Genomic DNA, 144,179 nt, shown 5'->3' on the forward strand with positions numbered 1-144,179 from the left:
TTATTTCCATATTTTAGGGGTTAGAATCACTTTTTACACACCTCAATATTATATATATTTCAAATATATTCATGGGTTTTTCTCTTTTATTTGGCAAGCTTCCCTAGCTTCCTCACACTAACATGGATTCCTAGAAATGGATGTCTAGAATGCTAACATAATAGGGTCACTAGGACTATCCTAAAAAATAGCTCTTAGAGTGCTCAAATATGTCTTTACAGGAGGCAAATAACTACTCAAACCTCGCGAAGCATAGCTAACCTAACCTTGGGACTTTATACCTTGAATGCCATTCCCAAGTAAAAGAAAAATATCCCACATACATATACACATACAACATAAAGGGAATTTACTAAAGGAAAGACATCACCTGGCCCTGGGCTTCTGTGTAGCAAGATGTTCTCTATAGATACTTCCTAGAATTTGTGTTATAGAGCACTAAAATAAAAACCAGTAACCACACCTGCGCCAAATAAATAAATGGCCCTCTTGGCCTAAGAAGATAAACCATTTCACTACAAAACAAATGGGCCTCTTGGCCTAACGATTATTAGCTGATCCCCTTGCATAAATAGCAAGGGGTGTTTGATGAATATACCATTGTACCATCCGATGCATGCATGACAAAATAGGAAGATGGTCAATCACTACCTAGCTCATAACCCATACTAACCAACAATGGCCAAAACAAGACATGTCAACAAGTAGTCCCCATACTAGCCCTGGACTAACATCAAGAGGTAATTGTAAAAAACCCTCAGGATGTTAAGGGCTAAACTGACTTGTTTTTTGGGTTGATGTTTGTTGTTTTTGTGAGCTCAATGGTTGATTTTGATGGTTTATTGATTGATTTTTTGTTGAGTTGAAAGTTTTTGGGAATGTGTTGGAATGTGTTGAGTATGTTTGAGAATCTCATGATGCTTTCTAGTTGAGATATGATGTTTTGACAGGTTTTGTAATGTGTCTGTTTGGTTCTAATAAGGTCTATTGTGCCTCTATTTTGATTTGATTTCTTTCTATTTGGAAGGTTGGTATTGTGAATAAGTCTTTTGAGGAATGATTTAGAGTATGTTGGATGGTTTGAAGTGATTTTGTGATGGGACCTAAAATGGGCCGGCACTGGCTCATGCACTAGCCGGACCTCTATCATGCGCTCAACAACCCCACGGCCTCGTGGCCAGGAGCGTTGATGACACATACATCATACATTGCCCTCCTAAACATCTTGCGTTTGTATCACATCTCGTAGTCCAACTCTAACCCAATTAACACTCCGTAGAGGGAGTCCCAGCACATTGCCAAATGGCATGAAGTACAAACATAGGAGGTCCTCCCATGGCTGACTGCCGCTACCTCACTGCGACTCTCCTACATCTTGGGGATTGGCCCCTCGATGCGTCGCTAAACATATATAACACTTCGCACATAGTTCTCTCAAGGTACCAATTATTTCGTTCCAGGTTGTACCATACCTCACTTTACTTTCCCCCTTAGACCCAACGTCTAGCCTGCCACTTGGGACAACCTTACTCACTCAACGTTGATCACGATTTAGAGAATACAGGTGCTATGCATCCAGGAGGTATTGTCTGATACCTTTTATCATTTTCTACTTTATGCAAATTGCAAATGTCCATGTGCTCAAACAAAGAAAAATCAGCATTTTGCTTAGTGCAAAAGCATTCTTTCAATGAATTTCTCTGACGCGTAATTGCTACGTTGCACGAACCTAACACCGAGGAGACCTTGTGCTACTAGATCCTTATTTTAAATTAATGATCGATCTATATGATATGCATAGATGAAAAAAATCAGCCTTTTCTTTCTCTGAGCACTTAAACACCACTCTCATTCTCTCTACCCCCTTGCCGTTTAGATTGTGCACGGTGCATAGGTTTAGGGTAATATTTTCCATGGTTTTTTATTGTATGAAAATCAATAAAAACTCACTAAAACATAAAGGTAGGGCTGAACTGAGGCTAAACCTCATACTTCAGACCCCCCAAACATTCACAAACACGGTTCTTATTTTTCCCTAATTTTCGGCACTCAAAATCCATTTTTCCCCTATTTTTCAGTGGTTTTTCCCTATTTTCTTTGTATTTTTTGCAATATGAAATAACTAAAAATACAGAAATGAGTTATGGGTTGTGGCCCTTAGGTTCCTTTGCAGAAAAAATACAAATTTAGTTGGTGTGTCTTATTATATTTTCCATTTATATATCAAAAACACCCAATTTTCCCCTATTTCGCGTGTTTTACGGGTTTTACACCATTAATTTCAGTCACAACACTTATGATTTTTTCATTTTCTAAGCATAAACTGATCAAACTCACAGCAAACAACATTATGATGCATAATCATCCCATGGGAACAAATATTCATGAAGCAAATTGCATAAAACATCAATTTCCTTTGAAAAAATGAGATTACCTTTTTTTGCGGGTTGCGGGTTTTTATTTGCCATGTCTCAGGACTAATTTCCAGCAGCCATTAATGCTCATGACAGTCCACAATCAGCAATCTTCATTCCTCTTGAACCACGGAGCAGTCCGGTCTTCATTGGACAAGCATCCGTCATCCATTCTTCTTCTTATTCTTCACCACATGAATCTGCCCTTAGAGGAGAGAGGGAGGAGAGAGAAATATTGATTTTCTCTCTCTCTACAGCCCGCCATTGAACGCGCGAGAGACGGCGATACGGAGTGGAGAAGGAGTAGATCAGCCTTGCCTTGCCATTGATATGGCTTACTTGTAGCTAGAAAATTCATCCATGGGGGGGGGGGGCGTTTTTTTCTCGTGCGGCTGCTGCACACCGCCCTCCTCCTCTTCGTTTTGATTTTTTGGGGGGGTGCCCCCTTTGAAGGGCACCCCTTCATTCCTCAAGTGGCCACCCTTTCATTTCTAGCCCTTTTTTGGGCACCCTCCTAGGTTTTTCCATATCTCTCGTGTCTAGTGTCCGATTCGAGCTCGGAAAAATCCTGTGTGACCGTCTTGAGACCATGAACTAATCGGCAACTTTCGTCACTTGCACAGGCGCACGGAAAAATTACTAAAAATCTGCAAGTGTTGTACGGGCGTCCTTAGAGCACTTTGACGCTTAAAATCGTCCTCGATCGAGCCGCCGTCTTCGACGTTGAATATTTTTCCCTTGATATTCGTAAATTTTAGCTATTTTTAAGCACTTCTCAGCATCAAAATTCCACTCTCATTAGCAACCACGGGATAGGGTGACTCAGCCCGTCGAATCCCACGGTAGATTTGCACAAAACAACCAAAGGAAGCATCAAGCTGATACAAAATAGATACATATTAAACACAGCACAATGCTCTCCCTACCCCTTGACAGAACCAAGGAATGACATCCACAAGGAGTAGGCCTAGCATAATCTGATAGAAGGTCCGAAGCTAGTCACTAAGCAACTGCTCCAACACGGCCAAACGAAAAAGAACTATCAAAGAGGTTGCCCTAAGTAGTGGTCTGAACTACCTACCTAACTAAGGACAATACAATCAGGAGCTCCTACTAGGCGAGGACTCCTATAGCCTGATCACGAAGTACTTTCTTTTAGCACGTTTCTTCTTTTAGGGTTTTTATTTTTCATACTCGGGTATGTAAAAGGGAGGGAGCTGAGCGTAGTGACCCAAGGAGAATAGAGCATCGACCTCAGATCTTGTCTCGGTACCCAAGAACCTACCAAGCCCTCGCAAGGCGACACTTAATCCTTTCCTGATGCTCACTTTTATTTTCGCTCCAACCTTCCTTAGTTTCTTCTTTTCTAGCAAGATGCCACCCCTAGGAAGACAAGGCATTGGCCCCGGGTCTGACTCGTCCCCAGGAACCTACCAGGCCTTCGCTAGGCGATGATCAACTGCTAATTTTTCTTTCTTTTCTTTTCTATTTTGATAAGGGTTAAACCCCTTTTTACACACCTCTGTATATTTTTTGTTATCTTTAAGATATTCAGGGTTTCTTTCCCTTTATCATCATTTTTTTTCCTTCTGGCAGGCTTCTCTAACTGCCTCACAACTAAGAAGAACTCCTAGAATGGCTGCTTAGCAGGCTAGCAAAACAGGGTCACTAGAACTCCCTTCTAAAACAGGTCTTTTGATGCCTGATAATGCCTTTACAGGGGGCAACGACTACTCAAACCTCCCTCAGACATACTTAACCTAAACCTGGGACTTCATGCCTTGGATGCCGGTCCCCAACAAGAAACGAAAAAAAACCCCTTAACAAGTACACATACACATATAACATAACAACCGTAGTACTCATAAAGAAGAGATATCACCTGGATAGGGCCACGAGAAGCTTCCGCGCAACAAAAGGCTCCTTCCAAGCTCTTCTTCGAACCTGTCTAGCACAAAACTAAAACAAGAAACCATTAACCGCACCTGCACTAAACAGAAAACTGGCCCTCTTGGCCTAATGAAATAAAGCACTTCACTACAAAACTTAATCGGCCCTCTTGGCCTAACGAGATAAAACAGTAAAACCTCGCAAAATGGGCCCTCTTGGCCTAATGAAATAAAATAAAGTAGCACCTACACATCCTTCCCTGAAAGAGCATAGATATACAAGAATAGGCTCCTTGTCAAGGAGGAAAAACAAGCTCGCAACCCTAAACTAAATGCATAAGGTTTTGACCCATCCCTCCTGCATATATAGCAAGAGGCGTACGCATAACATGTTGTCTAATTAACTTATGGGTCCAGGATAATAACGGTGTCGAAGGGTTTTCGAAAGCAAAGTCGCAACCACAGAGGTTCTTGAGAAATTCCAAGACAGAAGATCAATCGAAGCAAATAATCAAGACAAATATGATGCCAAGTAACAATTGTATTACTGCCAAGTTATCTCTGAGCATAGAGAAACATCATAACAAACCACATGTGATCTATGCAATTGACCCATGCCATGTATACAAGCTCTTATTAGAGTCCAAGCTTATGAGAAGCAAGATTTCAAATGCACACAATTGACAACAGTTTCTGCTTGCTTTGCATCATCTATATGTGATTGCAACAATTGACAAATCTGTTCCACCCTCTCATGAGCAGTATGAAAACTGAGAATAGCTCTTCAAATCATGACAATTTGACTCTTGAAAATGACGACTTTGTAAACATAATCAAGCTTCTGATTATAACTGTTATAGCTGGCCATGTTGCAGAAATGGCTGAAGATGGTGAAGGGAACTAATGGGATGTTCACATCGAGTTTAAAGAGATGCATCAAGGAGCCATGGTAAAGTCCTGTTTCCATAAACTACTTGCAAGCATGTGACATAACTTCTTAACATGTGGCCTTCTGGATAGTATACTGCAATTACAGTAGGGGCTTAGAGCCTTCAAACAGTAGCCAGCTGCCTTTTTCCAACCCCAAATGCATCACCAATTTCTGCTCCACTTGTTAGAATATTGACATTCACAATTCCACAATCACTACTAGTTGGCCCCATTCATCTGAATATGGTCTCATGATTACAGGTAAAAATTGAACTGCTCAAGCCTTGTCGTACAGAGTTATTCATTGCTGGTGCCTCTTCCAAAGTCTGGAATTTGAACACATACAGGACAGGCCCAAAAAAATCTTCTTGCACAATGGGTGTATCATGAGAAATTTCCACAACTGTAGGTTGTACAAAATGCCCTTCTCTTTCCAAGACACTGAGATTGTCTTCCATCACTCATGTAATAGGTATAGTACCTTGTATGCTTTGCATTCTGAACAGAACCTGCAAGAAAGCATACTGCTGTTGCTTTCTCTCCCCCAAAATAGAGGTGAACAGCAAACCATCGTGCTCCGATTAATGTGATCTTTAACTCAACTTGGTCATCTTGACTTGTGCTAACATTCTTGGCGTACAGTACATGTCAGAGCTCAGGCCCAAAATCTTATTTGTTCTTTCATGTCTATAGAGCCATCAACTGGGCTGAGATTTGCCAGCTATGTAGGGGACGCCTAGGCTTTTGTATTAATCATGCCTCAGTTTGAACTGCTCTAGTTCTTGAAAGTGTGAAATCTGAGTGGAGACGTCTAAGCTTTTGTATTAATCATGCCTCAGTTCAAACTGCTCTGGTTCTTGAAAGTGTGAAATCTGAGCTTTCCACTGGAAGTTACTCCTCTCCACGCTGACGTCTCAATGCAGGAAACATGCTGACAATTCGTGGAGCGATATCGTCTTGGCTAAAGTTGAAACCCAGGTCCATAAACCCCTGGAGTTCTTCAAATCTACATCAGTCATACTTCTGGAGCTAGGCCGCTTGGCTTTCTGGTTGCTTCCTTCCATTCCTCTTTCTTTAGGTTCTCAGACAGCAGTGATGTCTCCAATTTTGATGTTTGACGAGCACTCTCCTTTTCCAAATTGTGTCTTCTCCATTCCTCAAACTTCACCAAGTCAGATGGACTTCGAATAACTGGGCAAACTGCACCAGTGAATGCCTTTTTTTTTGTTCTGTTGAGATGTCAGAATGCTTTTACTTCTCCTTTGTCTTCAACTCCTACCTCTCTTCGCTTCAGCATCCTCATCCTCACCTTCAACCCCTGCATCGTATTGCAGAGCTTTGCCTTCGTCATCTTTGACTTCTCCTTATCTTCCGTCGAGCTCCTTTTGATTGGCGAAAATAAAAAATCCATTTTCCCTTCCTCAGTAGCGCTCCATCCAAGTTGCAGAGATCCTCCCCATAGCCTCTACAGCTTCTTTTAAAGAACTCATTGCTTCCAAGCACTCTTTCCACACAGCACTCTTCAGATTGGTGAGGATCTCTACCTGAACGAATCCTGAAACCTTGCCTTAAATCTCCTCGAGACTCATCTCAGATCGCTCTATTTCTTCAGCTGACTCAGGCATGGAACTCTTGCCATGGCCTCCCCCTCCTTCACCTTTTTTAGAAACTCCAGTTAATTGCCCGAGCTCGTGTTTTTATGTCAGACACCCTCTCAGCAACACCAACAATGCATAGCACAACACATCGTTTAGAAAAACATGAGGAGCGTTCAACCAGATCAGAGACAACTTTGATCCCTTTCTGTTGCACCTGTACCTTCCTTTCTGCCCATCCAGGCAAAGCTGATAGAAGACGGACCACGATTTTTGTGTTGCTATCAATATCCCCCCCAAAAAGCCTTCAACACGCCATTTCCATCTAGAAAAGCAGCTCCTCACAATAGCAGCAGATAAAGCTTTTGCCAATTCTGTTTTGCCCACTCTAGTGGGTCCCATGAACATAAAACTGGCGATGGGACAGTTCGGATCAGCAAGCCCAGTGTAACTCTTCATAAAGTGCTGGTTCATGTCTACCAGGACACAGTTAGAGAGAAGCCTTTTCTGAATGACCACGAAAGGTATTCACATAGCTGAAAATGTAATCCCAATGCCCGTAGTTTAGCCTTGCAAAGTGCTGCTTCAATCCATATAGAATCTCATTCATTTAAAAAAACTGCTAGAAGATTCTCAATCAGCATAGTAGCTCTTATGCTGCCCCCACAATGAACTCATTAACCTTGTTATTGACCTCTATCCAGGCCATGCCAGGCTTTTTGCCTGCATCAGCAGTTCTCCTCAGAATTTGAACTGCATTAGCATCTTCCCACATGTGCACATCTGTATAGATGCTTGACATTGTCTGCAGCAAAGCTTCAGCTTCAGAGAAACAACCTAAATGCCTAGGAAGATCAATGATGCAGTTATAGTGTGTTGAATGCCAACAAAAAACCTTCTCAAGATAGCCAGCATGACTACAAGCAGTAAGAATTCTAGTTAAGATAATAGCATCTGGCTTTGTCCTTCCTTCTGCATGTCCTGAAGGAATTCTACCACCTTCCTATTCCATCCGTCCATAAAGTTCAATACTGACTAGATCATGACCTTGTAGAAAAACACCAGCAATCATTGCACCCTTCATATGCTTCAGCAGGTTCTCCATGTTTGGAGTACATATCAATGAGTACATTTCCTGCTTCTACATCAAAATCGGATTCTGTCCTGGTTATCTGATCAGATATCATTCTACCATACCTTACGGCTCCAATGCTATTACAAGCTTTTAGAACACATGTCAATATGAACTTGTTTGGCACAACCCTCATGCTGCATAATATCATACTAATGGAGAGCCTTCTCTCCCTATACTGCCCACGTAGAACAAAAATGTAAACATAACGACTAAGTATGTACAAAGTATCAAATCCCACACACACAACTTTTGGGTGGATTTCACACCTCGGATGCGCAGCAATACGACAATGGTAGATTGGTCTCAGCTACTCTTTGCATCACCCATATCAACCATCATCTGCCATATATTGCATGCTTTGATAACATTCCCCACAAGCGACCGGGTCCTATTTCATCATTGATAATAATATCCAAACTAGGACCACAATTAAAGAAGAGGTCTTCTTCATAGGCAAGATTTGCCAAAGAATCCACAAACTGGTTCCAGTAACGTGGAATCAGCTAAAGAGACACTCTCTCAAACTCCTCAAGTAGGGTCATAGCAGTCCGATGATACATACAGAGAATGGGATTCCGCACTGTGTATGTCCCATCTAGCTGATTCAGGATCAACTGGGAATCCCCTTTTACTAACAACCGACGAATACCACCTTGTTTGGCAATATGCAGTCCCATAATCAAGGCTTTATACTCCACCATATTGTTAGTGAATCCTACCCCGAGATAAGCTGCTAACTTCAATATAACTCTACGTCCGGGATCTCGGATTACTACTCCAACACTCCCTTTTTTATTAGGGCCCCTGAACGCTCCGTCAAAATATAATGTATACGTCCACAATGGGTTTACACAGCCTGCCATCACAAACCCCTCTATTCGTAATTATGGTAATCAAAGTTTAGCATGTTGAGAGGATGCATTGACGGCTCCATCCCTCCTTCTTCATTGAACTCAACAGGGATACTTGTCAATAGTCGTAAGCAGTGATGGAAGAATACTTTAATCTCCCACACAAAGGTTCCATCTTCTTGCTCAATCACTTTATATCCTTTGCTCCACCAGATGAGTTTCCCCTGATGGTATCTTTGCTCCAGATATGGGTGCTCCAAATAAGGGATTAACCGCCCCATCAACCAGCTTTAAGCTCTTTTCCGCAGGTCTCAAATCATTCCTAGCATGGACCTGCAATGCATTTCTCTATATTAGCATACTTAGAAATAATAAGGTTTAATCTTATTAAGATTAACCTTATTCTTAAACTCTACTCCCTGTAGATCAGGTAATAGGGCCATAGACCTATTTTTCCCTAACCTGACAATCTTGTAGGGGCCATCCCATTTGGGTTCCAGCTTCCCTGGAAATAGCTCCCTATGCACATCGTAGTAGAGGACTAATTGCACTTTTTTAAAGGTATATCTCTTTGCTCTAAGGTCATGCAACTGCTTCATCCGACGTTTAGCTACCTCCTGGTGTAATAAGCTCTGCAACTTTAGCTCATCTAGGTGGGCTAAGATTGTGAAACGTTCAAAAAGGGAATCCTTATCTCCCAACGAATGGTTAATTGCAAACCGTATGGTTGGCAACTCAATCTCGAGGGGTAACACACACTCTTCCCCATAAACTAATTTGAATGGAGTATAGCCAGTAGCTCGCTTGAACGTGGTATTATACGCCCATACTGCCACATAAAACTTCTTGTCCCAGTCTCGTTTCTTCTCAGAGACTATCTTAGACAAAATACCCACAAGCTGTTTATTAGTACTTTCCACCTGCCCATTTGCTTGCGGATTATAAGGAGTCGTTTTATTGTGCTTGATTTGCCAAGCCTCTATCAAGCTTTTAATCACCTTATTCAGAAAATGGGTTCCACGGTCTGACACTAATTCTCTCGGTGGACCAAAGCGGCAGATAATCTGCTCTAACAGGAAAGTTGCAGTCTCTTTTGCATTGTCCTGCCTCATCGCCCGCGCTTCTGACCATTTTGTAAAATAATCAGTGGCTACTATAATATACCTCTTTTGAGTAGTAGACGACGGAGTAATAGGACCCACAAAATCAATGCCCCACTTCTCAAATGGAAGGATAGCCATGATAGGCGTAAGTGGACGTTTCCTATTCTCTCTACTATCATGCCTTTGATAGGTATCGCATTTCTTTACATACTCAAAAGAATATTGGAAGATAGATGGCCACCAATATCTAGCTCGTAAAGCTTTCTGCGCCGTCAACCGTCCCGCGAAGTGCCCTCCACATGCAGAGTCATGACACTCCTCCAAGATAAAAGGAACCTCGTCAGGCATCACACATCGACGGTAGATATCATCAACACCTTGCCGATATAGCGTCCCTGCGATCAAGGAAAACTTCAAAGCTTGCTGTTTAATTTTTGTCTTCTCAGACTTTGACAAACCAGCTCCAGTCTCTCCTGTTGATAAATAATGCGTAATAGCACCATACCAAGATGGAATAGAAGCTGTATCAATTTTAAACATTTCCTCAATATCACTTCCTTCAGCCAAAGTCTCTTTCGACTCCCCAAAATCCACAAGGCATTCCACAATACCCTCCAACCTTGGTGGCTTACTCTTGATATCATAATCGAACTCCTGCAAAGTGATTAACCACTTTGCCAAACGATCAGGCGGCTGCAACTTATTCATAAGCAATCTAAGTTCTTCCGCCTTCGTATAGAACACTACCTTTTCATAGAGGATGTAGTGCCTGAATTTCTTAGTCCCAAAGACCATCGCAAGACACAACTTCTCCATGTAGGTATAGTTAATCTCTAAAATACCCAATTTCCGACTAGTAAAAGCTATCGGATGATACCACTTTTCCTACCAGATTTGGGCTAAACAGTAGCTGATACTATGCATGGTGGCTAGCTGAAAATATATAGAACACCTTGCCCCTTCTAGGTGCTTTTAAGACGGGTGCTTTGGTGAGCTCCTACTTCACATCCTCAAATGATATTTTGCAACCATCACTCCATGCAAATAGATAGTTATAGGATAATAAATTCGTTAGTGGCAAGGTTCTTTCTGCCAGGGCATTGATAAACCTCCGATAATACCCTACCGACGATAGAAAGCTATGAACCTCTTTCGGAGTGCGTGGTGGGCTCATAGCGACTATGACCTTGATATTTTCAGGGTCAGTTGCTATCCCTACTGAACTAACCACATGGCCCAGCAATAGCCCATAAGGTACTCCAAAGACACACTTCCGTGGGTTAAGAGCGATACAAAATTGTTTGCAATACTCAAAGCACTTTCTCAAAATAATCAACATCTTTTCCCTTACAGTGGCTGCCCCCAGGTCATCAATAAATACTTTCAACTCATCTGGGGAGATGTCACCAAAGGTCTTGTCTGCTATTCATTGCCACGATCCAGGTGCATTGCACAAACCAAAGGCCATCACATGGTACGCAAAAGTACCACAGACAGTAATAAAAGTCGTTTTCAACTTGTCCTCTTCTGCAATTGCCATCTGGTTATATCCCGCAAATCAATCCATGAACGAATATATCTCCCTACTCGCTAATTGATCCAAAATCTGGTCAATGAATGGCAACGGGTAGTAATCCTTAACCGTCTACTTATTCAACTCTCTAAAATCTACACATAATCGGATCTGGTTATTCTTCTTCTTCCTGATAACAACGGGTGAACACCATTCTATGTGTTGTACTAGGAAGATCAAACCAGCTTTCCTTAACTTCTGCAACTCTTCAAACAGCTCGTCCCTCAATTCAAAAGGCATACGCCTTACCTTCTGACGCATAGGATGACTGCCTTCTTTTACAGGAATAGTATAAACAACCAGGCTGGGAGGAATGTCTCTCAGCTCATCATAACTCCAAGCAAAGATATCGCGAAATTCTTGGATCAAGGACACATAGTCCTCCCTTTCTACTGAACTGAGCATGGAACCTAATTTAATTGGCCGTGAATCATTTGGCGTGCCAAGGTCCAACTCAATCACATCTGCATCTCTTATCCTATCTTGCGGCTCTATCAGCTCATTTAGAGTTATCTGATAGATATCCTCAGTAGTGGACCCCTCTCTAAATTCATCACTGGATGACGTCTCACTGCCAGATGGATTGTCTGCTGTCTCTAATTCAGTAGAAGATAAAGGAGCTCTCTCACTTTGAGGAGACTCAGGATAAACATCGACTATTACTCTATTAGCACCTCTACCTAGAACCACTCGACCGACGGGTATATCGACTTGACAGTCTGTTTGTAAGATCCAAGGCCTACTTAGCAAAACTCGATAGCTAGGACGTCCTGCAAATCTTATCACCCTAAAGTCCAAGAAGCATTCTACACTTGCAACTGTAACATGGACCTTAGTAACGCAACCTTCTGGTTGTCTTAGACTATCATCAGCCATTCTCAGAAGGGTGGAGCTATCTTTCTGGATGCTTAGACCCAACCTCTCCATCAACTCTGAACTCATGATGTTGACGGAGGATCCAGTGTCTACAATGGCATGTTCCACTAATATTCCATCTACATAAGCTGGAACCCTAGGGCAATTCTTTTCAGCATGGTCAAACCAATCTTCCCCTACTCGTGCTATGCCCAAGGGTTCTACAATATACCCGATACACAGGATCTTCTTAAATTCCTTGCATACTCCTGGAGATAATTTGATCAATTGCAAGAGGTTCACATCTGGTTTAACTTCGCAAAGAGAACTTGCTAAATCAAAGTCGTGATAAGTAGCCAAAGCTCTCTTTTCTTGCTAAACCATCCTCTCTTTTGGTCTTTGGATCAGTTTTGGTGCTTCTTTCTTGGCTCTTGCTTTCTTTCTGGCCACCTCCTCATCCTTCTTAGGGTTGCCTTTTCTGTCAACCGGCCTTAGCGGTCCCCCTTCTATGCTAGGATTCTGGACTTGCGTCCCCTTATCCCCTTGTTTAGGGTTTACCTCGACTGGTTTTGTATTATCTTTGTCAACCTCTTTAGCCTTTTGGCCTCTTGTCACGGCTCTTAAGTTAGAGGTTTCAGCATCATTAACTCGTACAGCCTCAATAAGGCTGACTCCATTGCCTTGTGGCAACTCTTCTATATTTGTTTTTCCCCTCTGCAATATTTGTCTTGGTGCATCATTCTGCTGCAAGTTATTTCCTTGCGCTCTATGATTCACTGGGCCCAGTTGTTTACTCCTTTGTTGGAGAGAACTGATCTTACTCCAACAGGTAGCAGTTAAATGGTCTGACTTCCCACAAATGTCACATTTCACATTTGGACAGTTCTTGGGGAAGTGCTGTCCACCACACCATTTACAACTGAATCTAGAGGGTCCACCCTCTTCAAGGCATCGACTCCCTATCAAATTTTGTTGCTTCTTCAAGAAATTAACGTCGATGGCTATTTGTCGATATTGTTTGGAAATCATATCGGTATAATGCTTCATCATATCCTTGACTTCACCAAGGACATTAGATGCACTCGACTCGTAGCCTCGATCGTCAACTCGTCATTCCATTGGTCTAACAATCTGATTAGGCATTGGCTGTTGACCCATAGGAACAACATTCGAATTCAAAACTTGGCCTCCAACATTTGGTGGAGCCAACTGACTTGCCATGGACATAGTCACACTGGGAGGAGCCGGTAATAAAGGTACATTCGAAACCATACTCCCTCTCCCAATAGGGTTAGTCATAGGCATCCCTTGACTTCCATTAGTCAATGTTGGATTGCCACTAGGTACTAAACCCCCATTAACATTCATTCGAGAGGAGTAGGCCGTTTGTAATCGTGCTTCTACTCCCTCTGCCCGCGTAATAGTGGTGTCTATATCTGCTAAGGCCACACTGCTCAATTGTACTTGGATATTAAAATCCAACCCATGCAAAAAGTATCGCAATTGGGCAGCTGGTGGAATGGGAATGTAAGTTTGCAACTTACGAAATACTTCCTTCAACTTCTTGGCATATGCTTTTACATTCTCGTGAGGATCTTGACGTGTTACATTCAAGACCCGCAACCAATATTGGCCACCTCTTTCAGGGGCATATTCTGGTCGGAAAGCTGTATAGAATTGATCAATGGTGGTTATGATTCCAAACTCTATGCTGTGACATGCGATATTTGAACATCAATCTTTGAAATTCACAAATGTGAAATTTTGCATCCTCTTCTGCTAACCTATTAAAAATGGGCAAGGGAACTCCTAAGGCTGGTAAATCCGGCGTCCCTGTAGGAATCGCAATAGGCTGTGCCATGGTGACAATTGGATTAGCAATAAGAGCTTGAACGGGTGAATTCACCCCCCCACTCGAAGTGGGTAGACTTGGTGGAGAAGAGGAAGAACTTACGCTTCCTCCTGCCCCTAATGGAATAGGTGGAGTAGTTAGGTGACTAAGACCACTGTTTCGTATACGTACTGGACTACTCCTTTGAGGAGAATAACGGCTTACGATCTCTAACCGCCGTCTAGCCCTCTCAGCACGTTCAGCTTCCTTTTGGTCCCTAGAAACCCTAGATCCGAAAACCACCACTTATAAGTGGCTCCCGGTAGACGCACCACTAATGGGACCTAAAATGGGCCGGCACTGGCTCATACACTAGTCGGACCTCTATCATGCCCTCAACAACCCCACGGCCTCGCGGCTAGGAGCGTTGATGACACATACATCATACATTGCCCTCCTAAACATCTTGCGTTTGTATCACGTCTCACAGTCCAACTCTAACCCAATTAACACTCCTCAGAGGGAGTCCCAGCACATTGCTAAATGGCACGAAGTACAAACATAGGAGGTCCTCCCACGGCTGACTGCCGCTACCTCATTGCAACTCTCCTACATCTTGGGGATTGGCCCCTCGATGCGTCGCTAGACATATATAACACTTCGCACATAGTTCTCTCAAGGTACCAATTATTTTATTCCACAATCAGCAATCTTCATTCCTCTTGAACCACAGAGCAATCCGATCTTCATTGGACAAGCATCCGTCATCCATTCTTCTTCTTCTTCTTCACCACATGAATCTGCCCTTAGAGGAGAGAGAGGGAGGAGAGAGAAAGACTAATTTTCTCTCTCTCTCTACAGCCCGCCATTGAACATGCGAGAGACGGCGATACGGAGCGGAGAAGGAGTAGATCAGCCTTGCCTTGCCATTGATATGGCTTACTTGCAACCAGAAAATTCATCCATGGGGGAGGGGGGGGGCATTTTTTTTCTCACGCGGCTGCTGCACGCTACCCTCCTCCTCTTCATTTGATTTTTTGGGGGGGTGCCCCCTTTGAAGGGCACCCCTTCATTCCTCAAGTGGCCACCCTTTCATTTCTGGCCCTTTTTTGGGCACCCTTCCGGGTTTTTCCATATCTCCTGTGTCCGGCGTCCGAATCAAGCCTAAAAAAATCCTGCGCGACCGTCTTGAGACCACAAACTGACCGGAAACTTCCGTCACTTGCACATGCACACGGAAAAATTACTAAAAATCCACAAGTGTTACACGGGCATCCTTAGAGCACTTTGACGCTTAAAATCGTCCTTGATCGAGCTGCCGCCTTCGACGTTGAATATTTTTCTCTTGATATTCGTAATTTTTAGCTATTTTTAAGCACTTCTCGGCATCAAAATTCCACTCTCATTTTGGTTTGATCTATATAGTTTTTATGCCTTCTTTTGACCATCTTTAATGTTTTGTAGAGTATTTGTCTTTGTTCTGTAAGCCTCTGTTTGCTTCTATATCTATTTTGATGGATGGATGTTTATTGCAATCTTAGAAGAGGAAGAATACAAGCTCAAAATAGCTCAAAGAAGCAAAAAAAAGTAGCTAAAGAAGACTTGAAGTGAAGACTATAGTGACAATGACACTAGTGAGCTCTCATGGAACACTGTAATGGCTCTAGTGACTCTTCATATCATACATATCTCTTGAGAGGGGCATACAAAAAAAAAAGAGGATTATTGAGGATTATTCATTGTTATTCCAATGTATTATTGAGAGAGAGCATTTATGAGAGAGATTGAGTATGAGAGATAGCAACTTTTCTATGAGAAATATTATATCTACATGAGAGAGACTATGAAGACTATGAAGATGATGAAAGATGAACACTATGTGATGAATTCCATTCAATGACATTTTTTTTGTTTCCTTGTGGTTCCTTGATGGTTTCTATGAAGAATATGAAGAAAATGTTGAAGATTTGTTGGGATAAATCTGTGGGAGAATTTCTATACGATGCTGCGTAAAGAATTGTGAAGATTGGTGTTGTTTTTCTTCTTGTGGTTGATTAAAATATGAAGAACATGCTTGTTAATGTAACAAGATAGATTTTCTTGTAATATAATCCATGTTTTCCTTGATGTTCCTCTTGGGACTCCATGTTTTTTGTGCATAGCAATCGGGGAATACTACCATCAACACGCACCAATAGAGACTGAAAATGGAAGATGTGGCACTATTGAAGAGGAAAAAAAGCAATGGAAAAATTTAAAATTCTTTAAAATATTGAAGAATTGGAGATATTCATTGCGAAATCCACTTTCTACAAGAAGTACATCCCTCCATGGGAGAAGCATGTCACTATCTAGATGCAAGCTTTATGTGATTGACTGATCCCACTATCTTCTAAAGCTACAAAAAGTTGTATCACAATAGGTAATCATTTCCTCCAAAATTAAAAAGTGTGAGCACACAAAAAAAACATTGTAGTCCACATGTAAAATAATTGTGATGGATAATCGTGCAAACTTAGTCTTCACACTGTAGTGCTCACTGATCCATGCTTTTGCCACCATAGATACTTCAATGCTGCACTCTTCTTTCACACAAAACCCAGTATTATGCAGAAATAAGCTAAAGAAAAGGGGGTGATATTGATGTCGACACTTGAGCATGAAGTTGCCCATGACATGTGTTGCTTCCAATGACTCCCTACACATAGCACCAATGCCAAATACATGGAGTCTACAATGTGTGTCCTAAAGAAGAGAGCGAACCTCTTCCCCTTCTTCACGTGAGTGATCATCTGGTTGCCAAAGTCCATGTGGACCTACCATTCCTTGCAAGAGGTCTCTAGCTTGTCATACTATGAGTGTCAAGTGAAAGAAATAAAGGGGATTAGACTTATAAAAACAAAATATTATAGGAACCAAGCAGTAAGTACCAAAGCTACAAACCATAATACCATTACTAAGCATTGTAGCAATGATAGCCAATGTGCCAAATGTACCAAAGAGCACCAAATTTCCACTAAAAGATATCATTAATAGCTACAAGTAGTACCAAAGGAAAGCTTTATACCAAAAATAGTACAACGAAGTACCAATAACACCAAAGGTACCAAAGAGTACAAGAAAAAACTTAGTATAAAAGAAACCAAAAGGTACCAAATGTACCAGATTCAATAGCCTACCTCATGTACCATAGAGCTTTATGTGCATGAGCACAAGAACCACCAAAATATACTTAAAAGAGACAAAGGTAGTACTAATTAGCCTTTTAGTATGAAAATAGCCAAAGAGTACCTAGAGTCTCCAAATGGTACTGAAACAATTTCAAAAGTAATAAATGTATCCAAAAATAAAAAATGCTACAAAAATACTAAGAGGAATTATAAAAAAGAACCAATTGCACCAAATGTTCGAAAAGAATGTACCAAGTTCTACCAAATGCTTCAAGTATCAAAGAGCTTAAAATACATGAAAGAGTACAAGAATCACCAAAATATCCTGAAAATAGCATGAGGTAGTACAAATAAGCTTTTTAGTAATGAGAATAGCCAAAAAGAGTACCATGAAGCACCAAATGATACTAAAAGGGTTTCAAGGGTACCAAATGTATTCAAAATAACCAAGTCCTCCAAAGGCATTAAGAGGCAATAAAGCACTAGTTGCACCACCAAATTTGGTACTATAAAGTTTTTGTCTCTCTATTGGTTATCATAGAAAGTTTCAAAACTAGACAACCATCTACAACAAGCTCTTAGGAATTGAAACCATGAGATCATGCAATAATGTTTCTTTGATGCCACCATTGACCAAAAGCGCTCTATGCACAAGTATGAATGGGAAGATTTGACCCCTTCGATGTTTTAAAAAAATGCTAACACATATTTGCGTTGACATGTAAAAGTAAAATTTACAACTTCAAAAAGAAGCCAAAACCTGCAAAAGGATTTATAGTTTAGTAGCCACTTTATACACATTTCTTACATCCTAAGCAACATTAGGATTTGTGCACCCCTACTTTTCATAGGACATTTTCTTTTGGACCTTCCCAATCCCAATTGCATGGAAAATTCAAACATTGTCAATACATTGAAAACCATAGCAAATTTAGATGCAAAGAGGTCGACCAATAACATCATTGCTAATGACTTGCAATTGTGAAAACCTAATAATAATTGGAAATAGAATGCAATAAGAAACTTTCCTATTATGTTCTTCTTCCAAATTTGGTTGAACGCAACTATGCCTCTAACTCTCTCCCTATCCCTATTCCTGTCAAGCATAGAGTCCAAGGAAAAGGGGGGTGAGAAAAGAGAATAGTCTCTCCCCTACTATGGGGAGGGGAAAGTACATTGCAACTCCCAAAATGATGGCTAATATTGGTGAAATAGACCCATCTCTAATTCCATAGTTTGAAGTCTCAATCATGACTATGCTAGGAGCTTCATTTCATAATGAGTCAATAGAGATTGCTCAATCTCTAAAATCTAATTCTAATCCCTTATTTAACTCTGTCTATCAGATTACTAACCTTTAGCAAAATATCTCACACAACATAGTGCCCCAAAATGGTGAGACCTAGATTGCAACAATTGATGGAAGATGACCACATAAAATGCACACTATAGGATCTCAATCTATTGGACTGCCTCCTAAAACCAACACAAGAATGTAAAAACTCCATGAAGATTCTCATCCCAATGGAAACCTAGAGACTTCTCAAAGCTAGTGCAACCATGAAAAGAAAGTCTATTTGTCCATTGCACATTCAACTCAAAAGGAAGGAAAAAATAACGAGACTTAATCATTCATTTGGTTGTACCAACTATTAGCTTAAGAATATGGAATGAGGAATTTAAGAAAAGGACCCTAGTAGGTCTATACCATTGTCCCCATCATCCCACAAAGATAATTTATGCTTGGATAAAGTCAAATTGGGAATCATAGGATGTAGGGTTGTAGAGATGAACTATATGCCCAACAATTTTTCATTTTTCTATTTGAAACAAAGGAAACACTCATAGAGACTCTCGGTATCACTTAGTCGATGATTAGAAATTTCCCATTGATCCTATTTAAATGGTTTCTAGGTTTTAAACCTCGCATAGACAAGACATCCAAAGTCCCTGTCCGGGTTGAGCTCACTAACCTACTGAGAAATCTCTTCCCCTTTGTTAGAAATATGGTAGCTCCATTAGCAAGATTGTTAGGCTAAAGACCATAGCATCTTGTTAACCATTCCATGTGCAGCCTTTGATTCTATCTGGTTCAACATCTTCCATGACTGCATAGAGGGGGATCAAATAGCCCAAGCCTATAGACTATAGCCAAGAAATGTCTGACATATTAAAAAGATCTATGGGACTATGATAGGGAGCAATGGAAGAATCTAGAATAGCTAAGAGTAATAATTAATCTTGGGCAAGAAGACTTTATACTGATCAAACAAATAATTAACTGCTAGGCACCCTATGTTAGCCAAACAATCTAGTTGAATATGAGCTTTAATGTAAGAGGTCTATGTTGGCAAGAGGAAAAACCTCGACTTCCCCTACCCAACATCAAATACCAACATATTACTTTTTTCAACAAACTCAATAAGAGATGGAAACTACCACCCCAATGGAAGTATAGATTTAAGATGATATGAAATAGTGTAATATAGCCAAAAATCTCATGTTTAATGTGGCTAAATGTGCACCAAGTAGTGTGGACAAACAATAGGGCAAACAAATTAGGTATTGGTTTTGGTATATGTCAAAGATGTCACGAAGGTATGGAAACTATCCCTCATTTATTTCTTAAGTTGCTATGAAGCCAATACTAATATAGCTTCTTTTCACCCCTCTATATCACATGGAAAGAACTGCTAATGGAAAAAATCTATGGATTGCCCCTGGTAATTAAAAATTTGTTGAGGCCTCTTTTTGTGGTGCATTTGTTTATCAAGGAATAAGTAAATATTTGAAAAGAGTATGCAAGTTCCAATTCACACATTCATTTTTGAAGTTCGTCTGCAGGTTACACAAGTCAAGCCATAGTTGGAGAAGGAACATAACAAATGTCTTGACACCAAAGCAGATCAGCCCCATTAGGATTTGCAGATGCAAATCAAGTGATTGTACCAAATTGCAGATTGGAGACTCATAGATTGGAGATCGAAAGGAGAGAAGCTCTAATGGCAGACTTGGCCACCACTTCATCCTCTGACGAAGTAATGGATACCCTTCTTGGGAGAGATAGAATTGTAGATTTGTTCAAATCAAATGAATCATAGAACAAGCCTACCAATAATGACTACAATTGTAAAACATTGTACATAACTTTGGACTTACTAGAAACATAGCCAGTGTGACCATATTTGAGAGGTCAATTTTGGTTCAAGTCATGGTTTTTGTTCAAATCAAGTTAGTAATATTAGTAGAGATTAGCAAGACATGCTAGCTAGTAAAGTTAAGTCCAATGTTAGACTTCCTAGTTAAAAAGACATCAATGTAACAACTTTCTTTTTGCTATTGTAATATAAATTAACATTCACATGAAAAAAATAGACACAAAAAGATAGAGTTGAATTAATAAATATCTAGCATTGCATATAAATATGGCAACTCCACATGGGCATTACATATAACTATGGAAATTATAGTAAATTTGTATCTATTTCCCCTTGAAGTTCAAAGTTACGATAGAGAATCCACTTTAACCCTTTAGAGTAAAAATATTAGATATTTATCAAACACATATTATATGCTTTAAATTATTTTTTATTTTGGATGGGCGTTCCTTGTTATTGCCCATTCATAAACATTTTTCAAAAAACTTTATAGTTCCATATAGATTGAAAGTTTTATAGGTTGACAACTCGATGAAAAATTCCATGTTATTCTGCCATCCTCAAAACTAGTTGGAGACCCTTGGTCCAGCTTTGCATCTTGATTTTAATCTTGTTGTACAACTAATCAAATCTCTACTTGAGCTTGAGTCCTGAACCCAATCGAATAGTCGAGGTGTCTCACTAGTGCCTTGGGATGTACTGTCTTAAAGCTGATCTCTATGAGCTAGTCCATGGGAGGGTCCGAAGAGAGCATGATTGAAGTCTATGTTCACATAGTCCTCCTGTTTTGCAATACATGGACATGCAAGAGACTTCATGGTTGATGTGTCCTCCCTCTTGACATTGGAACAAAGATGTTGGATGCTCCATGAGCTCAAAAATACAATGTTGGAACCCTCTTATTCATTGGAGAGGTTCAATTCAAAAAGCATGATGGCTATCTCTTGCCTCTATGCATATTATCAAGCACAATAATAGTACATGTTAAACCCCATTGTCCAAGTGAGTGCCCTTCCATTCTCAACCCTCTACAACCTCCACATGCATGAGAGGAAGCATGGATATGGAAAGAGAGAGTGTGAAGATCATAAGATGAAGAGTTTCACTCAATTAGTTTCTCTCTCTCTCTCTCTCTCTCTCTCTCTCTCTCTCTCTCTCTCTCTCTCTCTCTCTCTCTCTCTCTCTCTCTCTCTCTCTCTCTCTCTCTCTCTCTCTCTCTCTCTCTCTCTCTCTCTCTCTCTCTCTCTCTCTCTCTCTCTCTCTCTCTCTCTCTCTCTCTCTCAATGGAAGTGAGAAAGTGAGAACATCAAGTTTGCACAAACTTGAATAGCCTCTTCTATTCTTTCTCATCCTTTCGGTATAAAAGGATTAGGGTTAGGATTTTCCCATCCCCCTTGGGTAGCTTACCCCTTTTCTGACCTTTTCTAGCTGGTGTTTTCATACAAGTAAGCTCTAGTCTTATCAAAAGAATAAACTTGACATAGAATAGTATCTTCCAAATATAATTTACATGGAAAGGAGTCTAGCTCTTATAGAATAATGGCACCAAGTATTATAAAAAATAATTGATGTATTACATTTTTAATCAAATTTTATATGGTCTAATTTTCTTTTCTTACCTAATCTTCTTGTATTTCTTCTTGTTGTCTTTCTATTAATAGCAATAGAGTCCTAAGAGCCAATCCCAAGGGGAATCAACATCTACTAGGATGACTACATCTTCTCAAATAGAAGGCCCATACACACAAATACACTCCTCATAGGCCATGTACAATACTTGGATTAGAACTAAAAGCCCTATTATGTATGCAATGATATTATATCTAGGTTGTAGATATCTTTGGCACCATAAGCAAGACTTGTCCTTAGAATAATCTCCCCATGGACCGTTGCCTCATCCTACATGTGCTAGCAAAAGTATTCCAAAAAAGGAAACATAGTAGAAAAGCCATGTGTTGCTACTTTCTCTATAGAAAAATAGTAGGAAGATCGAGCAAGCTAATTCTACAACCCAAGTCCTTAAAAGTGTTCCACTAGCTTTAAAAAAATACCTCCACAATGGTTACATCCAATGAGAACTCTACGTCTAATAAGACCAAATAACACCAACCCTACTCCCATCACAACCACTCTTAATCTCTTATGAGAAATATATTTGATGATTTATTTCATATGAATTTTTATTTGATGATTCATTGCATAATTGTAACTTATTGCACATGTGAACACATGGCACCAGTCACATTCTACAAGGTGGACATAAAATAAAGTAGTGTAATTTGTACTAGAGATTGTTAGGTTATTTATTATTGAGCACTATAGCTAGTTAGGATTTATTATATTTCTTATAAGTATTCCATAGTGCACAATTATTTTGTTGAAAAGTGTAATATTTCTGCTAAAGATATATTACGAAGCCATGAGAATTCCTGGGCAAAAGACAAAGCCGGCATTGGGTCACGGACGGTGCGAATTTAAAACACGATGTATCATAATCTCCATTTGTAGAACCGAAACTATGGTTTATTGTAACTGCATATTTCCGTGTGGACCTCCTCTTGGGAGGAGGTCAAGGGGAAATTGAGAGAATTTATGTAAAAATTTTACTTTTAATCTTTTTATTCCTTCCCAGCCGAAGGTTGTGCTGGAGGAGGGAGAACAAAGCACGGGCACGTAAGCTTGTGAAGGAGGTCATGGATGAGCAAATGTGGTCAATTCAGCATCATGTTGGATGCCAAGGAGGAAGGTGAATGCCATGCACATGGTACGTGGAGGGAGGGAGGTACCTCTCCCTCCCCCTATAAAACCCTTCGCCATGAGAGCTGGGGGAGGGAGCCATGAGCCGTGACGCCAGTAGGATTAAACGAGAGAGGGGATTCTGAAGACTATGCCAGAACTGCCATTAAAGGAGATAGGGAGGAGGGTGTGAGATTTGGACGTGGCCATGTGAGAGCGGGACAGCTGGGGGGAAGCGTAACACCACCGCGCCATGAGGGAGGAGCACCGTCGAGTCGCATCATGGCCACCATTTGGCCCTGGACGCCAGCAAGCCACCGTCAAAATCATCCTCTCTCTCCTCCACGTGGGATAAATTCACTTACAGAAGCTTCTAAGAAGCTTCTTGGAAGCTTCTAAGGGGAGGGATCTAAGCCCCCCTTTCTATACCTTTTATTAACCTTTCCCCCTCCTGGTTTAAATCCTTTTTAAGGGCCTTCTTAGCCCCTTTTTCCCTGGTTCAAATCCACCTTAGACCCCCCCCTCCCCTCGGTGTTTAACCAATAAACCCCTTTCACCCTTCATCTTTTCCCCCTCGGGTTTTAAAACCCCTAAGGCCTTTTCACCCCGTGTCCAAAAATCCCTTCAAGATCCCCCTTCCTATACCTTTCACTCCCGTGTCCAAAGATCTCCCAAGGCCCCCTTCATATGCTTTTGGAACCACACACACACACACACCTTTTTTCCCGTGTATATACCCCTATAGGGCTTTTTTTTAAAGGCTTTGTAGACCTTTCCCTCCCAAAGAAACTAAGACCTTAAAGGTCTTATTACCCCTCCTCGTGGATAAACCCTTAGCTGCTCCTTGCCTTTCCAAAATACCCTTGGGACTTGATTTTTCCCCTACTCAAAAAGAGAAGAAGAGTATTGACCTGCAAGGGAGCGACGGTGGAATTCCGAAAAGGAGTGTAAAGCTGCTTCCACCTTTGAAGGACTACAACTGCGATGCCGCCTAAGAAAGTCGAAGGAGTAGCTGCGGGAGGGTCATCTCCCGGTATCCATGTGGATATCTCACCCCAAACCCAAGTTTTTCCTTCTTAATTTTATATCGGTTTTAATTCAATCGTGCAAGATAATTTGTTAGGGATAAGATATATTTTTTCCTAGTTATTTACGACAAAGGAATTTAGTTTAATTAAATATGCAACATAAATAAAGTAAAAACATAGTTTTCCTTCAAAAAGCATTATGCATTGAAACGAATTATGAGCAAGATTATTTACCCACTAAAGTAGTATACTTCGGTTAAGTCTAGAAGGTATAAAACTGCATCTTGCACTATTAAACCCTATTCTTTTTACAACGAATCATCATGGAAGGTGCGAATCATGAAAGGTTTCTTACGATGCTTAAACTCTAGGAAGTTATCATTGCTAACTGCATAACTTAGCAAGGGAAAGATTGCTTATTTGGCATGAGTTTTGTTCGCAAGGAAAAAGGAAGATTAATTGAATTTACCTAGCCTCAAATCAATAAATTTTAGGATTGAAAAATCAATTGACACATAGATAACAAATCGTGCGGAGGTGATCTCGATATTACCTTCTAAAAGTTAACCAAATTAATATAAACTTAGAAATACCTATGTTGCGAAATATTCATTGGGAATGAATTAAAATCCAAGAAATGTTTATACTTTAAATACTTGCCCACATTCCCTGATTGTAGGGTAAGTAAATTGTAAACGTAAAAGAATTAGGGTTTGTCCCTGAGTTTCTTAAAGAAAATAATAAAGCTAGGAAACCCTAGGTCTGACAAACGTCAGCTTAAAGAAACTGAAACGGATTGTTTCATAACTCCTTTATCACATAGTACGATGCAGGACTTGCGCGGCAAGTACGAAGTCATATGGTCTTGTGATTGATTCACAAGAAGAAAGGCTAAATTCTCGCAACAAAGATGGCGGATCCTTACGCAAGTTATCTTGCAAGAGGATGTGTACTTTAATATCCTTCTAAGTAAGGAAGGTTAAACTCGGAAACTTAAGTATCCAATGAACTTTAGGGTTTGACCAATTTGGGTTAATAGGGTATGCCCTAACCCAAAATATAAGGGATCTTGCCAAGTTGCAAGACACCCCGGATCGAGTGCTGGATGCATTCGAAAGGAAAGATTCCTTCCTTAGCAGTTTGCCAGCAACAAAATCAATCAATGGAAATGTTTGTGCTTGCTAGAGATTTTAGAGCACTGTTTGATTTATGAATTACAAATTAAATGAATATCTATACTTCAGGTTGAAGGCTTGAAGGAAGAGGCAGCTTCAGTTACCCCCGACTGCCTGCTTGACCATAACCAAGGGGGTTGTTGTCCGCGCCGGGGATTGTGGACCGAACCCACCGTGAGAGATCTCTCCGTTGGGCACTACTTGGAGCAGGAGGACGCTTGGGTGCCAGGGGGGCTCTGGCCATAAATCCCTCGCCTTCGGGTCCTGCACAAGAGACTAACGTGACTCGGGATTGGATCTCGAGGCCCGCATACTAGTCTACGGGTGGAAACTTGGAATAGTGATCCCTGTGGATTGTTGGATAGCCTTCGGGCGGATTGTGGACAAGCCTACGAGCGGAACTCCTTGTATTTCGAAGATAAATATGATGACATGTTAATAAAGAACTTTTCTGATATTGTTTTTCTATGTCACGTGATAAGATTACGTGAAGGAACCAGTGCTTAAAGGTTTAATTAAAGAAGCTGGTTGTTATATGTCCAACTAATGTGTTAGCTAATTACATAATTAAAACAACCTGAGGAAAGTGCGGAGGATGGGCCATGGGTCTGTCCTATAGATGGGTGGTCCCGGTTGGCCAAGAACTTTTCTCAAATCACGAGGAACAGCAGGATGGTCGTCTAAAGACACGAATAACAAAAGCGTTGACCTAGAGTTATGTCTTACCCGATTTACGCTGTTTTAGGGGAACAGAATGGGACTATGCTTTATGACAGAGGCGTTGAGCTTTGTATCCCTCTCGTTTCCCATTCTCCTTGAACCAAGTGCATCGTGAATCCGCTTCGGACTTGGCATTTTTGCGTAAAGTAGTTCGCTTGGGTTCGACGCTAGTTGCTGTTAGGAAATGACCAATCAGGAAAACCCTAATTCAGGTCGATCTTAAGTGGGAATGGCCAGAATACTTCTGCTACGTGGCAGACGCAGAAAGCCCTAGATCGCAAATCCCATAACATTCCATGGGAGTGCCGGGCGGAGCTTTCTAGACATCCTTTCCGATGGATTGCTAAGATGTGTCCTGGAAGATACTAGTGGACACGTTACAATTGGTATCAGAGCCGACCAACAACAGAATTGTTTTTATAAAATCTCAATGAAATGAAGTAAAGCCATTGTTGCTATCCAAACATTTCCTTTCCTTCAATGCTGTCTTGCAGAATTACGAAGCATGAAACAAGTTTTTGGTATTTTGAGTCATGTTTATGACTGCAATGCATTCTCTACTTTATAGACAAAGGATTGGGATGATGAACATCCTGGAGCAGATCTATAATCCATCACCTTTGTACATGGAACGAAGATGGATAGGTGCTTCAGGAATCTACTATATAGCTGCCCACCGGTTTGCTTATCTACAGACCAACCTAAAGAAGATCAAGTGGTTGGAAGACCTGAAAGTCGTGAAGCTGTTCGTTTTCATGGAAGCTCACGTAAATTCAACTTTACATATTCGAGGTTGGAGGGTTGAGATGAACTCATATGTATATGAGGAAGTAACCCGTGTAATCCCCGCCGACACGATTAAAGTGTTGGTCTGCCATGAAAAGTATGGATTCCAACGGAAAGGATATCCTGAACTTCCAATGACTTATCACCTAAGGTATCCCAAACAATGAGCAATCTAGAATGAGTGAGAAAAATGATGAGGGATATCACTTTTTTTTCTATAAAGATAGTTCAATACACAATGTGATGAAATTTTAAGTCAAGTGTAGTGAAGAACTCTCTCCATGTCAATATTCACCTTGTGATTATGCAATGAGGAAGGACAAGTTAGCACATATAGTTCCATGAATAATATCCATGGGAGATTAGAGATACAAAAGTACAATTGAGAAACACTTGAAGAAGTGAAATTTACAAAAATATATCCAAAGTTCTTTCTTTCCCACTCCAAACCCAAGGGCATACACAATACAAAATAATGTCATTGTCTTTTATGCTCTCATCATCTAGAAAAAAGTATCTTCTATGACAATGTTCCTTCGTTCTCTTGTTCTAAGGTAGATATTGGATCATATTCCTTGATATAGTCTCCGAATATGGTACCAAAACACTAGGGAAAGACACACAACAAGGGTGTCCACACCACATTGTCTCACAATACCAAAATAAATAGTCAAAGAACAAGCTAAAATATATAACTCAAAAGCAATATTACTTGTGCTCAAAACCAAACAAAACATCCAAAGAGTGTTTCATTTTCTATCTAACAATGCTTGAATGATACCAAATAGGAACTAGCATTTATGATTTGAATTTCTTTGAGTTGTGCTTCATTGGAAGGTAGCATCCTTGCAAAACCTATTATACTAGTGATTGAATCCATGTAGAGGGATTTCCATCTCTACGGGAGATGAGATCCTCTAAGGGGGATACTAAGTGTGTTGTCTTGTTTTTTCTCCTTAACCATATTTTTGAGACCTTCCATATCAAGAGTCCTAAACTTCATAACATCCATTAATATATCCACTCGGTCCATTTATATCCAAACATTGAGCTAAAACATGAGCGGGGAGGAATTGGCCAATATCAATCGGTGGTTAAGCCCACTAGTAGTAAGGATGAGTTCAAGACGAAAAGACAATACCTAAGATTTGGTGATTTCAAGCACCTAGACTTTCCACATACACTAACCCTATTCTTAGAATTTATGCACTTGAACCTTCTTAAGAGTACTCATGTTGAAATCTTAATACTAACATATATCTAAGCTTTGGTGATTTCAAGCACCTAGACTTTCCACATACACGAATATTATTCTTACAATTTATGGACTTGATCCTTCTTAAAAGCACACATGCTCAAATTGTAATACTAACATATACTTAATAGAGTGATGCTTGCATGCTTGGGTGGAACAAATGGCTTCTCCATAACATCATGAGTTAGAGCGAGTACTAGAGACCTTCCTAGTCTCAAGAGCATAATACTATTCACAATCACAAAATGGAAGCATAATATCTTCTACATTCAAGTTTTGATACAAGAGCAAAATACTATTCATAGTATAATGGGAGCATAATATCTTCTACATTCAAATCATTATGCAAGCTTGCGGTCAAATTCAACAGTATGGCACCATGAAACAACCTACAATGAGACAATCCATCTCTATGGACTATGTGGATGGGAATGATACTAGCGCATCTACTTGTATATGGTTCAAATGGTGGATGGGAAGTGTACCACCATGAAAACAATAGTCCGACACCATCTACCATGATACTTGCAAAAGTCTTTCAAAATTCCAACAACCCTATCTATCATGATAGCAATAATTAAACAATCCCTTGACAAGCACACTAGTTTTGCTTCATCTAGAATACGTTTGCATCATCCATCCTACAAAACTTACTATAACCCTATGAATTAGGTTTTTCCACATAGACATTTTTAAGAAATCCATAAATAGCCATACATGAACAAACCAATCAACATTACTTGATATCTTGGCCCCTAATGTATAATCTGAGCTTCACAATAGTATCTACACTCCAAACTATAGGCTATTTTGACTAAAACAATTACCTATTTTTCCATGCATCATTCAATCAATGCCACCATCTTGGCGATCTCTGAAGGAAAGGGTACAAGGCACATAGCAGACCAGAAGGAGTAGTGCACATAGAGCTAGTTGACATCTAATGTTGTGCCACACAACAACATCACTAGAAATAGCCCATATGAGTATATGCCTCATGTCTCTCTTTTGGAGGTTTAATGTCCCTTTATCCTTGAAACTTCTTGTCCTTCCTAAATTAGGACCATATTTATATTCACACTTAGGCCTCTTAATAAAAGTGACTTGTTACAAGCCTTGACTTATTCTTTGATGTATTCTTGCCAGGGAGATAGGTCTTAGCAAAAGTCACTGCTTGGGTTCCTAGTCCACTCATTTCCTTTATCCTTTGAAACTCTTTCTAAAAGCTTTTATAAAACCAAAACCACTTGTGTTCATCTTAACCTTTGTGATGAAAAGCTTATTTACCTGGAATAGTGTAAACTCCCAAAAATAGCATGCATTGGCACAGGCTAATTCATGTATAGTGAAGATTCAACATGTGTGAGGTAGCAATCCTCTTTCATAAACCCACAGATTCAACATGCTTAAACAACAATACCAATGGTATTGGAGGATATGAGAAGACATGAGAATAGTGAGACATTGGGCTTGCATCCAAATGCCCCATGAACATAGTTTGATACATTATGACACTTCAAACAAAGAGAGTTGCATTGTCTTGTTGTGCAATGACTTAATCCACATCATTTCTAGGACACATCCTAACATAACAAATGATGGTAAGGCCTCTCTCATTTGAGTCATGAAAGTTTTGAGATAGCTTAATACATGGATAACAGACACACCAATTTTTAATTACAAAGAAAACAATTGAAATGCATGCTCAAATGACAGATCATAGAGCTTATCCATCTAGCATGATAGACATGTTGAGATAGATGTTACACATGGTAAACATGAGTATGCTATAAATATTGCCATTAAGAAATCCTTCTTCCTCATGCAATCTATATATAGCACAAGTTAAAGAGAAAATACAACTCCTAATGGACTTTTCTCTAAACTAGACTTCATATTTGATAGCTCTTCCACAAGCATGCAACTCTACTCCTAACTAGATTGAAGTTGCTTAAGTGATTGATAGTGGTCAATCAAATTTTTACATACTAGAGCAAATGAAAATGTGTTTAACATAGTAAACCTCTTTCAAGCTAACATTGAACAAGTGGCCATGATATTGAAAGCCGTGTAATATGGTGGTAGATAGAATGAACAAGTAAAAGTTTTCATGGTCACCCCAAGATTTCCTTGCATGTAAAAATACTACGTTCGGTCAATTGGTTGTGCCTCTTGAAGGATCCAAAAAATATTATCTATGATGTATTAGTTCATGCACCTCCCATCAAGGCTAAGGCACTACACAAAATAGCATGCTTTTTTTGCTAGAATTATCCTTTCATAAACAACACCTATCTCGAAGGTTCCCTCGGCTCATGGTAATAATGAGAGGTCTAGTGGGTGGTATGGTGTATTGTGAGGTTGGAGAGGGTGCACGACATGTGATCTCTCAACTTTTTGGAAATCTTGAAATATCAGTCAAAACAAATCCCCATCATTTGGCAGATGCCAACACCCTGTGAAATAGCCCGTGCTGATGCAGGCTGTTTTGGAGGCATGATACTATAGATCATAGACTTGAGTGGAATCATATCATTATTTTTCTCATATGCTTTCTCTACAACTGCTTATTCTTTGGTTATGCTCATGGAATGGGAATCCCCATTCCACCTTGCTATTGAGAATACACTCTTCAAGCACTTTCTTATATCCATCACAGTGTCAATATCAAACTATAGCTTGTAATCTAGCTTTTTACTCATTTTCTTCCCATCATATCTCCCATCCTGTTTCTTTTCTTTAGACACATCCTCCATTACAAGATCAAGCATAGGCTAAAACTAAAGCATTAGGTTGCTTGTGATTTCTACATGTGACTATTTTTGCACTCCCTATAGTTTCTTCATCCCTCTTTCTCTTATCCTCCACAATTACATCTGTGTTTTGCAACTTAGCCAAATAAGCATATATTGTGAAGGAATCAAGTGGCAGCTCCCATCCTGTCATGTTAGAATACTTGTACTTACATCAATTGAGTCACTCATTAATACTTTTCCCTTCTTGGATCTATGCATCATATGAGACCATATTTGAGCTTTTTAACCAACAATAACATTTCCAAGGACATTCTCTATTTGCAATCCAAGCTTGCTAGCATGCATTGTTGTGCATGCATTTTTTGGTAGCTAATTCATTTAACATTTTTTACATTCCTCCTTTCCCAAAGTTCAAAGTAAGAGGAAGACCTATTTCTTTCACATGAATTTTTCGATCCTTAAAAAAGATTAAATCCCTCTCTAATGCATCGCCATACATTCACTATCATGATGTCGTGGTACTACGCATCCACGCGTGAGGAATCGGGAAGGATGAAACCTTGTTAGGATTCCGCTATGACTTAGAAAACATCATTAGATTCTTGTTTTGTTGTTTACATATTCGCATGTCCATGTGACCTATCATTTAGCTATTCTTTTTTGCTCAATTTGTTTGAAACCTATCCCAAGTTGTTGTAACCCAGGGTAGTACTTGTGACATTATATTTCGGTGTGCTTGTGTGAATTCCTTTGCATGATTGTTTGTCTTTATGTTTTTGTACATGTATGCGTTTGCAAAAGATAAAAAAGACACCAAATAATTTCTCAACATGTGTGTGACAATGTGTCTATAATGAGATTGAGACTTTCAGAAAAAAGAACCCAAGATCATGCTATGGGACCAAGGTCTTTTCCATGTGCTTTTGCTCAAGATAGTGTGAGCAAGCATAAAGCCAAATTGGTTTAAGTAATTCAAGAGTGAAAACCATAAAATTGTCAAGTGGGTTAAGTTGGAAGATTAAACTAATCATTGCCATGGGTTAAGAGGAAAAATAACTAGCTTTTTCAAAGCTAATCATAGTAGTACAATGCTACAATCCCTCGTGAAAGTTGTGTCACCTCTCACCATGTTTTATTAGATTCAACTTAGCAACAACACTTGTGACTCCTTGATGAGAATATTGGTCAGAACAAAGAAAAATTATTTCTACATTAAGCATAATGTAAGCTTTTTCTTGAAGAGAAGGAGTAATAGTTCATGTAATCCTGTATGCATAAGCAAATCTAATTATAGGAAGGACCAGAAAAACTTGAGACAAATTTGGCAAGTTTTTTTGCTGAGACTTAATAAAACTAATCTTACCAATCGGTTCACTAAGTAAAGTGTGTTGAGAGCCCCTTTGTATGGAGCAGTTGGTGGGCTAAGAATATGTAGGTTTGCTCAATCCCATAAGCATAGTAGTGGAGAGTGCTATTTATCCTCAAGGTATAAAGCATTGTACTTGCCTAACATTTGAATGCAATGTCATAGTACTTTTGTCCTTTCACTCAAGTGTTTGTGTCATTGTCTACATACACAAGATTTTCTTTATGAGTCCAAGTCTCAATCAAAGAACCTAATTCACTTGTGTAATAAACAATTATCAACTCTATGTCTTCATGAGTCTTGTTTACATCTATATTCCATCATAGCCATGTTCTAGATCCATGCATTCTAACATGGTATTAGAGTTTTGGATGTTTGGATTGTAGACTACAGGGAAGGGTAAGATATCTCAATCAAGATTGTGTAATTATTATATTGCAGATATGTTAGGATTCTCTAGTTCATACCTACTTAGTCTATGCTTATCTAGCAAAGACTCATAATACTAAAGTGATTGTGGAAGAAAAGTAGACAAGAAACAATGCTTCTCTAGGTTCTTCAAAGAGAGTGGCTAAAGGGTTTGAGCAATCTTCTCCTCCTACAAGATTAGGTCCTAAGAAATATATGGAGGATGTGTAGAAGAAAGGGATAAGTTAGGAGGCTAAACCTAAGAAACAATCGAGTTACAAGCTTCTTTTGGGCATTGACTCTACAATTGATTTGAAAAGAGTTTTGGTGGAAAGGATTTTGAATATAAGGTGGATTTTACTCTCAATGAGATCTTGGGTATCACCAAGAGAGAATTATATAAAGAGATAATTGCTATCATGAAGAGGAAGAGACAAATGATTGAGAATATAGAAGGGCTTGTCATGTAGGGTATAAAGGTTGAGGAGATAGATGGGAATAGTGATTGTTGAGAAATAGAAAAATGATGTATTCTCCAAGAAGAGATGTCCTGAATCCCATATGCACAGTGAGGAGAGTGAAACAACCCAACTACTATAAAGCATTGTACTTTCACAATGATAAATGTAATATCATGATGCTTTCCTCTTTCAGTTAGTGTCATTGTCATTGTCAGTCCAATACACAAGATTGTATTTATGATTCCAAGCTTCCATCTTGGAACCTAATTTACTTGTGTAACAGTTGTCTACTCATTGTCCATGTCAACTTGAATTTGGTCTTCATCTTCCAACCTCCATAGCTCCTACCATGCTCTAGATTCAACATTCTCTCATGGTATCAGAGTTGAGCTGAGCATGGTTAGCTTCTCACTCTACTTCTCTAGCTCCCTTTCATTTCTGCCTGGCTTGGTATCAACTCAAGTCTTCATTTCCTACTCCAACTTCACCTTCACCTTCATCGGAGCTTTCATGGCTACCATAGCCAACAACATCCCGTCTACTTGGAGGCCTTGGATCTAACCAAAAAAGAGGAGATAGATCATGCCTTGAATTGAGAAAATCTTCTCCTATTTAGGGCACTTTAGGACAACACATCAAACCATGACATCGGCCTCTTCGCTCCTCGACATTACACATTTCCCAGGTCACGGATTCGTCTCTTGCCCTATGCAATTTACCATGTGAGTACAAGGCTTTGGCAGCTCACTATGTAAGCCTAATCCCCATGTAATATCTCTTGCAATGGTCAACTCCTTGAGCTACACACAAGCTAAAAAGATAGTCGCCTGTCAAAACCCTAAAATAAGAAGCCATAGCCATTGACCTTCAAGGTCATAAATACTTCATTTTCCACTTCATTCCAACACACTGAATCCTCAAACACTCAAGTCTGATTAGTTTCCAGCAAGATAAGTTCTCAAGAAGAATATTTCAAACATTAAGCATCAAGTATTAAGCTCAACATCGAGTCTTCAAGGCACAATCAAGGCTTAATATCTCATGATACTCCATTAGTGCTTCTTAGCACTTGGATCATAAGCTCACTCAAGAACAACTAATATTTTATCCCATCTCAGCTACTTATTGTAAGGCCCTAATTGACCAAATCTCTTGTAAGTATTGATCCCCTTGTAAAAGGATAGACACTACCCAAGTATGCTTGTGGTAAGACCTCCTTAAAAATGAGTGAACTTGAGCTAATAGCTAAATTCAATGGTGAAGGCTTTCATGCCTAGAAGGAAAAGACCATGTACCACCTCATGAGGAAAGACCTCTGGGATCCTTGCAGTAGCCCCACCAAAAACCAATGAATAGAAGAAGATGAATAACAAGGCACTAGCATCATTGCATGGGGACTAAGTGATGATGTGCTACAAATTTATATCTCTAGCATCAAAGATGCTAGAATTGCTTGGGAGGAAATTGATAGGATTTTTAGTACCCAAGCAAAGATTTCAAATGTAAAATTACTCATGCAGATTTATAAACTGGATATAGACGATAGTGCTTCCATGACCATACACATTAACAAGTTTAAGAGCCTAAAAACCTAGCTTGCAACTGTTAAAAAGAATATTGATGAAGATGAATCAATAGCCATACTACTTGCAAGTGTAATGAGGATCCATATGAGAATCTTGTGTCCATCCTAAGTATGTTTCAAGTTTGTCACTTAAAGATATTGAGCACTCACTAGTTGATAGAGAAAGCAAGGATGCAAAGGAGCACACCACCAACAACAGTCTCTTGTACACCAAGGGCACTTATGGAGATAAAGGTCCTAGTCGAGGACTAAACACCACCAACAACAAGGATCAAATTATATGTCATTACTATGGCAAGATTGGAAATATAGGCAGTGAATGTTTCCACAAGAAAATAGCACAACACATGCAGAATGATCACCACTAGAACCAGTTCATGAATGAAGTAGTAGAAGAAGAAGAAGATGCTTCCGCTACATCAACAACTCTAACAGATTGTTCTAAAGAACTTTCATTCTATCTTTCATATGCTTTTCCCTTAGTAGATTTGCTTTGTAAAAACCATTCAAAGATGTAAAGTTTCAAGCTTTAACTTGACTAGGCTACCTCCTCAGCCATGTCACCATGTGGGGGGGCAAAAGTGAGCAAGTGTAGGGACTCATCATTTGAGGGGGGTGTTCAGAAATAGACAAATGATTTATTCTCCAAGAACAGATGTCCTGAATCCCATATGCAGAGTGAGGAGAGTGGAACAAGCCAACTATTATAAAGCATTGTACTTTCACAATGATAAACACAATATCATGATGCTTTCCTCTTTCAGTTAGTGTCATTGTCATTGTCATTCCAATACACAAGATTGTCTTTATGAGTCTAAGCTTCCATCATCTTGGAACCTTATTCACTTGTATAACAGTTGTCTACTCATTGTCTATATCAACATGAATTTAGTCTTCATCTTCAAACCTCCATAGCTCCTACCATGCTCTACATCCAACATTCTTTTAGTGATGAGGATGCTCTTGTTGATCATGCTACAATATATCAACTTGTGCAATATTTAGAGGATGAGACACCTATGATGGTTCCCCACCATCATTACTCTAGGAATCGTTTGGTTAAGTCAATTATAAAGACTGTAGTTAAGATTGGAGAATTGGAGACACCTTGTGTTGCCTTGATTGATCATGATTATGAAACCAATGTCATTGTTCACAATCCTTATGAAAGTTGAAAGTTACCTATTGATGTAGAGCACAGTTGGAAGATGTGGGCAACTAATAATATTGTTTGAGAATTGTATGTGGTCTGCTAGAATGTGAAGGTATCTATCAGGAATGTCCAAGAGGATCATCAATTTTTCGTTTAGGATTCATGCTCATATCCTATGATTTTGGGGCAGCCCTACATCACTACAGCACAAATGGAGACTAAGGTGATGGACAAACAGATTTTCTTATGCATGGGTCCAAAGTAAGGATGGAAAAAGGGTTGTCTAGTTCATGATGATAGTTTGAGTGAATCATCCATGGCATAGGGATATACCACATTTCACCAAGTATCACTATTTGGTAGGACTATGGTGGTACATGAGGAGAAAAGTTCTCACCCATTGGTAGCAGTGCTTTTCCTTTGCAAATCATTAGTCTTTCTATAGAGAGTTCAATGTGTGTTCACAAAGTTTTAGAGTTGTTAAGATTTTTTTGTAAAAAAAGAGAAAGAGTTGAGTAGAGGTTTCATGGAATATTATGAGTGCATTGATGGAGTGTATGAAGGACTATTTAGACACTATTGTAGAAACGATGAAATTGTTGAATTTTGAGAGCCAGAGTAGTTCCAAATTTGTGCATGTTTGTTCTCTTGATATGTATAATAAAATTTCACATTTTATGTCGAAAAATGAGTTGATAGTTGAATTTTCTTAGCAAAAAGAGGATTTTACTAAGTTTTTTCAGACAACAGAGAATAAATTTTTTGATTTATGTTAGTCAAGAGTAATATAAAGGGCTGATTTACTTCATCCAAAAGAAAAGAGGGGTTTTTTAAAGCAAAAAATAGTGCATGGGGCTGATTTACTTTAGCCAAAAGAGAATAGGGATATTCTTATGCAATCTATAGTGTAGAGGATTGATTTATTTCAACAAAGGGTGTTATGTGTTGTTCATTTACAACAGGAGTTGTTTTTGTTAGGGAAGGGAGAATGAAGCGAGAGTGTAGACTAAGTACAAGATAGTTGAAAAGAAAGTGAAACCAATTTCTAGACCACTACCTTTTGGAAATGATGAGTACATGAAGAGGGTTGCAAGGTAGCCAAATCTCAAGAATCCAAATCACATTGGCCATAAATTTAGTGTAGAGACATTGGGAGAGTTGAAGAGTGGGAATGGGGAGTTCTTAATTCCTGTAGAGAGAAAGAGGGTTGAGGAGATGTTGATGAGACATGGATGGGATTTTTCCTTCTCTTTTATTTAGATTGGGTGATTAGATCCAATGATTGTGGCATCTATGGTGATCTTTACCATTTCTCACATATCTTGGAATCTACATCATATTTTAATGCATAGATCCCACATGTAAAAGTTGATTGAGGTGTTGAACGAGAAGATTAGAATGAGAATAAATGAGAAATCTTCTACTGTACCTTATTCCAATCAATGGTTTACTATACCTAAGGAGAATACAACCCTTAGAATCATACATGACATGGAGTCGATAAATAAAGTAACCTTCTGGACTATGGGAGCACTACTAGTTGTGGATGAGTTTGCTGAGGCTTTTGCAGGATGTGCTATCTATTCTCTAGGAGATCTCTACTTACCGTATGACTAGTTTTAGCTAGCAATGGAGAGTGGACATATGATGATGATGGATCCTCCTCTAGGCCTTGTCAAGTTGCACACTTCACCTTAGGGGCCTACAAATTTTGTAGCTTATATGATGGACACCATGAATAAGGTCCTTAGAAATTTCATCCCTCAACTTACTATGCCATTGCTCTTAATTGATGTGTTGATTAAGGGTTGTGTAGAAGAAGAAAAAGATGATACATTGGATAATCAAGGTTGTAGGTACTTATCTACATGAGAGAAGGCGAGTTTGACTTTTGTCATGACACACATTGCAGATTATGGGAGGATCTTATCTACATGAGAGAAGGTGAGTTTGACTTTTGTCATGACAAAAGTCTATTTTGTGTGTGAATGAAGTTCTTATTGTGGGACATATGTGTGTCTCATATGGTACAAAGCCTTCTCTTTTAAAGACATTTGAAGTTTTATATTAGGGGCTCAAAGACCCCTTGGAGCTTGTGTTCTTTACGTGATTTGGACTCCACATTTCGTGCATATTGTAGATGATTTATATCAAATCTTGAGAAAAGCACATCAATTCTTTTGGGATAGGAGGCATACCAGGGCAATGCAAACATTGAAAAGTTGTTGAGGGTAGATCCAAACCTCAGAAAGATAGATTATACATGTGTGAGGCCTAAACTAATTACACTAGACACTAGTTCCATTGGGTCCGGTTAGGATGATGAGGAAGGGAATAGGTATGTTATGAGATTTGGGGTAGAAGTCTTGAATGAGAGGCAAAGGAGGCACCCACAGATTAAGAGAGAGCTTTGGGGACTTGCGACCACTATCAAGTGTGAGAAATAGTGTTCTATTGGTGCTTTTGTTGTGGTTGAGACTAACTATCAACCTTTACGAATGATTACAAATCGCTCCATGTTTGACATTGCTATGTTTAGGTGGATTGCACATATCAAGTCCTCTACATCACAAGTGCTCAAGGCCTATTTATAAATATCCTTATTTGTGAAATTTTCATGAATAAAACATGACCTTTTTCTATTCAATCTATCAATAACCCCCTTATATTACACCCTTCTATATGTAAACAAATTCTAAAAATGGTATTTTAGAAATACCTTATTTTGAACCCACGTGATGCACACATATATTTATGAGCAACTTACACGATGGATTTAAGCACATTGTAGGTAAAAATAACTTGATTGTAGATATTCATTCTAGAGTCACATTTGATGATGAGGAGTATTTTCTTCTTGATGATGATGCGACTAAGATTTCAACCAGACATGTAGATCAGTTTTGTCATGTTTAGCTATTGAGAGATTTGATGGTGCTATGTATATAGGGGAATGGCTGAAAATTGATCAATATTTGAGCACCTTGACTAGATAAACTAATTGGAGTGATGCTAAAGTTAAAAGGATTTAAAAAAAAGCCTTTGGATGCTTCTTGAGAGATGGACGACTATTGAAACACCTAAGGAAAAGAGTAGATCAGTCATTGAGAGTAGTCTATGATAGGACTACATAGTTGTAGGTGATGAAATAGTTGCAGGAATAGAACATTTAGAATTCTAAACATGAACTCCATGAGAGCCTATGGGGAGGACACAAAGGAGTGTGGGCTACATATGATAAAATGAAAGAGTGCTATTGGTGGAAAGGGATGCATACAAACATATCTCACTTTGTCAAGTCATGGAGGGATTGCTAGTTGTACTCTTTTCTCTAGCATATGGATGAGCTACATCTGACCTACCCACTATGTATGCACTATAAATGGGTGATAAATTTGATCACAATGCCAGTTGGTCTTTGGTAGATCAGATACAATGTTCTAGCTAGAGAAGACTAAACCAACTTGGTTGAGGGAAGCATTGCCTAGTTAGCTAGAGTGGCATTATCATATTCTAGAAAATATCCAAAAATATGTAAAGCCTTTTGCTACTCACATGAAGATGAGAGGGCCGATCCACTTTATTGCCCCTACCTACAAATACATGGTAAACAGTATGAAGAAAGAAAATATGGTAGGTAAAATTCCCTAGGATTTCAAATATAAGGGCCACCTATACTAATAAGACCCACATGTTCTAGCCCCTAGATCTAGTGCCATCCTTTGCCAATTTGTGAGAGAGTTCACAAATTGCCTAGACCCTTTCCTTCATCACAACATGCAATTACCTCACCCTCTTGTTAAAGCTTCTATAACAACCAATCACATCCTATGAAGATGTGATCTCCCTACTATTTTTTGATATAAATGTAGGTATTGACCAAGAAGCGATGGTTCAACTCTAATTAGAACTACGTTGTTACCGACATTCTATATATAGTAATAGTAACTATAAGACATGATGGATAGTAAGTTTACCATTTGCATGCACCCCTTTTTGTGAGAGTCATGTTTATAGTTTTATTAATTTGTAAAGGAATGTCTCCTCAATAAAGGATGCCTCTAGAGAACACTTTGGCCACTTTGTTGAGTAGTATACTACATTCATGCACACCATTTCTAAAATTTTCAAGCAAAAAAGAGATAAAGAAAAAGAAGCAAAAAAGAAAAGAAAAGTCACATCACATTTTTATTATACCTAGAGATTGTTAAGATTAGAAGCATCGAATGGCCTTGGTTGGCCTAACCTCCATCCCATAAACCCCCATATCACAATCTCGTGGCATATAAAGCGTATGACATCCCAAATTTTCTCAAATGGCTTATTACTTTGAGGTCAATATAGCATAACAATTTCACACCAATTGGATCCTCACTGAGGGCTAGATTTTAAGACCTGATTTGGACCCGTTCTTGGAGCGTTAGAGCCCGTTCTTGGAGCGTTAGAGCCCGTTTTTGGAGTCAAAAAGTGCCCGAGAGGTGTTAAAGAGCCAATTTTTATGAAGAATTAAACGGTGGAAGATGGTTGATTTAGAGCTTTTCCAACTGCATTTCAACATCAGAAATCCAATTCAAGTCTCAATTTGTCAATCGGAGGTCGTTTGACCTCCCATTTAATCCCTACAACGTTTGGCGTTATAAAGCAGCTACTGGATCTGGGAGATAGAAAGTGCGTGATAGAGCCAAAGTTTATAGATTTCAACATCACAAAGTCAAGTGTCCAATCGGATCGCAAATCGAAGTCTGTTTGCACATCCAAACAGGTTGAAAACCCTTCCGTAGCAGTGTGAAAGTGGTTTTTTTGAACTGGACATTTTATAAATGACATGAAATGAAACTCTAAATGAAGAAAACATATAAAAACATGTCAAGATACAGGGAGGGGCCGTTTTTTGATTGGCACCCCATTTTTTGGGGATTTATGAGCCTCTTGGATGCTCAATCATGTAGAGAGAGAGAGGGAGATCCCTAATCTATGCAGAGAGGGCAAGATTTTGATGGTAACTATGTGTAATATGATAAAAGGAATGAAATTATGATTTTTAGTATTTCTCTCTCCTCCTTTCTCTCTCCTGTTGTGGGCTGTTCAAATTTATCAATAAAAGAGAGAAGGGGGGTGATAATAATTTTGAAACAAACGATGTTGATGGAGTAGTAGAGGACATAAATTGGGACTGGAGAGTGCGTCAGCAGCAAGAGGGAAGCGTCGACGACCTCTCAATCTCAGGATACGTCCTTAAACACGTAGGTTTCTATGAGTAATTATTCTTTTTCTTTGTTTGATGAAAGATAATTGAAGGAAATGATTGATCTTGGTTGCATATGTTGAATTATCTCTGAAATGAAAGAAAAAACTAGAATTTTTGATATAGTAAATTTTTCTCAAAACACCTAAAATACGCAAAGCGCGGTTTTTGAGAAAATGATAGAAATTGGGGGTGTGTTTTAAGTTCCCATGGAATAAAAATAAATATAAAAATGGGACTGAGTGCTTTTCATTATTGAGAGCTCACAATTTTGATTTTTCATAAATTTTTAAGAAATAAATAAAAATATAGGTTTTTCGTGATAAATAAATAAGAAAAAATATGATCCATGTTTGTGGATGTGTGATAAGATTGAGGCATGAGAATTAAGCCTCAGCTCATCCTTGTTTGTATGTTTTAATGCGTTTTTATTGCTTCTACATGAAAAAATGACATAAAAATGAACCCTAAATCTATGCAACGTTGCAAAACCTAAACGATAGGGGGGAGAGAGCATTTGTGAGTGTGTTTAGTTGCTGAAAACACATCAAATTCTGATTCATTTGGTTTATGCATAGCATATAGGTCGATAATAATTTAAATTTATGGAGACTAGTAGCACGAGGAAACTCGATGCTAGTCTATAGCAACACCACGATAACGTTGTCGCACGGGATTCACGCAGGGACACATTCAATCAAATACATATGCGAGTAAGGTAAGACGAAGTGGGGATATAAGGAATACAATCTTCACAATACATCATTTCAACTTAGATGAGCTTGATCATGTTCAAGTATGAAGAGTTCAAGACTGGGATTACACTTGGATGATTTTACTTCTATGGCTTGACACGATGAGGTGTTCAACGATGATAGATCAATATTAGTTCCTAGGAGACAAGTACAAGCGACTAAACAATTCCTCAAGGTCTTGGAAGTCTGTAAGCCCTCTCCCACGTTACAACTCCAATCAGAAATAACTACAATACATCGTGGATTGACCAACTTGCAAATGAACTGAGTAGTCATAAAGTTCAATTCTAAGGTCAGGTATGGGCTCCAGCTGACTAGCTGACTGCTTTCACGTCCTTCAATAGATGCTTCGCCTTTTGCTCTGATTCCCTTGGATATCCTCATGAGTGATGCTACTCCTTGAATAGAAGACACGATTATTTACAGCACCAGCACTTGATTTTGTTCCCGACTTCTTCAATCTGCGTTTTCTAATGATGTAGTAGTCCTGCTATACACGAAGTTGCTGGTTTGGTCTGCGGGAGCACTTGCCATGATCAGCATGTTGTTTTTGCACCTCTAGATTTTCCCTAGACTATGACTGCAGCTCAGCAGCCGACGACCTTCATGGCTCGCAGTCAGTAGAGCCCTCCCCTCTAAACACGAACAACTTTCTGGTCCATGTATCGGCGTCCCAGGTGCTGAAGCAGCCAACGATATGGCCCTCAAAAGACTGAAATATCAAACAAACAATTGCTAGCTTTATCACAGTCGCTGAAACCAAATAATTGGAATCCGTATGATTTCTCTCGGGGAAGGGGAATCATATCAGAATCCTGCACCCTTCCTCTTGTATACTGACGACCGCCAGTTGATGGGGTCCAGCTAAGGCTTACGAAGCTTCGCTGCCCTCTATTATTGCTGCTGATTCTGTCATGCAACGGGATGCATGGTTGTTGTTTTCGCTTCGTCTTCTCCACACGCTTAGAACCTGACTTGCCTGCTCCAGTCACTTCAGCGCATAAGGTACTGAAGGTTCCACCTTTTTCATGCTTCCACTGCTATCACCTCCATATTTACCCTTGATGAGGCTGCCTTTGTGTGAGCAGTGATGTTGAGTAGTTCGACTCCTTCACGTTGAGCACCTGCAGTTGATTACTTCATGTTGCCATAGTCGAATTCGTTGAGCTCCATGGAAAACGGTTGGATGCGTGAAATACTTCTATTATCCAGGTCACAGACATGCTGACCAAGCAAGCCAGCCTCATCTCAGAGTCGTTGATCAAGTCAAATACGACAACCGTGCACGGGTTAATAGCTCCAGTCCTCCGTCAGAAATGCCTCTTGATTTAGCAACCGGATGTTGTACTGCTACTTCATCTCCAAGTGATGTAGTGGTTATCATTGTTGAAGCCTCATCGCATGACGACAGACTTCTACTCTTTAGGTTGGCATAGCTTTAGCTCATCGCAGTCCGGTTCATCACAATCCAATAGAGATAGCTCCCCTCCTCCTCTCACAATCATCGCTTACTGATGAAGAAGCTGCCAACGTGTAGCTGTGGTTATCATTGATGAAGCCTCGTCGCATGACGACGAACTTCTACTCTTTAGGTTGGCATAGCTTTAGCTCATCGCAGTCCGGTTCATCACAATCCAATAGAGATAGCTCCCCTCCTCCTCTCACAATCATCGCTTACTGATGAAGAAGCCAACGTCCTATTGAGTGAAATATCCTCCCGATTGGAGGCAAGCTTTCCCTTTTTAGCTCGACGACCATGCTGGTCCTCCTGTGTTTGTTTTGGCTTTTCCTTTTCATCTTCTCCCTTTCAGCATGATAGCGTGCCCTTCTCCCCAAACGCTTCGTTCGATCTCCCGCCCACATTAGCAATAATCCTTCATTATTTTTCATTCACAGCGACATATCTCCTCCGCTTATGGTCCGAAAAGCTTGTAGCTTTTCTTATTCTTATTAAAGCGAAGGCTTTATTAAAAAAAGCTATTCTCTCCTATTGTTGTCCCGTCCAGCTGATCTTCCTTTCATACTACACTTGTAAAGTGAGGGATAAAAGATCTTTTTTTTGTAAACCTTCTCTACTTGCATTCAAGCTTTTGCTTGAGTCACTGGCATTGGCTTTTCTTCAAAACATCATTTCTCATGAATTTTCATGACAAGAGAAGAGTGTTTAAGACAGTTTATAAAGGGAGCATCCTGAAGCGGGGTACAATGTTCTTGTCATTTTGGAGACTTATTACAGAAACATTTGTTGCATCTGAGCTTGATGAGTTTCCACAAGTTGTAGCTTCATTGTTTGTGGGTAAACGGAAGATTATGTATCCAAAGAAGCTACACTATCATCACTTCCTGTCTTGAGTCATGCATTGTGCCCTAACAAGGAAATATGCTTTGAAACAGATCTTTGTGCTCATCCACTCATGATTTGAGAAATTTTGCAATGTTTAATCCATGTGATGCAACCAATCAAGCGATGCTCCCACAAAACAAAAAAAGAATGCATTGAAGAAATTGTGCCTAGCCTAACTACATGTGCTCGTGTGTCATGCAAATGCAAACACAAAATATACACACAACGGAAAATAACTCATAATGACCCTAACTAAAGAGTTCAAAATCCTGGCAAAAAACTCCGCCCTCAGGTTCACAGTGGTAGACGTGCAACATCACAACATTTTTCCTCCAAAATTGCATATCCTCCGGATGGGTCATAGGTACCCATCCTCATAACCACCAAGCTCGAGGGTCAATGCAATCTCTTCATCTTCTGTAAAAGCATCTACAATGTCCACTTCTTCATTTTCATCATCTCTTGGCTCAAGATCATCATAAATCACATTATCCAATTCCTTGACTACGTAGATTGCATCATCTCTTCTCTTGAATAGTTTGATTCTCTTCCTTGCAATTGGAATCTGCAAGGCTGTACCATCAAGCTCTGCTAAGAAATATGTAGCATTGCCATGGGCATGCTGCACTAAATAGGGCCCAAACCATTGTATGGAAACCTTGCAGATAGCACTATACTGGTTGTCTAGACTGCTGTCATATACCAACACCCAATCTCCCTCTTTAATCTCTTTAGGCCTCAATCTATGTCTGCTATGAAAGTGGTCTTTGTTGCGAATTATGGCATCTTTGAGATTTTGAATTGCTCTCTCAAAATCTTTAGGTCTTCTCTCCAATTGACAAATACGAAGAGTCAAAAGATAATCTCTAGTCATCTCTTCTTGCAGCTACGATAAAGCACTCCAAGTGAGTATGCAAGTCTCTGTAGGCATGATTGGCTTCTTCCCATACATCAACTCAGCTGGCGTATATCATGTAGTTACACTGTGAGTAGTGCGATCAGCCATAAGGCATGTAGTTACACTGTGAGTAGTGCGATCAGTCAAAAAATGCATAATCAAGGGGCGGTAAGTACTGCAAACTAGAAAGCATTTTCATTCCCTTCAAAGACATATGGCCCAAACGGGCATGCCAAAGAGATACATGTGGGATAGAAGCCATAGACAAAACATGATCAAGGGAAGAAGCGGATACAATCAAGGGATAGAGGCTGCCAGCCTTGGCACCTCTTGCAATCATAAGTCTGCCACAAGTGATCTTCCATGCAGAGTCTCCAAAAGATACATGATAACCTGCATCATCAAGCTATCCAGTTGACATGAGACTGTGTGTCAAAGCAGGTACATGATGTACATCCTGAATAACAAAACTATTGCCAAAAGGAAACTGCAGCCTAACATCACCAATGCCCACAATATCAAGAGAGTTGTCATCACCCAAGCGCACAGAACCCGAAACAGTACGGTATGAATGAAACCACTCTCGCAAGGTGTCACATGAAAGGATGCACCTGAGTCCAAGAGCCAACACTGTGCATACATAGAGTGTATCTTTGTCATTTGCGAAGCACTAGAAGAAGCTGCAAGGATATAATCATCATCATCAACATCCTTAGGCTCCACAACATTGATCTTTTCAATTTTAACATTGGACTTTGCAGGCACTATGCTGCGATCAGAAGACTTATCTTGAACTTTGTCTTTTCCCTTATCTTTATGCCTTTCATTGCGTAGTTCATGGCATTGTGGCCTAATATGGCCCTTTTTCCCACAATGGTGACAAGTAACATCTGCATTCCTACCACGGGATTTGCTACGTGACTTCCCATGAGACTTGGACCAAGATTTCTGAGAATACCGTCCATGGCCACTGCCACTGCCACTGCCATACTTTCCATATCCATCATTCTTGCCTCTAACTGTAATAGCATGCGACACACGAGAGGTATCCTAATTCTTACGGTTAACCTCTTCCTGCAGAAGAGCACTCTCAACATCAGATAATTTCAAGGTAGCTCTAGAGGCACATAATGCAGTGCAGAATACATCCCATGACTCATTAAGAGTACCAAGAAAGAAAAGAGGAGTAACATCCTCTGCAAAAGTGATGTCCTGCGAAGTCAAGTTCTTAAGTATAGCATGGAATTGGCTCAAGTGAGCAGACATGTTCACATTCTCCTTCATGCGCAGATCCATAAGCTGCTTCAGCCAATACACCTGACTCACTAGACTTTTCTTGTCATAGAGATTCTTGATTTTATCCCACAACTGCCATGCACTCTGTTCTTGCTCAAATACATTGTAATGAACCTGTTCTGTGAGAGATAATACAATAGTGGACTTGCATAACTCATCAAGCTCAAGCCATTCCTCATCTGGCATAGTTGCAAGCAGATGCCCACTGAACCTCAAAGGTTTGATCTACGATTTCTGCACCAATACCTGCCAAATCTGGCTCTTCCAATAAGAGCAATTCGTACCATCAAGCTTAATGATGTTGAAAATAGCACGTTCAGTGGATGAACTCACCATAATGTAGGTTGGAAGACTGTAGACATTTCAAAACTGCTTGCTGTATTTACTGTAAAATTGACAAAAAAATCACCAAAATCAAGAGAAAATGGCAAGAAAAGTGTAATCAAAGCTACTGCCCACCAAGTACTAGTGAAAGTACATCATTTCAGAATATTTTAGTATGAAAAATCCATGTCAGTCCATACATATATGCTTGCTTTAATAAATTATAGATTTTAGTAAATGAGAGCTAACAGTGCCAAAATCGGATCCCAAATCAATCAGATACTGCCAAGACCAAAGCCGACATCATGCGGGCATAACATAGGCATATGACAGACGATAAGCATGAATCCAACACCCAAACATGTCATACAAACATCTGCCAGTGAGTAGGCACACCCCCCAGTCAACGGGGCAAAGTGTTCCTGCCACTACCAAGACTTGACACAAGTATGTGTCAGCTCACAAAGAGAGGGACCCAAAGTAAAGAGTCATCTCATAAGCATCAGAGGAACCAAGACATATGAACCATGCATCATCCTGAAGGGTAAAATATCCCAAATAGTCTGAAAAGCTCAAAGAGCATAGACCGCCTGCTCAATGGCTCTCAAGCATCCAAAGACGCTCCCAATGGCAAAAAATCCCTAAATATCAAGCAAGAAAGCTCGAACAAAGCATGTACCAGCACCAGTGACAAGTGTCCAAGATCAAGCATCAATGGTACATCTCGAACATGTAGGTGGTAGAGCATTCATATGTAGCATCCATAAGCATGTAAGACATCAAGTACATCCTAAGATACAACTCTGGCAAGCCAATAAATAGCTCAAGTAAGCTCCGGGAATCCAAGGTCAAGCCAAGTCTGAGCTCCAGTAGCAATAGGCTCCAAACAATGTAACTAGCATGTAGTAATGGCATAGGCTAAGCATATCAAGACCGGTCAGACATAAGCAACATACATGCCATAAGTACATCCAAGACAGAGCATTCAAATGCTTTGCAAAGTGAGCTCAAGCTCAACCAACAATCCCAAATCAAAACCAAGCTCTATGTCGAGCCCCAAGTGTCAATACATCACCATATATGCCCGAAACATAGCCCAAAAAGCATAGCCATAAGCATACATGAGTAAAATGACTTCAGCCCAACTGTGTACAACAGTGAATTACTGTTCAAAATTGAGAATTTCAGCACAAAAATCATCTCCAAATGGTACCAAACAATAGGCATACATTCCCCTAATATCCAGGTATTAAACGGGACCAACCGGGCATCAAATCACAATGCCAAACAAGTTGTAGCATCAAATGTCGGTGTAACACTGTCATAAACTGCCTGTGGATTGTTATGATAATTCCAAAATAGTGTTAAATCAGTCCAAATGCTATGTCAACACATCAACCATCAAAACCAAGCATCAAAGCATGTTCATATGTCTGAAATGGAGGCTTTCCAAGTGCCAATGGCTGCCCAAGAAGTGGTAGATTAGGTTGAGTGTGTGTGCGGTCCAAAACAGGCCAAAAATGGTGCAAATATTTTGATGTTAAAAGGGCTTCATGTTGATAAAAGTTTTGTAGATTGAGGCCAAAGAGAGCTCAAGGAGGGCCTATGGAAGGGACACAAGAAGCCTCAAGTAGCCACAAGAGGTCTATGCCAAGATATGAAGTAAAGAAGCTTCAAGGGTTTTGGGCTATGGCTACCCCTGTTTCAAGATACCTAACACCTGAGGTAAACCCTGTAAAGAGTGAAGCAATACCACTGTGTGAATGCCTTGAGGATGCCCAAAGGGGCCGGGAAGGTGCTCCGAAAGCCGGGGAGTGACGGGAGCTCGAAGGAGTTGGATATGGCTATGATGGACACCATGAAATGTCCTTAGAAATTTCATCCCTCAACTTACTATGCTATTTCTCTTAATTGATGTGTTGATTAAGGGTTGTGTAAAAGAAGAAAAAGATGAGACATTGGATAATTAAGGTTGTAGGTACTTTGTCACAACACTCATTGCACATGAGACCTAAGTTCCAGAATCAAAGTTTGAACCACAATTATGAGAGGTATAGCATTACTATTGTATTTTTTTAACTTACATATACAAATCTTTTTACTCTTTACTTGGAAGATAATATATGTCAATATTATCTAACATGCTAGAAAATATTGACAAAATGCCGAAAGGAGACCCAATGCGAGTGGGGAGTCGATGGGAAGCTGAGAATGCCATGAGCCAAGCTCAAGAGTAGGGAAGCCGAGCTCTGATACCAATTAAAAGGTGAGAAGGATTGAAGCTTGCACATGAGAGCTATGGCGGGAGAGCAAGAGCAAGAAAGAGAGAGACAAGCAATGGGAATTCCCAGTCACAATGTGTGACCGGGCCTTCCTTTATTCAAACTGTCACTAAAAGAATAAAGAATAAAGTGATGGTGACGGGTGCCCACCAACTGCAGTGTGCAGTGGCGGTGACTGTCAATGTAGTAATACACGGGCAACCAGACGGAGGCGCCTTTACCCCCAACATTAGCCAACTAATTACTTTGGGACTTGACCTTATACAAAAAATTCTCTTTAAAACTATGCATTGCATCAACAATGACCTATTCAAATAATGTTTTATTATGTGAAACCCATATCTACCATAGTAGTAAACTATGTAGTCAGTTCTCTAGATGACTGGATGCACTCCAATAATTTCTCCAAGCATTAATTCTTTCCATGTTATGGTTGAGGGGTGAAAAGGGGCAACCATTTTTGTCGCAAATTCAAGGCTTTTTTGTTAGATTGAAAAAAGAAGAAAATATGGGGGATGGTTTCTTCTTCTTTCTAGAACCGTGGGCAGAGACCAGTGCCAAGGCCTAGCTTTTTAGCTCTGGAGCATGTCCAAAATGCTTTAAACTCAATCAGCCATAAAAGACTAGCTTTTTTTGGCTGAATGCTAGAGTTCCAAATCATATGGAATCTATACATCCATTGGTGTTGACCCCAATTGATGTGCCATCTTTTGTTCAATTTCTTAACTAGCTTGCTGGGTGACTCTTTTCTCTCTTGAATGGGTAGAAGTGGTTTATCATTTAACCAACATATCCCTTTGAAGTTAAATTCATTATTCAATTGAATCATATGGTAAATGTGTGGCCCCCAAGAGTTACTTCTTTGCAATATTAGGGTGATTTTTTCCCTTGACAGCTGAAACTAGTTATTTAGAGTATGCAAATCTTTCCACTTCCCTCGAGAGTAATCCCATATGTTTGACCATTATTTAATTCCTATTTTGAGCATCTTGAATGCAATAAGAATTTGGTTTTTCTCCACTAAGCCATGAAATATGCTAAGCCAAATAGTGTTCGACGCACTCCATGGAACTATGAAGTTACTGATTGGAGAGATGGCAACCTGATCTTTGAAAGTAAGCCATGACAGCCAGATGTTTGTCATCAAATCTGAACATCCTTTGACTTTGACTTTGACTTGATTGAAAGAAATTGTTAAGGGAACCATCTCTTTCCATCTTGGAAAGTTTAAGATAGAGAAATTCTTATAGCTGGCCTTTATAAGTTACACAGCCCAATCTTCATTTTCATGTTGGAAAGTTCTTGGGATCCATTTTTCTGCCATCTTGTTGGCTATCTTTTCTAGGTTTGGGAGTCCTAGTCCTCCCAATTCCCTTGGAAGAGTGCAGTCTTCCTAGGCAACCTTGGCAATCTTGAATTGCTCGTTGTTACTTGAGCACAAGAAATTCTTGGCAATTGTTTCCAACTTCTTGAGTCCAGATTTTGAAGATCTCTAGCAGGCTAAGAAATAAATTGTGGAGGGTATGAGAACGTGTTTCAAAACCACCATTCTACTAGCAAAGGAGCAGTGAAGTCCATTGAGATAATCCAACCTTTTTTAAACTTTGGCTGGCACCCATTCCCATCTGTGTCTCATTGAGACCCCAAAACCCATTGGGATTCCCAGTAATCTAAAAACCTTTCCTTCTTGTAGCTCCTTACATCCTGCATCAATTATCCATAAAGGGGGAATTAATTAATGCCAATTTTACTAGGGTTTACATGACAGAGCCCGATCCCTGGTAGAATTCTTTTATACATCTTCAAAAGGCTTCTATAGAGGATGGATCATTGTTGAATGTTCCATTTGTGTCATTTGCAAACAAATTAAGAACCACATTCTTATTTTTGGGTAAATTTATTCATTTGAGTCTGCCCCATTTGACTTCTTCCTTAATTAACCAGCCTAGTGCATCAGATGCTATTGCAAAGAGCAAAGGGGCAAGTGGACAGCCCTGTCTAATGGACTTGTAGAGGGGAAATGCTGCTAACAACTCATCATTAATTGCCATCTTAGCACTCACATTACCAAATAAAGTACTTACAAATCTTATGAATCTTCTTCCCAAGCCCATAACTTGCAAGGATTATGGTGCGAAGCGGTACACATGGCAAATCAAGCATCTCAATCATAAACAACTTTATGTCACACATAATAAAACTTAGTGGAAAAATCTAACAAATCGAACATCTCAACTATTAAATACAAATATCATTATAATACATAAGAGGATTTGAAAAACTCAATAGATTGAGAAAGATAACAGAAAAACGCACGATTGTGCCCAATGTTTCCCATGACAAAAGCCATGGTTTACCATCCTTAATTATATATATTATAGTTTTACATGGATATTTGCGTTCATATCTTACATATAATTACAAAGAAAGTACAAATATCAATTGAAATACAAAGTTTTAAGAGTCAAGAGGTATCATGTAACATGCTATGAATCTTAACGTTTTGGCAACACCATCGCGTCCGGAGCGCGCCAAAATCTCCAAAACGACTCTTAAGCTCAAAATTTCAATTCCCGATGAGGAAGAAACGAAAAAACTCAGTTTCTACCCTATTCTCCTATTTTGTGTGCGATCCTATTGCTTTTATAAAGAAAGCTAGGTAAAGCCTTCTAAACTTAACCACATTAAGAAAATAGCAAGGTATTGCATAAAGAAAGCTTATTTCAATAAAAGCATATCTTAGACATCATATTCTAAAAAAATCTATATTAAAAATAAATAAATTAATAGTATTAAGGACAACGATCTAGTTATTACTAAAGAAGTTTAAACTTATAACTTACAAATAGAGTAGTAATTTTGATAATACAATATCATATAAATACATAATATTATATATTATACTTAAGATAACTAATCATAATTATGAAATTTACGTTTGGACTTACACTAACGCCCAGTGCTACCTGCTCTACATATCAACTGAAGCATTCATAATTGTTATAAATAAAATAAATAAATAATAGTGAATACCTAGCAATCTTCAGCTACAAATCAACTTCTTGCACAAGGAATCCACCTTGTGTACGAGCCTTGACAAATGCATATAGTTTTACATAATCCATCGTCAAACCTCACGGAATCCACCGTGGAATATATCTCTAGTTTTATGGAATCCATCCAAAAATCTCATAGAATCCACTGTGGAATATGCCTCCTAGCATCATACCCTTGGGGTGGAATAGCAATTTTTCTCAATTGCTATTAGCTCAATGTGGAGCAAGCAATGAGGGGTAAGCACTTAGGTCGCGAGCGGTTATCCATTGCATGTCTTTAACTGAATGAGGTTTTTTTTTTGAATTTTACTAAGTATCTGGTATAAGACAATGAATCAACCAGAGTCTAATTATTAGCAAACAATTGATTCTAATAAGATTAAAAAATAATGTTAGTGCTATAGATGTCTTTCATGGGAGTAAGAGAGTCAAAAGATAATACAAAAATATTATGAATGCTAGGTCTCATACTCAAAGTATTGACAATAAAAAATAAAATTATTATTCTAGTTTAGTAGTAAGTAAAAATCTAACTAAGAATTCTAGAAAAAGAAATTAAAAGACTTACATATCTTACCTTGATTGGAGATCTCTATCTTTACTAGAAAGCGTGAATTCGTAACAGAATTAGGAAACTGAAGAAATTTCCAAAGTACTTTTAAGATAATAACATTAAAGGCATACTATAATCGTAAAAAATTAGAGTGAGAATCATATTGAAGGCCTACTTTAAATAAAAAACAACTTATATCTTCTTGTGAATCAAGTTAGTCTATAACTAGAGGGTTGAAGCTTATAAGGAATTTTACAAAACATTTACTTATGACCAAGACTAAAATTAGAAAAGAAAAATATAAAAGATATGGCTAAATTTGGATAAAATAATAGTCTATTGGTTTAAAAAAATAGTAATATTTAAGTTCTATGGCATATTTAGATATGATTATCTTTAAATATATGCATATTTAGACAAAACCATATCTAATATAAGTTTTAGATATTTGTACAAGCCAAACTTTTTCTTTTGGGAGTATACTCAAATTCTAAATGGATTAAAAGCTATTCTACTAGGAAATTAAATGTCTGTATAGGTTGAAATTTACAAATTTCACGTTTGGGTCAACTGCGAGACCTACTTTCAAGATAAATAACTTTCTTTGTAGATAGAATCAGGTCATGATGATAACTAGAGAGTTGTAGACAAGAAAAAAATCTACAATTCACGTCCCTATGATGGATTACCAAATCTGAAGGTAAGGTCATAAGAAATAGGGCTCAAAGTTGGCTACTATACAGTTTTCTACATACTTCTGTGAAAATTGCATTCAAGGTCACTTTAAGACTCAAATAACTTGCTAAATATTCAAAATTTATTAAATATGTGTCTAATAATAATTGTAGATCTTTTTGAGAGCTAAAACGTTTGTTTTTACACTATCCTCAAAATATGAACTAGTAAAAATTTACATTACCTGAAAAATAGTTGTTTGAGAGGATTTTTATGGTGAAGCATATGCAATAGCTAGACTGCTTTCAAATGTCTCTTTTATATATCCTGTTATATAAATAAAGAATTAATATGCTCAAACTTGAAACTTTTATAAAATAAAACAAAGCTATGATTTACTATGAAATAAAGTTCAAAAGCTTTTTGGCTATAACATCCTATTTGCATAGCCAAGTCCATGCTATAATCCAAATTCAGAGAAGCACAAATTGGATCAATTCGAGTCAATCAACTATGGATATAAGGATGTTCAAAATATGAGAAATGCAACTGCAATATTCATCTGTAGTGAATTGTCTTTTAGATTGCGATTGTTCCACGGTATTCGCCTTTATTGATGCCAGGAGGCATATTCCACGGTGGATTCCGTGAGGTTTTACGGTGGATTCCGTAAACTTAGATGACCGGGGCTCATACACAAAGAGGATTCTTTGTGCGAGAAGTTGATGGGGACGCCTGTCCTTTTCGGGCGTTTCATTAATTTAGTGTGTACATGGGTGATTCCATAGCGGGTGATTTCGCAAAATGCATATTAAATTAATAAACGTTTATGAGTTTAGAGTGCGCGCTCGTAATAAATTAAGGTTAGGATTTATTTCTAACCAGTTGATTTATTTATGTAGCTGAAGACTGCTAGGTATTCACTTTTGTCGGTTTAATTGTATTATTTTACTAACGATTGTGAATGCTTTAGTTGATGTGTAGAGATAGCAGCAGTGGCGGAAGAAAGCATTGAAGTCTAGCGGGTATTCGACATTTGGACTATATTTTGATAGGCGCCACGCCTATATTTTGTTATGTCTATTGAGACATCGATTATTTATTATTATTTTGTATGCGCCTATGCGCCGGATATGTTATTTCTATTTGGACATTGAGATTGGGCGTGCCAGACTCTATGGGCACCGTCCATTAGCTTTATTTTCCTATTTTTGTAGAAAGCAAACTCAAAAGCTAAAAGCTTGTCATATTTTTGTAATTGGGCTATTATTGAGCATGAAGATTGGAAATATACATAAAATACATGCTTTGTGAAGCGCTCACACAAGGCATGGGGGAGATTGAATCCAATTTGTCTCTTGCCTCTTGTCGTGCATGCTTTTACATGGTTTTTTGTGCAAAAAGGTAGAGTACTTTGTTCTTGGGGACCTTCCGGGATTCACCACGTGAGTTATTTGCAACCGATCTGCGCACCAGTGGTATCAGAGCGGAGTAGAGATCAAGAGCTTCCAATCGCTACCAATCTCGGGCGAAGGCGGAGCTCCAGGAACAAACGGGCTCTACAGTCAATCTCATCGCGAACCGTCGATACAGGCAGACTTCTGGCGATCAAGAACCCCTGTTTCCACTGTTAGATCGCGAAGGACCAAGCTCTGCAGGCGGAGGACCACGCATTCATCTCCATCAACAAGTCGTTGAAAACCAGTGAGAAAATTCTTAATCTTCTCAATTAAAAGCTTAATTACAAAGCTTTAAAAGCTTAAAGGAAGCTTAAGGCTCCTTCAAATCATCTCGGCGTGTCAGAGAGTGGCCCGAAATTTCCGCGTGAAGAAAAAACGGACCCCCCCCCTCACGAAATCTGACGACGGCCTGTTAGTCCTTCCTTAAGCTTCATAAGCTTAAGCTTAATCACTTAAGCTTAAGGCTTTCTGCAAGTTACACAGGTCAGACAAGTCGGAAAACTCCGGGTCTCGCACTTCTGAAGTTAAGTTCCGCAAGTCGACAGTAATCAAGTTCTGTAAGTTCTGCAAGTCGGCTTAAGTTCAGCAAGTCAACAACTCTGCAAGTCTGCTAAGTCTGCAACTCTGCAAGTCAGACTAAATCAGAACTGACTAGTGCTTAAAACTCCTAGAAGACTTGTTCGTATGCAAAAACTCTGAACTGGAAAGTTGTTCGCAGCAAGCTTTTCTACCTATCTACAAGTTCGTTGAAGTACTTTCAACAAACGGATACAGAAATATTGCAGAATTTCTAAAAATTGAAGAAGAAATACCCAAAAATACATAGCCTTGTAACCCCAAATTTGAGCTACGCTCATCCCGCTAACCTGATTTTGAGTGAGAAAGGTTTGTTGAGTTTTACAGGATGACTACCCCACATATGGATGATCCTATGGCTGAAGACGACTTACTTGAGCCTACCATGGAACAAAAGCTGGATTTAATCATGCTACAATTGGAAGAAGAGCGAAGGGCTAGGCAAGCATTGCAAGCGCAATTGACAAAACTACAAAGAGCGTCCACCGACAAAGAAGAACCTCAGGCTGAAGATTTGATTCGACGTACCATCGACGCCACCCTTGAAGCACAAACCATTCGCAAGGAATCCAAGATAAGTAAACAAAGTTTCAAGTTTCGCACTGTCAATGGCATAAGAGAAGGAAAGACTATTTTATCATTCATTAGCCAGTTTGATGACTATTTCCATGAGGAAACTTATCCCGAAAAAGATAAAATCAAGTGTGTTACTAATCATCTGATAGACAGAGCATCACTTTGGTGGACTGTAGTCCGCAAGAGTATAGAATGTCCTGCTACATGGGAAGATTTCAAGAAGAAGTTCATGCAGAATTTCCTTCCACCGCAATTTCATGAGAAGGCTATCAAACAATGGAATCTACTTCAACAGCAAGATCGTGAGCCTATTCCACAATATACAGAGCGTTTTTGGAATGCACTCCTACAGCTACGCATGCTTGAAGACGTACCAGAGATGACACATAAGCGGAAGTATATGTCTGGATTTCTTGGACATTACTACGCTGAAGTGAACATGTTCAAGCCTGCTACCCTTGAAGACGCCATCTCCTTAGCTCACGACATTGAAGATAAGTTACGCGGAAGAGATCGACGACCACAGCCATTCCAAGCTAACGGTAATTATGGATCTAAACAATTCAATTCAAATTTTAGAAGGTTTAATCCAGGTCGTTTCTCATCACCATCTTTTCGCAAGAATTGGCCTAAACCACCTGCATTACCATCTAATGTCAATCCAAATCCTAAGCCTATTCCAAAAGCAAATCCAAATGTACCCAGACTCCCAACCATTGCAAATAATGTAACCAAAGCTAAGCCAATAGTATGCTACAAGTGTCACCAGCCAGGGCATCTCGTAGCAAATTGTCATTCAAAGAAGCCATCAGCACATATCAACTACCTTGGAGCTATGGACGAAGACGAGCATGAGGATATGCCGGATTTCACTGAAGATGAGGATGATATTACTACTACTTCCGACACTTTACCAGGTATGCCTACTCCACATTCATTGTTGACTATGAAATGTATGGTGCATGGAAAAGAAAGAACTATCTTGCATGATGACGGTAGCACCCATGACTTTATTTCAGCAAAATTGGTAAAGGAATTAAAATTGTATACTGTACCTACGCATTATCGCATAAAAGCTGCATTTTTAGGCACTAGGTACAATGGCACACAAGAAGTACAAGATTTAGAAATTCAAATTGGTGCATACATTGAAAGAAGAAATTTCTTAGTTGTCCCATTACAGTCAAGCGACATTATTCTAGGAATGCCATGGAGACACCAGCATAATCCAAATATAGATTATTCCACACACACAATGAATATTAATTTTCAAGGAAAATCTATTATATTATATGGTATGCATGCATCTCATATTTTTCCACTGCTTTCGCATACTCAAGCAAAACGTGCACTACGCAAGAATACTAAATCATATCTCATTTGGGTGAATGAATTGCACGCAAAGGAAAATCATATGCACCCTAGACATAAGGAATTTCTTGCATATTTTAAGGACTGTTTTGCAGAAGACCTACCACCAGGTTTACCACCTTCACGTCCAGAAGACCATAAGATTGATCTAATACCTGGCACACAACCACCTTGCAAAGCACCATATAGGCACAATCAAATAGAGCAAAAAGAAATCCAGAGTCAAGTTGAAGAATTACTAAATAGAGGCCTAATTCGACCTAGCAGTTCTCCATTCGGTGCACCTGTGCTCTTAGTCAAGAAAAAGAATAATACTTATCATATGTGTATTGACTACCGAGCATTAAATAAGATCACTGTAAAGAATAGGTATCCTATACCTAGAGTTGATGACCTTATGGACAAACTGCAAGGATCTTCTATATTTAGTAAAATTGACCTTAAGTCTGGATATCATCAGGTGAGGCTAGATAGATCTGACATATTTAAGACTGCATTCAGGACACAGTTTGGCCAGTACGAATTCTTAGTCATGCCATTCGGATTAATTAATGCACCTGCTACTTTCAGTAGAATGATGAACCGTATTTTTCTGAAATATCAATATTGTGTGATTGTTTTCTTTGATGATATTTTGGTGTTCAGTCAAAGTGAAAAAGAGCATTATGAGCATTTATCATTAGTTTTTCAATTACTGAAAGAAAATCAATTGTTTGCAAATCCTGACAAGAGTGAATTCTTTAAGACAGAAATAGAATATCTAGGTCATATTGTATCAAAAGAAGGAATTAAAGTTGATCCTAAGAAAATTGATGCAATATTGCATTGGCCTGTTCCTAAAAATGTACATGAATTACGCTCATTCCTTGGTCTTGCTAGTTTCTATAGGAAGTTTGTACGTAATTTCTCATTACTTGCTTTACCATTAACAAAACTTCTTAAGAAAGGAATTGTTTATCAATGGACTGAAAACCAGCATAAATCCTTTGACTTACTGAAACGTGCATTAACCAATGCCCCTGTTCTACAATTGCCTGACTTTAATAGACCATTCTTTCTAGTTGTGACCAATGCTAGCGGATCAGGAATAGGAGCCGTATTAATGCAAGACAATCATCCAATAGCATATTCTAGTTCTAAGCTGAAACCCTCTGAGCTCAAATATTCTACTTATGACAAAGAACTATTAGCAGTTGTACAAGCATTAAAACAATGGAAGCATTATTTAATGGGTTCAGAATTCATGATAAAGACCGACCAGCAAAGCATTAGACATCTACTTAGCCAACCCCAAATTTCTGACCGTCATATCAAATGGGCTTCCTTCATTCAAAGCTTTCATCCTATCATTCAATACCAACCTGGAAAAGAAAATGTAGTTGCTGATGCATTGAGTAGAAGACCTGCAATTCATAATATTTCTATCATATCTTTTGATTCTTTGATTGCTATGAAAGACACATATCACCAGGATATTACTTTTCATTCTGATTGGCAAAAATTAGTTCAAAATAATTTCATTCATGTTGATTCATTGTCATATAATGATGGATTTATGTTTTTTGAAAAGAGACTGTGTGTTACTATTCCATTCCGATCTTTTGTTTTGAATGAAATTCATTGTCCCCCATATCAAGGCCATAGAGGTATCATATCTACATTACGCATGTTAACTAAAGATTTTTATTGGCCGCATATGGATGCAGATGTATCTAATTTCGTTTCTGAATGTTTGATTTGTCAAAGAATAAAGAGACATCATGGTAAACAGTATGGATTATTAATGCCTTTGTCTATTCCATCTAAACCTTGGGAACATATTTCTATGGATTTCATTACTCGTTTACCAAATACTAAATCTAACCATGACATGATTTGGACAATTGTAGATAGATTTAGTAAGCAAGCATATTTCATTGCATGTAAGAAAACTTTAACAGCTTCACAAGCAGCACAGTTATTTTTGAAAACTGTTTTTACTAACCATGGATTGCCAAAAGTGATTATTTCAGATCGTGACTCTAGATTTTGTAATAATTTTTGGATTACACTGTTTGCAAATCTAGGCACAAAGATTGATTTCTCATCTGCATTTCATCCAGAAACAAATGGACAAACAGAAGCCACAAATAGTACCATTCTAGATCTTTTACGTGCATACACTATCTCTAAACCTCAGACATGGGATACTCATTTACATTTATTACAGTTTGCATACAACAATACACCGCACACATCTACAAAGAAAGCACCTTTTGAAGTTATTTATGGATATAGATTATCTACACCTGTTGCACCTTTGTCTAATAGAATTCAGAGTGCTGATGATATTGCTGTTATGCATAATAGTATTTTTGATGAGGTTAAGGATATGATTGCTAAAGCCCAACAATCATATACCAAACAAGCCAACAAGAAAAGACAAGCTATGAATTTCAAAGTTGATGATTATGTTTGGCTTAGAATAGAAAAGCGTAGACTGCAAAGTGTAGATAGACATCTAGTTGTCAAATTAGCTCCTAGATTCTATGGACCATTTAGAATTATTCATAAGATTAATGATAATGCATTCAAGTTAGAATTGCCATCTCATTGGAAAATTCATAATACATTTCACATTAGTTTATTGAGACCATTTAGAGGCCAATTACCTATCCACCCTGTCTATGAAAACCCACCTTTACTAGAAGAAGAGACTGAAATACTTGAACCAGAAGCCATCATAGACACTGACTACATGACCACTAGAACTGGCCGAAGGTATTCTAGATATCTAGTAAAATTTAAGAACCGTCCTGTAGAGGAAGCACAATGGATGCACGCTAGAGACTTAAATGCTTTCCCCACTCTGTTAGCTCCACATTGAGCTAATAGCAATTGAGGTCAATTGCTTTCCCACCCCGGGGGTATGATGCCAGGAGGCATATTCCACGGTGGATTCCGTGAGGTTTTACGGTGGATTCCGTAAACTTAGATGACCGGGGCTCATACACAAAGAGGATTCTTTGTGCGAGAAGTTTATGGGGACGCCTGTCCTTTTCGGGCGTTTCATTAATTTAGTGTGTAGATGGGTGATTCCATAGCGGGTGATTCCGCAAAATGCATATTAAATTAATAAACGTTTATGAGTTTAGAGTGCGCACTCGTAATAAATTAAGGTTAGGATTTATTTCTAACCAGTTGATTTATTTATGTAGCTGAAGACTGCTAGGTATTCACTTTTGTCGGTTTAATTGTATTATTTTACTAACGATTGTGAATGCTTCAGTTGATGTGTAGAGATAGCAGCAGTGGCGGAAGAAAGCATTGAAGTCTAGCGGGTATTCGACATTTGGACTATATTTTGATAGGCGCCATGCCTATATTTTGTTATGTCTATTGAGACATCGATTATTTATTATTATTTTGTATGCGCCTATGCGCCGGATATGTTATTTCTATTTGGACATTGAGATTGGGCGTGCCAGACTCTATGGGCACCATCCATTAGCTTTATTTTCCTATTTTTGTAGAAAGCAAACTCAAAAGCTAAAAGCTTGTCATATTTTTGTAATTGGGCTATTATTGAGCATGAAGATTGGAAATATACATAAAATACATGCTTTGTGAAGCGCTCACACAAGGCATAGGGGAGATTGAACCCAATTTGTCTCTTGCCTCTTGTCGTGCATGCTTTTACATGGTTTTTTGTGCAAAAAGGTAGAGTACTTTGTTCTTGGGGACCTTCCGGGATTCACCACGTGAGCTATCTGCGACCGATCTGCGCACCATTTATACACTGATATTATACAATTAAAAACTCAGAGCGTAGCCAAGCTCTCATACCAATGGTGCGAAACGATACACATGGCAAATCTAGCAAATCAAACATCTCAATCATAAACAACTTTATGTCACACATAATAAAACTCAGTGAGAAAATCTAACAAATCAAATATCTCAACTATTAAATAAAAATAATATTATAATACATAAGAGGATTTGAACAACTCAATAGATTGAGAAAGATAAGAGAAAAACACAAGATTGGGCCCAACCATGGTAAAAGCCATGGTTTTTCATATTTAATTATATATATTATATTTTTATGGATATTTGCATACATATCTTACATATAATTACAAAGAAAGTACAAATATCAATTGAAATACAGAGTTGTAGGAGTTAAGAGGTATTCTATAACATGCTGCAGTTCTTGCAGAAAATTCTGTGCTCTGAATTATTACGTTTTGACATCACCATCGCGTCCGAAGCGTACAAAAACCCCCAAAACGATTCTTGAAGCTTTGAATTCTGATGCCAGATGAGGGAGAAACAAAAAAACTCAGTTTTCACCCTATTCTCCTGTTTTGTACACGATCCTTTTGCTTTTATAAAGAAAGCTAAGAAAAGCCTTCTAAACTTAACCACATTAAGAAAATAGCAAGGTATTCCATAAAGAAAGCTTATTTCAATAAAAGCATATATTAAATATCATATTCTAAAATAATCTATATTAAAAATAAATAAATAAATAGTACTAAGAACAATGATCTAATTATTACTAAAGAAGTTTAAAATTATAACTTACAAATAGAATAATAATTTTGATAATACAATATCATATAAATACATAATATTATATATTATACTTAACATAACTAATCATAATTATGAAATTTACGCTTGGACTTACGCTAACACCTAGTGCTACCCAAAGCCATCGCTACCTACTCTACACATCAAGTGAAGCATTCACAATTCTTTATAAATAAAATAAACAAACAATAGTGAATACCTAGCAGTCTGCAGTTACAAATCAACTTCTTGCACAAGGAATCCACCTTGTGTACGAGCCTTGGCAAATACATATAGTTTTACAGAATCCACCAAAAAACCTCATGGAATCCATCATGGAATATGCCTCTTGTTATCACATCGTAAGACAAAACATCGGTCTAATCAATCATAGGCCTTATCAAAAACAATTTTAAATGTTAGGAAGTATTGTTTATGTTTTTGGGTATGTTCAATTTCCTCCCACAAGTTGATGATGGCATTTAGAATAAATCTACCCTTGACAAAACATTTACGTTCCTTTCTAAAACATCCATCTAAGTGGGGGCTAAGTCTTCTTGTGAGAACTTTTGCAGATCTTTTGTATGCTGATGAGAGACGGGTTATGGGTCTCCAGTTGGATAGCTTAGCTCTATCATCTCTCTTATGAATGAGTTTGATCACTCCCTAGTTAATATCTACAAGAAGGGCACCATATTTAATTGCCTCCTTCCAAACTAGTTTTAGAGGGGAGCATTGAATTCTTAAATTCTTTATAGAATTTATTCAAGGAGCGGGGGTTTCTTTTACTTTCTTCTTAGTGGTGCCCCATTTATTTATTGGAAGTTGGAACTCAGGCACCATCCTAGATCTCCCCTTTCGGGAACTCCCGCAAGGAATCCACCACCCTTTCTTAGCATTCATTGGAAAGTTTGGGCCACTTTACGTCTCTCTCAGTACGCCTATCATAAATATGGTAGAAAGTTGGACATGCCTTGTCTCTATGAGCAGGAATCAGGAATCAACATGTTCTTCTTAGTTCTAAACTCTCTCATACCCACCAGTCCGAGAATTTGAAGGGCAACCTGAGATTTTAATTTGAAGGGTACTACAACTTACTACTACTAGGCAACTTGAAATTTTGAATTTGAAAGGTACTACAACCTTTAAAGGGTCCTAAGACCTCATTTATTGATGGCGAACTATTTTGAATCTACGTACACTTTAAAGGGTTACCACAACCTTTACATTCAAAGCTTGCACATAGGCATACACATGTGGGTGCACACACACGTGCACACACACACACACTCTCTCACATACTCTCTCTCTCTCTCTTTGTCTCTATCTATTTAAAAAATTAATGTGCTTAATCCTTGATACATTGACTAAAATGAGAATATTGACCTCAAATTGCACATCTACTTCAATATAGGATAAAGGGATCGATATTGTGATGTCATCTAAATTTAGGATAAAGTTATAAACAAGCCAATATACAATAAAGTAGCCAATCGAGTAATATAGGATAAAAGGGTCATTAGAGTGAGATCTATCAAATTTTCATGATATCTTTATTTTTCCAAGTGACCTTCTTTTAGATAGCTTCTACTCAAAGTAAGTTTCAAAATGGCAGAAGGGAGGGCTAAAGGCCAAAATAGCCATTGAAAACCAAAGCAAAGCTAAAAAAATCAAAAGATTAGTTTTTGGAGTTAGTTTGAGCTCTACGGATCCTAAAAAAAGAGAGGTAGATTTAGATATAAGGTTTTGAAAATTCTAAAGACTGATTCAGAAATCTCATAATATGTGAGAACATCTAACATATTCCTTCCACCAAGATCAGGCTTGTATAAATTGCAATCATTCAAGGCAATGATTGTAATCTCATGCAAACATTTGAAGATCTACATGTTTTCCTTGTAATATAGTCAAATATCACACAGACAAGTTATGAAGGCACACACTTGTTCTAATAAATAGGACTTTAGAGAACAAGATTACGAGTTGTTGCCTATGCAACCTGTGCATTTAATGTCCAAAAACTAAATGGAAATCTCATTCTTATGTGTGCAACTTCTGGATAGATAATGTTCTTTTTGCATTTCCCCCCTTCTTAGTCCACCATAATTTGAGAGAGAGAGAGAGAGAGAGAGAGAGAGAGAGAGAGAGAGAAAGAGAATGTATACGTATGTATATGTATATTTGTATACATGTCTACAAGTATGTGTGCCTATGTGGTGTGAGAAAGTGAAATAGAGTTTCCATCTTCATTATTCTTGTTCCTTCCCTTCTTCTTCTATTTATAGTCACTTTGAGGAGCATGTAGGAGACAAGCCGATGTTGTGAATATACATGGATCTTTATTCGTCAAGGATAGACCCAAACAAGAGTGAAAAAGGTGACATTTGAATCTTCTCACTTTCTTGTTTGGCTTCTTCCATGCTCTTTTTCTTTCTTGGAAAGAAAAGGGGTAGCTATGCATACAACATGAGTGAAAGATAGAGTGAAGAGTATCCATATGAGATGTGGATAGGTTGCTCATCTTGATTCAAGATCATGAATGAATAATACACAATCTATCAATGTTCCAAATCCAATGACGGAAAATGGACATACAAATAGGCATAGCTTTCTTTACATCCACATGGCATGCAGGAATGGGGGACTCATGAATGCTTCAAGAGATTTGGTTGACAACTCTCTCTCTCTCCCTCCCCCACTCTCTCTCTATCTCATGAATAGTGTAGCTTTATGAAGCCCATTCAATTGTTTTAGGAAGGTCAAATGGGGAGGAACTATTCACCAGAGTAGGTTAGATGAAAAAAGAGAATTGCTATAGTAAACAAAAAAATAGTAAACACACAACCATTAAAAACATGAAAACCATCTTCACAATGCATGGAAGTGGTTTATGCATGCATATGCATGCATTGTGATTGACCCTCTATGCATAGATTGGATTTTACATATGCTTGCATGGTATTTTTCAAACAAATTAGAAAGAAATGGTAGTACAATTCAAAGTAAACTCTTTGTGTTCAAAGTAGAACCTGAATTGCACTCAATTGTTAGCCATCTTGATAGATACATGGAAATTAGATTACATCTCAAGAAGTCTGGAAAACATAAACGTTATATATATATTCTATTATTCATTTCATTTTTCAATGTCTTTGATGATTTTAATATACTTGATAGAATCTAGACATTGATTGGTCACCAAATCCATATTCTTCCTTCTAGCATGATCATGCCACGTTCCTTGCATCTAGGTGCCATGAGTGTTAATGCCTTGATGTTTGGCAGGATATACCCTCAAGATGTTACTTACATTTTCACTTAGAAGAATGCAATCTTGATTAATAAGGGGCTTGGAGACCATTTTAAATATCAAAATTACCACTTTAAGTGAAAACAATACCTAGGGTTCACCCTACTAGCTCTATAGAGTGTTTGAGCCAACATAGAACTTATTAGAGTTTAACACACACAAGTGCAATTACACTCAAATAAGGGGTGAAGTTCCAATAAAAAACTATATAGAATGGTGAACTCTCTAAGGGGCACAATAAGCACCCAAGTTTATGTTTGAAGCAATGTTGATGTAAGGTCTAGGTATGTGTAGGTGCTCAAATCAACTAATAGAATATGACTCAAATCTTGAATCAATATGCGGTTTTTGCAAGCTAGTAGGAGCTCCATGGAAAATTTTATTTGTGAATATCCAATCCAAGTATATTTGAGAAATCCAAGCATGAAATGAGTCAAAATAACACTTTATATATGAGAGCTCCCTTGGGTTAGATACCCATGACTAGCATTAACTTTCTCTAGGAAGTTAACCACACATAAGGTGATAAACATTGGTAGTATGCTCAAATGAGTACATGGATGAGCATGCATGGTATATGGATTGATATATTATGTCCTCATAATTATAGCACTTAGACTGGCCTACACTTAGCTTAGCCAATCGGAGCTAAACCATGAGATCAAAGCAGACATATTGAGACTAGATACATAAATGAAATAGATTAGACCCCTTTCTTGGCACATGTCATGAGAAAGCCACAATACTAGAGAGAAATTTCCTTCAACTTCTTGACCAAGAATATGGACACTTAGTTATCACATGAGCTACATATAACTATTGGGCATGTTTGTATCTTAACACGTCATCTAAGGATTGAAATAAAAAAATGGGAGAATATGGAGGGAGAAGGTTGCATGTGCCAACTTTGTGATAGAGAGCCAAAGCTAGAGGAGCATATATATGTTAGTATACAACATGTTATGATATTTGAGGCAAATACCACTATCTCTTTTGAGAGGCTTTTGGTGTTTTCTAATAGCTAGTGTAATTTGAGGATCAAACATGTCTAGGATTCTTTATTTTAGAGCTTTAGAAATGAAGAGTTGTATTCTTTAGGATACTCTACAATAGAATCAAACCAAAGATGAGGGATCATGATGTTTACAAGTGCATCAACATTTGTGTAGAAAAGCCCATTCAACTCTCTAGAACTAGTGAGGCCCTAGAACCCAAAAATACACACATATAGTTGCAACAAGTTGTATCTACACTTAAATTTGCATGAACGTGAACTTAGAATTAGGCATTTGAAATGTGTAATTTCATGCGAATTACTTTGCATATTCAATGATCACACAACTATGCAATTTAACATGACAACAAAAACTAAAATAAAATATGTATTCTTTTCATTTAAATTTATTATTTATTTTGAGTGAAACATGGTGAGAGAAGGGTGAGAGAGCACATGTGATAGATGAGACACATGGCAGGACTATGAGCTCTTATGTGAGAGATGTTAAAGTTGAGATGTTTGATGGAAAGAGGGCATTTGACTCCTCACCTATTCTTCTCCACACACATAAAGTTGAGTTCATTTTTAAAGTCCTTCCCTCCCCTCTTCATCGCTCTTCATTGTGTGCTTATTTTTCTTCTTCCTATTTCTCTTGTTTGTTAAAGGAGGTGATCCCTATATTTTTAAAAAGAAGTAAGGCATGCTCAGTTTTAAACAATGTGGGTTCATCTTGAGGCATAAACTCTTCTCCTTTTGCCTTACTCTCTTTAAATTAGATCTATTTTCTTTGTGTCTTACTATTATACTTGGTTGAATCTATTTTTTATCCATACATGGGATTTTCAAATGCTCATTTTCACACATCCATACATGCAAATTTTGACCTCTATTCTTACATAACTCTCTATATAATATAGATCACTAGCGAGTAAGAACACCTCTTTCTATAGTTAAGACAAGGAGAGTGTCATAGATATATATAAAAGCATAGGTAAGTTGTAGATGAAATGTAAACATACATGCATGACACCATGTTTGTGAAAGGAGTAATGTTGTAAGCTATGTGGACATTACCTTAGTTAACTTCAAATATATCTAGATATATTTTGAAAGTGTTTGTAGAAAGTTGTATGCTCTAATTATAATTTTTGAAATTTTTAATTATGTCATCTTATTTGTGTATGTAGACACACAAAGGGCAACAATGAGAGAGGAGAAAGAACAAGAATAACGATATATATGGATTTTCACAATTTAATATTTTTATTATATTTATTTTTCTTAAATATGGAATAATATATAGCTTTAATTTATCTTAGATTATGATTTTTTAATCAACATCTCTTTAGTTTAATATTAGTATGCTTAGTTTCATTTCCTTTGGTTTTTTTTTAATGGAGGTGCATATCCTTGTGTACGTGGTTGTAGGCACCATACTCCTTTGTGGTGTAATGGCTTGCTTATTTTCCAAAGCATTACAAGGGAAGATGGATGCTTATGACAATACACAAAACATTGAACTCATGCCACCACAATAAATACATCGTCATGTGGAGATTGAAATCCTTGTCCACAACAAGCACTTCATGGGGAGTGAGCCCCACATACACCAATAAGATATGCTAATTATCATTTTCTAAAATTTGTACTTAAAAATCAAAGAAACCTTGAGTAGGTTTCAATGTCCATTATATTATATGCAATCCAAAGTTGGCCTTTATATAAACTTATATCCAAGTGATAATGCAAACCAAAGTACAATTTTTGTCCATCTTTTTTATTGTTCTTCAATATGTTGTTATGCCCAGCAATGATATTGTGTATATATTTTAATAAAGTGTGGGTTATGTTTGAATAAAAAATGTTTAATGTGCATGTAAGGGAGGATAAAGGAAAATCAGGGAGTTGCTAGTGGTAGAACTATGGCCCTCCACACATTCAAATTTCGTGACATGAAACACAATTTAGCAGTATGTCCATTTCATGAAAAAAAACTATTTGTTTTTGACAATTTATGGTCCAAATGAAGTGCATACAGGATAAAAAATTGTATAAACATTGTTTGATGTGTCTTTCAGGGCTGCAAGTGATAATATGTAGAACCCATATTTATATGTGGTCATTATTAATAATTTAAATATTGAAATGTAGTATTTAAGTTTAAAAAAAAGAGATATTTCTATTTCAGATGGGAAAATTATGTTCTTATGTGATGAAATGAAATATAATGGAGAGTCTTAGTAACTCTAATCATGTTGGATTAGAAAACTAGAAAATAATAACAATTACTAATAAATACACAGATAAAAATATCTTTTATATGCCAAAAATTTACAAAACATTACAAATGTGTTTGTGGGTGTATGGTGGGCCTAACACATGCGGTTTAGTCTCACTTTAGCCCATTTCAATGTTATAGTGCATGACATTAAATGGTAGAGAGGGGAGGGGTCATGGTTGCTAAATATAAGTTGAAATCTAATGTTCATAATGCACATTACATATAGGACATGTTTATCTTAAATGTTAAAGGGTTCACTAGCATGAGCAAACTCAGTGTTATCCCTACACAACGTTGCTAATACACTGTTAGCTTGAAAACAATGAAGAGAATTGGTTGTGCACATCCACGTTGCTATTTTGATTAAATAAATTATTTGCGCACTCGTGGGCATTCACATTTGCATTTCATTCCATATACATGGTATCAAACAAGTATCAGCTCTTGGATTACATGGCACATGGTTTCATAAACAATGACCACATTAAGAGTATGAGAAGTCCCAAGCTATAGGTTTAGTACATTCATTTTCTGGGGATTGATTGAGTGAGGATTATAATTTATCTCTTGAAATGATTTGTATAAAGAGAGGACTATGTGTCATATATACTTCATGTTTGAATGACGCATCTTGGGAAAACAATCCCCAAGGTGTAGGAGAGTCATAGTGGGCCGCAACAATCAGCCAAGGGGTGCTCCCTGTGTATGTACTAGGAGATATTAGACACAATTATGTTTGGGTACTCCGTGTGAGGAGTTAGAAAGAAATTTGTTGGACTATAAACATTACAAACATGAGATTAAGTTAGATCAGTGTGGTTAGTCTCTAGACAATCCTAGCCGTGAGGCCCTTGAGTGTTTTGCTTGAGGATAGAGGCCCAACTAGAGCCGTAGAGCCAGTGTTGGGCCCAGTTTTGGTCTTGACAGTTGGTGCATTTGCGAGGAGCTACCAATAAGTGGTGATTTTTGAATTTTGACTATAAGAGATCCATTTTTTGTTTCTAATTGGGAGTCCCCCTTGAAGCAGTGGATACTAAAAGTTTGGGCTGATTAAAGCCTTGGTCATCAGCATGATGATTAATCTAAGAACTCCCCATATCCCAAAAGATACTCTGTTGATCCTAAATGGTTTAGTGGAATCTTTGGCTAGTCATGTGGCTGGCTATTTTAGCCTCTACCCCAAAAGTGACACCATGCTCAAGTTTGGGCTACTCTGGGGACGAATCCATGGAGAGACTTCTGAGATTAATAGGCTATGGGAGTTAGAGAAAACATTAGAAAGTAAAAGTGAGGCTAAGAGGCCATAGTTATCCACTAATGATGATAAATTTTTAGATGAAAAGATTATGATGAAAATGGTTAATATGTACACAATAATACATGATTACGATTCGAGAATACCTCTGATGCTAGTGCCTAACATAGTTGGGTATTGTAGTGCATTTGCTAAGATCCATAAACCATTAGATGATGTATATGTATGTGGAAAACCATTGTTAGTAAAGAAGGTGGTATTAGGACCTATTCCAAGTCCTAAGTGGTGGTAGATGAGAATAGACTTGCTAAAGTACCACTAGTAAGTGATGGAGTAGATTCCCTATTGCATAATGTTGGATTCCCTAACCCACTTTGTGAGTTGGAAAAAAGGGAAGTCGAGGAAACTAGTGACTCTTCCACATTGTTATAGGTGGAAATGAAAGAGATAAGAGATCCTGACATGCTAGTATTAAGTCAAGAGGAATACCAAGATCTTGATGACCCAGTGTTGATTCTGAAGAAGAGAACTAAATGCCCTTATCCTTATTTGTTACCAATGTTTTATGGGCTATTGGATGAGGATCCAGTGTTACACCTCAAAGAATATGGCCTAACTTGCTTTGCAAGTGGGTTTGATGACTTACATTGGATGCTTATGTTCTCGAGTACCCTAAAGGGAGAGGCTAGGAAATGGTATTGGAGCCTCCCAAGAGGTTCAATCAAATCATTTGAGGAATGATGTGATAGAATTTTAGATGAATATGAGAATGTTGTTTCCATGACTTAGGTCTTGGGGCAGCTTATACACGTTAAGAGTTATATACCTCTGTTAAAGAGTACATAAGAGCCTTTCATGACATCGTGAAGCTCTGGCCAAGAAAAGTCAATCAGTTACCAGAAGATGTGCTTTCTCAACTAGACTTTGTTAGTGGCTTGGAAAGAAACATGCACTTCCAAGTTAGAATGAGAAGCCCTAAGTCACGAAAGGAGGCAAAAGTTCAAGTAGATGATTATGAGAGATACATTCAGATGTGTTGGGAGAGCTATTGGATTTTTCCCCGCACCATTGAAATTCATAAGGATTGGCAATATGTGTTGAATGTTAGTCATGCCGAAGGTGCAAATGATAGGTATATTAGTGAGCCTAGCATTAACTATGAAGATCCTAAGGCCCAGGAACCCTCACATCCTAGTGCAGCCAATCCGATGTTCCAAAGCCATGAGCTAGATGGAAATCAATGTAGGCCTAATGGGGGAAGCGGAGTGGTTAAACAACCCCTCAATGGTCTAAGTTTGCAACAAAATCATATCAATGAGATCACCCCCAAAACATAGATGATATATACTACCTTGTGGAGGCTATCTCAACTATTGAGAGCCAAGTGATAGCAAACCTAGGGTTTACAATGGTAAAGATCCACCTAGAGTTGGATCTAGTAAAAGGATCCGAAAAAGTGATAGGTAGTAAGTGGGCCAATATATGTCAGTTATCATGAAAGAATATAAAAATAGGAGTAGTGATATCCAATCAAGCCATGCAATGATTAAAAGGAGATGGGTTTGGAGGTCCAAAATCTCTAAAAGTGTGGCTAGTGTGCTAGATGAGAGGCCAAGAATTCGAGGTGGATATACCATGGTCAATTCCCAAGTGTATGAGACTAGAGGACATAATGATACATCTACCAATATGCACCACTCTAGGATACATCGATGTGATGGGTCTAGGACTAAAGCCCTACCTAGTTTGGGTGGTAACAATGAATCATTCAAAAATTCAAATAGGAAAGATTTCAATGGGCATAAATATATGATCCTCCCTATAGGAGAGGACTCTAGAAAGTTTGGATGATCAATTTTTTGGAATGGCAAGCAAGGTGAAATATATGAGTTGAAGGAGGTCATTCATTCAACTTATAGCACACAAAAAGGAATAGCCCATATTGATCTTATATCAGTGGGAATGCTTGGACTTGTGGATATACAAAAAGTACAAGACTAAAACTCAATGATTGAAATATAGTGAGTTAGCATGCATATGTGGCATGAGGCTAGCCTTCACACCTTATGTCACATTGGTTTGGCTTGGTTAGTCTGATAAGATGCAATGCATTCATATGCTGGCAAGTAGACCATATTTGGCTAGAGCAAAATGATTTATGCTTTTCAGGCTAAGAGGGCCATGTGCGTGTTTGGTGCGGGTGTGTTTAATGGTTTTCTATTGTAGTTTTGCATTTAGACAGATTTGATGGAGTACCTAGAGCAAGCCTCTTGTTGCATAGAAGCTTCTTTTGGCCAAGTCTAGGTGATATCCTTTCTTTATGAGTTCTTTCCCTTTGTGTTGAATGGTTATGTGTATGTGGGGATTTTTATTTTTTTGGGGACTAGCATTTAAGGCATGAAATTCTAAGAATAGGCTAGGTATGTTTGGGAGGTCTAAGTAGTTTGTCTACCTCCTATGAAGACATTGTCGAGCACTCTAAGAACTGTTTTAGAAGGTGGTACTAGTGACCTATTCTGCTAGTCTGCTAGGGGTCTGGTTCTGGGAATTTCTATTAGTTGTGATGCAACTAGAGAATCCTTCTAAATAAAAGACAAAGAAGAAAAAATGCATATATTTGAAGACTATAGTATACGGAGGGGTGTAAAAAGGGGTTCTAGTCCTTGAACAAAAGAAAAATAACTAAAATGAAAGAAAAATCAAAGGGTAGATATTCATCGCCTTGTGAAGGTTTAATAGGTTTATATAGATCAGTTAGACCATCAGGGAAAGACCTAGGGCCAATGCCTTGTCTTCTTGGGGTTCTTGAGTATCGCCTTGCGAGAGCTCGGTAGGTTCTTGAGTATCAAGTCATGAGCTGAGGCTAGACTTCAACAGGCCAATGCCCTATTCTCCTTAGATCACTATACTCGACTCCGTCCTTTTTACACACCTAAGTATCAAGTCCTAAAATATTAATAAGTGATGAATCAAAAGTATCTAAAAATGAAAGACTAGGCTATAAGAGCCCTTAACTAGTAGGAGTTCCTGATCCAATTGCCCTAGGTTAAGTAGGTAGTTTAGACCACCACTTAGGATGACTTGTTTGGTAGTTCTTTTCATCCTATTTGTGTTGGAGCAGTTGGTTAGCAACTAGCTTTGGATCTTTATCAGGTTATACATGGCCTATCCCTTATGGATTTTCATGCCATGATTTTATCAGGGGGTAGGGTGATAGTTGTGTTTGGTTTTTTGTGTATTCTTCTTTGAAAAAACTTAATGCTCTTCATAGCTTCTTTATATGTATATCAATTCATGGATACAACGTGATGTTGCCCTATCTTGTGGTCACTAATGAGAGTGGGATTTTAAGCTAGAAAAAGAGCCAAAAAAGTCTTGAATGACACAAATTTAAAGTAAATTTTAAAGTTTGTTGAAAGCGGAAGGCATGGATCCAACAATTTTAAGTGGCCATGGAAGATGAGATTTCAAAGGACTTCAAAAACTAGACCTTTGCAGTAGTTGTAGATTTTATATAACTTGTTAAGGACTTCAAGATAGATGCGTAGAATTTTTCAAGTGTAGAATCGTGTACCGGATGCGAGAGGAACTAGAGGCCAAATTTGGGGGGGGGGGGCCTTTTTTTGGGCATAAAGTAAAGAAGGGCCGTGACAATTTTGTGGAGAGGGGGCTTTGGAGCCAGAAAGCAACCCATAGATCTAAAGATACAAACCTGATTCTCCAATTTTTCACTCTTTATCGTCGGTCTTTGCGCAAGGAATGATAGCCTAAAGAGAAAATTTTGAATTTATTCTTTCTCTCTCCTTCATCTCTCTCCTCCAAGAGACCATTCATGTAGTCAATAGAAAGAGAAGAACTAGATGAAAAATGCTTGTCCACCATGCATCGGATTGATGCAAGATTGAGAGAATGTCAAGAATTGATATCCACCATTGTGTAAAGATCAATGGCGGGTCTGATGTCTATCCCCACACATTTAATTTCTATGACCCAAAACACATAATTTTGCAGTATGTCTATTTTATAAAAAAATTTATTTATTGTTTATAATTTATGGTCCAAATGAAATGCATATGGGATTGTCATGGAGAGAACAGGAGAAAGAGAAGAGGAGGAGAGAGAGAGAGTGTGTGTGCAAAAGAGATAGAAAGACTGCAGGAAAAGAGGGAAAGAGAGTGACAAGGAGAGAGAAAGACTAGAAAAGGAGAGAGAAAGATAGAAAGAGAGAGGAAGAAGCCATGAGAGCTTGGAGAAGGAGATGAAGATGAAAGGAGACTTGTATTATAATCTGATGCCAAAAATCAAGTCTCTAACACCTTATATACCAACCACCAATGTAGCTAGTATTTTTCCCATTATTAAATCCCCCTCTCTTACATTCCATCCTCACCCGATGGTTTTTGCCCTTAAGAACAATTTGGGCACTTATGATAACTAGGCAGAAGCAGATCAGAGTACTATTTGATGCATTATTACAGGGGTATACAAATGAATGAGGAGGTATTATTGCGTAGGATAAGTGATTGGGGTATGTACGGGACATGGGCCTTATTGGGGAATTATAAAAATGAAATTTGACCCAAGGATCCTGGGTGAATGTGAGCTGTAGACAATGGACAACAAACTGTTTACTATGGGGCCATGCTGTAGTAAATCTATCATAACTTTATGTAGGAGACTCCGATCGGGGTCTGCCATATATCAAAACGGAGCTCTCGAGGAGTACTTGTTGAGAGTGGAAAAAGACTGAATTTTTGATTGATTTTTATTGTTTTTGAGGTCTGAATGATTGATTTTTATGGATGTAGAGTGATGTATGGTTGTTAATGGAAGTGTTTGAGAGTGTTTTGGATGATATTGATTATGTTTTGGAAGTTCATGATGTTTTTTAAAGGAAATATGAAGCTCTGTGTGATGATCTGATAGGTTCTGTTGAAGTTCTGATTGGTTTTGATACCTTTTGTATAGCTTCTGTTTTGTTCTGATTTTATTCTATTTGAAGCATGGATTAATGATTGATGAAGGTTGAAATCTTTTGGAAGTTTATTGAATAGTTTTTGATAGTTTGGAATGGTTTTAGTATGAGTTATGAGGATTTTCTCTTCTGTGATGACCTTTTATAACCCTCTGTAAACCTTCTGTAGAGCCTCTATCTCTACTCTGTATTTGTTTTGTATTTGCTCTGTCCCTGTAACATGCGATGCTTCCTCCCATAGGAACCCCCCCTTTTATAATTTTTTTAAAAAAAAATTATTATCAGTTCAAAAATTTTTAACCCCCCTCTCCCCGCCGATAGCATGTCGGGGAGAGAGAGAGGAGTGGTAGTGATGGGGGGCATGTAGCCCCCCAAGTGGGAGGGGTGGCCATGCCACCCACCTCCTCCCCCTCCTATATAAGAGGAGACGCCTCCCCTCCCCCTGCTACACAGAGAGCAAGCGCCCCCCCTTTACCTATGTCACCACCTCCTCCGGCACAGCAGCAGCAGGCCTGTGGCTGACAGACGACTCCTCCCCCCCTCCTCCCTTGTGTGGCAACTGCACCACCCCCCTGGGGCCTTCATACTGCAACGATAGCCCCTGGACCTACACGCTAGCGAATTGCGCCACCACCTAGGCTCACGACTCATCCCACTCCCCCTCTGTGACAGCAGACGGTGACACCCTCCTCTGCCATGAATTGTGCGCCTGACGTGTGAGGGAGAAAAAGAAAGTGAGGAAGTGGGATGAGAAAGAAGTGGGAGAGAGAGAAGATGAGGAAGAGGGAGAGAAGGATAAGGAGAGAAGAGAAAGAAGGAGGGAGAGAGAGAAAAGGAGGAAGAGGGAGAGAAGGAGAAGGAGAGAAGAGAAAGAAGGAGGGAGAGAGAGAAGAGGAGGAAGAGGGAGAGAAGGAGAAGGAGAGAAGAAGAAGGAGTGGGAGAGAGAAGGTAAGAAGTGGGAGAGAAGGAGGAAGAAGTGGGAGAGAAAAGAGAAGAAGAGGGAGAGAAGGAGGAGAGAAGAAGGAGTGAGGAGAGAGAAGAGGAGGGAGAGAAGGAGAAGGAGAGAAGTAGAAGGAGAGAGAGAGAAGAGGAGGAGGGAGAGAGAGAGTAGGAGAAGAAGAGAAAAGGGAGAGAAGAAGAGAAGGAGAGAGAGAAGAGAGGAAGGGAAGGAGAGAAAGAGGAGAGAGAAAGAAGGAGAAGAAGAAGTGAAGAAGTAGAAGAGGTAGAAGGAAAGAAGAGAGAAGCAGAAAAAGAAGAAGAAGAGGAAGGAGAGAGAGAAAGAAGGAGAAGAGAGGGAGAGAGAGAGAAGGAGAAAGAGAAAGGAAGAAAGTTGGAGACAAGTCACCCCTCATCGACAAAGGGATTCCCTTCGCGCATCCTTTCCCTCCCAAACCGGTCATCCTGAAGGCCGCCAAGGCCCGGACTACCCAAACCACTAGTAGAAATGACTCTCAAGAAGAAAATCACGAGATGTGTAGGTGTTAAAGCTACCGCTGGTACTGGTAATGCAGGAGAGGCGAGCGGAGTGACCAACGCAATAAATGCCCCTATGAATACAAATCAAACCTAGGTTCTTTTAGCTTATAATTAATTATGTATTTTCTCTCGTGAAGAAAATAAAAATGATAGCTACGTGCATGGGATAAGGGCGAGTTGTAGGACTATTGTTTACTCCAAGCGCTAGGTCGCATGCGTAGAGTATGAAGTTCACACAAGTTTATATGCATGGAATGATAGCTTTTACGCACATAAAATGATAAGGCCTTTGCATTATTTCACATAAAATAATAGCTTTTAAACCAATTCAGTGCATGGACAGTCATTTAGAATTCATGCTTCACATTCATGATTAAAAGAAACACATGAAATGTTAGTTTCCGTTCGTAAAATGCATTTGCACCGTCGAAAAAAAAACCTAGACTTTCATATATGCAAGCCACATGTGATTCGGTGCATCAGGAATAAGTACCCGTTGCCAGGAATGAAGAGAGATAAAGGTCGTTTAGGAGGTACAACTATACTAAACGCACCATATGCATGATGGTTAAGGTTGATTGGAAAATCATGCATAGAACCGCACTAAGAGAAATGGAAGGATCACATGCATCTACACTACATCTTGAAGGTCTAAATGAAGAATCATGTGTTGCCAAGTGTGTTAACTGAGCTTGGTTGGAACTAGAAGATTAAAAGACCCTTGGTTGGGTTGCGAATAAGGCCTGTCCGTTGCCTTGACTGACCAGCTAATGCCTGAGTTGGGGTTAAGATACCATAAGGTAAATTCCAATGGAAAAGGGCAAGTCAAAATAAGTTAACTTACCAAGAACATTTACTTGCATAATCTTGTTTGAAATTATTGGGATCTCGTCAAGTCGCAAACGATCGAGGATCGGATGCTAGCAGCATCCGAGGAAAAAAGGAGACACACCTTAGCAGTCGGTCATACAAACAACCTCCAAAATGTTCGTGCTTGTACTTAGGTACATTATTTGATCTCTTTGCTCAAGGAACTAATTCAAGGAAAACACTAAATGCTTCAGGTTGAAAGCCTGGAGGGAGAGGCAGGAACAGTTACCTCCGACTGTTTGCCTAGCCCAATCCAAGGGGGTTGTTAGCTGCACTGGGTATATGGATCTAAATCACTGGGAGAGGTCTCTCTGTTGGTGCTGCTTAGAGTGGGAGGATGCTTGGGTGCCAGGGGAGGCTCTGGCTGTAAATCCCTTACCTCCGGGTCCTGCGCAAGAGGCCAACATGACTCGAGATGGGATCTCAAGGCCCGTGTACTAGTCAGCAAGCGGAGCTTGGAGCAGCAATCCTGTAGATTGCTGGGATAGCCTTCGGGCATGATATTGGATGTACTCCAGGATTTTGATAGATAACGAGCAGATATTGGAGGAAAATGAATTTTCTTGACATTGTTTTTGTGTCAGTGCCTAAGTTGCGTGAAGGAACCCATGATTAATTTGATTAATTAAGGAAGCTTCTTTTGCATGTCAAAACATAATGTGTTAGGTAATTAGATAACTAAAGCAAACTGAGGAAAGTGCGATGGATGTGACTTAGGTCCGTCCTAAAAAAGGGTGGTTCCGATTAGCTGGGAACTTTTCTCCAATTATGAGATAATAAGACTATGAAGACCTAGTGTCAGTAGATGTAGAAACCCGGTTTATTCTATTTTAGGGGAAAGGAATGGGACTATGCCGTATGGCAGAGAGGTTGAGCTTTGCATCCCTCTCGTTTCCCATTCACCATAAACCAAGTGTAGCATGAATCTGCTTCGACTCTGTTGTTCATATGCAAAGTGGTACATCTGGAGCTTGACTCTAGCTTCTTCCTAGAGACTTTGCTGATAGGGAAGGAACCCTAACCTCAGGTCGATCCCAAATGGGAACGGACGAATACTTCCGCTCGGGGAAAACTCAGGAAAACCTAGATTGCAAACCCTGTGCCATTTCTTGCGAGTGCCAGGTGGAGCCTTCTAGACCCTCCTCCCGATGGGCTGCTAAGACGTGTCCCACAAGCGGACAAGCAGACACGTTACAATCTTTGTTCTGTTCTGCTCTGTAGATCTTCTGTAAGTGTTCTGTAGAAAGTATGTGTGACTTTGGAAAAGTTTCCCAACTTTTGAAAGGATGAATATAAGTTCGAAAGAGCTAAAACAAATGGAAGAAGCAGCTGCTGAAGACTGAAGAGAAGACTGAAGTGACAGTGACAGTAGTGAGCTATGAAGAGACACTATAGTGGCTTTGGTGCCTCTTCACATCAGACATACCTCTTGGGAGGTGCATTCACCACCTAAGAAGGATTATTGAGAGTCATTATTATAGTATTGTAGTGAGGATATGATGTACTATTGAGAGAGAGAGAGAGAGAGAGAGAGAGAGAGAGAGAGAGAGAGAGAGAGAGAGAGAGAGAGAGCTAGAGATAGTCAATTCTATGAAAACAATGTAACTATACATGAGAGATTGAGAGAGAAAACTATGAGGACAATGAAGATGAATAATATGTGATTGATTTCCATTCAAAAATGGTGCATTCTTTTATGTTCATTGTTCTATTGATGGATTCTATGAAGATATTGAAGATTATGGTTGATTCTATCAAATCCATGGGAGATATCTACTATGATGTTGTGTGAAGAATTGCTGTTTTCTTTGTTTTGGTCATCAAAAGAATGAAATAAAAGCTTTTTGATGTTACAAGATCTATTTTCTTGCAGTAGAATCTCCTTTTCATTGGGGTTCCTCTTGGGGCTTGATGTTTTTTGTGCGCAGCCTGGGAAACTTATCATCAACAAGCATCAGAAGAGGCTGAAAATGAAGGAAATGGCATTGCCAAGAAAAGAAGAATTCAATGAATGCTTGCCAAGTTCCTTCTTCCACTGAAGAGTTGGAGATTCTTATTGCCAAAGCCACTTTCCACAAGAAGTTCATCCCACAATGGCGGAAACATATGGAGCCAAGCCCTTGATGAATGACGCAATCAAGAGGCAAGTGTTGGAACGAGTCCAGAGGTACATGAGAAGAGAGAAAGCAAAAATCAAAGCTGAGAATGAGCTCACAGCAGAAGCCTCCTTTGACGCCCTAAAAAAACTCTTTACAAAAGTCCCCATGGCAACTCAAGGTCTCCTTCCTAGTCAAATTCATCCTGGAAACATTGATGACAGGCCAGCAAATGTAGTCCCATTGCCAATTTTTAAGGGAGAGTACAATGAAGACCCTGATCTTCATGTAGCAGAGTTTATAATAGCATGTGTGGCTAACAATGCTATAACCCCTGAGCACTGGTTAGCAATATTTCCTGCCACTTTCGAAGGCGCGGCATTTCAGTGGTATGAGAGACAAGCAACATGAACTTTTGGCACATGGGATGACCTCAAGTTGGCCTTCCTCACTAAATTCAGGCGTGAAGGTTTTGAAGAGCGGATGCGAGAGGAGTTCATGAACCTAAGTTAGTCCTCTAGAGAAAGAGTAGAAGCTTATGTCTTGCGAATGGAATCCATCCTAAAGAGATGGACTAACCATCATTTGGATGAAGGTATTCAGAAAAGAGTGTTTCTCAGAGGCCTACAACCAGAAGTTTGCAAGTTCATGAAATTGACAAGACTAGTCAATCTGCAAGCTACAGTGGAAGGTGCAAGATTGTATGAGGAAGTTGAAGCAAGGTTGTCAATGACTCTAGGAAGAGGAGTCTTCCTTCCTCCTATGCCAGGAATGGTATATGCACCAAATGCAGACCCACAGACAGTTCCCTAATCCTATCCCAAGATGCAAACAGTGTCGCAGTATAATGCACCTAATCCACAGTGGTCACCACAGACAACAGTGCCTCAAATGATGGTTCAACCACAACAACAATGGCCTCAAGCAATTCCTCCAATGGCGACTCAACAACAGTGGAACCCTACCAACTGGAATCAACAACCCCAAGTCTCAACAGGAGCTTTGAATCAGAACCAGAATAGAGGACCCTCTAGATCGACCCAACTAGTGTATGCACTAATTACAGAAGCTTCCCCAAATCTTACTACAAGTACTTTAGGAGGTGAAAATCTGAAGGACTACTTATCCAACTTAGTTGCAAGTATCAAGAAAGAGCTTATGGATGTAATTACAGAGCAGCTATACAAACGCTAAAGGAGAATATCGCCAATATATCCACCCTTCAGGACTTGGGAGAGATGTGATGCGCTCTAATACAAGGTGCAGAAAGTGTCATCAAGCGGGACATTTAGCCACTGAATGTACCCAAAAACCAACCATTCCTGTAGACTTCTATTCCTATTGTTTGTGGAAGAACCATACCGAGGATATTTGCTCTCTGAAGAGATGCACGAACGAAGACAAAAGAATGAAAATGCAAGATTCAACTTGCTAGAATCCAAAATGACAACAAATGATATTGGACCAAAGCCTAGGGAATTTGGTCCTAATTTCGGTCCAAGGAGGTTTCCCTCTCAAAGTTACAGAGGACGACAGTCTGGTGGTGGTCAGAGATCAGAGGTGGAATGTTATAGGTGTGGAGAAAATGGTCATATCTCTCCAAATTGTTCAAACCCTAGACGATCTGTGGATTACAAGCCCTTATGCAGTTGATGTAGAGGAGAAGGCCATACTGCAAAGTACTATCCAAGTCCAGCCCTTGTAAAGGCCAATGGCACTGATAGTCAACTGAAGGTACAAGAGCCTGCCTCCAATTTGGTAGAGTTGGAAGTTGACGCTGTAACGCGCGCCAAGAAGAAGGAACCAGTTGTTCAGAAAAAAAATAATTCACTTGCCAAGACTATGAAGTTCAACTTTCCAACAAAGGGACAGAGCACTATAGGACAGAACAATGCAGTACAGAGCATTGCAGTGCCACAGAGAGTAATAGAGATAGTCCTAGAAATAGGACCAGAGGTCCAGGAGATAGACGATGCAGAAGCACCTCCAAAAATAGAAGAAGTGCTGATGCTGCCATTACTAGGAGAAAAAGGAAATATGAAAATGGGTGTAGCCCCATTTCTCAGCAGGTTGGAGAAGCCTCTGGATCCTATCAAAGAATATGACCTGGTCAAAGACCTAGACACCTTTAAACCAAACTTAACATTCTGACAGTTGTTGATGTTGTCTCCCAGCTGCCAAAAGAAATTCAAAAGTATCTTGACAAGAAGACGTGGACTAAGGATTGTTCCTTCAACAGTGACAAAGACCAATAAGGCCCTAGAGCCTATAAAGGAAGTAGATGTGGCTAACACCTTCCTAGATCCTGGAACCCCAAAGATTAGTGTATGGATAGAAGGATGATTTATTTCACATACATTGGTTGATGGAGGTTCATCAGTAAACATAATGACAGATGTGACAATGAAGGACTTAGGGTTGCAAGGAATTCAACCTACACAGTGGCTTATCAGATTGACAGACCAAAGTAGAATTAAAATGTTGGGCATCCTCCCATATGTAAAAACAACTCTTGTAGGAAGGAACTATTGGCTGACATATTTGGTGGTCAAACCAAATTCTTATGGGACCTCATACCCTCTGCTATTGGGAAGACCTTGGCTTTTTGAAGCAAGGGCAAGGACGGACTCATTCAAAGGAACCCTAACCCTAGGCAGAGGACCCAATAAAGTGGTGTTGAAATTGTATGGATCACAAAAAGGCAATGGATCCACATCCATCAAAGTCATAACAAACTCCTCCAATGAAGTAACAGATGGTACATCAGGAGACAAAGAGGCTGTTAAACAGATCTTTCCCAAGAAAATAGAGGCACAGTCCCTAACAGTGGGCATTGTAAGCCAACTACCAAGGGAAGTAAAGTCCTTGTCCATAGGAGAATACCTCCTGCCTCAACTAGAATTAACTTCCGAAATCACCTCTGATAGCGAGATAGAAGCATAGATGTACTATTCTCCCTGCTACAAGGCAGTAACAGAGACAGTAATAGAGATTGTCACAGAGACAATCACAAAGCAAGAGACAGAAGCAAAAGCAGACGCACAGGCAGAATATCTGTTCTTCTCTTATAGAGCCTCTACTGAAGCAGAGGCAGAACCTCCAGAGGAAGAGGATGAGAATGATAATGAAGAAAACGAAGCAGGTTATGAAAGTACAAATGAAGAATTTCCTTTGATAGCAGATAATCTTGTTGATGTCCCTATAGAGACCTCAGAGGTCGAAGATCTTAGGGTGTTAGATGGAATGACCACGGTTCCATTTGGGTTGACCAATGGACCACAAAGTATGCAGAATATGCATAAGCAATGGATCAAAGGCATAAAAATTAAGTTCACCAGTGGCTCCTATTGCCCTGACCATTTAGTCCCCACAGAAAAGAAGATGATGATGCCCCCTGCCAATAGAAGCCAGAACTATCAAAGCCATGGCTTCTAGAAGGTCCGTGCTATGTGACGTTCCTAGATGCATCCTCTAAAGATGAATCCCTAAGTCTAGAAGAAATTGCCACTTACACAGAAGTAAACAAAGCTCTAATACCCTTCCAGCAACCTCAACAGATAAACGAGTCATTTGTTCAGAAGGAGGACACTGGTTCTAGTGGAACATCAGATGATGATACTACTCCCTTGAAAGAGTCAGACCTCTATCCAGAAGCAATCCGTGGGACATTCATCCGCCAAGTGGAAGGTGAAAGACAAGTGACATTCCTGGATATTGGTGGTACTGAACGTCACCTGAAAGTGGGCCTCAATCTTCCAGAAGAAGAACTAGTGGTCCTGCAAGACTTATTAAAGGAGAACTTAGACGTGTTTGCTTGGTCGTACAAAGACCTAAAGGGGATTGATTCCACAGTACGTCAACATCACATTGACTTAGAGCCTAATGCCACACTTGTAAGGAAAAGACAAAGACAAAGACGTATGAATTCTAATTATTCTACTCTTGTGAAGGCTGAATTATTGAAACTTCTTGAAGTCGAGTTCATTTATCCCGTGGCTAACAGTGAATGGGTTTCGCCCATTGTGGTAGTACCCAAGAAGAACAAGAAACTTCAAGTATGTGTAGACTTTCGAAATCTCAATTCGAAGACAAAGAAGGATCATTTCCCTATTCCTTTTATAGACCAACTGCTGGACACAGTGGGGCAGGCCATGAACTGTATTCCATCTTGGATGGATTTAGCGGATATAACTAAGTTCAAATTGCAGAAGAGGACCAATCCAAAATAACATTTGCCACAGAATGGGGGACCTATGTCTATAGAGTGATGCCATTTGGGCTCTCTATTCTTCCCCTGAAGGCGTTCGAGAAGTGAGGGATTGATTTTATGGGTCCCATTGATCCACCCACCAGACGGAAACAGAACATATACATCTTACTATGTACGGATTATGTTACAAAATGGTGTGAAGCTAAAGTGCTGAAGTGGGACGATGGTAACAGCGTAGCCTTGTATATATATGAGAATATTATCACCTATTTTGGCACTCCCCTCGAGCTAGTGAGTGACAAAGGTACTCATTTCCTTAACAAAATCATGGAGGAGCTGACAGAGTTGTATTAGATCTGCCATTGCAAATCCACTCCCTATTACCCCAGAGCCAATGCCCAAGTTGAAGTCACCAATCATATCCTCTGCTCGATTCTGACAAGAACGATTACTGCACATCGTTGCGATTGGGATGATTGGCTTACAGAGGCCCTCTGGGCATAAAGAACCTCCCATAAGGTAGCTATAGGACAGACCCCTTTCCAGCTAATGTATGGTATAGAAGTCATCTTCCCTGTTCAACTCAAATTTCCCTCTTTGTGAGTGTCAGTTAAAGAATACTTGGGAGATGATGAGTCACTGCAACACTGCCTTCTACACTTGGAATGCTTGGATGAGATACGGCGGATGGCCCTACAGTGCATGGAAACCACTCAAGCATGACGCAAGGCCTATCATGACAGGTTCATCAAGCGCAAGGAGTTCAAAGAAGGTGATCTTATTCTAGCCTATGATTCGAGATTTGGCAAGTTTCCTGGCAAGCTTCAACAATGGTGGATGGGCCCATACAAGGTACTTGCTGTCAATCCTAATGGCTCTGTTCATTTGCAGACTATTGATGCCTATGATGATCCTTTCCTAATCAATGGCTATCGTCTGAAGACGTACTTCCCTCCCTGGGGATCTTGACAATCATAGTCGACCTATCCTCTCCCTTTTGGGTGTTGCACTATCCTTCTCTTCATGCTTCTGATAGCCCTTATGAATCTCCTCATGAGGCGGTCTCGTTCTGCTAGCCCTTCACAGATACCTCTCAACCCGACATTTTTCTCTTCTCATCTGATCCAACAACGGTGGCGAGGTTGGTCTTGACACATGGTATTTCTACCATTCTCTTTATTAATCAAAAAAAAAGAAAAGAAAAAGAAAAGAAAGAAAAAAAACAAACAAACTGTTATGGGAGAAAAGGAAGAAATTCCCTGTCATAATAGGCCTTGTTCCAAGAAAAGGTGGAAACACCCTTGGGTGGGAAGTTGACTATAGAAAGGTGGTAACGCCCCGCAGTTCAGGATAGCTGACTCACTAGCAGAACCTTTCCAGTAGATAATTTGAAGCCACCTCCCTTGGTGCGCTGTCTCTGCAATATCAGTCCGTCTGTCCTTCTTAATAGACTCCCTTGGTGAGTAGGCGCTGCCCTCTGTATCTATCAGAGTGTGAGATAGAGGGTGGGGTGAGTGACAGTCTTTCTCTTCAAATTAAATGAGAGGTGAGATGTGTGAACGGAGTGTTGCATGCACGGGATGGGCCTCTTAATGCACAATGCATGATCTATTTCTGTGCACGGCACCATAAGGCTCCCTGGCCTTCCTTCTTGCACTATATGCTGGCATAGGGCGGGATGCACTATTGCACCATCAAATGCGCATAAGGCATACAAGCTCTGCACAAGTGACAGTGAGGATTATATTAATGGATTTCAGGAAGGGGCTACCCTCTGTATCTTTCAATAGAGCGTGAGACAGAGGGTGGGCTGAGTGTGACGGATGTTTCTTCAATCAATTATTGAGAGGTGAGGATTGAGGGACGTGAACGTGTCCTATCTCGATCGAAACTGTGTTTTGCCATGATAGGGTTGTTGGACACGTTATTCTGCACATTTTTCATTGTTTCTGCACTTCGTCCAACGAGCGGATTTTTTGATATTAGTACATGTATGTGTTTTTGAGTCTGTTTCTTGCGTTTTTCCCATGTGAACACTTGATTTTTCCCCAGAACTAGTGTCGCATTTTTCCATCATTTTTCCCTCGTCTCCCTGTATATTTTTCCTTTTTACAAATTTTCAATCCGACGTGTGGTTTAGGTTTCATTAATTTTTCTTCCTTTTTGCCGCGTGGCCACGTTTCTTGTGTCGCGAGTGAACGCGCCTATTTTTGGTTTTAAGCTCCTTGGGACACCCCCGTGGCCTCTATGATTCGCGTGTCATTGTCCCTCCCATCTGATCTAGCGGATGTAAATTTTTTACTTCCGTACCCCGCGCATGCGTGCGAGACGGGGGTGTGCTTATTTTTAACAACCATAATTTTTTTTAAAAAAAAAACAACACACACAAACAACAAAAATAAAAATACAAAAACATCCTAATAAACCCAAAAATTTAAAAAAAAACCAAACTAAAACAAAAGAACAAAGAAAAAAAGGAAAAAGATAAAATAAAAAATAGAAAAATAGAAAAAAAGAGAAAGAAAAACACACATACCTGTCTGTTCATTCCCTGCGTGCCTCCTTCCCCACAATCCTCTCCTTCTCTCCCTTCTCGCCTAGTTGCCTCGCCTTCCTCCCTTCCTCCTCCACGACGGCCTTTCCTCTCTTCCTCCTCCATGGCGGTGGCCCTTCCTCCCTCCCTCCTCCACGGCCCTCCCTCCTCCACGGTGGCCCTTCCTTCCCCCACGCCTCCTCCTCCCTTCGTGACGACCCTCTCTTTTCCCCTCCCTCCCCTCACTGCCGCCTGGCTCACCTACCTCCTCCGCCCTGCCTGCCTGATGCACCCCTGTCACCCCCTCCTCTTCCTCCTCGCTGCTGCGTCCCTACCACCTCCTCCTCTTTCTCTTGCCCCGCCCTGGTCACCTCCTCCTCTACGGCCACTCCCCCTCTTCCCCCGCCTTCTGCTGCCCCTCTATGGCCTCCTCCCCTCTCTTCCTCCTCCCTCGCCTCTCCCCTACGGGCGCCTCCTTTTCCACACCCCCCATCAAATTTGACCCCCCCCAATCCTAACCATACCCCCCAACCACACCTACCCTTCCCCCCCCCCCCCCCCCCCCCCAAACCTCAGTTTCCCACCCCCACATAGTTATCCCTACCCTAGCCCCCCTTCCCACCCACATCCCTCTCCACATGTAGAAAACCCCCCCTCTCCCATTGTCCCTGTTCCCACTCACCACTCGCCGAAACACACCCGAGTCAAACACCAACCACACCTCCCTATAGGCTCTTGTTCCTGCATTGTGGGCTTTCACCCCGCCTCAGGTTTTGGATTTTTTTTCCTACATGTCTCAATGACTACACTTGCGGTTGTTCGTGCGCCGAGCGTTTTCATGCACGTATCAGGATGTGCTTGTGACGTGTTCGTGAGCTGCTAGCGAGCATTCACGCGCATTTGACTTGTTCGTGCGGTGGTGTGCTGCAGTGAGCCGTTCACACGCAGTCATTATTAGTTGTTCACACAGAGCTCCGGCATTCTTTGTGATTGTCTGTGTTTGTGGTGTGTGTGTATATTCCATCTGAATGGAGCCTCAAGCTTCTCCTCCTGTTCAGTATGTCCCATTGATAAGTAGGGATTATTCTTCCCTATTGACTTTTAAGCCTATCATGAAAGTAGGCCTTGCAACTTTTGTGGTTGTGTCACTCCCTTTGATTCCAGATGATCCATCCCTGTGTGATGAGTTTCTTGCGTCATACAGTAAGAAATCGGGCTTGGTTCATGGTGCTTCCATGGTATTTACAGCTAGAGGGTTAGGGAAGGCATTTTCTCTTCCTTACAAAGGAGAACCCTTTGTTATCGCTAGATAATTATTCTCCAATGATGAGATTCTCAAGCTGTTATAGAAGCAGACAAAAGAGGTCCTTGATGTCAATAAGGCAATTAACACTTCAGGAGTGTCTTTTTCCATGATCATTGATTCTCTCTGGAAACTAGTCTGCCAATTTCTCCAAGACAGCTTTATGCTTGCCAAGACACCATCTCATTATTTGTCCAAGGAGCTCTTCACAGTTTCCAGGATGGTGTTAAAAGGGGTTGCCATTGACTGGAGTACTTACTTGCTTACGAAGATAGACCAACATTTTGTTAAAGTGACCAGAGGGAATGTTACAAATGTCACTTATGGTTCATATTTATATGCTTTCTTGACATATTCATGCCTTAAGAAGGGTGTGCTACCTCCTCCTTCATCTGATCCAGTACTTACCCATCCACCTTCAGAGGATTCAGAACCCATTGATATAGAGGATCTTGATTACCTCCTCCATTAGTCATTCGGTGAAAGCGCTTGAAGTGTGTAGCAGAGAAATCTCCACCAGTCATTCCTTCAGTAACAGTTCTTGCTACCTTTGGGAGTGATCTTCCTGCCTACCTCACATATAATAATTTATTCAGGGCACATCGAGAGGGTTCTTTGGAAATATCAGTTCCTTCACTAAACAATTTAGTGTGAGGGGATGATGTTCCTTTCCTTTGTAACGACATCTAGAGTTCTATTGAACTCTCAGTGAAGCTTGTGTTCAACAATTATATGCTTCTTTCTATGAAGAATTGATGCAAACCAAAGACCAGTTGCATATGGCAACCACAGAGTTAGCCTCTACTAAAGACACTCTTGCCGATTTGTTTAAGTAGATGGAGCAACAGACACAAATGATTGAGACCCAGAGAGAAGAAATATCTTCTTTGAAAATTCAGTTAGCAGAAGCTCAGTCAAAGGTCACTAGAGTTTCGAAGGAGAAAGAGAAAATGTCTAAAGAAGCTCAAGAGTTTAAGACTCTTTTAGATACAAACCTATCAGCTTTGCAGACTGCTCACCATACATTGGAATCCCAAGCTTCCCAGATTAAACAGTTTCAGGACCAATTGGCACAGTCACGGTCGATTCCTCCAAGCCCCAATGTTCCTATGATTTCTTCTATATCTTAGCAGGACTTGGCAGTTCTCCAGAGACAGGCCACATTATGTCCGTTGTTTCAAGATAAAGTGGAAAGATTGTAGTCTAGAATGGATTTTTTATGGTCTACATTTGAGTAATTTCAAGAGTATGTTCCTCCAGACCATTCCTTCTTTGTCCACTATCAGTTGCACAAGTTGGCCTTCTATATGAAGCTTTCAACGATGGATATCCCTCTTCCAGAGGATGGTTGGAGTGGGGCTTGGTCTTCTGATTTGCTGATAGAAGTTGTCTGTATGGTTTTTGAGGATTCTGTAACGACGGATACCATGTTGATGTCTTACATGTATCTACAAGGTGATCTGTTAATTTCAGATGATGTAGATCTAGCTTGGTATGTGGGAGATGTGGTCTTACAAGCTACCTTATATGTCAACTATTTGGAGTTGAGGATAGATAACATGTTCTAGTGTTATTCTTCTAAAGTGGCTACTTGCCTTGACACTTTATGGCATTCAATGATTGATTCTGTAGTCCTGAACCAACGCCAGAATACAGCTTCTACTTATATGCAGAGCACTAACCAACTGAGGGTGGATCTCCTAGCTTATCCTTCCAAGAACCATCCATTTGATTCATCCTTCTTTGATGCTTACCATCAACGATTTGTTTTAGGTCCCTCTATTCCTAACTTGTTGTACTATCAAAAAATGGCCCATCGCTATGATGCTTATTTTTCCCTTTATCAATCCAACTCAACAGCTATCTTACCTTTCCTTTTCCAACCTCAGGGTTTTCCTCAAATCTCAATTTTTACCTATTGTTCTTTCATTGAAGATCGAGTTTTTTCCCCTTCTCCGCCACGCCCTTCTCCATCTATCCATATCCCTTCTACTTTTCGTGCTTATCAATTGACACCTTTCCTATCTGATTCGCTTAAATTTTCAGCCACTACTTCTTTAGCTTATTTCTCATTTTATGATTTTTCCTATCCATCTCTTCATCCTCTTTTACTTATTCCACTTCCATCTCCTGCCACTTCTATTTCTCAACCCCCTCAGTTGGTTAGTGGACACGAAGGATTTGATTAGCAGATTTTGAGAAGAAGAGGATGGAGCTCAACTAATTCTCTCATGCGACCACAGATTAATTGGCCCTTAATTCCAGGGGATTGGACAACTGCTAGTCAAGCATACCAAAATTACCTCCATTTTTCTCACCAATATTCACAATCTCTAGATCCTTCAGTGCGATTGACAGCCCATTTTGCTTGGTATCTAGCATATATGCATAGGCATTCCCATAACGATCAAAAAGCCATTCCAAAGCTTTGTATGAATGTCAATGTGAACATTGATTCCCAACAGTTGGATGTCCTATATTTTCATGCCCTTTGTCTACCTAGCAGATACCTTATTTTGCTAGAACGGATGTGTTGCCTTCAATTCTTTCAAAATCCTCCCAAGACATTTGTGGACGAGTTCTTATCCATGGATCATTTTCGAAATCACCAAGCCTTCAAAAGGGATCGCCTTCATTGATGCCTTTGCAATGTATTTTGGATGATTCTTAATAATATATATATATATCTCTTTTTGAAGGTGTCATTTATATGGTTATTTTGTGTTTAGTGTTTGTGTTGTGGGTTAATCTTATGAGATGAGATCGTGGAGGTTTCCTATTCGATTTGCTTTTGAGAGATAAATTTTTGGAGCATTGCAGTGATGGTGATGCTGGTTGAATAGTTTGAGATGATGAAGAAGAAACCTCTTAGGTGATAAGTTGGGGTTGTGGTTTGGAGAGATTATTGAAGATACTCAAGAAGATCAAATTGAGCTCTTAAATAGTGAACTTATATTCTTCTTTTCCTTAGGTTGCGAGGACGCTTCCTTTCTAAGTGTGGGGATATATGTTGAGAGTGGAAAAAGGCTGAATTTTTTATTGATTTTTGTTGTTTTTGAGGTTTGAATGATTGATTTTTGATAGATTTAGAGTGATTTATGGTTGTTAATGGAAGTGTTTGAGAGTGTTTTGGATGATATTAATTATTTTTTGGAAGTTCATGATGATTTTTAGTGGAAATATGAACCTCTGTGATGATCTGATAGGTTTTGTTGAAGTTCTGATTGGTCTTGATACCTTCTGTTTTGTTCTGATTTTATTCTGCATGAAGCATGGATTGATTGATGAAGGTTGAAATATTTTGGAAATTTATTGAATAGTTTTTGATAGTTTGGAATGATTTTAGTATGAGTTATGAGGATTTGTTGTTCTGTGATGACCTTCTGTAACCCTCTCTAAACCTTCTATAGAGCCTCTGTCTCTGCTCTGTATCTGTTCTGTATCTGCTCTATCTCTGTTATGTTCTGTTGTATAGATCTTCTGTAAGTGTTCTGTAGAAAGTATGTGTGACTTTGGAAAATTTTCCTAAATTTTGGAAAGGATGAATCTAAGTTCAAAAGAGCTAAAACAAATAGAAGAAGCAGTTGTTGAAGACTGAAGAGAAGACTGAAGTGACAGTGACAGTAATGAGCTATGAAGAGACACTGTAGTGGCTCTGGTGCCTCTTTACATCAGACATACCTCTTGGGAGGTGCATCCATGACCTGAGAGTCATTATTAAAGTATTTTAGGAGGAGATGATGATGTACGATTGAGAGAGAGAGAGAGAGAGAGAGCTAGAGATAGTCAATTCTATGAAAACAGTGTAACAGTATATGAGAGATTGAGAGAGAAAACTATGAGGACCATGAAGATGAATACTATGTGATTGATTTCCATTAAAAAATGGTGTATTCTTTTATGTTCATTTTTCTATTGATGGATTCTATGAAGATATTGAAGATTATGGTTGATTCTATCAAATCCATGGGAGATATCTACTATGATGCTGTGTGAAGAATTGTTGTTTTCTTTGTTTTGGTCATCAAAAGAATGAAATAAAAGCTTGTTGATGTTACAAGATAGATTTTCTTGCAGTAGAATCCCCTTTTCCTTGATGTTCCTCTTGGGGTCCAATGCTTTTAGCCCATGTATGGTTTTCATTGCTGTCCATAGTACAAAATAAAATCTGCTTTGAAACAGAGAGCTATCTACAGTCAATCTGAGAGAAAACATGCCATAGTTAGCCAAATCTGCTTCTACTAGATATGGAAAATCTTCCAAAACTGAAGCTGGCCTCTAAGAAGCTTCCTCAAGTGGTAAATCTTGCTACTTAATCAAGTATTCCATGATGGAGCAAGAGCGAAGCTTCTTTTCCCTTTGCCCTATGATTTGCTCGGGTATGTATTAAATGATGCCTTGTTCATCTATCGATGGTAACTCCTCAACATAATCCACTGATGATCCAATGAAGGGCTTCAATTGACTCACATGGAAGACATTATGAATCTTCGTGGATAGGGGTAATGCTAACCAATATTCCAAGTCTCCAACTCTTTTGACACTCCGGTATGGCCTATAGAACGTGTGAGCCAACTTATTGTTGGACCCATCCTTAAGGGTGGCATATCTAGACTTTAGCAACTTCAAAAGCACCAAATCCCCTTCTTGGAATTCAACATCCCTTCTTTTGTCATTAGCATAAAGCTTCATTTGATCCTGAGCTTTCTTCAAGTTGACTTTGCACTGCTAAAGTAAGGCCTGCATTCTATCCAATTCCTCCTTACTTTGTGGATTTATTTTATCATTGAAGATAACCGTGGGGAGGGGCACCTTATAGCCGTACAATGCCTGGAAGGGTGAAATTTCAATGCTAGAGTGTGTAGAGTTATTATAGGAAAACTCAGCCAGATGCAACCATGAGTCCCAAGCATTCTGCACATCATAACAGAAATGCCTCAAGTAAGTTTCCAGCCACTTGTTAATCCTCTCTGTCTGGTCATCAGTCTGTGGGATGGTAAGTAGTGGAAGGGGCTAACTGAGTGCCCATAGAGCTTAAGACAGCCTATGAAAAGTTGCTCATGAACTTAGCATCTTGGTCATGCACAATGACCTGTGGTAAGTCATGTAATTTGAAAACATGTTCCATGAATTGGCTGGCTATTTGAGAAGCACTATATTCAGTCTTTGTAGGAATAAAATGGGCTATCTTGGTGAGTCTGTCCACAACTACGTAGATGATGTTCCACCCCTTCTTGGTCACCGGTAGGCCGGTTATGAAGTCCATAGTAATGTGTGTCCATTTGCCTTTCGGCATAGGCAATGTTGTAGTAAACCAGCTGGTTTTAAGGTGATGTCCTTGTTTTGTTGACATGGCATGCAACTCAAGACAAAATCTTTTACATCCTCCCATAGGCCCTTCCAATGAAAGCTTTTAGCAATCTTGTCATAAGTTTTAAATATGCCCAAGTGACCAACTATAGGTGAGGAATGTATCTCTTGCATGATCTTTTGCTTGAATGGAGAAGTGTATGGGATGGAAATCCTGCCCTGAAACCATAAGAGACCATTCTTAAGCTGATATGGAGAGTTTTCTTCTACATGCCCTTGTTGTAATATCTAGAAAATGTGGTTGAAATCAGCATCTAACAAATAGGCCTCGTGAAGCTCATCCATCCAATCACTATGAAGTTCCATGATGGCTGAAAGTTTACAAGCCCACATTCTAGATAATGAATCAGGAACTACATTGTCTTTTCCCCACGTATGTATAATGTCAAAGTCATAGTTTTGCAATGTAGCTACCATCTACGTTGTTTGGGGGTAAGATTAGACTGAGAGAGGAAGTATTTGAGGACCCTATGGTCTCTCTTGACCCTAAATCTGCTGCCATAGTGGTGCCATTTCTTAATGGCATGAAGGACGACCAACATTTCTTGGTCATATACATTCATGGTCATCCCATTTTCAGCAAGTTTGTGGCTCTCAAATGCTATAACCCCATGCTCCTGCAACAATACAACCCCTATGCCTCTGCCACTAGCATCACATTGAATGGTCAATTCTTTCAAAAAATCTAGGCAAACCAAGATGGGCACCGAGGTAAGAAATTCTTTGAGCTGATTAAAGCTCTTATTAGCTATGGCATCCCAGAAAAAGGCCTCTTTCTTAAGCCTATCCGTCAAGGGAGCTGCAATAGTGGCATAATGCCTAATGAATCTGTGATAGAATGATGAGAGACCAAGAAATCCTCTAAGTGAAGTGGTATTTGTAGGTGTGGGCTAGTCTTTTATACACTGCACTTTCTTAGGATCAGCCCTAATTCTATCTTCACTAACAATGTGCCCCAAGTATTCCACCTCCGTCTGCATGAAATAACATTTTGTCTCCTTAGCAAAGAGTCTATGCTGCCTCAATACATCAAACACCTGCCTCATGTGCCAAAGGTGATCCTTCAGTGATCTATTATAGATGAGGATGTCATCAAAGAAGACCAACACAAATCTGAAAAGAAAGGGCTAAAGTATTTTGTTCATTAAGCTCTGAAAGGTGGCCGGTGCATTAGTTAACCGGAAAGGCATGACCAAGAAATGATAAAGCCCCCGATCAGTTTGAAATGTTGTTTTGACCTCATCCCCTGCCCTCATGCAGATCTGGTGATAGCCTGACCTCAAATCTATCTTCCTAAAGTACTTAGCCCCCTTGAGTTCATCCAGCAAGTCATCTATGCGTGGAATGGGGTACCTGTTCTTCACGGTGATCTTATTAAGATCCATGTAGTCTATGCACATCTTGAAAGATCCATCCTTCTTTTTGACCAATAATATAGGGGAAGCATATGGTGAAGAAATGGGCTCAATGAATCCCATGTCAAGTAATTCTTTGTCTTGTTTGGCAACTTCTTCTCTTTCACACCTAGACAATCTGTAAGATGGCTTGTTCACAGGCTTTGACTGAGGCTCCAGATCTATGGGATGATCAACTACCCTATTAGGGGGTAGTGCTATAGGTACTTGGAAGAGGTCCTTGTACTCTTCTAAAAGAGTTCTTAATGCTGAATTCTTTACTATTTTAGTGAACTGATTTGAATTTTCTTTATTTAACTGCAATACAAAGATTTGGGACCGTTTCTTGAACTCTTTCTTGAGTTGTTTGCTGGTAATGAGCTGAAATTCACTATCATTTTGAATTCCCTGCAAGTGAATGAGCTATCCCGCACTGAAAAACTCCATATACAACAAAGAAAATTCCATGGTTATAGTGCCCAACATTTTCAGCCAATCACAACCCAAGAAAATATCTATAGGCCCCATTTCCAATGCAATTAAATCCAATTGCTGTCCAAAATTTTCAGCAAGCTGAATATGAACAACAGGCATACTTGCGTGCTAACTTCTTCATCTCCATTGGCAACTTGCACCTTCAATGGCTGCTATAAATCAGTGGGAAAACACTTCAGCCTGTACATGACTGCTCTATTAATGAAACTATGAGTGTTACCAATGACTACGAGTATAAACACATCCTTCCCATGAATTTGGCCCTTAATATGCAAAGGATTAAGGCTTTTGGATCCTGTCCAAGCATCCATAGATATGATATAGGTAGTGGCAGCATGTGGTTTGATCTTTCTATCCATACCTCTTAATACATGGCCACCGGGGTCAAAAGAAAAAGAGTTAGCAGGGTCAAAGAACTCTTCTTGACCAAACTCTTCATCAGCATCATCTGTTTTAGTAGTCATCATAAAAGCATGTATATCCTCAGGGTCCTCCTCTAAGTCCTCAAATACCAACATGCTATGAAGACGTGCCTTAGCATTTCTAAAAGCACATTTTGAGGCATGATCAGCTGTATACTCTCACCACACTTGAAACAAAGCCCTTTTTCCTTTCTTTCTCTATACAAATCCATGGGAATGGACTTTGGACTACCAAAGGCTGAAGCATTTTTATTTCTATTGTCCCCTTGCCTATTATCCATTCTTGGGCTGTTTGTTGTCCTTAAATTACCTTGTGGCCTTGAGGCATTAAAAGTGGGGTATGTGGGGATTTTTGGAGTGTTGAATGGCATGTTACCACCATAACTGGCCCCAAACTACCCCGACCTTACATCACCTCTTTGCTGTCCAAAATATAACTGCATATGTCCTCTTTGCTATCCATGCTGAAATGAAGCATCACAATGATACTTGCAAGAGTACCTCTCAACCAATTCAATAGCTTTGAACAAATCCAATGGGTTTTGAGTTGAAACATCAGCCGAGAGTTGGGGATCGAGCCCGTACACATACTTGTGTAACTTGGCATAATCACTAATCGACTCAACATACATGGTAAGGTTGAGGAACCTATTTGTGTATTCTCTAACAGCAAGACCACGTTGTTCAAGGCCATACCATTGGCGGGCAAGCTTTTCTTTCTCCACAGATAAGACAAATACTTGCACCATGAGTGCCTTGAATACTTCCCATGAGTTCACTTGCTGATTTTCTCTTTTAATGTACCTCCACCATGTATTGTGCAAATCCTTCCAAGTGGATTGTTGCAAAATGGATCTTTTGGTCATCACTACAAGGAAAGATTGTCAAAATAATCCTCAATCTTGGAGAGACACTCTTTGAGTTCAACTAGAGATGACGATTGACCATTGAATTTAGAGAAAATAATCTTGTCTCTTAGCTCTCTTTCATGGTTAGGCAGTTGTCCCATATATCCAAAATGAGGCTGATCCATGTGGCTACCCAAAAATGAACCATTGTTAGAGAAATTTCTGCCAAAAGATGGCTGAACTCACATAGATGGCATGGGCCCTTTGTGATGATTGAAAATTTCCCCTCATTGCATTGTTCATGGGCTCCTCTTGTCTATGTGAAGGCTCTCCTTGTTCAAAAGTGTTGTTAGGGATGCCCACTCTCCCCAAAATGCCTTGGGAGTTCATATTTGCTGCATTCACTGATGGGCATGTCACTCGTTCAGCATGCATACGCGATATATCCTCATGTTCTTTCCCTTTCATTTGGAATTCCATCCACTTAGTGAGCTGGGTAGCAAGGGTGTCCATAGTGGTCTTCATTTGACCAATGTCTTCCATCAATTCTCTATGCCTCTCAGCATGCCTTGTCTCATGCAAATTGAGGGTGTTAGTGAGCGTGTTGAGGCTCCCCATGTCGTGAGAATAATCTTCATCTTCTACCTCAGGGTTAGTTTCAGCCCTTGGGGCATGTGCATCCCTTATTTGTTGCTAAAGGTCATCATTTGCCTTAGTTTTTCCCTTATTCCCTGCCATGGTTAGGTGCAGTCCCGTTAGACCACCTGTCACTATTTTGCCCATAGCTTGATCTAGGAAGCTCCGATTGACCTAATCTTTTGTTCAAGTCGGAGCCAAGGTTACCCTGAGTTGAGCATAAGCATGAACTCCTAGATTTTATGCAGAAAATTTTGTAATAAGAAAAGTACTACTATACCTGTGCAGTCCAACACCCTGTCTACACCTGTAGGAGACCTATTTTGACCTATAAATATCATGTGGGGTCCAACTAGAGCTCCAAAACTAATCAAAGTCCTTAATAGGACATGTGGGCATGCTGCAAGACCTGCAACTAAGTTCTTGGGAGTGGGTACACTTCTATAAATGCAAGCAGATTCCTTACAGCACCCTATGAGGATCAAGAAAAGGATTGCAAAGAATCAACTTGTTAATGCATGACTGAAGGATCATCCCACATGGCATAATACATTGCCCAACCATCCAAATTCACTATTTGCACCCTTATTCCATAATTGAGCATGTCATAAACATCTCTTAGCATAATTTTCCCATGCATAGGCATCTCCTATACATCCCAAGCATTGTTTTCACTGCCATTGACTGCATATGTATTCTCATATCTGCAAATACATCCTCAGTAGAAATTTCCATACATTTGCAGCCAATAATACATCTATACATCAGTGCCAAGTCAATATCTCAGTTCTTCAAGTGGGTACTTGCACCTGCAAGCAACTTCGAGCTCTAAATCACCGGGAGGTGGGCAAAGTTTCCCCCGGGCCGGGTTGTGCACCCCTTTAGGGTCTTTGATGGCAAGGGGGGTCACCCCTCTTTTGTCTTTCCACCTCGCTTGGCATCAGGCTTTTTTCCTCACTCGGAGTATATATGGCATACATTTATTAATTAAGCAATCAGCATGCTATGCATGGTGGCTTGGAAGTAATTCTTTTCATGAATAGCATGGAATTAGTTGGGAATAAGGAGAGGGATTTCCGAGGAGTGACTCACTGCTAACTCACTTCATTTACAATGGATTTCAGAGATTAATTTGTACTCAAACAATCATCACAAGTCAAGATGTTAGGGTGAGGCAATTAGTAAACAATAGTGAGAATTTTCAGCATAGAATGGATCATTGTGAATGCAAGGAAGCCTAAGAGGGGACTGAAATTAAATTGGCAGCATGTGAGCATTGGAATCTTGAAGAAAATGCATGATTGACTACTTGAATCTCTTCCAACAGTAGGCTTTTAGGCTTAGTAAGAGGATGGAATTAAAAGAGAGTTCAAGAGTCAATTACCTCTTTGATTGGTGAAAATGGGCTGAGAATCAATGGCCAATGTCCCATGATTGCTCTCCAATGCTCCCATTAGCTCCATGATGACAACTTCAGCCAAGAATTGAGTCTTCAAGCTTGATTCTTCAATGGGAGAATAAAGGGTTGAACTTCAATAGTTCTCAGCATTCCTTGAAGGTCATAGAAGAAGAATTCCCCAAAATCTCACCCCATAATGCCTTCCCGTGTGCTCCAAATCTCTTTCAATTGGTAGGCAAGTTCCATTGATGGCAAGGAGTCCAATCTTGAAGAGAACTTGAAAAAATTGAAGGTCATGGTCTTTAGCTATGGCTGCCCCATATGTCCAGCTTACATTCTTACCTCCATCTTCAAGTATGGGCTTCTTGATGCTTGCTTCTTCAAAGACTCTTGTAGACACAAGTTCTTGGCACCAAGAAAGGAAAAAGCCCTCAAGAATCTGTGAGTTTTGAAGAAGAAACCATGGCTGTCCATGGCCTGCACCTGTTAGGGTTTCAAAGGTTGAAGGAAGTCCAAGAAGATAAGAAGGAGGCTTTATCCTTGTCAAGGACACCTGCTAGAAGCTGTAGAAGCAAGCCAAGATGGAGAAGAAGCTGCAGATGGCCCTGGTCTGATTAGGTTGCATCCCCTACATCTGTGCAGAAATTTATGGGCTACTTCCTGGGGAGAAAGGGAGGGTCAAACCAGTCTCTGGACACCTTGAAATGATGGTTAGGATCCTTGTGAGACTCTAGAAGAGTGGTGAAGATCACTGGGGTTGAGGTAGAGAGGATCCATGGTGTTTCTCCTCCATGGGAGCTTGGCAGGAGCTTGAGAATGAGAAGAGAGAAGACTCCATGTGAAAAGTAACCAAGATTAAACTCTTTCTAACTCCTGTGACCACTGTTTTTAGATATTTACCTTCAAATTTGACCCAAAATGACCCACGAGCTACCAAATCCACTCTTCAAGCCTCCAAAATTGGTCCAAGGACTCCATTAATGCTCTTGACTACTGTCCTCCTAGTCCTTGGCCTCTGACCTTTCAGTGCTCCTCCATATTATTGCATGTCCTTGTGTACTTGAAGCTTCTTGGATTTTTAAACTAAAAAGGATGGTAACTGAGTATGTAAGGTAACTAAATGGATCATAAGTAGAGCTCTGATACCACTTGTCATGGAGAGGATATGAGAAAGAGAAGAAGAGGAGAGAGAGTGTGTGTGCAGAAGAGAGAGAAAGACTGCAGGAAGAGAGAGAAGGAGAGTGACGAGGAGAGAGAAAGACTAGAAAAGGAGAGAGAAAGACAGAAAGAGAGAGGAAGAAGCCATGAGAGCTTGGAGAAGGAGATGAAGATGAAAGGAGACTTGTATTATAATCTGATGCCAAAAATCAAGTCCCTAACACCTTATATCCCAGCTAGTGTAGCTAGTATTTTCCCATTATTAAATCCCCCTCTCTTACAGGGATAAAAATTTGTATGAACCTTGTTTGACATGTCTTTGAGGCTACAAGTGATAATATGCAGAACTCCTAGTTAAATGTGGTCCTTATTAATATATTAAATACTGAAATGTGGTATTTAAGTGCAATGCCATAAGTATAATGGATTCAAAGTCAACCACTCCAAAGACTAAAAATGGATAAATGCACATAGATGTATGTTTACAAGAACAAAATGTCAATGCACTAGAGTTATACAAGAGACTCTTGATGAATAGTACCTAGCTCAGCTTGCTCCCTTGTAAGGTGAAAATGTATACCAATATGTTGCATTTGAGATGTGATAATTGGGTTACCCAATAGTGCAATTGCACTTTGGTTATTAGTAGTAAATAATAGTTGATATATCACATGGAAACTGAAGTGCCGCCACTGATAGGTAGATGGCCTCCCTTGTTCCATCAAAGAGAGTCCTTTACTCGGTCTTTATCATGAAACCCACCACCACCATCTCTTGCTTATGGCTAGACCAAAAATTAGAAGCCGTGCCCCCAAGGTAAAGAGGTGGTTGCCATGGGAACACCCAGTGCTAGGATCTTCTGCTCAACCAGAATAGTGTACCCCTGCAAACATAAACCAAAACCATATGTGAGACCATGGGGATAATTATGTCTCAAATATCTCAAAACACTAAGAGATACAATTCAATGTCACATCCTATATGCTATGAAATATTGATTGAGTGAGCTAATTTGAGAATGCTAAATTTTACCTTGTATGAATCAATCAAACAAAGATCTATAGATATGCTCATCAAAGGGTTGACGTAGGTATCCTTAAATAAAAGGATAGTTGGATTGAGAGGTGTGGCCACATGTGGCATTTTACAATACTTTTCTATCCAATTGTGAAGAGTGTATGTCTTCTATGAATCAAAAATATATCCCCTAGATTAAACTACCTCCATCCACCCAAAAGAAGATAACCAAGGTCTCTTATCGCGAATGTAGCATTGAGCTTAGCCTTAATTTGTGTTATGGTAGAAGAAGTTGGGAAATAATGAGTAAATCATCAACGTATAGCAGGACATAATTGACCCTCTCTCAAGTGGTACAAGCATAAGTTTGGATCATCAGGGGTAGAATGGTATCTATGAGTTCCAATCAACTCATCCATCCTTTGGAACCAAGACTATAGTGTGAGATATGATTTTAAGGTGGAGTAAAAGTCCAAAAGTTACTTTGGAGCTAATAACTAGTGATTTTGGCAAAAAATGTGCCAATCATATATCAATGAGCTTGAGTTTTCCTAGGTGCATTTTGATGTCAAGAATCCAACACAAGTGTTTGTTCATCCATTGGAAAGCCCACAAGGCCTTAATTTATGTGGGAATGCAGAGTGGGTAGCCAAGGAGGCCAAAAAGACTCCAAAACCATGTGGGTAGGCTCAATTTGAAGGGGCATTTATGATAGGGCTGAAAGGGGTACTTTTTCTTGGCACAATGATTATTGGACATGTCAACATCAAAGAGAAGCCATACCTCCATCTTGAAGGCATTCATATCATCTCAATTAGGTATCATTCAAATATCCCCTAGTCAAAAGCTCTATATAGTGATCTTTGGCTTAAAGTTGGGATTTTATATTTTAAGGGGTGTCTCCAATTTCTAACAGGAAAAAGTGAAAGGGGCTTATGAAAGGATTCTTTTTCTTTCTTTTCGTACTTTTATTTTCCAAAAAAAAATCCTGCAATTGTGGGAAAACCATTTCATAAGTGGTTTAGTCCAATCCATAGTGGTTTTGAGTCATTGGGGAAAATAGGCTAATTAGCATATAATGTTAAACTTCTATCACCTTCTTAGCTCTAAAACTACCCATTCTCACAATTGAAACTGCCCTTCTTTCTCTACCATTAATTGGATGGCACATGCTGCGCTTGTCGCTATTGGTTGCCATTTGCTCCATAGTTTAAACTTCAAAGCTTTAAGTACTAAAGTTTTAAGCTTTGTTAAATCACAAGCTATCCCTTTCTTACTTTTGAAGAGAAGAGAGTGATGACTCAAAAACTACCACTACCTTGTCAAAATCTATTGGATCCACCACCACACCATTCATCATTAGACTACCACTCATTGAATCAAGCTTAGTTTTGAAGGAAAGCCCTTACTTTTTTTCAAAGAATATAATTAAGTTTACTCTTCTTAATCTAAGAGCAGTTATTTCGATAGAAATATTTTTGATCATAAGAAGGAGCTTATACTTTTCAAAAAAAATTATTATATATTTTAAGATAAATGCCTCTTATGATAAAAATATATATTGAACTATGGATTAGGATTACAAAGAATAATTAGCTGCTCAAGTTTGAGGGTGTCTATCTTTCATGGACTTCCACACATCAAAGATTTCATCTCACTTTACATGAAGAAGGTCTTCATGAATAGAGAGAGTTAAAAACACTAGCCAATCCAAGGTATCTAGGCAAAGAGATATCCTATGTTGTTCCTTTAGTAAAATTTTATTTGAGAAGCTACATTCGCACGTGAGAGACCTTGCTGGTAGTATAAGAACAATTTTTCACAATTTATTGTGCTGTTGTATCAAATAAACCTTTGGTTGGATAAGTTTCCATCAAAGTGTTCATGAACTACCCTAGCTCTATTTCATATGATTCACGATAAACATGTGGTGTAGCTCCCTTTGCAAATCTATCACATAACCATCCCATGAAGTGTCTCGCAAATGGACCTCTATCACATGTCTCAGTTGGATAGTTCTTCGATGAAAAATGTTTACTTGAGTTAAATAAGTGACAATTAGCAAAATCCTCATTAAGTCTTTCAATTATGTTTTTAGTGAACTCCTTAGCTAAAAGAGTACATCCGCTAATATCATTATAATTCACACTATTTGGAAAGCTTTCATACTTCAAGATATGTTCTATTACCTCAATATCCTAATTCTAAACCTTGTAAATTTCACCTCTGGATTTTCTAAGAAATTGTTGAAGAAATTTAGAGTCTCCATAAATAATCTCTTAAACATTTATTTGTTGAAATATTTAATAAGACATCTATATCTCTTCCTATGGTGGTGATATCTACATATTCTACTTGAAACTTAACATTCAACAAGACTACTACTAGAACATTGGCTAAGAAATGAAGAAGAAATTGGAGCTAATAATTAGTTGTTAGGGTATACAATGCTTCATTTTTATCTTTCCATTGTGAAAGTAAATCATGCATCATTACTACTAATCTATTAAGCACAGCTCCTCTAGAGCACCACCTAACGCCTTGAATACAAAATACTTCATATGGTTTTATTTTAAGGACATATAAGATATTGATTTACTCCTCACAATGTAATGTAGAATCTCCTAACTAGTCTCTTACTTTGTTGGAAAACTGTTCTAAAACTACAAACTCTATAAAATGTTTGCAAGTATCCTTAACAACCAAGTTTTCTCCATTAGTGATACAATGAACACCTACAAGATGAGAAATGGTTCTTCGTAACTTAGCAACAACTCCTTCATTTACCCCTACCATTGCACTAGCTCCATTTGATGTAAACATTATCATTTTATGCTCATCTAATTTCATTTCATCTGGTAACTTTTTAATGCCTAAACGAGCATGGAGTTATCTTTTCCATCAGAATTTGAATAAGATGAAGAATTCAAGTTTTGAGTCCCCCCAACCCTTGATTCGATAAGTGTATTATGTAAACAATGAGATGCTTTGCATATTATCTATCAGTAATTTCACCAATGATTAAAGAATGAAACGGACTTGCATGAATTTCATTCTTAATATTCTCCCAAAACACAAGATGCATTGAATTAATAAATTGTCTCCTAGCAATGGAATTAATGTATGAGGAGTAATCTATAGACGTATGCATGTTTGGGGTGCACATGAAGATGTGAAATCTACGTGCCCTTTCAAATGAATCCAAAGGCATATTATGTTGCACAATATTCCACATTATTCGAATAACACTTTTTAGTGTGAATCATTAAATCAACATGTTTTTCAATAATTTTTTGTGGCGGTTTTTGAATAGTTTTCCCTCCCATCCTAGCAATTGGTGTATTTAACTGAAGTTAAGTGCAAGTTTTACATTTAACATGTTCATTCCCTTCCTTTTCAATAATTGAATACATCCATGGATATACAATTTTCCATTGTGGAAGAAAAATGGGGACATATCCATCTTTTTTCTTTTTACATTCCTCATCAGGTTCACTCTCTATAATAATATCACATTTAATAATAATTGATTTCTTAAGGTCTAACGAGACTTCCCTAACATGCATTGATAGACGTAAAGATAGTTGACATTGATAAGCTTTGCATTTATCCATATGACCTATAAATTTGTTGCCACCTAGGTAGACCATCAAAACAACACCCAAAGTAGAACATGAAGTCGAGGATATAGAAATAATAAGGCCACAAAACTTTCACCTTTAACAAAAGGCTGAATGTGTAAGTGGCATCTTGTGAGGGAGCAGAAAAATCAAACTTTAAGGCTGAAATAATTTGCATACCATATGGCTAATAGTTAGTGAAGACGCAAATCCAAAGTCAAAGCCTAAAGGCAAAAATAAGGCAAGTTACAAGGCTAATTTTGAAAGAACATATTAGTAATTGAAAATGTTCTAATTTCTAAAAAATTTAGTAACAAGCTCTCTCTCTCTCTCTCTCTCTCTCTCTCTCTCTCTCTCTCTCTCTCTCTCTCTCTCTCTCTCTCTCTCTTTGGGACACATTGTAGGTGCCAACCACTTGTTTGTCTACTGTGGCTACTTAAACTTCTAGCTAGCCTTCATAAGGTAACTCCACACTCTACCCAACAACCCAATTGGCCCAAGCCAACCACCCAAATTGGCCCAATGACCGAGGCCCCAGTGCCCGAATCGACACTCATTACTATGCAAGTAATGTATCTTTGTCCGGTGCCATGAAAGCTTCCCGACCCCAACTTACCAGCCTGCAAGTGCATTTGACACCTAGCAAACTGGCTAGTGGCACTCACTCTCTATCTTATCTCTATCTCTATCTCTCCACATAGTATGTTTTTCCATGCTCCATCGCAAACTAGTAATCTTTGATTGATTAGCCCTTCATCTTTGATTGGTTGTTTCCTGGATTAGTTGGAGCTTGTGAGAGCTCCCTATTCAACACAAACTTTGAAGCACACTACCTAGCTGATTGGTTGGAGTTATAAAGATAGATAGATAGATAGATAGATAGATAGATAGATAGATAGATAGATAGATAGATAGATAGATAGATAGATAGATGGATGGATGGATGGATGGATGGATGGATGGATGGATGGATGGATGGATGGATGGATGGATGGATGGATCGATAGATAAATAGATCGATAGATTGATACATAGATGGATAGATAGATAGACATATTGATTAATTGATTGATTGATTGATTGGTAGATGGATGGATGGATGGATGGATAGATAGATGGATAGATGGATAGATGGATGGATAGATAGATAGATATATGGATGGATGGATGGATGGATGGATGGATGGATAGATAGATAGATAGATATATGGATGGATGGATGGATGGATGGATGGATGGATGGATGGATAGATCGATAGATCGATCGATCGATAGATAGATAGATAGATAGATAGATAGATAGATAGATAGATAGATAGATAGATAGATAGATAGATAGATAGATAGATAGATAGATAGATAGATAGATAGATAGATAGATAGATAGATAGATAGATATATATATATATATATATATATATATATATATATATATATATATATATATATATATATATATATATATATATATATATATATATATATATATATATATATATATATATATATATATATATATATATATATATATATATATATATATATATATATATATATATATATATATATATATATATATATATATATATATATATATATATATATATATATATATATATATATATATATATATATATATATATATATATATATATATATATATATATATATATATATATATATATATATATATATATATATATATATATATATATATATATATATATATATATATATATATATAGATAGATAGATAGATAGATAGATAGATAGATAGATAGATAGATAGATAGATAGATAGATAGATAGATAGATAGATAGATAGATAGATAGATAGATAGATAGATAGATAGATAGATAGATAGATAGATAGATAGATAGATAGATAGATAGATAGATAGCTAGGTAGGTAGGTGGATGGATGGATGGGTGGATGGAGAGAGAGAGAGAGAGAGAGAGAGAGAGAGAGAGAGAGAGAGAGAGAGAGAGAGAGAGAGAGAGTGACTTGAAGTGTGCCACATGGAGGTTGAAGCTTGATCCTTGCTCCAATGCTTTCAAGTCCATGAGTTGCTCCTATTTTCCCAAGTCTGAGTCTTTCAATAGAGTAGCTAGAACCTAGCATTTCTTCAAGTATGAAGAATGGAGACTAGAGTGATTTGAAAATTAAGTGTGAAATTTGGATAGAGGATTATGTAGTGTGGCAAGAAAGAGCCTCACATAAGTTTTTTTATAAAAATGACTTTTTAAATGTTAAACTTGTTTTAACACTATCAAAAACTTATTCTAACATTCAAAAATGTATTGAATACTCACTAATATATCAAATGCTTATTTAAGTGTAGATTTAGTTCAAAAATGATATTTTCTATGATCACCCTTCATTTGAAAATTTATTAGAGGCTAACCCTTCTATTAAGAAGGGTGGATTTCAAGTTTTCTTTTCTTTTTCAAGGGTGGATTTCAAGTTTTCTTTTCTTTTTCAACTTTGAGAAATTTTAACCCTTCCTTGAAGGGAAAAAAACTGATGGGACCTAAAACGGGCTAGCACTAGCTCATGCACTAGCCGGACCTCTATCATGTGCTCAACAACCCCACAGCCTCGCGGCCAAGAGCGTTGATGACACATACACCATACATCGCCTTCCTAAACATCTTGCGTTTGTATCACGTCTCGTAGTCCAACTCTAACCCAATTAACACTCCTCAGAGGGAGATCCCAAAGTACATAGGCATAACGCCTCGATTACACACACATAGGAGGCACTCCACCGACTAATAGTCGGAGCCCCACTGCAGCTCTCCTACATCGCAGGGATAAAAAAATAGAGTTAATAATTACTTTTTCATTGCTCTCTAATGAATGGCAGTTCCTCTGACAAGCCTGATATAAGTAATTAGCGGCAAGCGACAGAAACCTTACAATTAGTAGCAAGCATTGCAATATGTATCTCGTAATTTCTCTACATACTTGAAAATGATAAAAGATACTTCCTTTTTATTATGAAAAATTAAATTTAGCTTTAAAACTAACTATTGATTCTTGAGTATGCACGTGTGCGCATGATAAAAAGCATAGAATTAGGAATACACATTGAATCAATAAGCAAATTAAGTATGTTACAGTGAATGATCCATCTCATCTTCAATGAGATCAGCCCTTGCTAAACTATCTACTTCTAGGTCTATGTTACCAAGAGGTAACGAAGCAAATAAGTCTATCCCACTATCAGATGTGTTGCTATATTGCTTAATAACTTCATCAATATCATCGACAATCACATTATTGTCTTCTTCTGTGTTTCCTTGAATATCCTCGCGAGGTTTATCTTGTACTATATCACGCATATCATCCATTATGGTGTCATCATGCACATAATCATTAATTGTTGGATTGTCATCTGCTATCTCCATGTCGGTAATATTGCCATATATTGGTTTTGAACGATTAGATATAGGGATGACATACCACCATTGGTTATTGTTTACCATTGGATGATACACAACCTGTATTTGAAAAACAAAAGCAAAAAACTTAAGTAATTATATTGTGTATATGTATCACATGTATACATATAAAAAAATTAGCATTTGCATATATACCTGCTCGCATTGTTGAGGTAGTACTAATGTGTCATTCTTGTTTTGGTGAAATTTTGTAGAGTCAATGATAACAAAACCACTTGGATGATGTCTGATTGTGCAATGCTCACCATTTGTTACCACTTCTTTAAACCACTTCACATCCAGTACATATATAAAGAATCGTCTGAAGTCAAGCTTCAGAATATCTTGGGTCAAGCCACAATAACCTTCCATGGTACCATTGGCAGCCTCGAAGTGAGCAAGGACACCACAATCTTGGGTATTTCTCTTTTCATCTATACGTTGAGTTCGAAGATGTTTACCCTCACACCAAAGTGCATTGAATAATGCGCACTAGTAGTAAAAGATAAAATATCAAACATGTCAATTATTTATATAAAATAAAACTTATAGAAACAAACTAATTGATAGTATGTCTCACCTTTGATAAGCAACCTCGTGCGTATTCCCACTCTTCTTGAGATATATTAATTTCCTCCTCTTTTTCCATTCTCTCCATTTCCTCATGTAACCAATCTATATCAATATGACGTGGGAGCACATTTAGATGATCTGGAAATGAGACATTACGTCCATATCTAGTGCGAAATTCTTGTCTTTCGCTTTTTCTTCTTGCCCTTGCTTCATTATATAGTGTCACCCATTTGCTCAATACATCACTATTGAGTACACAAAAACTATTTAACTTATGAAGTTCTTCTTTTGTTAGCACTTTACTCATTCCTTTTCCTTGAGGTACTATAGAGGTCATCCTCAAGTCTTCATCATCTTTCCATAGTCGTGGTTGAGAGGGATCCACTTCAGCAAGATATTTAAAGATATAAACAAGGGATGATTGCACTAACCAACCCTCAGCCATGCTTCCCTCAGGCCGTGCTTTTTGCCTCACAAAATCTTTCAAGGTTTTCATGAAGCACTCAAGAAAAAACATCCACCTTACATGAACTGCCCCACAAAGTGCGATCTCATCAATCAAATGTACGAGTAAATGTAATTGAGTAGTCAAAATGGATCGAGGAAAAATTTCCTCCACCAAACAAACCACCTCAACAGACAATACTCGAGCATCTTGCAATGTGTTTGGATCAATTTCCTTTGAGCTCACGTATCTGTGAAGATGTATTTGAGAATTATTTATTTTTGTGTAGAAATTCAAAGATATATAATGAAAAAATACAATGTATACACACCTCACAAGCTCTCCCATCTTGTAAATGATATCACGTACATCTTTGAAGGCACAATGGGATATGCTAGTAGGAAGTACAAACTGAATGTAAACAATATTCATAGATCAAATGATTAGTTGAGGAAAAAGTCATCATACCCCAAAGTTTACACATAGTTACTCCACTAATTACTATATTCATGGTTAGAGATACCCTTACTTGAATCATTTTGTGCCAATCGTGGGACTTCAAACCAGATAGTTGCTCCACACCTCTTTTCTTTTTCTTTATGAAGGCTCCCTTGAGACATCTCATACATCCTGTGGGTGTTCGAAAGCTATATATTTGTTCCTTCACTATTTTTTCCTCGTTCTTTGACAACATCCAAGGTGCATGGGGTAGCTCAATCTTTCCTCTGGGTCGAATGCGTGGCCAGGCTCATCTCATGCGACCAATGTTACGTAAATCCTCCCTTACATTAACTGAATCACGAGCCCCTATCAAGTGATCCCATAATGTAGATACAACATTTTTGAATATGTGCATGGGGTCCAACAGGTGATTGATCTTGAGTTCAGTCCAGTACGGAAGATGAAAAAATATAGAGAACTTAACAAACAAACAATAAATTATGCAAACAATTCATCATGCTAAATACTTTAAAGTCAATCGAGAGAAATGCACTTCTTACCGACTCATGCTGAGTGGAGGGTGGCTGTTGGAATTAATCCATCTCTCCTTCCAATCTCGAATGGTTAGAGATTGTGGAGTCATTCCATTAGTAGGGAGAACATATTTGGGATGGTCAATAGGAAGAAATCGATGATGATTGTCGTAGATAACCTTCTTTAAACGTGTCAGCCTAAAGGAAACTAGAGAGGGACCGCAAATAGGACATGCATGATATCCTGACGTGGTTAAACCTGAAAAAAAAAGTGAATTAATAAATGCAATTGATTCAAGTCTTGAATTTCAAATATAGAGTTATATACATGTATGTGAACACTCTCCATATCCTGAAAAGTCGTGCATGGTCCACAACAACATGGCCTTCAATGTGAAATCTCTAGACGATGCAGATGCACTTGTATCTTGCACCTCAATACTTTCTCATAACATTTCTAACTCTTCAATCAAAGGCTCTAAGTAAATGTCCATGTTTTTTACATTGTGCTTTCCAGGAATCAGAAGGGACAACATCACATGTCCCTTTTTAATTGCCATGGATGGAGGAATATTATAGTTCACCAATACCACTGGCCATACACTGTATGATGTGCTTTTGATGCCAAATGGATTGATTCCATCCATACCTAAACCAAATCTCAAATTTCTTGGCTCTTCTTTGAAAACGGGCCACAAATTATCTATATGTTGCTATGCGGGTGTGTCTGTAGGGATCCTCCATTTTTCATCACTTGAACGATGACTAGCATGCCATGACATGAGCTTTCCAATAGACTTACACTTGAACATAAGTTTTATATGTGGAACAATCGGAAAATGTCGCAAAACCTTACGAGGCACATCCATTGACTTCATCTCCACTTCGTATCTTGATTCGCCACAAACAGGACACTTTCGTGCGAACTCATGAATCCCACGAAATAAGACATAATCATTGACACATGCATGGATCTTGACATAATCGAGGCCCCCCAGAGATGTCAAGTAATGTCTTGCTTGCTCTCTCTTAGTTGGCAATTTGTTTCCTTTCGGAAGCATTTGTGATAATAACCTACATATATTTTTAAAAGTGAGTTAAAAAACCACCAACATATATTTCTGTCTGATTTCAAAATAGAATTAAGAATTAATATTATGATTCATATATAAGCCAAACTGAATTGATACCTACTTCATTAACACATCCAAACTAACATTACTCCATCCATAAATTGTTTACAAGTTAAGTATCTCAAGGGACACATGAAGAACGGAATACGTACAACCTTCATACAACGAAGTAGATGATGCTACATATAGTGGATCATCTGGCTTCGTAGAGTGACCTTCTCCCTAAACCGGTTGCGAAAATAGATGGTGTACCATGTTGTCCAAAATCTCATCCTCTACGACTTGATGGGGCATTTCATGAGGGCTACTATCATGGTCGTTAGTCTCTACTCTTCTTGAAGACTCTGTCTCATCGCGTCAATGTTTTGCAGCCTCTCAATGTCCGGGAGGGAGCATCTGAGGATGTGGCACCGCATCCTGCTCAACCACAAAAGGGAGTTTCATGTACGTTGATATATAATTCCCGTAACATAGACATGCAATCTTAGTGGTAAAAAAAAACAATGAATACCGGTGATTTTTCTCAGTCCCATTCTCCATACAAGCTGAGGTGTGACATTGCAATTCGACGTGCTCGAAAAATACACCCTCGACAACGATCACACATGCATTTAATTTTTTGTCGTAGCCATGCATCTCGATTATGAAGACGCAATGTTTCATCCTCACTTGAGGATGTGCTCATTGACTCACCAGCTTGCACCCCACTAGGTGATGACGACGTCGACATGATTAAACCTATTTCATGACAACATCAAAATATTTGACATTCATATGTTTACATAATATCTTAATTTTAAATACACAAAAATTATCATAAATACATTAAAACTTATGATAAGAATTCACTATCAAAACTTATCTTAAAAACAAAAAATTATGATAAATCCCAAATGTGCGTCTACATCCGCGTTTAACTATGCATCTATATTCGCATCTATCTGAACAATAGACGCACATATATACGTGAAAATAGACGCACACGTCAAAATTCAAACCATACTTAAATCGTTTATTTTTAAACTGCGCCTTTCCTTTCCTGCTTTTTTTGTGGTTCTGAAGCTTGAGTTTAACCGACATGCAGTCTCTTCATGCCTCACCTCCTCATGACTCACCTCTTCTTTCATTTCAAACAAACAAGAAGGGAAAAAGGAAAGCCAAGGAGAGGAAGAAAGAGAGAACGAGAAAGAGGAGAACAAGAAGAAGCAGCAAGCAAGCATCAAGGGAGGGTAACTTACCAAGGAGAGGAAGAAGGAGAAGGAAGAAGCGCCACCACCCGCCACACCAAACACCCAAGGTGAGTCTCTCTCTCTCTCTCTCTCTCTCTCTCTCTCTCTCTCTCTCTCTCTCTCTCTCTCTCTTTGTTTCTCTCTTCCTCTCTCTGCTCTGTTTGTTTATTTAGGATTTGTGATTCCATTATGTATTGCATTTTGTAAATAATCAATGGCGGCCGTCAGCCTAAAATCGACCGACTGGGCGCATCTGATAGCACGTCTACATCTCAGTGTAGACGCAGACATAGACACGAAAAAATGTTTCCTCTCAGAGCGTCTGAGGGCGCGTCTTAGAGCACGTGTGCTGGCGTGTGTGCTCTGCAGTGTACACGCGATGATACACGCATTGCACAGAAGGTTGACTTGCAGTCTACACGCGATTATACACGCGCATTGACCTGGGATGCGCGCCTGTGCTGCATGTTAGATACACAGATAGAAGCGCTGGACAGAAGGTTCACTCTGGAGTGCATATGAGAGCGTGTCTAACCTGCAATGTAGACGCGGGGATACATGCGCTAGGTCTCCCAGTTCTGATAGTAAACAATATATTTTTACAATGATGAATGTGACCAATCCCATGTTTGTGTTTATCAGTTTTCTTGTTTAAGAGAAGCATTAGCACTTAAGTGTTATGCTCAATGTATAAAGAAAGCTCTTTGAAAATGTAGGTAATATATGATTTTTTGTATGCAAATAAATTTATCTTTTTCCTGTGTTTTTATTGCAGATGTCGTATCCTGGTTCATCTAGCAATGACCCAGATGTGGATCGCATGAATGATACATTGGCCTCCTTTGGCAGGGGGTCAATGCATTTTTTGGAGGTTTTCCTAGTAGAGAAGACTTCATGGGAGAGATGACTAGACACCTTGGCCGCTCTCCCACAGTGGACGAGGTGTTCAGTGTCATGTCTGGGACGCCTCTGGCATCTTTGCCTGGCTCTACTTCCCAGACTCCACATGCAGGTACTCCACATACAGGTACTCCATATACAAGTACTCCATTTGCAGGTACTCCACGTGCTCCACGTGCATCAGCTGAAGCACGTGCATCGGCTGAAGCACGTGCATCTGTAGAAGCATGTGCATCTGCAAAAGCTCGTGCATCCAGCGAGGCAGAGGGTAGTCGATAGAGAGGGAGGAGGGAGAGCCGAGGGGGAGGACGAGGGTTGTGTGGGGGTTGCCTAGGAGGTGGCGAACAATCACCCTCACTAGTAGATCATGTAGAGGAGGTTGTACGCCTGTACTATAGAGTTACAGATGCTAGTGGTATCTTTCATGATGATGAGGGAAGGGATGTAATGGCATACATGAGGAGCGTCGTGCATGCGACATATAAAGATTGTTTCATTGCCTTCAAAAATCAAAAAAGCGGCTTGTGGCAGGAGGTATTGAGGGCAGTCCATAGGAGGTACCCAAATCCTGAGGGTCAGCGATTCTCAGATGATTGGGGACGTACAAAAGTGAGGGATATGCTTCACAACAAAACATCCCACCTCATGACACGGGCCAAGGACTCACTGCGGAGGCTGGAGGAGGGGCATGGAGCCTATAGCCAACCACCTATGTGCCACCGCATAGAGTGGAAGAAAGCCAAGAAGAAAGTAACTGAGAAAGTGAAGAGTCGCTAGCACGCAGAGGCATGATGGATCCAAATGGAAACAATGGGATCGTCGCATTACGGATCGGGCAGCAGAGAGTCGTGGGAGGCAGAGTTTGTAAGTATATTTTGATTTCTAGTTTTTTTAAATTTATATTTCTTTCAATTCTTTATATATTTTAGTCTAATATATTGTGACTCATAATTGTTTGTATATCTCTAAATGTTTTGCAGACTACCATCGTTGGTAGGACACCTACTCCTAGAGAGGTAGGTTACCATCGAGGCCATAACCGTGCAGCGACATGGCTTCACTTTTATGAGGAGGGTCTCATCACTGAGGACCAATACAACCGGGCCATGAGGATTCGACAGCCAAAGGAGGTATGTTTTTCTTACTTTCCTATTAAAAGTATAACTATTTATAACTTTTTCTCCACCTTGTCTATGTAAGCAACCCTGATCTTTTGTGTGTGTAGGTGAACCCGGATGTGGAGCATAGCGAGGAGGGGGATAGCAACGCTAGTAGCCGTGGCGGTATTAGCGAGGATGTTTCCTCTTCAGATTCGTAGAGGAGCACCATACCTCCTCATGAGGCCTTCTTTTCTTGTATATGTATGATATCTCTTTGAGCCTACTGCTTGCGGCCACGCTTTAGGTCGTAAGCACTTAAACTTCCCTTGTAAATGCTTTGATATACAATGAATACATGGACTTTTATTTTCAATTCTTGTGCCTGTAAGATACATTGTCTTTTTCCCAAATACACAATATGATGTATGGGAGGGGGGAAAAAAACCCATGCTCTCTGGTTTTTTTTTCCACTTTTGTTTTGCGCGTATATCAGCGCGTCTTAATTGCAGATAATTTGCATTCATTCGCACGTCTATAATGCAGACTACACGCACTTATACACGCGCTTCATAATTCAAATTAAAAAAAGAAATTAAATAACTTTTTTTAAAATGACATTTTTTGTTTTCCGTTCGCGTCTATCAGTGCTTGTAAAAGCGCGTCTACTAGTGTGTCTATATACGCGTGTATATGTGCGTCTATTGCGCGTCTATTTGTGCGTGTAAATTCGTTGATACATGCGATTATAGACGCGAAATGGTAGACATGCAAATAGACGGGCGGATAGACGCACCCATAAGTTTTCCTCTATATTCAAAAATCGCGTCTAAATGTGCGTCTATGAGGCCCTTTTTGTTATAGTGATATAACACAAACGAGCACAAACTCCTCTCTTTTATACTTCTCGTATTTCCAAGAGATATACCATGCTTCCTCACTTCACTTTTCCCTTAGACCCAACGCCTAGCCTACAGCTTGGACAACCTTACTCACTCAACGTTGGTCACGATCTAGAGAATACTGGTGCTATGCATCCAGGATGTATTCTCTGATACCTTTTATCATTTTATGCTTCATGCAAATTGTGGATGTCCATGTGCTCAAACAAAGAAAAATCATCATTGTGCTTAGTGCAAAAGCATTCTTTCAATGAATTTCTCTGATGTGTAATTGCTACGTTGCACGAACCTAGCACCGAGGAGACCTCGTGCTACTAAATCCTTATTTTAAATTAAAAATCGATCTATATGAGATGCATAGATTAAAAAATCAGCCATTTCTTTCTCTCAGCACTTAAACACCACTCTCATTCTCTCTACCCCCTCACCGTTTAGATTGTGCACGGTGCATAGATTTAGGGTAATATTTTCCATTTTTTTGTTGTATGAAAAGCAATAAAAACTCACTAAAACATAAAGGTAGGGTTGAACTAAGGCTAAACCTCATACTTCAGATTCCCCATAAATACACAAACATGAATCTTATTTTTTAGTATTTTTCGCACACTCAAAACCTATTTTTCTCTTATTTTTACCCATTCTCCCTATTTTTCTTGTATTTTTTGCAATATTAAATAACTAAAAATACAAAATGAGTTGTGGGATGTGGCCCTTAGGTCCATTTGCAGCAAAAACACAAATTTAGTTGGTGTGTCTTATTATATTTTCCATTTATATATCAAAAACACCCTATTTTCCCATATTTCATATGTTTTATGGGTTTACACCATTAATTTCAGTCACAACACTTATGATTTTCTGCTTTTCTGAGCATAAACTGATCAAAATCATAGCAAAAAACATTATGATGCATAATCATCCCATGGGAACAAGTATTTATGAAGCAAATTACATAAAACATCAATTTCCTTTGTAAAAATGAGATTACCGTTCTTTGCGGATTGCGGGTTTTTATTTGCCATATCTCGGGACTGATTTCCAGCAGCCAGTAATGCTCATGACAGTCCACAATCAATAATCTTCATTTCTCTTGCATCACGGACCAATCCGGTCTTCATCGGACAAGCATCCGTCATCCATTCTTCTTCTTCTTCTTCTTCACCGCATGAATCTGCCCTTAGAGGAGAGAGAGGGAGGAGAGAGAAAGACTGAAATCAGAGATCTTCATAGAGACCACCATTGGAGGAGCGAAGCACGGCGATATGACCAGCATCCAGAGGGGAATGAAGCCCCATAGCCATTATGTATGGTTGTTCACAGCCAGGAGGAGAGAGAGAGAGGAGAGAGGGCGCAATTTTGGGACGTCTTTCTGGCGCATTTTTCTCCACGATTTGTTGATCTTCTCTCTCCATGGTTTGGTTGTTGCATAAAATGCTACATATCCCCCCCCAAAGGTGACTTACATTTGGCCACTCTAATGTCCACCTTTTCGTATCTTGCCTGGTTTCTTGGCTCCTTCCCCGTCTGCACTCCGAATTGAGCTCTGAAAAATCCTGGGCATCCGGCTCGGCATCCTGCATTGGCCGGTAACTCTTCAAAACCCACATGGTAGTCTGAAAAATTATGAAAAATCAACAAGTGTCGCTCGGGCACCTTTAAAGCACTTTGACGCTTAAAATCATCCTAGATCGAGCCACCGCCTTCGACGTTGAATATTTTTCCCTTGATATTCGTAATTTTTAGCTATTTTTAAGCACTTCTCGGCATCAAAATTTTGCTCTCATTGGCGACCACGGGATAGGGCGACTCAGCCCGTCGAATCCCATAATAGATCTGCACAAAACAACCAAAGGAAGCATCAAGCTGATACAAAATAGATACATATTAAAACACACAGCACAATGCTCACCCTACCCCCTGACAAAACCAAGGCATGACATCCACAAGGAGTAGGCTTAGCATAATCTGATAGAAGGTCCGAAGCTAGTCACTAACCAACTGCTCCAACACGGCCAAACTAAAAAGAACTATCAAAGAGGTTGCCCTAAGTGGTGGTCTGAACTACCGACCTAACTAAGGACAACACAACTAGGAGCTCCTACTAGGCGAGGACTCCTATAGTCTGATCAGGAAGTATTTTCATTGAACACATTTCTTCTTTTAAGGTTTTTATTTTATTGACATACTTGGGCATGTAAAAAGGAGGGAGCTGAGCGTAGTGACCCAAGGAGAACAGAGCATCGGCCTCAGGTCCTGTCTTGGTACCCAATAACCTACCAAGCCCTCGCAAGGCGACACTTAATCCTTTTCTAGCAAGATGCCACCCCTAGGAAGACAAGGCATCGGCCCTGGGTCTAATTCGTCCCCAGGAACCTGCCAGGCCTTCACTAGGCGATGATCAACTGCTTATAAAATTTTTCTTCCTTTTCCTTTCTTTGATAGGGGTTAGAACCCCTTTTTACACACCTTTGTATATTTTTATTGTTTTTAAGATATTCAAAGTTTCTTTTCCTTTATCATCATTATTATTATTTTTCCTTCTGGTAGGCTTCTCTAACTGCGTCACAACTAGAAGACACTCCTAACACAGCTGCCTAGCAGGCTAGCACTACAGAGTCACTAGGACTCCCTTCTAAAATAGGTCTTTCAGTGTCGGGCAATGTCTTTATAGGAGGCAACGACTACTCAGACCTCCCTCAAACATACTGAGCCTAAACCTGGGACTTCATGCCTTGGACGCCGGTCCCCAATGAAAAACCCCCTTAACAAGTACACAAACACATATAGCATGAAAACCACAGTACTCATAAAGGAAAGATATCACCTGGAGAGGGCCACAAGAAGCTTCCACGCAATAAAAGGCTCCTTCCAAGCTCTTCTTCAAACCTGTCTAGCACAAAAACTAAAACAAGAAACCATTAACCGTACCTGTACTAAACAGACAACTGGCCCTCTTGGCCTAATGAAATAAAACATTTCACCACAATAAAGAGTCGGCCCTCTTGGCCTAACGAAATAAATCACTTCTCCACAAAAAAGAATTAGCCCTCTTGGCCTAATGAAATCAAATAGAATAGCACCTACACATCCTTCCCTGGAATAGCATAGAGATACAATAATACGCTCCTTTCCAAGGAGGAAAAATAGGCTCGTAGCCCTAAACTAAATGCATAAGGTTATGACCCATCCCTCCTGCATATATAGCAAGAGCCATACGCATAACATGTCATCTAATTAACCTATGGGTCCAAGATAATAACGGTAGATTGGTCTCGGCAACTCTTTGCATCACCCATATCAACCATCGTCTGCCATATATTGCATGTTTTGATAACATTCCCCACAAGCGACTGGGTCATGCTTCATCATTGATCACAATATCCAAACTAGGACCACAATTAAAGAAGAGGTCTTCTTCATAAGCAAGGTTTGCTAGTGAATCCGCAAACTGATTCCACTAACGTGGAATCAGCTGAAAAGACACTCTCTCAAACTCCTCAAGTAGGGTCATAGCAGTCCGATGATACATACAAAGAATGGGATTCCGCACTGTGTATGTCCCATCTAGTTGATTCAGGATCAACTGGGAATCCCCTTTTACTAACAATCGACGAATACCACCTTGTTTGGCAATATGCAGTCCCATAATCAAGGCTTTATACTCCGCCATATTGTTAGTGAATCCTACCCCGAGATAAGCAGCTAACTTCATCGTAACTCTATGTTAGGGATCTCGGATTACTACTCCAACACTCCCTTTTTTATTAGGGCCCCTGGACGCTCCGTCAAAATATAATGTATACGTCCACAATGGGTTTACACAGCCTGCCATCACGAACTCCTCTATTCGTAATTATGGTAATCAAAGCTTAGCATGTTGAGAGGATGAACTGATGGCTCCATCCCACCTTCTTCATTGAACTCAACAGGGATACTCGTCAAGTACAGTCGTAAGAAGTGATGGCAGAAGACCTTAATCTCCAACACAAAGGTTCCGTCTTCTTGCTCAATCACCTTGTATCCTTTGCTCCACCAGATGAGTTTCCCCTGATGGTATCTTTGCTCCAGATATGGGTGCTCCAAATAAGGGATTAACTGACCCATCAACCGACTTTAAGCTCTTCCACAGGTCTCAAATCATCCCCAGCATGGACCTGCAATACATTTCTCGATATTAGCATACTTAGAAATAATAAGGTTTAATCTTATTAAGATTAACCTTATTCTTAAACTCTACTCCCTGTAGAGCAGCTAATAGAGCCGTAGACCTATTTTTCCCTAACCTGACAATCTTGTAGGGACCATCCCATTTAGGTTTCAGCTTCCCTGGAAACAGCTCCCTACGCTCATCATAATAGAGGACTAATTGGCCTTTTTTAAAGTTATATTTCTTCGCTCTAAGGTCATGCAACTGCTTCATCCGACGCTTGACTACCTCCTGGTGTAGTAAGCTCTGCAACTTTAGCTCATCCAGGTGGGCTAAGGTCGTGAAACGTTCAAAAAGGGAATCCTTATCTCCCAAAGAATGGTTAATTGCAAACCGTATGGTCGGCGATTCGATTTCAAGGGGTAACACACACTCTTCCCCATAAACCAATTTAAATGGAGTATGGCCGGTAGCTTGCTTGAACGTGGTATTATATGCCCATACTGCCACATACAACTTCCTGTCCCAGTCTCGTTTCTTCTCATAGATTATCTTAGACAAGATCCCCACAAGCTGCTTATTAGTACTTTCCACCTGCCCGTTTGCTTGCGGATTATAAGGAGTCGTTTTATTATGCTTGATTTGCCAAGCCTCAGTCAAGCTTTTGATCACCTTATTCAAAAAATGGGTTCCACGGTCCGACACTAATTCCCTCGGTGGACCAAAGCGACAGATGCATTCTCTTTTGCATTGTCCTGCCTCATCACCCGCGCTTCTGACCATTTTGTGAAATAATCAGTGGCTACTATAATATACCTCTTCTGGGTAGTAGACGACGGGGTAATAGGACCCACAAAATCAATGCCCCACTTCTCAAATGGAAGGATAGCCATGATAGGTGTAAGTGGGCATTTCCTATTCTCTCTACTCTCATGCCTTTGACAGGTATCACATCGCTTCACATACTCAAAAGAATCTTGGAAGATGGACGGCCACCAATATCCAGCTCTTAACGCTTTCTGTGCCGTCAACCGTCCTGCAAAGTGCCCTCCACATGCAGAGTCATGGCAATCCTCCAAGATAAAAGGAACCTCGTCAGGCATCACATATTGGCGATAAATATCATCAACACCTTGCCGATATAGTGTCCCTGCGATCAAGGAAAACTTCAATGCCTGTTGTTTGATTTTCCTCTTTTCAGACTTTGACAAACCAGCTCCAGTCTCTCCTGTTGATAGATAATGCGTAATAGCAGCATACCAAGATGGGATAGAAGCTGTATCAATTTTAAACATTTCCTCAATATCACTTCCTTCAGCCAAAGTCTCTTTCGGCTCCCCGAGATCCACAAGGCATTCCACAATACCCTGTAGCCTCGGTGGCTTACTCTTGATCTCATAATCGAACTCTTAAAAAGTGATTAACCACTTTGCCAAAGGATCAGGCGGCTGCAGCTTGTTCATAGAGGATGCAGTGCCTGAATTTCTTAGTCCCAAAGATCATCTCAAGACACAACTTCTCCATGTAGGTATAATTGATCTCTAAAATGCCCAATTTCCAACTAGCAAAAGCTATCGGATGATACCACTTTTCCTCCCGAATTTGGGCTAAACAACAGTTGATACTATGCATAGTGGCTGCTGAAAATATGTAGAACACCTCGCCTCTTTTAGGTGCTTTTAAAATGGGTGCTTTTACTAGCTCCTGTTTCACATCCTCAAAAGCTACCTTACAAGGGTTGCTCCACTCAAATGAACATCTAAAGGATAATAAATTCGTTAATGGCAATGCCCTTTCTACCAGGGCATTGATAAACCTCCGATAATACCCTACTGATGACAGAAAGCTGTGTACCTCTTTTGGAGTACGTGGCGGACTCATAGCGACTATGACCTTGATCTTTTCAGGGTCAGTTGCTATCCCTACTGAACTAACCACATGGCCCAATAATAGCCCATAAGATACTCCAAAAACACACTTTCGTGGGTTAAGAGCGATGCAAAATTGTCTGCAGCGCTCAAAGCACTTTCTCAAAATAATCAACATCCTTTCCCTTACAGTGGCTGGCCCCAGGTCATCAATAAATACCTTCAACTCATCTGGGGAGATGTCACCAAAGGTCTTATCTGTTGTTCGTTGCCACGATCGAGGTGCATTGCATAAACCAAAGGCCATCACATGGTATGCAAAAGTACCAAAGACCATAATAAAAGTTATTTTCAACTTGTCCTCTTCTGCAATTGCCATCTGGTTATATCTCGCAAAGCAATCCATGAACGAATATATCTCCCTACCCGCTAATTGATCCAAAATTTGGTCAATAAACGACAACAGGTAGTAATCCTTAATTGTCTGCTTATTCAGCTCTCTAAAATCTACACATAGTCAGATCTGGTTGTTTTTCTTCTTCCTGATAACAACTGGTGAACACCATTCTGTGTGTTGTACAGGGAAGATCAAACCAGCTTTCCTTAGCTTTTGTAACTCCTCAAATAGCCCATCCCTCAATTCAAAAGGCATACGCCTTACCTTCTGACGCACAGGATGACTGCCTTCTTTTATAGGAATAGTATGAACAGCCAAGCTAGGAGGAATACCTCTCAGCTCGTCATAACTCCAAGCAAAGATATCGTGGAATTCTTGAATTAGGGACACATAGTCCTCCCTTTCTGCTGAACTGAGCATGGAACCTAATTTAATTGGCCGCGAATCAGTCGACGTGCCAAGGTCCAACTCAATTACATCCGCATCTCTTATCTTGACTTGAGGCTCTATCAGCTCATTTAGAGTTATCTGATAGATATCCTCTGTAGTGGACCCCTCTTTAGATTCGTCACTGGATGATGTCTCAGTACCAGATGGATCATCTGCTGTCTCTAATTTTGTAGAAGATAAAGGAGCTCTCTCACTTTGAGGAGACTCAGGATTAGCATCGACTATTACTCGATTAGCACCTCTACCTAGAACCACTCGACCGGCAGGTATATCGACTTGATAGTTTGTTCGTAAGATCCAAGGCCTACCTAGCAAAACTCGATAGCTAGGATGTCCTGAAAATCTTATCACCCTAAAGTCCAAGAAACATTCTACACTTGCAACTATAACATGGACCTTAGTAACGCAACCTTCTAGTTGTCTTAAACTATCATCAGCCATTCTCAGAAGGGTGGAGCTATCTTTCTGGATGCCTAGACCCAACCTCTCCATCAATTCTGAACTCATGATGTTGACAGAGGATCTAGTGTCTACAATGGCATGTTCCACTAATATTCCATCTACATAAGCTGGAACCCTAGGGCAGTTCTTTTCAGCATGGTCAAACCAATCTTCCCCTACTCGTGCTATGCCCAAGGGTTCTACAATATACCCGATACGCAGGATCTTCTTAAATTCTTTGCGTACTCCTGGAGATAATTTGATCAATTGCAAGAGGTTCACATCTGGTTTAACTTCGCAAAGAGAACTCGCTAAATCAAAGTCGTGATAAGTAGCCAAAGCTCTCTTTTCTCACCAAACCATCCTCTCTTTTGGTCTTGGGACCGGTTTTGGTGCTTCTTTCTTAGCTCTTGCCTTCTTTCTTGGCACTTCCTCATCCTTTTTAGGGTCAACTCTCTTGTCAACTGGTCTTAGCGGTCCCCCTTCCATGCTAGGACTCTGGACTTGCGTCCTCTTATCCCCTTGTTTAGGGTTTGCCTCAACTGGTTTTGCTTTATCTTTGTCAACCTCTTTAGCCTTTTGGCCTCTTGTCACGGCTCTTAAGTTAGAGGCTTCAGCATCATTGACTCGCACAGCCTCAATAAGGCTGACTCCGTTGTCTTGTGGCAACTCTTCTATATTTGTTTTTCCCCTCTATAATATTTGCCTAGGTGCATTAGTCTGTTGCAGGTTATTTCCTTGCGCTCTATGATTCACTGGGCCCGGTTGTTTACTCCCTTGTTGGAGAGAGCTAATCTTACTCCAACAGGTAGCAGCTAAATGGCCCGACTTCCCACAAATGTCACATTTCACATTTGGATAGTTTCTGGGGAAGTGCTGTTCACCACACCATTTACAACTAAATCTAGAGGGTCCACCCTCTTCAGGGCATCCACTCCCTATCAAATTTTGTTGCTTCTTCAAGAAGTTAACGTCGACGGCTATTTGTTGATATTGTTCGGAGATCATGTCGGTATAATGCTTCATCATGTCCTTGACTTTGCCAAGGACATTAGATGCACTCGACTCGTAGCCTCGATCGTCAACTCGTCGTTCCATTGACCTAACAATCTGATTTGGCATTGGCTGTTGACCCACAGGAACAACATTCGAATTTGAAACTTGGCCTCCAACATTTGATGGAGCCAACTGACTTGCCATGGGCATAGTTACACTGGGGGGAGACGGTAATAAAGGTACATTCGAAACCATACTCCCTCTCCCAATAGGGTTAGTCATAGGCATCCCTTGACTTCCATTCGTCAATGCTGGATTGCCACTAGGTACTAAACCCCCATTAACATTCATTCGAGAGGAGTAGGCCATTTGTAATCGTGCTTCTACTACCTCTGCCCGCGTAATAGCAGTGTCTATATCTGCCAAGGCCACACTGCTCAATTGTACTTGGATATTAAAATCCAACCCATGCAAAAAGTATTGTAATTGGGCAGTTGGTGGAATGGGAATGTAAGTATGTAACTTACGGAATACTTCCTTCAACTTCTTGGCATATGCTTTTACATTCTCGTGAGGATCTTGACGTGTTACATTCAAGACCCGCAACCAATATTGGCCACCTCTTTCAGGGGCATATTCTACTCGGAAAGCTGCATAGAATTGATCAATGGTGGTTATGGTCCTAGAATCTATGCTGTGATACCATACCGCAACCCTTCCTTTTAACGTCATATTGAAGAACATCATGAGATGTCCCTCATCTTGGATGCGATAATTGAACATCAATCTTTGAAATTCACAAATGTGAAATTATGCATCCTCTTTCGCTAACCCATTAAAAATGGGCAAGGGAACTCCTAAGGCTGGTAAATCCAGCGTCCCTGCGGGAATCGCAATAGGCTATGCCATGGTGACTATTGGATTACCAATAGGAGCTTGAAGTGACAAATTCACACCCCCACTTGAAGTGGGTAAACTTGGTGGAGAAGAGGAAGAATTTATGCTTCCTCCTGCACCTAATGAAATAGGTGGAGCAGTTAAGTGACTAAGACCATTGCTTCGTATACGTACTGGACTACTCCTTTGAGGAGAATAACAGCTTACGATCTCTAACCACCTAGCCCTCTCCCAGCACATTCGGCTTTTTGGATTTCGACTTGATGGTCCTTGTTAGAGGACATAAACCAACTTCCTTTTGGTCCCTAGAAACCCTAGATCCGAAAACCACCACTTATAAGTGGCTCCCGACAGATGCACCACTGATGGGACCTAAAACGGGCCGGCACTGGCTCATGCACTAGCCGGACCTCTATCATGTGCTCAACAACCCCACGGCCTCGTGGCCAGGAGCGTTGATGACACATACACCATACATCGCCTTCCTAAACATCTTGTGTTTGTATCACGTCTTGTAGTCCAACTCTAACCCAATTAACACTCCTCAGAGGGAGATCCCAAAGTACATAGGCATAACGCCTCAATTACACACACATAGGAGGCACTCCACCGACTAATAGTCGGAGCCCCACTGCAGCTCTCCTACATCGCAGGGATTGGCCCTTAGATGCGCTGCTAAACATATAACACAAACGAGCACAAACTCCTCTCTTTTATACTTCTCGTATTTCTAGGAGATATACCATGCTTCCTCACTTTACTTTTCCCTTAGACCCAACGCCTAGCCTACAGCTTGGACAACCTTACTCACTCAACGTTGGTCACGATCTAGAGAATACTAGGGCTATGCATCCAGGATGTATTCTCTGATACCTTTTATCATTTTATGCTTCATGCAAATTGTGGATGTTCATGTGCTCAAACAAAGAAAAATCAGCATTGTGCTTAGTGCAAAAGCATTCTTTCAATGAATTTCTCTGACACGTAATTGCTACGTTGCACGAACCTAGCACCGAGGAGACCTCGTGCTACTAAATCCTTATTTTAAATTAACAATCGATCTATATGAGATGCATAGATTAAAAAAATCAGCCTTTTCTTTCTCTCAGCACTTAAACACCACTCTCATTCTCTCTACCCCCTCACCGTTTAGATTGTGCACGGTGCATAGGTTTAGGGTAATATTTTCCATGTTTTTTGTTGTATGAAAAGCAATAAAGACTCACTAAAACATAAAGGTAGGGTTTAACTGAGGCTAAACCTCATACTTTAGACCCCCCATATATACACAAACATGAATCTTATTTTTTAGTATTTTTCGCACACTCAAAACTTATTTTTTCCTTATTTTTACCAATTTTCTCTATTTTTCTTGTATTTTTTGCAATATTAAATAACTAAAAATACAAAATGAGTTGTGGGCTGTGGCCCTTAGGTTCATTTGCAGCAAAAACACAAATTTAGTTGGTATGTCTTATTATATTTTTCATTTATATATCAAAAACACCCAATTTTTCCATATTTTATGTGTTTTAAGGGTTTTACACCATTAATTTCAATCACAACACTTATGCTTTTCTGATTTTCTGAGCATAAACTGATCAAAATCATAGCAAACAACATTATGATGCATAATCATCCCATGGGAACAAGTATTCATGAAGCAAATTGCATAAAACATCAATTTCCTTTGTAAAAATGAGATTACCGTTCTTTGCGGGTTGCAGGTTTTTATTTGCCATATCTCGGGACTGATTTCCAGCAGCCAGTAATGCTCATGACAGTCCACAATCAATAATCTTCATTTCTCTTGCATCACGGACCAATCCGGTCTTCATCGGACAAGCATCCGTCATCCATTCTTCTTCTTCTTCTTCACCGCATGAATCTACCCTTAGAGGAGAGAGAGGGAGGAGAGAGAAAGATTGAAATCAGATATCTCGATGAAGAGCAGTAGCAGTTAGACCCTTATTGGGCCTTTCGACCCATTCGGTGAAGATTTTCTTTATCATAAGGCCAGAATCTTCAAGGAAAAATTCTTCTCGAAAAGCCTTTTTGAACACAGTCCATCCAGCATCTTTTTGGGAAAGACCATAAATTCGGTCCTGGAGTCCATGCACAGCCAGGCGGGCAAAGTAACGGCTCCAGGCATGTTGAGGAACTCCAAAGAAGACCATCTTGTCAGTGTAGAGACGGATAAAAGAGGACACATTTTGCCCATTAAATTGCTTGAGCTCATGCCCAACTGCTTCTAGGGCCTTGATGGCAGCAGGATCAATCCGTTCTTCTTCTTGTCTCCGTTGTTGTTGCAATTGCAACTGCTGCTGAAATTACAGCTGTTGTTGTTGGCTTTCTTGCATTAGATGAACCAACTGTTGCAAAGCATCTCCTCCCGAGCTTGATGATTCTCCCATTGGACTTCTTCTTCCACAGCGGACCTTCACGTCGGGTTCACCACTGTCGTCGCGTTAAGAGTTGAAGGTCTACCACCGGGGCTTTTAGTGCAGAAGAAGAGTTTGGGTTTCAAGATTCAGGAAGGAAAAATGGATTGGGTTTTGATAAGATTTGTGGTTTAGAAAGGATTTAGGTACGGAAGAGGAATTCAAGCCTTTTCACTTTGTACTTAACATACATGAACAGAAGGAATAAGACTAACTTGATTACATCAAATGCTTCAGGATGCATACATCATTTCATAAAGGATATTTTCAGATTTCTAATTCATTTATGAATGTCAAATGCAAGCTCTAATGGCATTAATTTCATGTACATAGATGGATTTCAATCCTTCGGTTCAAGCATATTGTTGCTAGAATCAAATACATCCAAGATTTGGGCCAAAGATACATGAAATGAATGGGAAAAGAATAATTTTAGCTTCATCCCTGTTTTAAAACATAAAATTCCAGCCCATAAAAAAATTCCAAATGAGTGCAGAAACTCAAGAAGAAGCACCTTTGATCATCTATGTACAATGTCCTGAAGAAAAGAGGTCATTTTTCTCTATTATAACCATAAAAAATCCATGTTTGCTCATAAAAATAGATCAAAATAGTGGGCTGCCCTGTTTATGACTGGTTATTTCAGCCCATAACAGTCCATAAGTCTTCAATATCCTCACCCTTTGCTTGCCCCAAAGTCACTCAAGTACTTGGGCACAAGTCGGGCTTCATTGGACCAAGAATAAGGTAGAGAAGATGAGAGAAGTCGTGCCTAAGAGTAGGCTGAATACTCTTCTCTCAGATTTCCCCTCTTTTATAGACAGTTTCAGTATGCATTTTTGTGAGACCAAAGAGGCAGAGAAGTGGAGCTCTTACCATGTTTACATCTTCAGTAGTTGGTCCTGTTCATCTTCAGTTTGCATGCTCCACTTCATGCATCTCAGCTCGAGCTTTCCTCCAGTCTTCCTTAGGCAGTGCAGCCCGCATTTTGCGCCGAAAAATGCGGGCTGCTCTCTGCTCTAACCCTGGTCACTTTTTGACCAACCTAGGTCACTTGCTGGTCACCTAAGTCAGTTACTTTTCGTCCTATGTGGACCTAGTGGACTTTTTGACAGTTTTTGGCAATATTTTTTGGTTTTGTCCATATTTTTGTACCTGAATTAATGTGATTTATCCAGCAGACTGTCAATTACTTCCAGATGTCCAAGTTATAGGTTCCCATAAACTTATTTTTCATAAATGTATATGGTATAATTGCAAATTATATAATAAATACAAAAGAACTTGTATAACTAAGGTAGATATTGGATAACAATGCCTGAATTTTGTATGCAAATATCTCATATAATTCCCAGTGAAACTCTTCTGAGTTTATAAGAATCCCATGATTTATATCATGGACAGTAAACTCTTTGACATTCACCCCCTCCTAACCTGCACATCCTCCGACATGTGCCATTTCATAAGATTACAGGTCAAGGACGGTCTTCTTCTTCATCTTCATTCTCTAAGTCTTTTTCTTCCTGTATGTCTTCAAGTGGAGGACTCATTTCTAAGTCATCAAGTTCATAACTTGAAGATTCTCTTCGTTTGAAGAGTTTGATTCATTTCCCAGCTATTGGAATCTTGATCATAGTCCCATCCATTTCAGCCAAAGAGTAAGTAGCATTATTATGTACCACTTTTACAACATATGGTCCAAACCATCGCTTGGCTAACTTCCTATGAGCACTGTATTGATTATCCAGGCTGCTATCATAAAGAAGAACCCAGTCATTCTCTTGAATAGCTCTTGGACGGAGTCGATGGTGCTTATCAAGCCTCTTCTTATTCTTTAATCTTGCTTTTTTTAGCCTTTCAATGGCTATTTTAACATCCTCTAGCCTTCTTTCAAGTTGCCTTATGCGTAAAGATAGCAATTCTTCCCTATTCATGCCTTCATCCCAAGGCAAGATACTCCATGTGACAATGGATTCCTCAATAGGCATAATAGGTGGCTGTCCATACATGAGTTCAGCTGGCATATATCCTGTCACTACACTATGGGTTGTTCTATCAGCCCATAATGCAAATGGTAGCATTTTAAGCCATTCCCTCAACTTTCCTTTGCATGATTTTGCTAAAACTTTAAGAATTGGTTGATGACCTCTTTCGCTCTTACCATTGCCTTCAGGATTGTAGGCTGAAGTAAGAGATAGCTTGATTCCCAATTGAGCAAAGAAATGGCGAGCTTCATCGGCATCCAATTCTCCTCTATCATTAGTTACTTTAGCAACACATCCATACCTGCAAAATACTTCTTGAAGTAAAAATCTACAAACAGCATGAGTGGACTTTGTTGTCAAGGCCTTTCCTTCCACTTGATTTGTGAGATCTTCTCTAGCAAGTACTAGATATCTCATGTTCCAAATTCCTGTAGGCATGGTTACTAAATCAATGACCCATCTATAGTGAATAGATAAAGGATAGGTAGGCTGAAGCCCATCTCTATGCTTTACCATAGAATACATTTGACAAGCATGACAAGACTCAACAAAATGCTCAATGTCTTTATACATGTTTTGCCACCAAATTTTTTCTTTTATTTTGGCAAAAGTACCCCATATGCCTCTATGACCAGCCAATAGGCTTTCATGGAATTCTTGCATGACCTGTCTTTGTGTCTTTTTGTCACCTAAGATATGAACAGGCGCTCTTCCTTTCTTTTTTGCATGCCTCCAAAGGTAGCCATCTTTAAGAAAAAAAACATAGGCTTTTCTCTTAATTCTCTTGAACTCTTCATGAGTCCATTCTTCCTTCTTTGTCATTCTGCTAAAAAATTGGCTAATTTTTAGCCAATCATCTGCATAATATTCTTCTTTAAAGTGTGAACAAATCATAACAAAACATGGTATATGCTGTTTACTAGCTGTCCGTTGTCCTTCTTTAGTTGATTCATCCACCCTTGCTGATGTAAAAGTTGTATTATCAACTGAACCTGTTGTTCTTGCTGTAATTTTTGTCGTACCTGCATTAACAGCTTCATTTATAAACTCTGATTCTTCTTCATCCATCATTTCTTCTTCATCCATATATCTGGTAGGTGAAAGCATGTCAGCAACTGGATTATCTTTACCTGCAATATGTTTCAAATCAGGATTTAAGGATTTAATATAGGCTATCCATCTTAGCATGGCTATGTCAGGAATGGAACAGTTGGCTAGCATGCCCAAGAGTGGAAGGCAATCTGTCTCAACTATAACATGTGCGCCCATGAAGTACTCCTTGTCACATTTTAATGCAGTTACTACTCCCCAAAGCTCTCTTTTAATTTGAGCATACCTTCTTTGTCGTTCATTAAGAACCTTTGCTCCAAAGCGGATCATATATCTGTTGCCTTCAAGGTTGTCTTGACCAACTGCCCATCCTATTCCAATAGGACTTGTGTCCACTGTGAGAAAAATGGGCTGTCCATTAGAGTAGTTAGCCCTCTTTAAAGTAGGAGCTGAAGTCAGCATTTTCTTGAGTTTTCGAATAGCCTGAGTGTGTTCTTTTGTCCATAGAAACCTTTGGCCCTTTCTTAGAAGCTGATAAAGACTTTCAGCAACATGAGCAAAATGTGGTATCCAAATAAGGTAGAAGACACATGCACCAAGAAATCTTCTCACTTCTGAAACATTTGTACATTCTTCTTGCATCTTATTGATTGCATTTATTTTCGATGGAGAAGGCTTTCGGCCATATGGTCCACACATATGACCAACCATAAGGACTTCTTCAACTCCAAAAACAAATTTAGCTCCTGAAAGAGTAAGATGAACTTCTTCTAATTTAGACAGGATTTGAGCACAATCATTAATATGATCAAAAACAAACTTTCGACATCCAAGTTCATTGAGTTCTTCATTTTTCTCATGAACTTCACATCCTTTGATTGGAACATCATCAAGGAAAGGAAGAGTCAATTGAGGAATATAATCCCTCAATACTTTATGCATGGCATTCATCATGTGAGCTACTGAATTCTAGCCCCTTGAGGTAGAGTACACATGCGAACTAGGCCAAGAGGCGTCTTCATTGTAGTAATGTCATGGCTTTCCAAAGCAAGCTGAAATTGGTCGTAGCCTGAATATAAGTCTCCCATGGAATAGATTTCCCTTCCTGCAAAAGCTTCAGAAAACTCATCCACAATTGGTCCTGATCCAACATTTCTAATAGTGACTTTATTAACGGGTTGCAAATCTTGAATGAATCGTAAAGATCCATTCTTCTTAGGTATGGTAAACCATCGGTTGGAATATGGAGCTGAAGATAGCTCCAATATTCGCATTTTTATCTTTTCATTTAAAAATTCCAATAACTTAGGCAAATGAGCCCTTGGAACTGGAATTGGTTTAAGATTCCAAGGCACATGTGGAACCATAAAAATTACCATTGGAGCCACAATGCATGGATCCACACAGCCGATTTCATGCGGCTAAAATGAAAAGGCTTTACCATGGTTCTTTAACATCTGCATGAGAATTTGTTTTTCAACTGGCAAGAGGAAAGAGTCTTCACCAATTTTCAGCTTTTGTAGACTTTCAGCTGTAAATTGATGGCCAATATCTTTAGGATCACGAAGGCTTGGTTGTTTGGATACCCTTTCTGCCAATTCTTTGCTTTCAGGTGGTAGAGGAGTAGCTACCGGCTTGACCTTCTTATCAACTGTTTAATATTTTGTTTCTACTCTTGCTTCATCCTTGTTTGGCTGTCCAAAGGCTTCATAATCTTCAAATTCTTGAATTATGTCATACATATCCAATGTACATACCTGTATGGACTGATTTTCAGCTTGATTTTCAGCATGAACGGCTGTATAAATTTAAGCCATTGTATCATTATAATTCAGCCCATAAAATAGACTTGAAATTTCTTCATCTTTAGGTAAAACATCAATTTGCTTTAGTTCTTGCTCCATATGACTCAAATACTTTCTTTCATCCCTGTTCATGGCTGAAAACTGTTTATAACAGCCCACTCCATTGGCTGAAAAAACCTGCAAATCAGCTTTAGACCTTGCCTCCTTCATATGTGGAGGCAATTTTTTATGACATGATGCACTGCCATAGCCTCCACTTATAGCAGCGCTACTCGAAAACCCTTAAATTCTCGGGTATTAGGAGGAACGGGATGATCTCTCAATCGATCCCTATTCGGATGGTGATTAACATAGACAGTTAGGAATTGAACAGCCTTATCATTATCCTTGCTTCTTATCCGAGCGTATGATGAACCATCATCAAGAGCCTTTGTCTCTAAACAAGACTCGGAAATAAATGGTTGTCCAAGAATGATTGGATAACTGCAAGAATCTTGAACAAAGAAATGAAATTCATCTTTTACATTACCAATAGTAACTTGTACATAAGGACATGCTGCATAAAGATCGGTAGAAGAGTTATTGGCTGCCTTCATGCACCACCCTGGGTCCACGTCAATGGGCCATCCACCATTCTCATAGAGACTTCTTGACATAACATTAATTTCTGAACCATGGTCTATAAGGGCAATGCATGGAGTTTCTTTCTCACCGATTTTAACAACAGTTTCAGTAGTCGCCCTTGCCCAATGGGTACGGGAATAGTGACTACTTGGATTAAAGTGAGTTTTACTTTCTTCTTGCATGGTGTGAAGAAAAGTCTCTTTCTTTTGCATGGGCTGCACTCTAGATTGCGAAGTTTCCACCATTATGGCTTCTTCAGCTTCTGCTTCATAAATGTCTTCATCTTTGGCTTCTATGGCTGCAATCAATTCTTCGATTGCCTCCAATCGAATCCCTTGAGTTTTCAGCTTCTCTTCATCCTGCAAATACACATGAAGTACTTGCAAAAAAGCATGTACGGATTCTTTAGTTTCCTCACCAACATATTGTCTTTTTCATTTAATTACATCAATTATTACATCATGAAATCCTCGTTTTGCAATACCGAGAATTTCACCTAATGTAAATTCAATTCTACTACCAAGAATTCTTTCTTCTAGGATCCGTTTAAGGTCCGTTGCGGTCTCTATGTCTGACTGCATCTTGTAACTGGGATGTTTGCTTTTTCTTTTTTCTTCTGTCTTCTTTGCTTGAGGGGCATCTCTCATGTCAAATTCTGGTGGTGGCAGATTTTCAGCAGCCTTCTGTTGGTCTGGTTTGCTTCTTGTTATGCGTTTAGTCGGTCCTGAAGAAGAAGGACCCGCAACATCTTCTTCTCTTTTCTTCTATCATGGCTTCTTGATTATTAATTTCACCTAGCCAGGCAAAAGCTGAAAATGAATCCACAGGCTCAGACCATCCGATTCTTCCTCGAATACATTGGCTGGCAGTGGTTAAATCATCCTTAGTTGCCTTGCCTTGCTCCATGCATTCCAAGGCCTGCGTCCACACTTTAGATTTTCCATTAGTTTTACATGATTTAACAATTTCATTAGTTGGCACAATTTGCAACCCATTAGTTGCAGCATCAACTGCTGCATAGGCTGTTCTTGTTGCCAAATCTTCCAATCTTTTCTTCATGCCGCCGTTACCGAAGTTTGGCTCAAGAGGAAGCCCGATTTCAATTGTATGAATTTTGCCATCCTTCCAAAAGACTAATTTTTGTGCTTCAGCTTCACAGAATGCTCCGCACTCCCTCTTGTCATGTTGAAGGCTATCACACCAAATGCAGCGTCTTTTAAAGTCTTCTCGTGTAGGTCTTTGGGCGGTTGACCGACCCCTTTCTTCTACTTTAACATCAAGCCTTTCAACTTTAGAATTAATTTCTGTTAAATTAAGATGGAGATCCCGCATGCTTTTAATTAACTCATCCATGACATCCTTCTTTGGAGAAGGAATAGCAAAATTTCTTGATTGCTCGGCCATAGAGACAGGAGGTCGAGAAGCTGGAACAGGCTCCTTCATAGAATCAATTGTTACAGGGGTTGATCCCCATCTTAGACGCAATCGCTCTCTTCGAGCAATCATATTAACTGCTTCAGTGACATCACTCCAAGCAATCTTTAATCCCGACTCAGAGTCAGGGTCTTCAAGTCGGTCAGTCAATTTCTCCTGAAGAGAAGAGTCCGCAACTTTTAAAAATAACTCAATCTTTTGACTTTCCATACCTTGTTGGTCATCGGGATCTAGTTGGGCAAATTTGCTTTCAAACTCTCAATGAAGAGCAGTAGCAGTTAGACCCTTATTGGGCCTTTCGACCCATTCCGTGAAGATTTTCTTTGTCATAAGGCCAGAATCTTCAAGGAAAAATTCTTCTCGAAGAGCCTTTTTGAACACAGTCCATCCAGCATCTTTTTGGGCAAGACCATGAATTCGGTCTTCGAGGCCATGCACAGCCAGGCGAGCAAAGTAACGGCTCCAGGCATGTTGAGGAACTCCAAAGAAGACCATCTTGTCAGTGTAGAGATGGCTAAAAGAGGACACATTTTGCCCATTAAATTGCTTGAGATCATGCCCAACTGCTTCTAAGGCCTTAATGGCAGCAGCATCAATCCCTTCTTCTTCTTGTCTCCGTTGTTGTTGCAATTGCAACTGCTGCGGAAATTGTAGCTATTGTTGTTGGCTTTCTTGCATTAGACGAACCAACTGTTGCAAAGCATCTCCTCCCGAGCTTGATGATTCTCCCATTGGACTTCTTCTTCCACAGCAGACCTTCACGTTGGGTTCACCACTGTCGTCGCTTTAAGAGTTGAAGGTCTACCACCGGGGCTTTTAGTGCAGAAGAAGAGTTTGGGTTTCAAGATTCAGGAAGGAAAAATGGATTGGGTTTTGATAAGATTTGGGGTTTAGAAAGGATCTAGGTACGGAAGAGGAATTCAAGCCTTTTCACTTTGTACTTAACATACATGAACAGAAGGAATAAGACTAACTTGATTACATCAAATGCTACATCATTTCATAAAGGATATTTTCAAATTTCTAATTCATTTATGAATGTCAAATGCAAGCTCTAATGGCATTAATTTCATGTACATAGATGGATTTCAATCCTTCGGTTCAAGCATATTGTTGCTAGAATCAAATACATCCAAAATTTGGGCCAAAGATACATGAAATGAATGGGAAAAGAATAATTTTAGCTTCAGCCCTATTTTAAAACAGAAAATTCCAGCCCATAAACAAATTCAAAATGAGTGCATAAACTCAAGAAGAAGCACCTTTGATCATCTATGTACAATGTCTTGAAGAAAAGAGGTCCTTTTCCTCTATTACAACCATAAAAAATCCATGTTTGCTCATAAAAATAGATCAAAATAGTGGGCTGCCCTATTTATGACTGGTTATTTCAGCCCATAACTGTCCATAAGTCTTCAATATCCTCACCCTTTGCTTGCCCCAAAGTCACTCAAGTACTTGGGCACAAGTCGGGCTTCATTGGACCAAGAATAAGGTAGAGAAGATGAGAGAAGTCGTGCCTAAGAGTAGGCTGAATACTCTTCTCTCAGATTTCCCCTATTTTATAGACAATTTCAGCATGCATTTTCGTCAGACCAAAGAGGCAGAGAAGTGGAGCTCTTACCATGTTTACATCTTCAATAGTTGGGCCTGTTCATCTTTAGTTTGCATGCTCCAGTTCATGCATCTCAGCTCTAGCTTTCCTCCAGTCTTCCTCAGGCAGTGCAGCCCGCATTTTACGCCGAAGAACGCTGGCTGCTCTCTGCTCTAACCCTAGTCACTTTTTGACTAGCCTAGGTCACTTGCTGGTCACCTAAGTCAGTTACTTTTCGTCCCATGTGGACCTAGTGGACTTTTTGACAGTTTTTGGCAATATTTTTTGGTTTTGTCCATATTTTTGTACCTGAATTAATGTGATTTATCCAGCAGATTGTCAATTACTTCCAGATGTCCAAGTTATAGGTTCCCATAAACTTATTTTTCATAAATGTACATGGTATAATTGCAAATTATATGATAAATACAAAAGAACTTGTATAACTAAGGTAGATATTGGATAACAATGCCTGAATTTTGTATGCAAATATCTCATATAATTCCCAGTGAAACTCTTTTGAGTTTATAAGAATCCCATGATTTATATCATGGACAGTAAACTCTTTGACAACGGTTGGTCAGGAACTTTTCTCAAATCACTATGGACAGCAAGAAGATCGTCAAAGAACACGAACAACAAAAGCGTTGACCTAGAGTTATGATTGAACCCAATTTACACTGTTTTAGGGGAACGGAATGGGACTATGCCTTATAGCAGAGAGGTTGAGCTTTGTATCCCTCTTGTTTCCCATTCTCCTTGAACCAAGTGTAGCATGAATTTGCTTCGAACCTCGCGTTTGTGTGTAAAGTAGTTCACTTGGGTCCGATGCTAGTTGCCGTTAGGAAATGACCAATAAGAAAAACCCTAATTCAGGTCAATCTTAAGTGGGAACGGCCGGAATACTTCCGCTACATGGCAGACGCGGAAAGCCCTAGATCGCAAACCCCTTAACATTCCATGGGAGTGCCGGGAGGAGCTTTCTAGATATCCTTTCCAATGGATTGCTAAGACGTGTCCTGAAGATACAAGTGGACACGTTACAGTGTTATTTTGTGTATATAAAGCAATAAATACACACTCTAACATAGGAAAAGGGCTATAAACTGGGGCTAAACCTCATTCTTTGTCCCTATTATACATCCACAGACACATATATAAAATTTCCATAATTTTTTAGTGCATAACTCCTATTTTTTCTTATTTCTCTTGATCTTAGCCACTTTTCTATGAGAAATATTATATCTATATGAGAGAGACTATGAAGATGATGAAAGATGAACAATATGTGATGAATTCCATTCAAAGTTGATATTTTTTTGTTTCATTGTGATTTCTTGATAGTTTCCATGAAAAATATAAAGAATGTGTTGAAGATTTGTTGGGATAAATCCGCGGGAGCGTTTCTATATGATGCTACATAAAGAATTGTGAAGATTGGTCTTGTTTTTCTTCTTCTGGTTGATTAAAATATGAAGAGCATGCTTGTTAGTGTAACAAGATATATTTCCTTGTAGTAGATTCCATGTTTTCCTTGGTGTTTCCTTGGGAATCCATGTTTTTTGTGCATAGCAGTCGGAAAATACTACCATCAACAAGCACCAATAGAGGCTGAAAAGGGAAGAAGTGTCACTATGGAAGAGGAAAAAAAGTAATGGAAGATTCTAGAATTCTTGACACCATTGAAGAATTGGAGATCTTCATTGCCAAATCCGCTTTCTACAAGAAGTGCATCCCTCAATGGTAGAAGCATGTCACTATCTTGATGCAGTCTTTATGAGAGAGACTAATCCCACTATGAAGCTACTGAAAGTTGTATCACAATAGCTAATTGTTTCCTCCAAAATTAAGAAGCATGAGCACACTAAAACAACATTGTAATCCATATGTAAAATAACTATGATGGATAACTATGCCAACTTACTCTTCACACTGTGATGCTCAATGATCCATGCTTTGACCACCATAGATACTTCAACATTGCACTCTTCATTCACACAAAACATAGTGCTATGCAAAACTATGCTAAAGCAAAGGGGGTGATATTGATGTCAACACTTGAGCATGAAGCTACCCATGACATGTGCCACTTCCAACAACTCCCTGCACATATCACCAATGCCAAACACATGGAATCTACAATATGTGTACTAGAGAAGAAAGTGAACCTCATCCCCTTCTTCACGTGAGTGATCATCTGGTGTTGACAAAATCCATCTAGACCCACCATTCCTTGCAAGAGGCCTCTAGCTTGTCATACTATGACTGTCAAGTGAAAGAAATAAAGAGGATTAGACTTATAAAAACAAAATATCACTGGAACCAAGCAGCAAGTACCAAAACTACAAACCATAATACCATTAGTAAGCATTGTTATCTAGAAATTAAAAATGGTACAAGAATATTAAGAGGAAGTATCAAAAAGCACCAATTGCACCAAATGTTTGAAAAGAATGTACCAAGCTCTGCCGAATGCTTCAAGTATCAAAGAGCTTAAAATATACCAAAGAGTACAAGAATCACCAAAATATCCCAAAAATATCATGAGGTAGTACAAATAAGCTTTTTAGTAATATGAATAGCCAAAGAGAGCACCAAGAAGCACCAAATGATACTAAAAGGGTTTCAAGAGTACGAAGTGTATTCAAAATAACCAAGTGCTTCAAAGGGATTAAGATGCAATAAAGCACTAATTTCACCAAATGTTCAAAAAATACCTTACAATCCTTAAGTATCAAAAACCACCAAATGCACCCTACATTTTCAAGTGTACCAAATGCAACCCCTAAACCTAATGCATCAAGAACCAAATGTATCAAATAGGACTAGATCAACCAAATACTTTGAAAATGCATCAAGTTCTACCAAATGATCCAAGTACTAGAGGAGCTTAAAATGTGCCAAGAAATACCAAAATGTATCAGAAGGAGCCAAAATGTATACCAATGAGATTTTTAGTAAGGAGAATAGCTAGAGAGAGTTCAAGGAGCACTAGATGGTATTGAAAGGTCTTCAAGAGTACCAAATGTATCTAAATTTACCAAGTACTCCAAAATATTAAGAGGAAGTACCAAGGACAAACCAAGACAAACCACATTGAGTATACCTACTCAAGCTCAACCTCTTATCATAGCCATTTTACTCACTAACTTTGAGACATTGTACCATTTGTTGGCTCACTCCTAGGTCAGCTTCCACCTACTTTACCTCTACATCATTACATGAAATTTGATGTCGAAGAGCTCTTGGAGAAGCACACTTCATACACTTTAATGGCATCGTCTGTGTGCTTGGCCACTACATTCCATCTGTGTGCTTGGCCACTACATTCCACCCCTTGTACTTGATCAATTCCTCCTTCTTTTGTTGGATCAAAGCCTTCAACTTTGATAACTTATTGATCGCACTCTTAGTCTTGCTAGCCATCCTTTCCAACAATGACTCCAAGTCAGCAATGTGATCATAGAGCCTTGCATACCAAAGCCTTGTTTCTATACAAATGTTACTCACAGATTTTGCAAAGTGAGACTTCTTTCCAAGAGGGACACAAGCGAAACCCAACATTCACCCTTCTCCAAGTCTCAATCTTCTTTTCTAATCCCCCAAGCCTACTCTTGCACATCTAAATTACTCTTTCCCCAAACCTAACCCATGTTTCTTTATTGTATCTAGGGTCTTTCATCTTATCATGGCATGGCTCGAACACATAGCACTGTGCAAGCCTAGTCATGGTCCCACCACAATATGGAGGTGCTTGATACACCTTTTGGAAAAGCAACATGCAATTTTCTGCCACGTGAGAGTGCATGTGACCTAGGTAGATCTTTGCACCTTTTTGGTACTTGTGCTTAAAGGTGGTCAACCATTGGTCTTCATTGAGGACATCTTCACTTAAGTCCTTTGGAAGCACTCCTTCCAGACTCCTTACGTGACTCCTCTATCGTATAGCAAAATTTAATTAGCTCTGGGTTCTCTTTCATTTTCTTTTTTCCTAAGAGATATCAAGTGATACTATGGAGTTAGACATACCATGGCATCCTTTTGAAAAATAAACAATGCTTAATGTTTATAAATTTTGTTTTTTTAAAGGGGGGTTCAATTGCCCAAATTTACATCGATAGAAAGTCATCATGTTTGCTAGTAAAGACTTGGCACAAGTTTTTCCCAATGCAATAGTACAAAATTTGGTGCTATTGCACCACCAAATTTGGTACTATAAAGTTTTAGTCTCTCTGTTGGTTATCCTAGAAAGTTCCAAAACTAAACAACCATCTATAACAAGCTCTTAGGAATTTATACTATGAGATCATGCAATAATGTTGCTTTGATGTCACCATTGATCAAAAGTGCTCTATGCACAAGTATGCATTGGAATATTTGACCCCTTTGATGTTTTTAAAAAAATGCTAACTCTGTAGGCCAAATCTTACTCGTGCATATATGGCACCCTGTCAGGTTGAAGCTCTTATATCTCACTCCATAGGCCAAATCTTACCAAGCTTACCTATGGAGAAGTGTTCCCTCACTACTAATGCTTCTCTGTATCATCTTAAAACTTGGCATTGCCCCATCCACTACTCAACATTGTCAATTTTCTCAGGTTTTGTTATGTGGCCTCCATAGCCAGGCAATACCTAGGCCTCTTGAAGCTTATGAATCTCACACTACATGCCACCATTCATCATGATGTCTTCTAAGGAAATCTTCTTCAACATTAGGCACTTCTCTGTGGCACATCATGATGCGACATTGCCCATTATATGAAGGGTTATCACGCTGTCAAAATCTGCACCCGTGCTAATCAAATACTTTGATCCATCTCTACGTAGCACGATTTTAGTCGCCATCATAGGGCAATAATAGCCCATGAAGTAAGCTTCATCCTCATATATCAAGTATAGCTCCCAAAATCAGCAAAAAACTAGGGCTGGGTCAAAACCCTAATCCAAGAAGCCATAGCCAAACTTCACCAAGCTAAAAAATCTCATCATTTTCTCTCTCCTCCCACTTGGAACAACCCACTGCCACTATGATCTACTATCCCAACATCAAATCAAGGAGGATAAGAACCTAGATTCATTGAAGGAAGATCAACAACCCCGAAATAAGAAAATTTGAGTCTGGACAACATAGTCTTTACACAATGTGTTTTCACACTATCATTACTTGTGTCTCTTAACACACTATAATCTCCTCTTCCACTGATAAAATCTGAGAATTTTGGAGTTATTTGCTACTGCTCTAGCCATCTAACATGGGCAAAGACTCTCCAACTGCTTGCTTCAAAGGAGTCGGGTTTCACACCTGGCAGACTCGCATCAAATGCATCCTGATGAAGAAGGGCTTTTGGACCATTACTAATGGACAAGAGAAGAAGCCCTGGAATGCTGCCCTAGCAACTACCTAGCAGAAAGTTGATGACAAAGCACAGGCCATTATCAAATTGGAGCTAGACAACAGTTATATCCACCATGTGGATAACTATGAAACTTTGTAGGATACATGGAAGAGACTTGACACCTTGTTTGGTGCACAGTCTAAGTCATCAAAGTACGGTCTCTTGATTGAGTTTTTTAGGCTTAAAATGAAGTCTAGCACATCACTTGCCACACATCTAAATTACATGGAAAAACTTCTAACCGAACGTGTAGGAATCAATATTAAAATGGAAGAAGATGTTTACATCAGTGTTCTACTTAAGAGTTTTCCTCCTGAATTTAATAATGTAGCAACAAATTTAATCAACATGCCACATCCTGAACTTGTTGATATCCAGGCATCACTATTAGAGGAGAAAAAGAAGCTAAAAACTAAGGAATAACCAAGCACCTCTAGAGATGAACATGCATTATATGTTGGGAACAGGTACAAAGGCAAGAGGGATCAGCTCTTCTATGACTTATGCAAAAGGACTGGACACACCGAGAAGTTCTGCCATGCCAGAAAGAGGTCCCAAAAGGCCTGTCTAGTTGCAGTCAAAGAAGAAGAAGAAAACTAAGCAAAGGAAGAAGAAGAAGAAGAAGACCAACTGTAGAAGGGCAAACCTCATCAGTCCTTCTATTTAGCTAGACTTTTTTAGCTTCGTATTTCCTACCCCTAATACTTCAAACATAAGCTGGTAAACTCCTCTATTAACCTTGTACTACAACCTTTGTACACTTTGTGAGGCCCCTACTACAGCCTCTAGATGACCATCATGTTTGTGGTACCCACACTTAGCCTTTTCTACAACATCCTTTGGTGTTTTTCCATGTTTATGGTGTGCCCAAACTTTCTAGGTGTTGCTTTCACTGAAGCGTCTACACACTTTGTACTTCTGGTTGTGATTGAGGAGCAGTGTTGAGATATTTGCAATCACACCTACTTCAGTCCCTTTGTAAGGAGTGAGGGCTCAGGACCAGAATCCCATATGCATAGAATGAGAAAGTGCCACCACTCAATTCCTATAAAGCATTGTACTTGCACTCTTTTTCAATTGCAATGATAGTACTCTTTTCTTTCCACTAAAGTGTCTTGTCATTGTCAATACACAAGACAATGTTTATGATTCCAAGTGTCAATCTTGGAACCCAATTCACTTGTGTGACAATTTGTCTTTGTCAAGTTCAATGTCTTCATGAGTCTCTTCTTCCTCTTTCAACCTCCATAGCTTCAACATCTGCCATGCTCTAGATCCCACATATTTTTTACATCCCTATCCTTATTCTTGTCAAGCAAAGCACACAAAGTCCAAAGACAAGGGGGGTGAGAAAAAAAATAGTCTCTTCCCTACTGCGGGGGAGGGGAAAGTACATTGAAGCTCCCAAAATGATGGCTAATACTGGTACACTAGGCCATCTCTAATTCCATAGTTTGAAGCCTCAATCATGACTATGCTAGGAGCTTCATTTCATAATGATTCAATAGAGATTGCTCGATCTCTAAAATCTACTTCTAACCCCTTGTTTAACTCTATCTATCAGAATACTAACCTTTAGCAAAAAATCTCGCACAACATATTGCCCCAAAATGGTGAGACCTGGAATGCAGCAATTGATGGAAGATGACCACATGAAATACACACTAGAGGATCTCAACCTATTGGACTAGCTCCTAATAAAACCAACACAGGAATGTCAAAACTCCATGAAGATCCTCATCCCAATGGAAACCTAAAGACTTTTAAAAGTTAGTGCAACCATGAATAGGAAGGCCATTCGTCGACGGCACATTCAACTTAGAAGGAAGGAAAAAATAAATACGAGCGTCACCATCTCCAAGTGGGGAAGAATTAATCATTCATGAGGTTGTACTAACTATTAGTTTAAGAATATGGAATGAGGAATTTAAGAAAAGGGCCCCACTAGGTCTACGCCATCGTCCACACCCTCCCACAAAGATCATTTGTGCTTTGGATAAAGTCAATATGGGAATCATAGGATGTAGGGTTGTAGAGATGAACTATATGCCTAACAATTTTTTCTTTTCTCTATTTGAAACAAAGGAAACGCTACAACAAACTCTCGGTATCATCTAATGGATGATTAGAAATTTCCCCTTGATCCTATTTAAATGGTTTCTAGGTTTTTTACCCCTTGTAGACAAGCCATTCAAAGTTCGTGTCTGGGTTGAGCTCCCTAACCTACCGAGAAATATCTTGCCATTTTTTAGAACTATGGTAGTTCCATTAGCAAGATTGTTAGGTTAGAGACCTATGAATCTTGTTAACCGTTCCATGTGCAACCTTTGATTCCATTTGGTTCAGCATCTTCCATGGTTGCATAGAGGGGGATAAAATAGCGCAAGCCTACATACTATAGCCAGGAAAGGTCTAACGTCTTGAAAATATATATGGGACTATGATAGGGGGAAATAGAAGAATCTAGAATAGCTAAGAGTAATAAAGAGTCTTAGGCAAGAAGAATTTATTTTGATCCAACAAAGAATTAACTACTAGACACCCAATCTTAGCCAAACAATCTAGTTGAATATGAGCTTTAATGTAAGAGGTCTATGTTGGCAAGAGGAAAACCCTCTACTTCCCCCTCAAGTAAGTTACTCATGAATATATGTGTGCAAAATAAGGTATTTAGAATAAGGTATTTTTAAAATAAAATTTTATATATTTTTTACATATAGAAGGGTGTAATATAAAGGGGTTATTTACAAATTGAATAGAAAAGGATTATGTTTTATTCAAGAAAAATTCACAGATAAGGATATTTATAAATAAGCCTTGAATGCACATGATGTAGAGGATATACATATAGTAACTTCCCCGAGACTTCCCCTACCCGACATCAAATACTAACATATTACTTTGTTCAACAAACTCAACAAGAGATGGAAACTAGACAGGTGTCCATCCTAATGGAAGTATAGATTTAAGATGATATGAAATAGTATAATACAACCAAAAATCTCATGTTTAATGTGGCTAATCATGCACCAAGCACCGTGGACAAACAATAGGGCAAACAAATTAGGTATTTATTTTGGTATATGTCAAAGATGTCACAAAGGTATGGAAACTATCCCTCATTTATTTCTTAACTATGAAACCAATACTAATATAGCTTCTTATCACCCCTCTACATTGCATGGAAAGAACTATTAATGGGGAAAATCTATGGATTTCCTATAGTATTTCGGAATTGGTTCAGAGGCCTCTGTTTTGGTGCATTTTTAAATCAAGGAATAAGTAAATATTTGAAAAAAGTATACAGGATCCAATTCACACATGCATTTTTGAAGTTTGTGTGAAGGTTACACAAGTCAAGCCAGAGTTGGAGAAGGAACACAACAAATGTCTTTACACCAAAGTAGATTAGCCCCATTAGGAGTTGTTGATGCAAATCAAGAGATTGTACAAAAATGCAAATTGGAGGCTCACAACCTAGAGGTCAAAATGAGAGAAGCTCTAATGGAAGACTTGACCACCACTTCATCCTTTGACGAAGTAATGGATACCCTTCTTGAGAGAGCATAGAATGGCAGATTCATTCAAATCAAATGAATCATAAAAAAAGCCTAACAATAATGACTACAATTGTAAAACATTACATAACTTTGGACTTACTAGAGAAATAGCCCGTGTGACCGTCTCCAAGAGGTCAATTTTGGTTCATGTCATGGTTTTGATTCAAGTCAAGTTAGTAATGGTAGTAGAGATTAGCAAGACAACCTAGCTAGTAAAGCTAAGTCCAAGGTTCAACTTTGTGGTTAAAAAGTCATCAATGAAACAAATTACTTTTTACTATTTTAATACAAATTAACATTCACATGAAAAAAAATAGATGCTAAAAGATAGAGTTGAATTAATAAATATCTAGAATTACATATAACTATGGCCATTGGACATGGGCATTACATATAACTATGGAAATTATAGTAAATTTGTACCTATTATCCCTTGAAGCTCAAAGTTACAACAAAGAATCCACTTTAACCCTTTAGAGTAGAAATATTAGATACTTATCAAGCACATATTATATGCTTTAAATTGTTTTTGATTTTGGATGGGCATTCCTTGTTATTGCCCATCCATTTTTTTGAAAAACTTTACAGTTCCATATAAATTGAAAATTTTCTAGGTTGATACCTTGATGAAAAATTCCATGTTATTTTACCATCCTTACAACTAGTTGGAGACCCTTGGACCAACTTTGCATCTTGATTTTAATCTTGTTGTACCAATCAAATATTTACTTCAGCATGAGTCCTGAACCCCCAATCAAATAGTTGAGGTATCTCACTAGTACCTTGGGTTGTACTGTCTTAAAGAATCCTCAATAATCGTCTCTTTGTC

This window comes from Lygodium microphyllum, chromosome 9 (genome assembly GCF_053477565.2).
Source record: "Lygodium microphyllum isolate KBCC chromosome 9, Lygodium_microphyllum_v1.1.10, whole genome shotgun sequence".
NCBI classification, from domain to species: Eukaryota; Viridiplantae; Streptophyta; class Polypodiopsida; order Schizaeales; family Lygodiaceae; genus Lygodium; species Lygodium microphyllum.